Genomic DNA, 121739 nt, shown 5'->3' on the forward strand with positions numbered 1-121739 from the left:
GAACATTATGATCAGAACATGGCATTGATTGACCTCGACCAGCTTTTCTTTGATCATGCTGTCCAGCGTCACATTACCAAGCTCATTTCTGTAAAATAATTTTTGCTCCTTTGCTGTACATTATTATGAAGCATCAAACCTGATTTTGAGATGATAATGGAGAGGATAGTCACTCGTGCAATCCTCTTATCAAACTGCTGTCTCCCTTGCACGTTTTCTACCATGAACCTTACTTCTCACCTGATGTGTGTGTGTGTACACACACACACACACACACACACACACACACACGTGTGTATATGTATATATAAGGTCTGTATAGTTAAAGCTATGCAGTTTTCCCAGTAGTGATGTATGGAAGTGAGAGCTGGACCATAAAGAAGGCTGATCGCCGAAGAATTGATGCTTTTGAATTCTGCTGCTGGAGGAGACTCTTGAGAGTCCCATGGACTGCAAGAAGATCAAACCTCTCCATTCTGAAGGAAATCAGCCCTGAGTGCTCACTGGAAAGACAGATCCTGAAGCTGAGGCTCCAATACTTTGGCCACTTCATGAGAAGAGAGGACTCCCTGGAAAAGACCCTGATGTTGGGAAAGATGGAGGGAACAAGGAGAAGGGGACGACGGAGGACGAGATGGTTGGACAGTGTTCTCAAAGCTACTAACATGAGTTTGACCAAACTGCGGGAGGCAGTGGAAGACAGGAGTGCCTGGCGTGCTCTGGTCCAGGGGGTCACGAAGATTTGGACACGACTAAACAACAACAATAGCAGGTGTTTTGAAAACCTGGAGCCGTTATCAGGAAAAATGAAATGCAGCAATGTGGAGAAAATCAGGAAGTGAAATGAGCATTCTCTTGCTCAAGCAGAGTAGTGAAGCACACATTATCACTAAAAAAAAATTGTAAGCAAGAAGGCATTTATTAAGGACAGCAGCACTTTAGAAAGCAAAACAACCTAATGTGTCTGCTTAGCAAACTCATTCTCTGAATATGAATCCAGATAACTGCCATCTATAACACCAGTGGGGAGAGGAGAGATAAGGAGGACCCAGAACAGTCAGAGAATTTCACTCCCTCCCCCATGATAAAAATACCCCCTCTCCATTTTTGCCATTCTCAAAGGGGCAGTGAACTGAGTGACAAATCCGGAGGAATGCTAAACTGTGGAGTCAGAAAATGTAAAGGTCTATTATACCGCTAGTGCCTGTCCGAGTGTTTGAGGGGGAGGGGCAAGAGAGAGGCTGGTTTTTGTGGGCCTTTAGAAGTTATTCTTGAGAACGAGGGTTTTCAAACGCTGGTCCACAGACCATCAGGAATTCATGAGCTTCAATCAGGTGGTCCACAGCATGACTGTGGAACTGGGCTTGAAGTAGGGTGTGACAGCACATATATTAAAGGTAAAGGTAAAGGGACCCCTGACCATTAGGTCCAGTCGTGGCCAACTCTGGGGTTGTGGCGCTCGTCTTGCTTTACTGGCTGAGGGAGCTGACGTACAGCTTCCGGGTAATGTGGCCAGCATGACTAAGCCGCTTTTGGCGAAACAGAGCAGCGCATGGAAACGCCATTTACCTTCCCGCCGGAGCGGTACCTATTTATCTACTTGCACTTTGTTGTGCTTTTGAACTGCTAGGTTGGCAGGAGCAGGGACTGAGCAATGGTAGCTCACCCCGTCGCAGGGATTCGAACCGCCGACTTTCTGATCGGCAAGTCCTAGGCTCTGTGGTTTAACCCACAGCGCCACCCGCGTCCCATTCATTGTATTAAGTATTCATATAAATTTTTATTTGCATTTTTATTGTTTCTTTTAATTCTATGTATTGCAATGAAGAGTAGCAGGTTAGAAATAACAGCAAAAAAGTGGAATAAAAAATCCTACAGCATCTAGAACAGCACATCGCAGTGCTCCTGTGTTTCATCATGCTCCCCATTCTGTAAGCATGCTCAGTCCTCATTAGGCTGTTTTGGAGTTGCTCTTTTTAAAAATCAGTTTTATTGGTTTTTCAGTGATGCACACATTGTATACCATCCCCAAAGAGAAATTAAATATATTGGGAGATAAGGAAAACAACAAACAAAATCCTCCTGCCTATGCTGGAAGCCAGGCAAGGGGTCACATTCATGCTCCTAAGGTTTTTATTTATTTATGGCATATTTTTATACAGTGCCTATAAGGAAATTATCTGGGTACCACAGAGAAAAACAGTTATCATACAATATAAGCCATGAAAAATTCAATTTCAGCAAAGACAAATCAATAACACCAAGTGCAGAGAGGTCTGGAAACTTATTTTAAAAAACCCAAAACCAGAGCCTCAAAATCCATAAAAAATATCAAAAGAGCTCTACAAATTATGGGAGAATAAAAGTAATACAAACTAGATGCCAGGTAAGCCTTGGGGTGTTATCAGCAAGAGGGGTCTTCTTTTGTAGCCACCAGCTGGATCCCCCTGTGACCTTGAGAAGGAATAAGTAGGAGGAAGTGATCCTTCAAGTAACCTGGCTCCAAGCCATTAAAGACTTCAAAGGTTAAAATTGTGGGATATATCCATATAGCCAACAAGCTTAACTCTAATTAATGCATGAAGGGGTTAAGACCATAGAGTAAGCTGTCCTGCCAGGCTTAGGTAGGTCACACACCCTAACCATGCTTTGGGTTACTAAACTCTCTGTTCTCTCTTCTTCCACCATGTGAACTCTAGCAGTAAGGAGGTCTAAGCTGGATGTGCCAAGCTTACAGACCACATGGCTTAAATTTTTTTTCCTTTCCAGTAGCACCTTAAAGACCAACTAAGTTAGTTATTGGTATGAGCTTTCGTGTGCATGCACACGAAAGCTCATACCAAGAACTAACTTAGTTGGTCTTTAAGGTGCTACTGGAAAGAAAATTTTTTTTTTTGTTTTGACTATGGCAGACCAACACGGCTACCTATCTGTAACTGACACATGGCTTAAGCAAGCCATCTTTGTGTTTCTATACAAATAATTTAGAAACATTTATTACTTTTGGGAACCTAAGTTATACTGCCTGTCTTTTCTTGTTGCTGTATAGAAAAGCACATGAATTTGACCTTGGAAGAGTTTGTAAGTAAACCATTGTTTACCAAATATATGGTCTTTTTCTATGCTAGAGGAAATGGGAATCTTTGGAAGCGGCTTAGAAGGGCATATTTTAAAAGTCCAACAACCTATATTTCCATGTTTTACTTTGCTGTTTGTTTGGGGGTTTTAAATCTCTTTTGGGGCTTTCTGACCAAAGAGTACCTGCCCCAAACCTGGATCTTGACATCCAGGATTTCTCCTTTTATTTTACCGCATCTGTCAGAGGCTCAGGAGCAGAAGCACAGGGGAGAGAGCAAATAGAGAGCGGAGGAGAGGAATCCGAGGGGAGCGTAGGGGAATATGACAGTGACCCGAGAGATTCCATGAGCTTCTCCAGCGAATCAGAAGATTCCCAGAAGGGGGCGCCTATGGTCAGGGCAAGGGGGGTCCCAGGGGGGACGCACCAGAAACAAGGGGCCAGCGGGGACTCCCAAGGGAGCAGTGGAGGATCAGGACCAGCTCCCCCACCAGAGCGCAGTGGGGGGGGGAAGAGTCACATGAGTCAGGACCAGCCTCTCCTCCAGCGGGGAGAGAAGATGAGTCAGGGATGACCACGCCCCCATCGGAAAGTGGGGAAACGGAGGGAAGGTCAGGTCCAGCTAGCCTCCCCGAAGGAGGGAGCAGTGACACAAGTGTAACGGTCAGAAGGAAAGTGGGAGGCTGCGCGCGCGCCAAGTTCAAATGTGCAGGAGCGCGGGACAGCAGAAAACCCGGATTGGGAGCCAGGTCCTAAAGCCCGAAGGAGGGAGGGGGAAGAGTCAGGGGACTCAGCGTCAGAGGAGTCTAGGAAGGGTGAGACCCCGACTAGCAGGCGGACCCAGAGAAGGAAGGAACAGAGGAAGAGGTGGAGTAAGGCTAGAATCTTAAACTGGTGTCAGGGGGGAGGAGATTCAGATGGAGCTTCGGCGGTCTAAGGTATAGACGTAGCGTTGCACGCTGCGCGTGTGGAAGTGAAACTGAACTTCAATAAAGACTTTTATACTAAAGAACGAAGCAGCGTTGGTCTTGTGTGAGCTGGGACCTTGGGCAGCGCTGACAGCATCTATTTTCTCTTTTATCAAATTCAGCACGCCCACATACAATAGGTCACACCAGGGTTGAGGAGCTTTTGGTCTTCCAGATGCTGCTGCAGAGGCAGATTTAGGGCAACACACCCAGTTCCCCCACACTGGGCACCGAGGGCGACACAACTATGACTATCTCTCCCCCTTCTTTTCGTTCTGCACCACTGGGGATGGAGCTGGCTTTGGTGTGCACAACAGGGCTTGGTGCGCTGCGCCCGGAGGAGCCGATGCGGGTGGTGCTTGGCTGATCTGTCTCCATGGCGCTGGCGCAGAGGTGGCGCCCAGTCAAGGCTCAAATGCACCCATTCCTCTTCCTCCTCCTCCTTTGTGGCTGGTGGTGGAAGGGATGTGATCACTGGCTAAGGAGGCAGCAGCTGGGGGTGCTTGCCTAACACTCTGCCAGCGCCAGAGCATGCTGCGCATGGAGCGCATGGAGAGGTCTTTCCACATTGCAGGAGCGATGAGGAGGCACTGTCGAGGGCACGGGTGCATGGCTAGGTCACCTCTCGATCGGCGGAGTCACCTCTTACCGCCCCTGTTTCAAGCCTGAAGAATCTCTCCCTCCCCTCCCACTGGTTTCAAAGAGCCAGGAGAAAACAAGAAAGCTTTAAAGTACAGTGGTACCTCTGGATGCGAATGGGATCCGTTCCAGAGCCCTGTTCGCATCCTGAAGCGAATGCAACCCGCGTCTGCGCAGGTCGCGATTCACTGCTTCTGTGCATGCGCGTGACGTCATTTTGAGTTTCTGCGCATGCGCGGACGGCGAAACCTGGAAGTAAAGTGTTCCGTTACTTCCGGGTCGCCGCAGAGCGCAAATCGAAAACACTCAACCTGAAGCAACCTCATCCCTGAGAGTCCCATGGACTGCAAGAAGATCAAACCTATCCATCCTTAAGGAAATCAGCCCTGGGTGCTCACTGGAAGGACAGATCCTGAAGCTGAGGCTCCAATACTTTGGCCACCTCATGAGAAGAGAAGACTCCCTGGAAAAAACCCTGATGTTGGGAAAGATGGAGGGCACAAGGAGAAGGGGACGACAGAGGATGAGATGGTTGGATAGTGTTCTTGAAGCTACCAGCATGAGTTTGACCAAACTGCGGGAGGCAGTGGAAGACAGAAGTGCCTGGCATGCTCTGGTCCATGGGGTCATGAAGAGTCGGACACGACTAAACAACAACAAGATGACTATATTATTTATTCAGTTGCTGTGGTAACAGACAAAGAATTCTAGTCTTTCCCTCTTGATGGAGCGGCTCATTCTGGGTCCTCTCTTCCCCTTCTCCAACAGCACTGGCCTCTACGGAAGCCTCCCATTGCCAAACACTGCTGGGTACATTGCTCTTGTACCCTCAACGACTGTCGCGCCCTAGGAGACGGAGGAGCTTCTACACTGTCTGTTGAAGTGTTCGCTGACTCCCCCCCCCTTAATTCTCCCAATTCAGCGTAGCTTGGCTGCTCACCTGCCCCTCCCTTGTTATCTTTCTCATTGTTTGGCTGCAATTCAAAACTGTCTCTCTCCCCTCTTGCCAGCACACCATCCCTCTGCCTCTTCATTCCAGCCTCTAACACTTGGTGGCTTCATGCCTGCCAAACTGGGCACACACACACCACTAGGAGCCACTTCTCCTAGATGAGGAGTTTAAAGAGCTACAAGGGGACGTTTCATTGCACCCTCCCCATCGGTTAGGACAAAGGGAGGAGAGGAGAGCTGTGAGCAGTGAGAAATAGTTTTGGAGTGAAGAGGGCAAATTTTGGCCTCGATTAGGGAACCATATTGTCTAAGTCTGCCCTGGCTTCTGGATGACAGCTCTGGTCGCCCCTGGCCATTGGCCAGGCTGGCTGGGGTTGATGGGTGATGGAGTCCAACAAAATTTGGAGGGCCGCGGATTTCTCACCCCTCCATTACAGGAATCTTAATCAGAACACTGATGACAATAGTCAGGCTATCAAAGTCCCCTGCTTCTTTTTCCCTTTTGTTAGGAATTGGGGGGGGGGCAGCAGAAAATACATGCAACTGCAATACTTTCACATAGCTGGCTAGACCTGGATAGTATTGGTACTAAGGTAAAAAAAGGTAAAGGACCCCTGGACAGGTAAGTCCAGTCAAAGGCAACTATGGGGTTGCGGTGCTCATCTCGCTTTCAGGCCGAGGGAGCTGGCCTTTGTCCACAGGCAGCTTTCTTTTTAAAAAAAATAAAGATATTTATTAAAATTTTCCATTGCAATACATTAAAAAATCAAAAAAGAAAAAAGAAAAAAGTTTAAAAACACATAGAATTCACAATCCTTATTTTCAATAACATATTTCCCTGACTTCCCCACACCTCCCCCCCTTGTATTCCAGTTCAAATTGTTGGTTCAACAAGTTCTTATCCCTAATTTTTAACCTTTTTATATTTAGTTCATTTTAAAAAACCAATTTTGCCTTATAAACATCAATTGTGATACATCAGTGCTTATTCTTAAAACCTTTTTCTAAAGTCGGCCTAAATTCCCTTCCACGATTTCCTCGATTCTCAGACAGATAACAAAAATAAAAACAAAGCAGATTATAATTATACACCCTTTGGATTCCTAAAATCCCCACCCCCCCTTTCCCGGTTTCAATCCCCAACAAACGTCCATCAATCAATCTACTATCAGCCTGGAGATCTCACGTCTGAGGCTCTTAATTCTCTCTCAGTTCCTCTCTGCCGGTTTTTTTGATAGTCCTTGGTATTAAGCACCAAATCTCGGAAAAGCATTAGTCCAATAGGGTCCATGTTTCTTCCAGCCAGACCTCCATACTTAAAAGTGGAGCCTGAATCTTGTTTCTTACTCCTTTCAAGTCCAAATGTCCCCAAAGCTCCAACTTCCACCTTAATCAAATTTGTAATCCTTGGGTCTTCCGATCTCCACATAAGGAGATCTGTCCACAGACAGCTTTCTGGGTCATGTGGCCAGCAGGACTGAACCGCTTCTGGCGCAACGGGACACCATGATGTAAACCAGAGCAAACAGAAATGCTGTTTGCCTTCCCGCCGCAGCGCTACCTATTTATCTACTCGCACTGGTGTGCTTTTGAACTGCTAGGTTGGCAGGATCTGGGACAGAGCAACGGGAGCTCACCCCGTGGCGGGGATTTGAACTGCTAACCTTATGATAAGCAAGCTCAAGCGGTTCAGTGGTTTAGACCACAGCGCCACCCACGTCCCTTTCAGTATTGGTCAAAGGAGCACCTCAACAACATAGCCATTATAAGAAGTAACATTTTGTGAAGACAATCAGAGGTCTCATAGCTACTATCATAAAAACACACCAGGTATCTTTTATTATTTTAATAATAATTTATTATTTATACCCCGCCCATATGGCTGGGTTTCCCCAGCTAGATGGGCAGCTCCCAATCGAATATTAAAAACACAATACAGCATTAAACATTAAAAACTTCCCTAAACAGGGCCGCCTTCAGATGTCTTTTAAAAGTAAGATAGTTGCTTATTTCCTTGACATCTGATGGAAGGGCGTTCCACAGGGCGGGCACCACTACCAAGAAGGCCCTCTGCCTGGTTCCTATTTTGACAGAATAGCTGCAGAATCCCTTTGGATCTAGACAGTAAGTGCACTTTTATATCTGTCACTATCTGAGTGTGAATTACCGTATTTTTTGCTCTATAAGACTCACTTTTTCCCATCTAAAAAGTAAGGGGAAATGTGTGTGTGAGCGAATGCAGGCTGCGCAGCTATCACAGAAGCCAGAACAGCAAGAGGGATTGCTGCTTTCACTCTTGCTGCTCTGGCTTCTGAGATTCAGAATATTTTTTTCCTTGTTTTTCTCCTCCAAATACTAGGTGTGTCTTGTGGTCTGGTGCGTCTTATAGAGCAAAAAATACGGTATATGTCCCATTTCCTGAATTGCTGCTTCCCAAAAAGCTTCCACCAGAGGGCAGGACCACCACATGGTCATGTAAGTCCCTCTATGTCCACAATCCTTCCAAGAATGGGGAAAGTCTCTCTTCAATATCTGAGCCATCCAAGCAGGTGTATAACAACTTTATGGAGTTTTCTTCAGGTGAAAGTGGTGTTCCATTGTCATGTACTTGTTCACTTTTTCAATCTCTTGGTCCCCCACACCCCGTTTCCATTGATTCCTGAAACCTGAATTTCCCTCAGTGGTTAGCTTAAGGAAAATATTAGTTTCTCTCTGTCCCGATAAGGTTTCAGTTTGTTTATCAGCTGAATCTTATGAAGGGCACTCTGAGTCATTTGTGCTTTCAGGGACAATGTTGCATCATTGAGCAACTCCAAACTGTGACTCTTATCCTTTATGGGTACTGCAAACTCTTCCAGAACAGACAGAATAATTCTCAGCTGGTGTCTACAACCTAAGCATACTTCAGCATCTCACTGACGTTGCAAGCCCAGAGCCCTTACAATCATGAGAGAGAGAGAGAGAGAGAGAGAGAGAGAGAGAGAGAGAGAGAGATATTACTACTTGCATTGTCTCTGTTCCCTTTGTGACATCATATGGCCTCACAGGGCAAGAAATGTCACCGTGCTTCGTCTCGTCTTTGGTCTCAGCTTTGATGTGTTAAGAGTTGGGTGAAGATGAAAGACGAAAGTACCACAAAAATAATATTCGGATATAAACTCAAAGACAGATATTGTTACTATTATAAAACTTGACATGGGTGAAATTTGTAAAAATGATTTTGAGTCATAAAAGCATAGTATATGACAAGAGAGAAAGAAGAAACACCAAGGCAAGTCACAATTATCGACATGAAAAAATATACACCATCTTTTTGGGGGGCGAGGTGGTGGTAGTTAAGGCTAGCAACACAGCTGAGGATCAATGAATGAGTAAACTTTAAAAACAGCCAAATAGTTTGAAACAAAAACCTCATTGTCCCTTCCCTTCTCTTGGTTTCTCCTCATTCTTCCAAGAAGCTATAGGTTGTCAAATACAGCTATAGGTTGCAGAGACTAAATTTAGAGGTGGGAATTGCGTGTGTGATTTAAAAGGGACAGGAGGGTTGGGAACACAAATTGCTTGGCAAGTATTGCACAAAGAGGAGAGAAAAGGCATTGCAAGGCAAACATATTACAATACCCCCTGGAGTCCTGCAAATGGATACTTTAGAGTGGTGGGCAAAGATTCACAACAGCAGAACTGCGAATAGCGAAATCCATTGGGCAAGGAGTTCTTCCAACACAGTCCGAAGACTCAAAGTCAATGACGCCATTTTCACAAACCGTGAGAGTGTGCCAAGCTGATTTGCATTTCACAGGCTGTGGACTGAAACAAATTGAGTTTGCGCAAGGGCACAATGAGGGGGGAAATGAACAAGACTGCAAGCCCCAACACTAGTCATAGCTGAGCTCCATAGAAAGCAGTGGGATAGGGCTTAGTCCTAACTAAACCATCTCGGTGACTTTCAACTAGACTACAAGTGTGAGAATGTGCATATTTACTCAGAAATCCCATTATGTTCATTGGTTTTTGCTCCCCATTAAGGATGTAAGAAGTCACCATTTTCTGATCCACCTGTATTTGTTGCATGAAACACTGTTTTCATTCAGTCTTTTGTCCCAAACCATGCTATTTCTTTCACTGCCCGCTGTGTCAAAATTCTGCAACTTACATAATTAATTCTGTAAATCATGTTGACATTACGCTATTTCAGCCCATTTTTTTTCAGTGCAAAAGGAGACATGATGTAAATGCTGAAATGTAATCATTTGCAGATTTAAAACAACAACAACAACAAATGTCAATCATATTCTCTGGACTGATTTCCGTTCTGGATATGAGGTGAATAACCAAACACCATCAATTTCTGCTTCTGTTTCTCTGCCATGCCTACTCCCTAGGAACTGCACATAGTTGTGACCTTTTCCTGGATCATGTGTGTCCATTTCATCAGGAAAGCAGCTAGGATTCTGTTTCAATTATTCTTAAATGTCATTTTTGAAGTCCATTAGTGAAGTATCACTGCCTAACAAAATCATATTATGGCAACCACTCCAAATGAAAACCCTCCCTAAATCCAAAAATTATTTCATTACAGATGCATTAGATGGTGTAAATGATATCATGAACTGATGAAACATTCCACTTCATCCCTAGAAAAGAAAAGAAAAAAAAACTCCATGGCTTCTTCCCACTCTGTTAACTGCCAATGGATTGCACCGTTATACGAATCTGGAAATGAATATCGTCATACTTTGTAAGCTCATGATCTTTGCAATGAATTATAAGTCATTTTGGGTTGCCTTGGGCAAGATAAAGAGACTAACAGATTTAATAAGTAAAAAGTAAAAAGAAAGAAAGAGAGTAATTGCTAGGTTCTGCTTATTAAATGGTGTTGGCCAGAAAATGCAATATAATGTTATAATATAAAGTTATAATGTTTATAACTCTATCATAGAATCATAGAGTTGGAAGGAACTATCTGCAGGAATCTTTCACCCAACATAGGGCTCAAACCTATGATCTGAGATTAAGAGTCTCATGCTCTGCTATAAGTGCCACACTTTGCTTGGAGCCCTTGCTGGCTGTTTCTTTCTGGTGGGTCTTAAAAGTCCTTCATCCACATTGAAAAGCCATATTACACGCTGTTTTGTCTCAGACAATACTTTGATAATTACACAACCTTAGTCTCCATCCTTTATCCCTCTCCTTCCAAACACAATAGTCCTTGCTGGCAGTGGCAACCTTAAAATCTAATAGACACAATGCAAATGAAAAATGGAATAAGGAAGGGGAAGGGAATAGGGAGCCAAGTAAACCCAAGTACCAATTCTTACACAAAAATCACATAATTAAAAAAAATGCATCCTTTATCTTATAGGCACCAGCTGGAATTGTTGCTGATGGCACAGTTCTGAGATAGGATAGCTGGAACAGCAGCTGCTCCTCGCTGACCCAGTGGAATTGCTGCCTGTTCTTTCCCTTTGGTGCAGTCAGGTGAAAAGGACTAGTGATGGTAACTTTTCTGGGAGAGGATGAGCCAAAAAGACAGTTTGTCTCAGCCAAGCTGATGGAATGAGCTTAGCTGTCTGTCCTCTGCCCCAGACACAGGATGCTTCCAGATGAGATTTTATCATTGAATTAGCGCTTTCCCAAATTGTTGTTGCTTTGCTGGTAATACCAATCTAGACTTTCCCCTAATTTGTTCTGGACTTCACCTTACCACAGAAAAGCTGATGGGTAAATGAGAACCTGTTTTACATTGGCAGCCACTGCTGGTCTGGAAGCTTGATGACACTTACTGGGACAGTGGTGGTCACAGGTATGGCAGCCCTCTCTATTGCCACAGCCCCTGGTTCCTCTTGCTCTCCCCTTGAGCACAACCTTGCCATTTTCTTCCTGACAGCCCAAATCATAGAATCAACTCGAATTGTGGAGATGGAAGGGACCCAGAGGGTCATCTCATTCAACCCCCTGCAATGCAGGAATCTCAACTAAAGCGTCCATGGCAGAAAGCCATCCAACCTCTGCTTAAGAGAGCCAGTGTGGTGTAGTGGTTAAGAGCAATAGACTCGTAATCTGGGGAACCGGGTTCGCGTCTCTGCTCCTCCACATGCAGCTGCTGGGTGACCTTGGGCTAGTCACACTTCTCTGAAGTCTCTCAGCCCCATTCCCCTCGCAGGGTGTTTGTTGTGGGGGAGGAAGGGAAAGGAGAATGTTAGCCGCTTTGAGACTCCTTCGGGTAGTGATAAAGCGGGATATCAAATCCAAACTCCTCCTCCTCCTCCACCTCCTCCTCCTCCTCCTCCTCCTCCTCCTCTTCTTCTTCTTCTTCTTCTTCTTCTTCTTCTTCTTCTTCTTCTTCTTCTTCTTCACCTCCAAGGAAGGAGAGTCCATCACCTTCTGAGGCCACCAGTGGTTTGAGCCCACCCAGAGACAGCTGTGGGTAAGATTTCTGCATTGCAGGGAGTTGGACTAGATAACTCTCGGGGTCCCTTTCAACTGTACGATTCTATGATGGATTCTATCATCCATCCATCCATCCATCCATCCATCATGAGTCCTGCAGAAGTGGTCCCTTGCCCAACCAAGAAGGAGCTGGGGCAGGGCAGCCACGGAACTCCAGGACCAATCTTAGGTCTGTGAGACCCTCTTGCCAGACACCCTGAAGAATGGCTGTGGGAAACTCACTGAACTGCTGAGACTGAGTGAGGGACCATCTTACTCAGAAGAAAGTAGAGTTGGATACCTTCTTCCATCAGTTTCCCTGGAACAATCATTAAACTAACTGGCCTATGATTTCTAGGTTCCCCCAGGACCCTTAGAACATCATTGTTTCAGGGCTACTGTTTTAGTGCTTAAATGCATGTTCTCGCTTTGGCAGCACTTTAATAAAGTGCTTCTACCTTGGATGATCTGAGAGGAAATTGAATGCATGATACTTACCTGACTTCTAAGGCAGAAAGCTTCTGGTAGATCTATTTCTGCTACAGCATGACCCTTCCTCCCACCACCCTGAAAACCCCTCCATTCTGCCCATTGTGAAATGTGCCTACTTTTGGGTTTGTTTTTTTAAGGTGTCCACACAGAGGTACAGAAATAGCTGCCCACATGTAAAGCCCCATGGCAGAAATGGTGAGCAACCAAAACAGAGAACCAAAATGACCCAGTGGAAATCATATGAGCTGCCAACTCATGCACCCAGTTCAGACTAACTGCACCCTTTCCCCACAGCCGTGCAAGTGCCACCATGAGCTTGTAAAGGTAAAGGGACCCCTGACCATTATGTCCAGTTGCGGATGACTATGGGGTTGCGGTGCTCATCTCACTTTACTGGCCGAGGGAGCTTCTGGGTCAAGTGGCCAGCATAACTAAGCCGCTTCTAGCGAACCAGAGCAGCGCATGGAAACGCCGTTTACCTTCCCGCTGGAGCGGTACCTATTTATCTACTTGCACTTCGTGCTTTCGAACTGCTAGGTTGGCAGGAGCAGGGACCGAGCAACGGAAGCTCACCCTGTTGCAGGGATTCGAACCGCCGACCTTCTGATCGGCAAGTCCTAGGCTCTGTGGTTTAACCCACAGCTCCACCCGCATCCCATGAGCTTGTAGCCAACAGCATTTACCAGAAGGCACCATTTGTGAGAACTGGAAGTACTAGCAGTGACTGAAACCTAATTGTTGCAATCATGCAAATTGTAATAGCCACAAAAGACCATGTCAGCTCAAAGCACTCGGAGACTGCTTGTTGTGGGGGCTTCGAAAAGTCCTTGCTTTTTATTTTCTTTGCTCTGCAACACAGGATCTTAGGAAGCTCCTACAGAGTCAGCCAATGACAAAAACAAAAAACGGTCTACTTCAAAATCCTGGTGGTCTAGGCAAGTTTCAACGACTGATGACACATTTGATGGGCTGCGCTGCATCCTGCCAGGTACAACGGGACATGGAACAATGCTCTGTTTTGTAAAGAAGATGATGCTCACTTTGCCAGTTGGCACCTTAGACGTGTGATGATCTACAGCTAGCTCAGGTACAAGGATGACTCAATGGGGCTTCACTAGTAATTGACTGCAGGTGCTGACGAGAAACGTCTGGACAGCCAGGTCTGTCAGCAACCTGAGTTCCTTTAGACAGAAGGTTTCCCCAGCTTGGATGGTGTTGCTGAGTTGCCTTGAAGTTTGATGCCTCCCAGAGCCACTGGTGGAGCAGTGAAGCTGCCTGTGCAGCTGTGCTCCTCTGTGGAGAGAGCTTGGCTGTATTATTAACTCTCCGTCACCAGAAGAGCCAGAGCAGTTCGGAAAAGAGCCACAAACCATGCAAGCCAATGTCACAGAAGGCAGCAGTCGCTCAAACGAGAGCTCTGACAGCCTGGATTCCACTCTTGTCACTTGCACAGAGACGGTGACTTTCACTGAAGCGGAGGAAGAGGAATTGGAATCCTTCTATTATTCCTTCAAGGTATGTTCCGCTTTCCTGCGGTCACTCGCTTTTCTTATTATGATGATCCAGCGGCTTGGCAGGCAGGCAGAGATCACCAGTGGGGCACTGAATGCTTTGGCTCTGAGTTGGCAGCTGATTGCTGCCCCTCAATTTGTTTCAATGAGGACTTTGAGGTCAAAGAGGTCTGTGTTTTTTTTCAGCTGCTGATCAGTGGGAGGAAATTTCAATGTTCAGCGAAGAGCAGGAAAGCGATCTTTGTATAACCAAAGGATGGTATATAGATATTGAATTGCTTAGGTGATTATGGAGTTTTCCTCTTTTTGGAAGCGATGTTTCAGCTGATGTTTCTAATGCAACAATAAACAGCATATTTATGATTGCATTCCTATTCCTGTGTCTTGAAATTAAGATTGTTTAGATTAGTTTACTTCCTTGTGTTTCTCTGTTAAGTGTGATGCAAATTGATGGAGCTATAGAAATCACTACCAACACGCAGCCATCCCAACACATGTACTCTAAGCAACAGGCAGCTGAGTTCTGTGATTATGAAAAGTCTTTTGAGGCTGTCTACCTCCCTTGCAAGTTTAATTGACTTGTATAAAAGTTTCTGAGGCTGTAATTTTCAGGGTGCTGTTGGGGAGGGAGATTTGTGAATGGAGACAATTTGACTTCAGCCCTCTCATTGGAGAGTACCTTGCTATCGCCATCACTTAGCAGGTGCAGTTTGGGAGGGGGGAACCTGAACAATAATAATGGCAAACATTTAGTTTATAGCATAATTGTCTGGGCTGCTGCCAATCCTTTGATGGATTTGATTTCATCAGGTGGGTTTGTGTGTGTCACAACAAAACTGACAGCGATCAGGCAGCATCAGTCAGCGTGGTTTCAAAAATGAGAAGTTAGAAAAGGTCTTTCATCCCTCTGTGGAAGTGTAATGGATCTAGTGGATCTAGGGGTTCAGGGCACATCTGCATAGTAGATGGCCATAGTCGTTTCTGGCTCTCTAGCACACAAGCAGAAAAGGCAGATCAACATGGCTGTGCCCTGAGAGAAAGGTAGTAAGAGCCCTGATAGATCAGCTGCGTCCAATTCAACATCCTGCACAGGGCAGCCCAAGACATTTTGGCAGCTGAGGTGAACCCCAAAATGGTGTCTCTCTCTCTCTGCCAGGGAAGAAGTGGTGAGGGAAGATCGACATTAGGATCTGCTGCCCTGGTGGATTCTGCTGCCTGAGGCAGTCACCTCACCTTGCCTCATGGTTAAAGGCAAAGGGACCCCTGACCATTAGGTCCAGTCGTGACCGACTCTGGGGTTGCGGCGCTCATCTCGCTTTATTGGCCGAGGGAGCCAGCGTACAGCATGGCCAGCATGACTGAGCCGCTTCTGGCGAACCAGAGCAGCACACGGAAACGCCGTTTACCTTCCCGCCGGAGTGGTACCTATTTATCTACTTGCACTTGGACGTGCTTTCGAACTGCTAGGTTGGCAGGTGCAGGGACCGAGCAACGGGAGCTCACTCCGTCGCGGGGATTCGAACCACCAACCTTCTGATCGGCAAGTCCTAGGCTCTGTGTTCTAACCCACAGCGCTGCCCTAATCCTACACACCACAGTGGCCAGGAAGCCCACAAACAAGACTGGAAGGCATTTGTCTTTGGGGGACAAAACTATTATATCTGAAAATGTGTAACAAAATTGCAATGGCCACTTCTGTTAGGGGAGAGATTTTGGCTAGGGATAATTTGAAGTGGAAAAGCTGATCTCTTCCCCTGTCCATTGCTTTCCCCCAGCTGCCTCCCCTCCCTGCTTCTTGCAAACACATGTCTGCAGCCTTACCTCAGCCGCGTAGCCCACATTATAGGGAAATCTGATGGGTGGAAGAAGAGTTAAGCACTCCCTCCCGCCACGGATTCCCCACTGCAAATCACCACCTTCCAAAGCTGCTTTCACCTCATAGATGTGCTCACTAGGATTTTGTTACACATGTGTGCATGTATATGTCGTTCTGCCCTCTGCCTAGATTGCAGCCCTGGCATATGAAGATTACATGTATAGGATGCAGTGCAAGAGAGCATCTAATTTCCTAAATAAGCATACATAGATGTGCTTCCATGCAGAGAGGAGCGAAGTGAGCATAGGCACAAGCATACTGAGAGCAATCTATTTAATGGTGAGCATTCTCAAATCCCATTGATTGCAGTGCAAGAGAGGGAATCAAGGGCTGCACTCTCCCATTGAAATAGATAGGACTGGAACATTATTTAACTTTGGCTGGGAAGCCCTTTCCTTCCACATAATGGGTGGAGGGTGTGTGTGTGTGCATGCACTTCTTTCCCCGTCCCCAGCAGCAAGAGGAGAATGGCATGGATCCTAATAGTGTGGGCAGGAGCAACTTAGCCACCCAGTTGGATGTGCCTCCCTCTTTACCAAACTGGGCAAATAATATGAATGTAAGGCAAGCCTGTTGGATGAAACCAATGGCCCATTTAGTCCAGTATCCTCAGAGTGGCTGGCCAGATGCCTGTGGGAAGCTTGCAAGCTGAACATGAGCGCAATGACACTCTGCCTACCTGCAATTTCCAGCCACTGGCATTCAGAGCCATAATGCCTCTGGCAGCAGAGTAGCCATCATTCGTTATGCGGCAGATGCAAAACACTTTGAAAATGGGACTGGGCTCTGATTCCGTACGAAGCACCTTTGTAGAAAAGAGCGCAAGTGAATTTCCCAGTGCAAAGGCTTTTTGCAATTGGTTGCAGCTGAAACCCCATTGCCTTCTCTCTTTCCAGCAGGTTTACAAGAAGGATGTGTGTGTGTGTGTGTGTGTTGCTTTGTTATGAATTTCGGCTGGATTCTGCTTGAAATGGAAAAATAAAGTCAAGAAGCTCTCTTTCTCTCTTATCTTTCTGGTATTGACATCTGTCTGTGAGCCTAAACAACAACAGCAGCAGCAGCAGCAACATAATAATAATAATAATAATAATAATAATAATAATAATAATAAGAAGAAGTAGTAGTGGTGGTAGTGATTGGGAATAAAGAGAGTGAAAGCTAGTTAACCTTTCCAATTTGAAAATAAATATCCAAGCAGGTCATGCTGTTAGATACAACAGAGCATCTAGGACCAATAAAAAAGAAATAGGAAACAACATAAAGAGAAGCAAATATTGATTCCTAATGTAACAAATGCCTCTTGATTGCATCACACACACGAAGCTGGGATGTTGTTTCATCCTGGGGCATTTGTCTTGTAGGGACAAGTGTTCATTACAGGGACCTGTGTAAAATATCCATTTTTAGACTTCCTGCTTTCTGAGCCTACGATCGTAAGCAGGAAACACCACTTACAACTTTACAACTTTGACCTAAGGCAGCACACTGTCATTGACTTTAGTGGCTTTGCAAATTCTTCCATATTTTTTCTGGGGGGGGGGTCATCCACATGATAGTGGTCCCCATCTCCAATCCCCCAGCCAAAATCTACTAGCAGTTTCATGGAGACGTGGAATAACATGGGAGCCATGCAGAAAGTACCCAATATAACCCCAATTTTTAAAAAGGGGTCTTGGAAATTATTGTTGTTGTTGTTTGGTCATTTAGTTGTGTCCAGCTCTTCGTGACCCCATGGACCAGAGCATGCCAGGCACTCCTGTCTTCCACTGCCTCCCGCAGTTTGGTCAAACTCATGGTGGTAGCTTCGAGAACACTGTCCAAGCATCTCATCCGCCGTCGTCCCCTTCTCCTTGTGCCCTCCATCTTTCCCAGCATCAGGGTCTTCTCCAGGGAGTCTTCTCTTCTCATGAGGTGGCCAAAGTATTGGAGTCTCAGCTTCAGGATCTGTCCTTCCAGTGAGCACTCAGGGCTGATTTCCTTCAGAATGGATAGGTTTGATCTTCTTGCAGTCCATGGGACTCTCAAGAGTCTCCTCCAGCACCATCATTCAAAAGCATCCATTCTTCGGCGATCAGCCTTCTTTATGGTCCAGCTCTCACTTCCATACATCACTACTGGGAAAACCATAGCTTTAACTATACGGACCTTTGTTGGCAAGGTGATGTCTCTGCGTGGAAATTATAGGCCAATTCATTTAATGTTTGTCACTGGAAAACTGGTGAAAAGTTCACACAGAGTCATCCACACTGAATCATCCAATATGGATATCTTCTGGGTCTTTTGGGAATTTGCTGACTTGTCACGAGAACTGGAGCTTTGTGGGCAAAAAACGCCATATATACAGTGAGGGAGGGGGAAGTATTTGATCCCCTGCTAAATTTGCAGGGGTTCCTGACTTTTGTCTTCTGGGTTTCTGGGGGTTTTCCTGTTGTTATTCTGTCTCTCACAGCTACAATAAACCTACCATTAAAATTATGGACTGGTCATTTCTTCATCAGAGGGCAAACGGACAAATTTAGCAGGGGATCAAATACTTCCCCCCCCTCACTGTACATAAAGGCCATATACACACATGGACCATGGAAGATAGAGAGCAGGGGAAAAGGGGGGGGGGACTATACCAGAGGTGTGCAACCATCTCCATTCTACATCACAGCTGGTGCTTTATGAGAAAATGAGGTATGAAAGAACCCATCTCTTGCCAGAAGTCCTTCCTCAAGGAAGCGGGAAGCCTGCTCCAGGAAGCCAAACTTTTCATTTCCAGAGAAAAAACAAAGAAGATCAAAAATAAAAACCCATCCTATAAAATAATCAAAAGGGGTGAACCATTGCTCTTGTCCCACCCCGGAGAAGCAACAATTAATAATAAAAATAAATTTTATTTATACCCCGTCCTCCCCACCCAAGACCGGGCTCAGGGCGGCTAACAACCAATAATAAAAACAAGTTGATTAAAAAACAAAAAACAAGATTAAAATACAACATTAAAACATTAAGATGCAGCCTCTTCACAGGAGGAGAAAGGAAAGAGGGAGAGGGGATCGGGCTGATTCCAAGCCAAAGGCCAGGCGGAACAACTATCTTACAGGCCCTATGGAAAGAAATCAGATCCCACAGGGCCCTGGTCTCATGAGACAGAGCGTTCCACCAGGCTGGAGCCAGTGTTGAAAAGGCCCTGGCCCTGGTTGAAGCTAATCTGACTTCCTTAGGGCACAGGACCTCTAGGGTGGTGCTATTTATGGACCTTAAGGTCCTCCGTGGGGCATACCAGGAGAGGCTGTTCCGTAGGTACGAGGGTCCTAGGCCGTGAAGGGCTTACAGGTTTTCCCCACAGGTAGCAAGACTCGCTGCCTCCTCTATTTTCTCCTTCCCTGGCATCGGGCAGTGCAAGCTGGGCTAGTTTGGAGACTGCCCTGGGAGTGCTCAGTATGTCATTTGAAGCTTGATTCCACTTCTGCTGAAAAGACAATTGCATGGTTATTCTTTTCAGGCTGCAATCTTATCTGGCCGTAAACTCCATTGAACTCTTATCTGGCCGTAAACTCCATTGAACTCAGTGCATAAGACTGCCCTGTTAAAGTCATCTCGTATGATTTGTGTTTAAAAATGCAAAGCTCGGTTTAATTATACAAGGGAAGAATGTCGACAAATCCTCCGTATCTTAGACAGGCTTGGGAGACGTTTTTATTGAGACATTATTTTGTTGCATTTATATTGGCTCTTTAAATGATGCTGAGCTTTAAATATTTTGATAACTGCTGGTTTTAGCTGTCCTTTGAATATTGCTTCTGTTGTTATCTTTGACTTGCTAAGGCACCCTTGAGGATATTAAGATTCCTCTTTAGACACAATGAAATGCATATATTTTAAACAAAAATGCTTCAAATATTATACATATTTATTGAATAAATTAGGAAGAGAGGGTAGCTAGGATTGTCACAGGGAAATGGTTATACTTCAATGATTAAGGACCAGCAGTTGATGATGAAGTGAGACTCAAATTAATTCTATCGAAATGATTATCATTGGAAGAGTTGTTTATCTGCTGCTTTGGGTGCTATGAATTCTCATGCACAACTAATTATTCCGCCTTTGTTATTTCCCCCTGCAATAGCTCAATGACTTATAGAAACTTCAGCCAACTTATTTCATCAAGGAACTTAATGTAATTACTTGCTTGGGAGATGCCCAATTGCCTTGAAGGGAAAGCTGGTCTGTGAGATCCTGTTACACCTTCCACCCTATTTCCTTGCTCCTGAGTGAGAGGAACTCCCTCCAAGAGGTTTTTTCACCTGGGAAAGGGTAATTGCCAGCTAAATCCACAGTCACTGCTGAGCAAGTTCAGCCCGTTTCTTCTTCTTCTTCAATGATGATGATGATGATAATAATAATAATAATAATAATAATAATAATAATTTATTTATACCCCACCCATCTGGCTAAAAGTCAGGTAGTTGTTTACAGTGGTACCGCGGCTTACAGACGCTTCAGGTTACAGACACTTCAGGTGTCTGTAACTCTGGTAACCCAGAAATAGTACCTCAGGTTAAGAACTTTGCTTCAGGATGAGAACAGAAATCGCACAGCAGCGGCGCGGCGGCAGCGGGAGGCCCCATTAGCTAAAGTGGTGCTTCAGGTTAAGAACAGTTTCAGGTTAAGAACGGACCTCCGGAATGAATTAAGTTCTTAACCTGAGGTACCACTGTATCTCTTTGACATCTGATGAGAGGGCATTCCACGGGCGGGTGCCACCACTGAGAAGGCCCTGTGCCTGGTTTCCTGTAACTTGGCTTCTCGCAGTGAGGGAACCGCCCAAAGGCCCTTGGAGCTGGACCTTAGTGTCTGGGCTGAACGATGGAGGTGGAGACGCTCCTTCAGATCAAACCATGTAGCATGAAAGTGCATTCTGATACACAGGGTAAAGATATTTCATAAATAATAGTAAATAAATAATATTTATCTGGCACTCCTCTTGCTCTTGTGACTCGGCTGATCGATGAAAAGTATGCTGCAGGCTTTGTAACATTAGAAAAGAACAAAGAGGAATGAAAGACAAAAGTGTATATTTCTTGGAGACTCTTCAAACTGACTGGAGAATGTGGCATTGTCCAGATAATAATAATAATAATAATAATAATAATAATAATAATAATAATAATAATAATAATTTATTATTTGTACCCCGCCCATCTGGCTGGGTTTCCCCAGCCACTCTGGGCGGCTTCCATAGAAACCAAAAATACACCAAAATATCACACATTAAAAATTTCCCTTAAGATGTCTTCTGAATGTCAGGTAGTTGTTTATCGCTTTGACATCTGATAGTGTATAAAATAGTGATAGTGTATTGACATCTGATAGTGTATAAAATAGTGATAGTGTATTGACATTTGATAGTGTATAAAATGTTGTCAATATATGCACATATCCCAAGGACTGTTGGGGAGTCTGCATAATGGCCAGAGAATGCACAAAATTCAAAATTCTGGCCCCATTTATTGCACCAGGCTAAATCTCAGGATAAAGCACTTTGTTTCAGCCATGATAAAATAGCGCATATCCTCCTAAGAAAATGAATGCAGCGTGAAGCATTGTAGATGTACCAGCAAAGTCTTTCCTTGGAAGTGGTAGCATAAATAAGAGCAATCTTATCCACAAGAGACAGTTGTTGCCACCAAATAAATTGATTCTTTTGTCAAGTAAAAATATCGTTTTATTTTCTCCAGTTCTTGCAAAAATATAATTACACGGGTTTGATATTTTTGATGTTGGAAAGATTATTCTTATGCTGATTTAATGTGCTGCCAGGGCAGGGAGGAGATCAACTCATGGAAAAGCAAACAGTCATAATAATATGCAAGATAAACAGACAACCATTGAGCCAGCCATATGGATGGGAATAGTGATTATACACAAGGAGTGTTTTGAGGATTGGGGAAATTTCATGCACACATGGCTGCTTTTTAAAAGCAAAACATGGATTGAAAGGTGAGTGTAAAAGTTTTCAGTGTCACCACAAAAACAGACTTGTTCAGCCTGCATATTTATGCTGTGGTGCTTAGTGTAGCCCTGGAGCTGGAATTTGTGCTCAGGGGCTGATCCTGTTATTCTTCATGCTCACACTCCCATTTAAGATGAAAACAGGCCAAACAGTGATTGCATTTCCATAACCCACACATGGGGAATGAAAATGCAACTCACTGGACTTTATACATTTGCATAGTAATGTGAATACACATGCTGTAATTCCCAGATAATAATAATAATTTATTATTTATACCCCGCCCATCTGGCTGGATTTCCCCAGCCACTCTGGGCGGCTCCCAATCGAATATTAAAAACACAATACAGCATTAAACATTAAAACTTCCCTAAACAGGGCTGCCTTCAGATGTATTTTAAAAGTAGGATAGTTGCTTATTTCCTTGACATCTGATGGGAGAGCGTTCCACAGGGCGGGCGCCACTACTGAGAAGGCCCTCTGCCTGGTTCCCTGTGACCTCACTTCTCACAGGGAGGGAACTGCCAGATGGCATTCGGAGCTGGACCTCAGTGTCCGGACAGAACGATGGGGCTGGAGATGCTCCTTTAGGTATACTGGGTCAAGGCCATTTGGTCAGCACCAACAGATAAGTCTGACCAAAGTCTTCTGACAGAGAAGCTTTCTCCCATTGAATGAACTTATGGGAGAATCTTGGACTTGGAACAGAGAACTTGGAACAGGTTCCAAAGCTAGGACTTAGGTTTCTTGTTTGTGCTTTAGCTGTGGAGCTCTTCTAAAAAGGTAAAGGTACCCCTGCCTGTACGGGCCAGTCTTGACAGACTCTAGGGTTGTGCGCCCATCTCACTCAAGAGGCCGGGGGCCAGCGCTGTCCGGAGACACTTCCGGGTCACGTGGCCAGCGTGACAAAGCTGCATCTGGCAAGCCAGCGCAACACACGGAAACGCCGTTTACCTTCCCGCCAGTAAGCGGTTCCTATTTATCTACTTGCACCCGGGGGTGCTTTCGAACTGCTAGGTTGGCAGGCGCTGGGACCGAGTAACGGGAGTGCACCCCGCCGCGGGGATTCAAACCGCCGACCTTTCGATCGGCAAGCCCTAGGCGCTGAGGCTTTTACCCACAGCGCCACCCGCGTCCCGGTTGTGGAGCTCTTCTACACACACACACAAAAGGAGTGTGGATAACCAACGTGTTTGGCATGTTTCTGGGTGGACTTTTTTTGATGGCATCCATCTGTCTCATGAGACAATGGAGTGTGCCTCCATTGGGCATGAAGTTAAACCACTGGGAAATCACAGCGCCTGCTGTGGCTGCAGAAACCGGTAAGCCATAACTGCTGCATCCTGCCTTACTTTTGCTGCATTGGTGGCATTCTTTAAGGCACAAGTCTGGGCAGTGTGTCTGGAAGTCCTGGGCTGCCCAGTCGACAAGACCTCCCTCTCAGCCTTGCTGATGTGGTCCAAAGGAAAGCAGAGCAAGACGTCTGGCACCAGCTTGGCTGCAGGTATACAAGGCGCCATCCAACTGCCTAGGGCAGGGGTCAGCAAGGTGTACCTCGCCTGGGCTGGTTCACTCCAGCGGAGATCCCTCTAGGGGCCAGATTGCGTGTGTGCGCCCATGATTTCTGGCATCTCCGCAGACGCGATTTCCAGCCCTGTGGAAGTGAGTTCCAATGCCGCACTGGTTTAGCGCAGCATGCAGGGACTTGCCGAGGGGGCGGTTCGGTTCGGGGATGGCTTGTGGGCTGGTTAAACGACCCCCGTGGGCCGCTTGTGGCCCATGGGCCTTAGGTTGCCTACCCCTGGCCTAGGGACTCCCCTCCGGATTTGTGAAGGGTTTGCCTTCTCAGTAGTGGCACCCGCCCTGTGGAACGCCCTCCCACCAGATATCAAAGAGAAGAACAACTACCAAACTTTTAGGAGACATCTGAATGCAGCCCTGTTTGGGGAAGCTCTTAATATTTTAATGTTTAATAGACTTTTGTATTTTAATATTCTGTTGGGAGCCGCCCAGACTGGCTGGGGAAACCCAGCCAGATGGGCGGGGTATAAATAAATTATTATTATTATTATTATTATTATTATTATTATTATTATTTCTCTCAAAGTTGTCCCACAAGGCAATGGGTACTAGATGCAGTGGCGGAGCAAGCCAATCAAGCACTTGGGTTGGCGCGTGTGCCCTGCACCCAGGGGTGGGGCCAGCTGGGGCAGGACACTCCTCAGGGCCTCAGAGGAATCTGCCTGCCTCTTTCCACTCAGCCACCCTACAGCTGATGGGGAGGCAGCGGGTGGACTGTTTGGGGCAGCGCAGACCCTGCGGGCACCCAAGCCATCGTGTCACTCCCAGGAGAGACGCGTGGCTCGGGCACGCTGCAGGCCCCACGGTGAGTGCCACCCGACATTTTGTCACCCCCACTCAGTGGTGACACCCGGGGCGGCCCACCCTCACCACACACCCCTTCCTGCTAGGATGGACTAGGCCAAGTGTAAACAGCAAAAGGCTGAGCAGCCCGCAACAGAACAGAACTGTTTGCTGCACCTGTGCTGGTCCCGGGGGTGTTACCGTGCGGCGTGGTCTGAGTCCGGTCCTCGGTCGAGGGTCTGGAGGCTGTCTGTCAAGGGCGAAGCGGGGTCCAAGGCAAGGAGCTGGGCATGGTCAGGAACTCTGGAAGAGCAGGACAGGGTGCTGGCAGGAACAGGTTACCAACGATGTTGCTCCTGCAATGTGGGACTGGGCTGACTGGCCTTTATCTCCTCTGAGGCCAGGGGCGGTCCCGGCCCACAGGTGACTCGCCTCCCCTGGCCTGGAGGCGAGCACTCCTCCTGTGAGAACTTAGTTCCCTCCGCCTCTCTGCCCTGAGGCTCTGCAGCTTCGGAGAGGCTAGAGGGTTACTGGACCCAGAGGCAACCTCACCTTCCCCTGACAGGGCTGGGAGAGGAGCACCTGCAGGCAATGGGTCCTCAATCACCTCCAGAGCCAGAGTGGATTCAGCTGGTGTCTGCTCCTGAGGACCCGGCACAGGTGAGGGCCCTTCAGGTTCAAGCCCCTGCCTCAGCTCAGCTGGTTCTGGAGGCAGGGACTCCTGTGCAGGCTGGGATTCCTCAGGTTCTGCCTCTGAATCGGATTCCCAGGCCATCACAGCACCCAAGGTACCAGTTCTTGTGTTCACCCAAGTTTCACCTCCAACTTCCAGGACAGGGTCTGGTGACTCTGGCCAGGACAATGTTCGTGCAAGGAGGCCATTTATGGCTCTCATGCAGGCAGCTGCTGCTCACATATTAGGCAAGCAGAAAATGAGAAGGGAAAAGGTGAAATGCAGTATGGTCCTCTGCATAGGATATGGATTGAAGCGCCAAATCCAGTGTTTCCCTTTATAGGCAGCCTTTGGGATATGCACTTCTGGGGGGAAATAAATAAATGGTACTACTAATAATCACATCAATAAAAAATACTACTTGTTGTATGTATTAAAATCCATCATTTATTACTTATATTTATTATTATTAACTGCTCGTAGCATTCTTAGAAGAATTGTAAAGCCCCACGGATACTAAAAGAACTATTGAAATAAATTACTACAAATTAAGCTATGACTTGCAATTCAAAAAGTTGTAGAAATCATGAATCAGTTTAACATTTTTTGTTACTTTTTTAAAAAAAACTTAATTTGAGTCATTGTCAGCATGAATGATAGCAAAGCATTGGGGACACTTTTTCGTACATTTCTGTGTGTTGCACATCTCCAGCAGTATCCTTGCCTTTGGCAATGGTGTATTTTGGGATGTGGTGCCCAGAATACAGGAATAGCCTATTTTAGCTCACAATACAGCAATTAAAGCAATTAAAAAGCACCGCCAAGACATTTTTGTTGCTAGAAAGCATCCCTATATAGTATGTTGCTATTTAGTCATTTAGTCGTGTCCAACTCTTCGTGACCCCATGGACCAGAGCACGTCAGGCACTCCTGTCTTCCACTGCCTCCCGCAGTTTGGTCAAACTCATGTTAGTAGCTTTGAGAACACTATCCCACCATCTCGTCCTCTGTCATCCCCTTCTCCTTGTGCCCTCTATCTTTCCCAACATCAGGGTCTTTTCCAGGGAGTCTTCTCTTCTCGTGAGGTGGCCAAAGTATTGGAGCCTCAGCTTCATGATCTGTCCTTCCAGTGAGCACTCAGGGCTGATTTCCTTCAGAATGGATAGGTTTGATCTTCTTGCAGTCCATGGGACTCTCAAGAGTCTCCTCCAGCATCACAATTCAAAAGAATCAATTCTTCGGCGATCAGCCTTCTTGATGGTCCAGCTCTCACTTCCATACATCACTACTGGGAAAACCATGGCTTTAACTATACAGTGGTACCTCGGGTTACATATGCTTCAGGTTACATAAGCTTCAGGTTACAGACTCTGCTAACCCAGAAATAGTGCTTCAGGTTAAGAACTTTGCTTCAGGATAAGAACAGAAATCGGGCTTCGGCGGCGGCGTGGCAGCAGGAGGCCCCATTAGCTAAAGTGGTGCTTCAGGTTAAGAACAGTTTCAGGTTAAGAACGGACCTCCAGAACGAATTAAGTACTTAACCCAAGGTACCACTGTACGGACCTTTGTTGGCAAGGTGATGTCTCTGCTTTTTAAGACGCTTTCTTCTTATAGTATAAGAAGTTTAATTTTGTGGGAAATAATTCGTAATGCATTGAACAAAAGTGTTTTAAAGTACTTTTCCAAAACAAAACAAAACAGAGTCCTTTTTGTTGGGGAAATTCAGACGGAAATTCCCAGGTGTCAAAAAAGGTTATTTATGTATGCCACTACTGCGGCCCGTGTTTTGTTAGCCCCCAAATGGAAAACGAGTGGGGTCCCAACTAAAGAAGAATGGCAACTTAAACTGATGGAATATGCACAGCTTGTGGACCTAACATATAGAACAAGACAACAAGAAGAACATACGTTTAGAGAAGATTGGAAAATGTTTATTGAATATATGGGGGGAAATTGTGTACATTAGAAAACGTGGGCAGCGTGAAGATAAATTCAAGTGTAAATAAGTTTTGATGGATGTAATAGTGGAATACTGAATGGTTTAGATTACCATATATATAAATGGTAATCTAAACAAATATATAAATTACCATATATATAAATGGTTTAGATTACCATATATATGCATATATAAAATATGCAGGGATTTATGTTATGCAAAATGAACTATGAAAAGAGAAGAAGGGAAGTCATTGATATTTTAAGGTTGTTTAGTTTACAATTTGGACAAGAAAGTTGGTTTCCAGGTGGAAAAATCTAAATTGGAAACAGAATTGCTAGAATCCAAAACTAAGACTTTGTCAAAAATGTATAACTTGCTGCTGAAATGGAATACTCAGGATGAGACGGTTAAATCTGTAATGATTAAATGGGCACAAGACGTTGGTCATAATATTATGTTTGCTGACTGGGAACAGTTGTGGACCACCGGGATTAAATTTACGGCATGTAATGCCTTTAGAGAGAATATTATGAAAATGATATACAGGTGGTACATGACCCCAGTCAAGCTTGCAAAAATCTACCATTTGCCCGACAACAAATGTTGGAAATGTAAGGAAAATGAAGGTACATTCTTTCACCTTTGGTGGACGTGTCCCAGGATTAAGGCTTTCTGGGAAATGATATATAACGAATTGAAAAAGGTATTTAAATATACCTTCTTGAAGAAACCAGAGGCCTTTCTCTTGGGCATGGCTGGCCAAGTGGTGCCAAAGAAGGATAGAACTTTTTTCATGTATGCTACAACAGCAGCAAGAATACTCATCGCAAAGTATTGGAAGACGCAAGATCTACCCACTCTGGAAGAATGGCAGATGAAGCTGATTGACTGTATGGGACTGGCAGAATTGACGAGCAGAATCCGTGACCAGGGAGAAGAGTCGGCTGAAGAAGACTGGAAAAAATTTAAGGACTATTTACAGAAATACTGTAAAACTAAGGAAAGTTAAATGGTGTTGGATTGAAACTGAGGGGTTTCTAGCTGTAATGATATAAAGGAACATAGATGGGGGGGAAAAGGGTTTGAAAAATAAGGTAATGTTATAAGCTGTAATGCTTTAAAAGAAGGATTTGCTGAACAAATAACCTTAATTGGGATACAAGGAGGAGAAGTATGAGGAGGTCTGAGAAATTTGTTATTTAAAAGTATGATTTATGAACTTTATGTTTTTGTTAAAGTTTTTGTTTGTTCTGTTTTTGTTTGTTTGTTTAAAAAAATTTGAAAATTTAATAAATATTCTTTAAAAAAAAAGATATTTTAAGGTTGTTTAAATGAATATTCTAAAATGTAAGATGTAAAAAATTATACAGAAAAAAGAAGGTTAATTTTGGCTTTAAATGACTAAGGCTTTTAAATACAGAATTAATCAAGCACAAGTTTTACCGCCGCATCTTTCTGCCACTTGGGTAATGTGCTTAACTGCAGCTCAGCATCTGCTTCAACTGGATCCATCCATTTACCACAGTCTTTTCTTTCTCTGCAGACAGAACAGCTGGTTACACTTTGGATTCTTTTCGTCATAACGGTTGTGGGGAACTCCATTGTTTTGCTCTCCACCTGGAGGAGGAAGAGGAAATCCAGGATGACTTTCTTTGTGACCCAGCTAGCCATAACAGGTAAAGCTGTGCCAAAAGGGGGCGTGGACTTGCTCATATATTTTCACTTGGCAGCAAAAAAAGGGATGGTTTTCATACCCAGGGAATGAGCCCTTGTGGGAAAATTTTGCCCTGATACTTGCCTCTTCCATTCGCTGTCCTAGCTCAATTCTGCTGTCTGTCTGATAGAGTTGTCCAAGAAACTAGTAAATTTCGCCAAATGCACAGGAGCACAGGGTATGCAACATTATCTGGCCTAGGTACAGAAATGAAGCCACAGCTTTTCCAGAAATGTGGTGGGGGTGGGTTGGGGGGGATAATGAATGAGGAAAATATAATTTCTTATTGATTGAGTCCATAGATCAGGTAAAAAAATCCAAATTAAAAAACATCTAAAACTTCACATAAAAATATACCTAAATGCAACAAAATGTTGTGCTTGTTTCTGCTAAAACAACTAGAAATTCTACTTTTTTGTAAATAATTTTTATTAAGTTTTACAATTTTATATTCAACACAAACATCATTATCACAAAAAGCGTATATGAATCCCAATGACTTCCCTCAAGTTCCTCTTTGGGTTCTCTAAATATTTGCTTCTCCTGCCTATCTTATTCTACCTTAATTTTATAATACTTTAGTTAAATATTATTATATTCTTATCATTTTTGTACCATATTTTTTCACGTTACATCTTACACTTTGTTGTTTTCTAATTATTACATCTTAACTTCTGTGTTTGTTTTCTTAGTTGTAAGTGTCTACTCAAACCCTGTTAGTGAGTCCACCTCTTTACAATATTTCTGTTGGTACAGCATAAACGGTTCCCAATCTTTTTCGAAATCTCTATTGTCTTTGTCTCTAAGTTTTCCAGTTAGCTTTGCCATTTCAGCGTATTCCATCATTTTTTCTTGCCATTCTTCTTTCGTTGGTATCTTATCGTCTTTCCATTTTTGGGCTAGTAATATCCTAGCCACCGTTGTAGTGTACATAAATAATTTCTTCTGCTCTTTTGGCAAGCCTTGACCTGTAATAGAAATTCTAAAAATATAATCTAGGTTCAAAATCCAGCCTTTGGCATATGCACTTCTCATTAGTGCCTTGTAAAAGAAAGGTAGATTTTTCTGTCACATATTTCTTTTGTAGAGCCCAATATCTTGAAGAGGGAAAGACTACACCTAGATAATATGATTTTACTTGCTCTAGTTCTTTAGAGTCTATGTACTAGTTGTGCAACATTTTTCACTTACCTAAGACTACTACGAGATTGATGTATAGTCACAAAATTAAAAGACGCCTGCTTCTTGTGAGAAAAGAATGACAAACCTAGACAGCATCTTAAAAAGCAGAGACATCACCTTGCAACAAAGGTCCGTACAGTGGTACCTTGGGTTAAGTACTTAATTCGTTCTGGAGGTCCGTTCTTAACCTGAAACTGTTCTTAACCTGAAGACGTCACCTTGCCAACAAAGGTCCATATAGTTAAAGCTATGGTTTTCCCAGTAGTGATGTATGGATGTGAGAGCTGAACCATAAAGAAGGCTCATCGCCGAAGAATTGATGCTTTTGAGTTATGGTGCTGGAGGAGACTCTTGAGAGTCCCATGGACTGCAAGAAGATCAAACCTATCCATTCTTAAGGAAATCAGCCCTGAGTGCTCACTGGAAGGACATATTCTGAAGCCGAAGCTCTAATACTATGGCCACCTCATGAGAAGAGAAGACTCCCTGGAAAAGACCCTGATGTTGGGAAAGATGGAGGGCACAAGGAGAAGGGGACGACAGAGGATGAGATGGTTGGACAGTGTTCTCGAAGCTACGAACATGAGTTTGACCAAACTGCGGGAGGCAGTAGAAGACAGGAGTGCCAGGCGTGCTCTGGTCCATGGGGTCACGAAGAGTCGGACATGACTAAATGACTAAACAACAACAAGACTACTACTGGTACTTTGGATTTAGCACTGTTAATGACTAGATAATTTTCTGTACAAACTGTCTCAGTAATCTCATACCAGCTTGTGATGTTGAAAATAAAATCACACCATTGGCACAAAGTGATATCTTCACAGGTCTAGCCATAGTGTTAAGCATATCAAAATTTTGGCTATACAAACTTAGTTCAATAAATTGAATGACGATAAGGTCTGGTCAGACTCCTTCGTATACAGTGGTGCCTCTCAAGACGAAAAGAATCCGTTCCGCGATTCTTTTCGTCTAGCGGTTTTTTCGTCTTGCGAAGCAACCCCATTAGTGGCTAAGCGGATTAGCGCTATTAGAGATTTAGCGGCTTAGCGGCTATTAAAGGCTTAGCGGCTAAGCTGTTAGAAGGCTATTAACGGCTTAGCGGCTTTGAAAAAGGGGGGAAAAAGCGGTGGGGGGGAAAGGGCGAGACTCGCAAGACCTTTTCGTCTTGCGAAGCAAGCCCATAGGGAAATTCATCTTGCGAAGCGCATCGCAAACGGAAAACCCTTTCGTCTAGCGGGTTTTCCGTCTTGCGAGGCATTCGTCTTGCGGGGCACCACCGTATAGGAATCTCACATGTAGGAACAGAATTTCAGTCTTTTCAAAACTTTAAATGTGTTTCTCTGTAAAGCTGCCTGATTGAAAATAATAGCTTCAAATCAATATTTGTTTTGAAACAATTTATCCTCAGAAATCTAGATACAGAATCAGAAGCAGCAATGAAGTCAATAAAAGCAGTATGAGACTTTGCTGTGTATTAAATTATCAAATGGAGTAATTATCAAGGGTTCCTGTCCCAAAGCCTGCCTGCTCTAATCTTTGAAGGAGATGTGCTGTATAAATTTGGGCTCATCTATCAATCAGGGTGATTGATGTATAAATCATGGGACCCTTCTGATTCCCTTTTTCAAATACTGGGACTATAACGTTACATTTCCAACCTTTGAAGGAGAAGAGTTTGGATTTGATATCCCGCCTTTCACCCCCTTTAAGGAGTCTCAAAGCGGCTACCATTCTCCTTTCCCTTCCTCCCCCACAACAAACACTCTGTGAGGTGAGTGGGGCTGAGAGACTTCAAAGAAGTGTGACTGGCCCAAGGTCACCCAGCAGCTGCATGTGGAGGAGCGGAGACGCGAACCCGGTTCACCAGATTACGAGACTACCGCTCTTAACCACCACACCACGCTGGCTCTACGCTGCGGTACAACATGCAGAAAGCAAGGCAATCCTCATTGCTCTTGAAATTTTCAGTTTGGCAGAAAGTCCTTTCCCGGAGTCTTATTTATTCTTCAATGGCTACATATAAGATTTTACCTCTTGGGAAGATGCAGGAGGCCATAAAGAGATTGAATTAATATCTAATACAGGAAACGTTCCACAGGATTTCTTTCCTATTGCAATTTCTTCTTTAAACATGTCTGATTAAAAATGCCCCCACATTGAAGCAACGACAGATATATCTCAAGATAATTTTATTTCGCTTGCCCTGCTTGCCATAAGTCTGCATTTTCCCGAAACATTTTGGCGATTCAGCGAAAATCCGCCTGCCCGATTCCTGGACATGTTCAGGAAAACCAGGATGTATGGCAGAAATAAGCAGAGTTTGGTCCATTTGCAACCAAAATCAATGTCAGCCCAAAATTTAGCCTTAAAAAAAGGGGGGGGCCAGGTTTTCTTGGCTGCAATTATTTTTTGTAACCTCATCTAAGTTCTTAACATAGACCCTTATATACAGCTTTCAGGGGAAGCGCAAGCAATTCACAGCAGATTTCTTAACTTCTACATTATTTGGGAAGATGGGCCTTCAGCTGTGCAATGGAGAGTTTGATGACACCCAGCTATGGAAAGGAAGGCATTGTTTGCAAAAAGCTGTTTTTAATACCGGCAGCTCCTCACTGGTACTAATGATGAGTCATTATTAATATCACACAGTTTTAAGACATTATTCTAGAACCGTAACATTTTGCTGCATGAGCAGTACTCCCATTGCAAACCTTATGCCTGCAGGCAGATAAAAGTATACTGTTATCGTTATCCTTCATTTCTTAGAGCATGTGATTGCCCTGGGAAGAATCAAAGGGGGGAAATAAATTAAAGACATTCTCTCCAGATACTTCACAGCCTGGTATTAAGATGCAAAAAGCAGAAGAACAAAGTAAGAAGGTGAAGGGAAAACTAATAAACAATCCAGCAAGTTATACATATGGAAGCATATCACGCTCATGTTCATTCCTGCCTTGAGTATTTCTCCTAAAAGTATGATGGAAAGGAGAAATATTTTATTTTATTGTCCATTCATCATATCTAGACATGGGCGTAAGCCAGGGGGAAAACTGACCCCCGCAAAATAAATATTTTTTTAAAAAAAGCTTAACAAAAAATAGAATTTCAGAAACTTTTGACAGATTTTCCTGAGCACTTGGGGTCAAAAGAAAGCAATTTAAAACAACTGTGACTGAGACATTTCATTCTGAATCTTCTAGACAGAGCCAGACAGAGAATGTTGATGGGGGTGGGGGGGTGTCCTGCTCTCCCCCCCAAACATAAATCCTGGCTACACCCATGTATCATGTTAGAGGAAAACGAATTCGAGTTTACAAGCTGAATTATTTATTTATTTGTATCCCCCCCCAAGTAGTGTACAAAGTGGTGCAGAAGCAAATTCTTACCAAGTAACGGCTGGAAGTGAAGCAGCCAGTAAATAAGAAATAAAAAAATGCTTCTGTTGGTGTTAGCCGGTTATGACCGGGGGCTAATTCGTCGCATCCTGTGTGATACTGAAGATAAGGGTGTTTGACTCAGGTAAGGAAATCTGTCTAAATGCAAATACTCCCTTCCTCCCTATTTCACACCTATGGGGTCTCTGGGTTCAAATACCCACTAAGCCACAAAGCTTTCTGGGTGGCCCTGAACAAGTCACTATCTGGCTAACACAGGACCTTTCAGAGGTCTAAGGAGGTCTGGGCTACTTCCAGGGTATGAGGCTGTCAGGCTTCAGGGAATCTGACCTCCTTCCCTCCTGACAGTCTGCATGTAATGGAAAGACAAGAAGCTCTTACCAAGGTCTTTTATTCAATATTCACAGAGAGAGTTGTAGAAATGCCATCTCTTAGATAATGGCGTTGCTCCAAGTAAATCCCTACTTCGGCTGATCTGTGCTTTCTGCCTCTGAGCTTTCTGTTCTCCTACTCTCAATGCCCGCCGGGTCCTGGGTGAGGGGGGCAGGGGCGGAGGAAGGGGGTGCGGTGGGGCGGATTGCCCCGGGTGTCTTCGCTGAGGGGGGTGAAATTTGGCACTTCATCCACCCGCGACTCCCAAGCCTATCCCGAGCCAGCGGGGGAAGTGAGGGAGCTGCGCCACTTTGCCAGTGACATTTCCCCCTTCCCCCTCCATTTTGACAGCTGAGGGAGGCTTGGGAGTTGCAGGCGGGCGGCACACTAAATGTCTGCCATCGGCGGCTCACTCTGCCCCCGGCTGCAGGGTGCACACGCGCCGTTCCATGCACCCGAGCAGCTATTCTGCACCTGGGAGGGTACCCTCCAACCTGCCCCCTCAGGAACTTGCCCGCCCTGGGCAGCACAGGATGGGGGGGGGATCTGAGAAGCTTTCTAAAGACATTGCCAGCTGTCTCTGCCCTAGTGCTTCTTCTTCTTCCTACTCCTCTCCCAATATTCCCCAGCTTCTCCCCACTGCAGCCTCTGAACTGTGACCTTCTGCAAACCACTGTTCTAAATCTATACTGTCTCCTTCTTCTCTGGGAAGTGCAGTAGAAGGTTGGGGTCGGTCTCCACCATTCAGTCCCGTCCCTGACAGAGGCCCGAAGCCGTAATAAAAATAAAAATGGCAATACCTGAAAACAAAAATTAAGGTACTAAAAATAGAGTGAGATATCATTTTTTTACATATATAATAAAAAGCATTTTCTAGCAGATAGCATATGTCACATTTTGTTATGATGTACATCAAGCAAGTCGCAAAATGTATCATATGTCCCCCAAATTATCAAGTGTCTAAATCTGAGACCCCTTTGAGCTTGAGTCCACAAGGCCAATTGGCCCTGTGGTGGGTTGTTGTGATCATAACATGGGATAATTCATTGCTCTGAGCTTCGTGGAGATCCTAGCCCAACTTACCTGACAGTAAACCCCACAGAATTCAATAGGACTCACTTTTAAATATATATGGATAGAATTGTACTGCAAGGCAGGATTTTGGATAAAATCCAAAAAAAATCAAATTGTTTAATTTATGCAGTTTGCAGATTCCTTTCTCTCTGTCCTATTTAGACTTCCCTTATTCCTAACATTAAGAATAAATTTACCAGTACTTTTAATATCCTGGTGTTCCAGTCCTAATACATTCTGTTGGACTTTAGACTTAGCAATTTAAACAAATACTGGGGTGTAATGCTCCAGTGCTTAAATTAAACAGTGTTTTTCATTACTTCACCAGAACAGTCTTCAGAATAACTCAGCGAGTTTTGTGTGAAAAAGAAAATGAACTTATGCACTTTGAGGACTGAAGAATATATTAGTTTATAGAAAGTGATCTTGTTGGGTGTTATCTTGGAGTGGATATTTTGAATGATTTTCTATATATATATCTGGCAGACAAAGAACCAGAAGTTCTCTCTCCCTCTCCCTCCCCTTCCCCCTCCACGCTTTTTCTTTTTATCTTCCTTCCTTCCTTCCTTCCTTCCTTCCTTCCTTCCTTCCTTCCTTCCTCCCTCCCTCCCTCCTTTCTTTTATTTTCTTCATTTTGGTTTGTGTTTTTATTTAGATAAGTTTTTATCTTTGATAAAAAGATATCTGATATTTGTATATTTTTTTTAAAAAAAACTTTAATAAAATTTATTTTAAAAATTAATAATAACTCAGCCATTCACCTGTTATAAGAAAAAAAACAACTGTTCCTTTTCCCTTATGGGGTACCCAAGAGCCTGTATAGTGTCCTTATGTAGGTTCTCCATCGGTAGGAGAAAATAACAGGGGCCAGCAAGAGAATATTGAGAAGCAAAGCAGCTAGTAAGCCTGATATTTATTAACTGTTGCAACAGGGTGCTCCCCCACACACAGGAGACAGGAGGAGGACCCAGAACAATGGTGTGCAAGCCCCCCCTTTTTAAATATTTTATTAAGGGTTTTCTTGTTTTACAGTGTAAGTGTAATGCCTCGTATTCCCCCCCCCCAATGTAACATTTTTACAAATCCGTTTCATTTGTTGAGGCATTAGGGGGAGAAGAAAAAAGAAAGAAAAAAGAAAGGGGGGGTGGAGAGAGGGAAGATGGATGGGGGTGGGGTCGGGTAGCGGTGTTTCTATTATGTTTAATGTATGTAGAGTTTGGTGTCAGCGTTGTTTGTGTTGTTCACTTGTGTTCCTTTGGTGGTGAGAGAGGTTGGGGTTGGCCTAGGGTGTGATTGTTTGCTTGTGATTGGCTGTGGTGATCTTTGTTTTCGTGTTTGAGTGGGGTGGGTGGGTGTTTTGGATCAGGTTAGCCATATTGATTTGTATGCTGTTGGTGGATTATTGTCATTGTCCTGTTGGGTTGTGTATGTGATAAAGGGGAGCCATACCGGGGTGAAGGCGTCTTCTTCTGTTTGTCCCCGTGTCAGTTTCAGTTTATTAGTTAATTTTTCCAGTAGGGCTGTTTCCCATACTATTTGGTACCATTGGTCCACGCTTACTCCTGACAGGTCTCTCCAGTGTCTGGTTATGGTGTTTCTGGCTGCTGAAAGTAGGTGGGTTATGAGTTCTTTGTGGTGTAAATGGGCATTGTTGTCTTGGAAGATGTTTAGTAGGGCCAATTCTGGGATGAAGTCTAATACTTGCTTAGTTATTTTACATATTTCTTGTATGGCTGTTGTCCAGAATGGTTGGATTTTGGGACACTCCCACCACATGCGGAGGTATGTGCCTGTGGAGGTGCACCCTCTCCAGCATTTTGGTGATGTTCCTGGTTGTATTAGCGCTAGTTTCCTTGGTGTTAGGTACCACCTGTAGGTGAGTTTCAGTGTGAGTTCTTTTCTTTTCGTTGATATGGATTTAAAGGGGGGTTTAGACCACATTCTGGTCCATTGAGTGGGGTTAATCTCATAGCCTATGTCATTCTCCCATTGTTTTTTGATTGCGTCTAGGGGATTTGCGGGGTTTTGGAGTAGTATTTTGTATATTGCGGATACCGTCCCTTTACTGTTTCCCTTTGTTGTTAGGAGGAGGTTTTCGAAGGTTGTCAGGGGCCTAGTTGCTGCTGATTTTACTGTTGGGTTGTTTAAGAGGGCATGTAGTTGGTGTTGTGTTAACCAGGTCATTTGGGTGTCTTCTAGTTTGTCTTGTATTTCTTGTATTGACAAGGGTTTGTTATTTTTATAAAAGTCTATTAGGCGATATAAGCCTTTGGTTCGCCAGGTTTTTATCTGGAGGTTTTTGTGCTGCATGGTGGAATAATGGGTGGTACGCCAGGGGGATTAGTGGGGATGGGGTTGGGGATAGTTTGCCTATTTGTGTTTTCCATGCTTTGAGCATGGTCTGTGTGTACCTGTTAAGTGTTGTGGGAATTTTCTTTAGTTTGTTTGGGAGGAGTGGGTATGTTGTGGTGCAGGTGTTTTCAATTGTGTCCCTCTCTAGGTGTACCCATTGTTTTGTCTCATCTTCTAGTATATATGGGATTATATGGCGTATTTGGTTGGCAATGTAATATGCTTCTATGTTGGGGATTCCCCATCCTCCTTCTGAGGTGGGGAGGTGCAGGTATTTGGGACTTATTCTTGGTTTTTTATGTGAGAAGATGAAAGAGTGTAGTTTTCTCTGCCAACTGCAGAGTTGGGTTGAGGGGATCCAGATTGGGAGGGTTTGGAATAGGTAGGTTAGTTTTGGGAGTGTGATCATTTTGATCATGGCTATTTTGTCTGAGAGAGTGAAATTCATGTTATTCCATCTCTTTAGGTCTTTGTTAATTTGTCGCCACAGGGGCTTGTAGTTGTGGAGGTACAATTTATTGAGGTTTCTGGTTATTTGTACCCCTAGGTATCTGAACTTGGTGTGGCAGAGTTTTATTTTGGTGACCTTCGTGAGTTCTTTTTGGGTGTGAGGAGGGGTGTTGAAGCACATAGCTTCTGACTTTGTAAAATTTACCTGTAGGCCCGACACCATTGCAAATGTGTTGAGTTCTCTGATTAGGGAGCTTGCTGTGCTTATGGGGTCTGGTGTTGTGACCATTAGGTCATCTGCAAAGAGTGTGCAAGCCCTTATATAGAATTTTGAAATTGCCCACCCTGTAGCTCAAGGTAAAGGTAAAGGGACCCCTGACCATTAGGTCCAGTCGTGGCCGACTCTGGGGTTGCGGCGCTCATCTCGCTTTATTGGCCAAGGGAGCTGATGTACAGCTTCCGGGTCATGTGGCCAGCATGACTAAGCTGCTTCTGGTGAACTAGAATAGCGCACAGAAACGCCGTTTACCTTCCCGCCGGAGTGGTACCTATTTATCTACTTGCAATTTTGGGCGTGCTTTCGAACTGCTAGGTTGGCAGGAACAGAGACCAAGCAACGGGAGCTCACCCCGTCGCAGGGATTCAAACCGCCGACCTTCTGATCGGCAAGTCCTAGGCTCTGTGGTTTAACCCACTGCACTATCCGCTCAAGACCACCCCCCAAAACATCATCCATACATCACAGAAGGGACGGTCTACAGCAGAATCCTGTCTGGCAGGAAACCTGTTAATGGGTTTACCTGGAGAGCTGGTCATTCTTTTGTGATGATAAATACCAGATCACAGGCTCACCCTATTCATACACAAATGTTCCCTTAAGGCAAGATTTGTGAGCACAGAGACAATGGAGAGGTTTTTCACATTTCCATCCAAGCTGCAGAGGAATATTTGAGGTCACTGAAAGAGTCAAAATGGCTTTAGGACTGTTTTCCTGTACTGTTTCAGACATGTGGTTTATATATTTATGTATGTGTTTGCCTGGTACATTTATGAACATTTATTTTATATCTTAGACCTTATAATTCTCACAACACACCTTTATAATTAGCAAATATTTACCAAAGAGAACAAAGCTGAAGTTCATTCTACAGCACACAAAGCCAGATTTCACAATGACTTGCTAAAACCCTCCAACTCTCACAAAAGCAAAGAGAATGTAATGGGGGGATATATTTAATGGTTTTCAAAAGCAAACCTTCGATCAAAGCAGAGCAATGCAGGAATATAACAAAAGAATAATAGTGTGGAGGACTGATCAATATTACAATATAATGAAACAAAAGACATGTATCATTCAATGAAATATAATAGAACGTGGTTCTAAAAAACTCTCTTAATCAAAGTAGGTTGTTTAGCAAAGTCATTTAGAAAGGGCATCAAAACTTGTCACCAAGAGAACAGTTTAAATTATCCCTTGTCAGATTTTTGTAATAGTACTTTGTTTCTGGTTATTAATTTGGAGATTATGGAATGAATCACCACTTTGCAACATGCCGGAGCCCCACAAAGGATGTCTTAAATCCCACAAGCTAGAATCTGAATGACAAGCCATGAGGAAACAAAGGTTGACAGACTTTTGCTTTTTAAGGTCAATGTTATTTTTGAATGAATCTCTGAATTCTGAAATTATTCTTGGTTAATACCCTAAGGCAAGCAAAGAGGAGCCAGACTAAGGATAGTGCTGTGTTCATTTGCATTTTGGGAGAGAAGGGTGGTTTTGGCTTGCCTATCGGGTGAAAATAAATCAAATGAACTCTTTCCACGGATCAGACAACTGAGCCACACTCTAGTGAAATATATTCAAGTGCAGAAACAGGCTTTATCCACTTAATTCTGCTGGCTGGATATGCAACAGGAATAACGACACTCAGCCAGGAAGCTCCTTCTGGTTCCACAAGGAGGAAATTTATAAATTACCACCTGCTTTTCTGTGGCTTCATTCCACACATGGGTTCCACGGGAGGAGGATGACAGAAGCTCAGGATTTTTTGTGGGGCTGGGTCTTTATTCCCCCTCCCCTCCTGTTATAGCAGTCTCTAGTGAAACAAGTTTTGCAGGGCCTTGAAGCCTGTGTAACCTGTTTGAACAGGGGAAAAAATAGCAGGGGGAATTGAATTTTCTATACAATGTATAAGCATGGAGCCTTTAAGACTCTGGCAGCATAATCTTGTACATGTCTACTCAAATGTAAGTCCCCCTGAGCTTAATGTGGCTGAAATAAGTGAGTACAGGGTTGCAACCTGAGAAATATCCATCTCCACAGAGACGGCTCTGAAGTGCCTTTTCCATGCCAGTTTCATCTGCGAGTGAGAGGCAGATAAAGGGAGGCTAGACTGAGTGTAAGGCACAATAGACAGAGCCAGAGAAGAAGGAGCTCCTACCACCCTAACCTCTTTTTGAATACACAGGGACAGGCCTCCTGCGTCATCTCTGGCACATGAATCCTGCTTCCTTTTGCTAAGTGCATGCTAGATTTCGCCAAAATGACTCAATGGCCGAGCAACACTCCTAATTCCCTTCTGAACTGAGTCATTCACTTCATTCTTGTTATGTACTGAAGTTCTCACCTTGGGCCAGCAGGAGGATACTGTAGATAGTTTTCACTCAGGTCCGCATATGCAAATAAGGAATTGAAAGTGACGTTCAGTGATTGGATAGTTACAGAAAGTTGTTACTGTTGCTTTGTAGTTGAGCTCTATATAAGCAGGCTGGCTGAACCATAGAATCATAGAATCATAGAGTTGGAAGAGACCACAAGGGCCATGGAGTCCAACCCCCTGCCAAGCACGAAACACCATCAGAGCACTCCTGACATATGGTTGTCAAGCCTCTGCTTAAAGACCTCCAAAGAAGGAGACTCCACCACACTCCTTGGCAGCAAATTCCACTGTCGAACAGCTCTTACTGTCAGGAAGTTCTTCCTAATGTTTAGGTGGAATCTTCTTTCTTGTAGTTTGGATCCATTGCTCCGTGTCCGCTTCTCTGGAGCAGCAGAAAACAACCTTTCTCCCTCCTCTATGTGACATCCTTTTATATATTTGAACATGGCTATCATATCACCCCTTAGCCTCCTCTTCTCCAGGCTAAACATGCCCAGCTCCCTTAGCCGTTCCTCATAAGGCTTCGTTTCCAGGCCTTTGACCATTTTGGTTGCCCTCCTCTGGACACGTTCCAGTTTGTCAGTGTCCTTCTTGAACTGTGGTGCCCAGAACTGGACACAGTACTCCAGGTGAGCTCTGACCAGAGCAGAATACAGTGGCACTATTACTTCCCTTGATCTAGATGCTATACTCCTATTGATGCAGCCCAGAATTGCATTGGCTTTTTTAGCTGCCCCATCACACTGTTGACTCATGTCAAGTTTGTGGTCAACCAAGACTCCTAGATCCTTTTCACATGTACTGCTCTCAAGCCAGGTGTCACCCATCTTGTATTTGTGCCTCTCATTTTTTTTGCCCAAGTGCAATACTTTACATTTCTCCCTGTTAAAATTCATCTTGTTTGTTTTGGCCCAGTTCTCTAATCTGTCAAGGTCATTTTGAAGTGTGATCCTGTCCTCTGGGGTGTTAGCCACCCCTCCCAGTTTGGTGTCATCTGCAAATTTGATCAGGATGCCCTTGAGTCCATCATCCAAGTCATTGATAAAGATGTTGAATAAGACCAGGCCCAAGACAGAACCCTGTGGCACCCCACTAGTCACTCTTCTCCAGGATGAAGAGGAACCATTGATGAGCACCCTTTGGGTTCGGTCAGTCAGCCAGTTACAAATCCACTGAGTGGTAGCATAGCCAAGATCGCATTTTACCAGCTTCTTTACAAGAATATCATGGGGCACCTTGCCAAATGCCTTGCTGAAATCAAGGTAGGCTACATCCACTGCATTCCCTTCATCTACCAGGCTTGTAATTCTGTCAAAAAACGAGATCAGGTTAGTCTGACATGACTTATTTTTCAGAAATCCATGCTGACTATTGGTGATCACAGCATTCCTTTCTAGGTGCTCACAGACTGTTTGCTTAATGATCTGCTCCAGAATCTTCCCTGGTATTGATGTCAGACTGACTGGGCGGTAATTATTTAGGTCTGCCCCGGGTGTCATCACTGAGGGGGGTGACAAAATGGCAAAAATATGAGTTTTTAAAGTAAAAAAAAATTGTTTGGGCTCACAAAACTTTTTAGTTCAGTCAAAAAACACAACGAAACGCGGCTGGCACTGGGCGCCACACTGTGGGGGCTGGCACTTCCCACAGGCCCTGCAGTGTGCCCAAGCCATGCATCTCTCCTGGGAGTGATGTGCTGAAACGGCAGCGTGGGACTTGCGCCTGCCCTCCGCCTCTCACTCAGCCCCCCTACAGCTAAGGGGGAGGCGGTGGGCATATGTGGTCTTTTGGTTCTTAACCAAAAGACATTTCTTCCAGTGATAGACCTACATTGGCTTCCAGTACATTTCCGAGCACAATTCAAAGTGTTGGTGCTGACCTTTAAAGCCCTAAACGGCCTTGGTCCAGTATACCTGAAGGAGCGTCTCCACCCCCATCGTTCTGCCCGGACACTGAGGTCCGGTGCCGAGGGCCTTCTAGCGGTTCCCTCGCTGTGAGAAGTGAGGCTACAGGGAACCAGGCAGAGGGCCTTCTCGGTAGTGGCACCCACCCTGTGGAACGCCCTCTCACCAGATGTCAAAGAGAAAAACAACTACCAGACCTTTAGAAGACATCTGAAGGCAGCCCTGTTTAGGGAAGCTTTTAATGTATGACATTTTAATGTATTTTTAATCTTTGTTGGAAGCCGCCCAGAGTGGCTGGGGAAACCCAGCCAGATAGGTGGGGTACAAATAATAAATTATTATTATTATTATTATTATTATTATTATTATTATTATTATTATGTGCTTACTTCTGATACTTGATTGATGTGCACCATGTTGAGTTGTTTGAGTGGATGGCTTATGATTTTTGTTCTGTAATGTTGAATACGGAAAACCTATATAAAAAAGTTTTTGTTGCCTTTAAAAGTTTGGGGCAGTGGAAATACAAATAACAATGTTGTTTTGTAATGGATTGTTTTAACAATACCTCTGAGTCACACTGCAATGGACTCCAGCTCTTGAGAAGTATGCATCACAATGTATTATGAGAGATATGGAATAATGAAATCGCTTATTCTCAATGTGATAACATCTTGTTACAAGCACGGAACTCAAGCAATAAAAAGAAGAAACCAAATCATTTTATCTCTGCTTACTCCTCAGTGCTCAGGCATTATCTGAATGCATAGCAGTTTATAAATCCTGAAATAAAGGTGTGCTTGTGTATAGGATTTCAGCCTTAGGTACTCATCTGAGCAATATGAGTAAACAGAAAAAAAATAAGAAAAAGTCTCTGTGTAAACTCATCATTCCCTCTTAATACCGTGGTTATAACCAATTGTACCTTTAGAAGTTAGTGTTAACATTTATTAATATTCATGCTTTTGACCTGAATTTCCCTTTGGCAAGTTTAATAAAGTCATTTGATTGGCACCTCTTCACAGGGAGATTAATTGAAAGCTTTTGTCAGGCAACTGTCAAGTTGTATTTAAGTCCCAAATCCTTTGGGATATGGTTTCAAAATTAACATGTTAATATTAGGGGAAAAATTTTCAGGTGGCCCGTGTCAACTTCGGGATGTCATCAAGGGACAGATGGTGTCAGAAAAGTCCTGCAAATTATTATTTATTAAACTTGCTTATCATTTCGTGAGGCAATAAATGCTCAGTTATAATCATTTATTGTAGAAAACCCAGCACAGTAACCTATAATTAAAAGCTTCATAAATATTCTGAGGTGGCTCAAACTGCATATTAACAAAGAGTCCATCTGTGGTTTGGTTTTGTGTGTTGAAGAACAACAATATAAAACATTCTGGATAAGCTGCAGTTAAGAGTGGAAGAAGGGTGAAGACAGACCCTCCAAGTGCCCCTATTTTCCAGGGATTTAGAGAAGCCGCCCCGGTTTCCGATTTGATCCTGGAATATCCCGCTTTTCCTTAGGATGTCCCTATTTTCATCGGAGAAACGTTGGAGGGTATGTGAAGAGAGAGTATCTACTTAACTCTTTTCCATATGTTGTTGTTTAGTCGTTTAGTCGTGTCAGACTCTTCGTGACCCCATGGACCAAAGCACGCCAGGCCCTTCTGTCTTCCACTGCCTCCCGCAGTTTGGTCAAACTCATGCTGGTAACTTCGAGAACACTGTCCAACCATCTCGTCCTCTGTCGTCCCCTTCTCCTTGTACCCTCCATCTTTCCCAACATCAGGGTCTTTTCCAGGGAGTCTTCTCTTCTTATGAGGTGGCCAAAGTATTGGAGCCTCAGCTTCAGGATCTGTCCTTCCAGTGAGCACTCAGGGCTGATTTCCTTAAGAATGGATAGGTTTGATCTTCTTGCAGTCCGTGGGACTCTCAAGAGTCTCCTCCAGCACCATAATTCAAAAGCATCCATTCTTCGGCAATCAGCCTTCTTTATGGTCCAGCTCTCACTTCCATACGTCGCTACTGGGAAAACCATAGCTTTAACTATACGGACCTTTTTGGCAAGCTTTTAAAGCTCAGAATCCTCATCCCCAAATGGACAGGAAGGATACAGTGGAGCTTTCCTGTAGTACCTTTTCCCTCTATGGACACTTTTGAGTTGGAAAATGTCTAGAGGGAAAAGACCCAAGGAGTCACTCCCTCCCCGCCTTCCGCCCACTCAGGGCTGCTTTTGTTGCTTGTTTGCTTGGGTTTTTAAAAAAACAGAACAAGAGAATGCAGAGAAAAAGACTGCAGTTGTCAGCTTCGCCCTTGAGCCGGTGCCAACGACTGGGCTCAACCTCTTCAGCCCCGACTGGGCAGGTGAGCTGAAGAAGCACTTCCAGAGACCTTCCACTTCAGAGAAGCAGGTCTAAGTGCAATGGCCTCACAACTTTGAGCTGTGAGCACCAAACTCAGTTCCAAAGTGGAGCACAGCAGAGTATGAACTACACGAACGACAGCTCTGAAGCATAACTTCTTCATTCTTCTACAGCTACTGCAAACTAAAACAACTAAAGACTATCGGAGGCTACTGGACTGCTTGAGTGTTACAGATGCTTAAGCAGTCATCTTATCTCTACACAGAAAACATTCAGGCTCTCACAGAGTCAGGCTGGAGCGGAAGAAGTGATGAGAAGATTCCGCCCCTTCCTTTCTGAAATCATTGTCAGTAGATTCTTCCAATGAGAGGGGTGAAATATCCACAGCAGTTCTCATTGGATTCTGGAAGGGTACCCATGTTAGTCTGTTGCAGAAAAAACAGGTGTCCTGTGGCACCTTAAAAGTCTAATGGGTTTGATTATGGCACAAGTTTTTTTTGTTGCTCAAGGGCCTGTGCATCAGATCGCATATTCACAGCAGAGACTTTGGTCACATCTGTAACCATATTGTCAGAGGCTCAGGAGCAGAAGCGCAGGGGAGAGAGCAAATAGCGGAGGAGAGGAATCAGAAGGGAGCGTAGGGGAATATGACAGTGGCCCAAGAGATTCCATGAGCTTCTCCAGCGAATCAGAAGATTCCCAGAAGGGGCCCCTTTGGTAAGGGCGAGGGGGGTCCCAGGGGGGACGCTCCAGAAACAAGGGACCAGCGGGGACTCCCAAGGGAGCAGCGGAGGATCAGGACCAGTTCCCCCACCAGAGCACAGTGGGGGGGAAGAGTCACATGAGCCAGGACCAGCCTCTCCTCCAGCGGGGAGAGAAGATGAGTCAGGGGTAACCACGCCCCCATCGGGAAGTGGGGGAACGGAGGGAAGGCCAGGTCCAGCTAGCCTCCCCGAAAGAGGGAGCAGTGACACAAGTGTAACAGTCAGAAGGAAAGTGGGAGGCTGCGCGCGCGCGCCAAGTTCAAATGTGGAGGAGCGCGGGACAGCAGAAAACCCGGATTGGGAGCCAGGTCCAAAGGCCCGAAGGAGGGAGGGAGAAGAGTCAGGGGACTCAGCGTCAGAGGAGTCTAGGAGGGCTGAGACTCCGACTAGCAGGCGGACCCAGAGAAGGAAGGAACAGAGGAAGAGGTGGAGTAAGGCTAGAATCTTAAACTGGTGTCAGGGGGGAGGAGATTCAGATGGAGCTTCGACGGTCTAAGGTATAGACGTAGCGTTGCGCGCTGCACGTCTGGAAGTGAAACTGAACTTCAATAAAGACTTTTATACTAGAGAAAGAAGCAGCGTTGGTCTTGTGTGAGCTGGGACCTTGGGCAGCGCTGACACATATATTTAAAGCACATGGTTTCCCTCAAAGAGTCATGGGAACTGCAGTTCATCCCTTGCACAGCTACAGTCCCCAGCACGCTTGACAGGATTCTTGGGGGGAAGCCATGTGCTCTAAATGCATGGTGTGAATGTGACCTTGGGTAGAATTTGCCATGCAATTTACACAGCACTTGTAATCCATGTTAGATACTTGGGGGATGATATTAACTTAGTGAAAACATAGAATTAAAAGCTTGGGGCAGAGGCAGTCAGAGGTTTGAATGAGCTTTCAGAACGTCATCCAAAAATCTCGTCATTATGCCAGGACTACGTGGGCTTTAGGCTGTGGGTTGCTCCAGCTCCTAGTAGATTCTAAAATCTACAATGCAGCCCTTAGCGATAAAGTAAAGATGAGGGCAAAACACCACGAAACAATGCTAACTGGGTTTTCCAACAGTTGCAAAGGCAATGCCGGCAAATTATTCTGGGAGGAAAAACACATGTATCTGTTTCACTGCATGAATGAAGCGTACCTCCAGTTTGAATCTAGAAGGAACAACAAACTCTTGCATGAAAAGAAGCACTCAGCTGTGGCTTCGGGACTATGAAGTGCTTTTGTGGCGATCAAGAGAACTCTTTAGAATCTGAAGCATTTCATTTAAATGAATGGAGCCTGTTCTGCTTATATCTTCCCGAAGATGCAGTGTCACGCCCTTCCGTGCTAATGGAAATACAGAATTCAAAGCTGGATGGAAAAATAGAATTTGTGTACATTTGTGATATCTGAATCTTCTGTTAAAAAACCAGTAAAAGTACAAATAGTAGATTTGTACAGTGGTACCTCGGGTGGCGCTGTGGCTTAAACCACAGAGCCTAGGGCTTGCTGATGAGAAGATCGTGGTTTGAATCCCCGCTGACTGTTAGGTCCAGTCGCGGACGACTCTGGGGTTGCGGCGCTCATCTCACTTTATTGGCTGAGGGAGCTGGCGTACAGCTTCAGGGTCATGTGGCCAGCATGACTAAGCCGCTTCTGGCAAACCAGAGCAGTGCACAGAAACACCGTTTACCTTCCCGCCGGAGTAGATCTATTTATCTACTTGCACTTTGACATGCTTAAGAACTGCTAGGTTGGCAGGGGCTGGGACTGAGCAACGGGAGCTCACCCCGTCACGGGGATTCGAACTGCCGACCTTCTGATCAGCAAGTCCTAGGCTCTGTGGTTTAACCCACAGCGCCACCATCTATTTCCTTCCTTTTCAACTTTAAAGTGGGCTAGTGGGGCAGGGAGACCCCTTCTGGGTGTTGCATCTTAACAGCTGCCTTTTTAATATAAGGGAGCGGGGTTGATGTTATGGTTATTTATACAGAGAAGTTATTGAGAATAAGTGCCATAATCGTAAAAAACAATGAATTCAATAAAATATTGGCTTTTGCATTCAGTATGCCTCCTGCATGCCCTTGAATCAAACATCAGCAGAATAATTTGCTTTTATGTCAAAGAATAGCAATCAGCCAGTAGCTTTTGTCTTTAGAGTATTCTGGCCATATAAATAGTTCAAGGGCTGGGACTATGCAAGGTAAAGTTCTGCTCTCTTCTTCAGCTTTCTATTATCTACTGTAACATGGAAAGCTAAAACCAGAATTGCCGGGAAGGCAAATGTCTCCAACATATAACTGCAACTGTAATCATTTAAACAGACGTTAATTAGAGAGAGATTAGCAATGATAGAGTTAAGAGTGCTGTTCCACAGCTGCTGCTGTGGTTGCCAAGGATGCTTCTTTATATTCTGTTTTATATTCTGCTGCTTGAGCTGGTTTTATCACGGGGGATATTTGAAAAGATTGTTTTGCAGCATTTGCCCAATCCTTCTCAGAGGCACTTACTCCCAAGTAAATGGGCAGAAGATTGCAGCAGTGGCCTACTTTCATTTTCCAAAAATAAATCAGCAACATCTGAGTGGCTGGATAGAAGAGAGACACAAAAGCATAATCAATTGCAAAGCTGAAGTTAGGAAACAGACCCAGTTCCTATTATGTTATGCAGGTCTCTCAGGGCAGTTATTCATTGCGACTCCTCATTCACAAGAGAAATAATACCCTTATAAGCAAGTGAAATCTGCGCCAGCATTACTTTTACACAGGAAGAGGGAGCGTGTGGCCCTCCAGATGTTGTTGGACTACAACTCTCATCATCCCCAGCTAGGATGGCCAAGATATAGGACGGTGGGACTTGTAGTCCAACAACATATGGGGGTCACAGGTTCCCAATCACTGCTTTAACGCCCCAAAGACAATGTAAAGGTAAAGGTAGACCCCTGACCATTAGGTCCAGTCGTGGCCGACTCTGGGGTTGCGGCGCTCATCTCGCCTTATTGGCCGAGGGAGCCGGTGTACAGCTTCCAGGTCATGTGGCCAGCATGACTAAGCCGCTTCTGGCGAACCAGAGCAGCGCACGGAAACACCGTTTACCTTCCCGCCAGAGCGGTACCTATTTATCTACTTGCACTTTGATGTGCTTTTGAACTGCTAGGTTGGCAGGAGCAGGGACCGAGCAACGGGAGCTCACCCCGTCTTGGGGATTCGAACCGCCAACCTTCTGATCGGCAAGTCCTAGGCTCTGTGGTTTAACCCACAGCGCCACCCACGTCCTGTATGACATTGTCTGTAAATACAATGCCGTGGAATGTGAGGACAGCTTGAGCAGTACAGATACTGGGTATTGAACACACACACAAATCCACACACATACACTTTCACTGGTGTAGTCATAAGTTAATGTTGCATGTTAGCAGTTTTTTCTGAATCAAGGACTGCAAAAACACACACAAAAACCCCGAAGTGGTGTTCAACTATATAGAGCAAATCAACTATTATGCTGTATACTGTGCTTAGTAAGCCACCATGGCAGGGGCAGGCAGAAGGAATCCCTGGATCTACTGGTAGATTACACTATGATTCACAGTAGATCAGCAACCCAATGGGCAGGGATTTGGGGTCTAGAGTTGCATTCAGCAGGCGAGTCTCCAACTTTAGCACATGTTGAAATAAATGAAATAGTGCACTTCATAATCTAAACAGCTTTCCTGCCACAAGACCATTAAGTTCAGGGTTTAAAATGATCTAAGCATATCATTCTTTGAAAATGTTTTCTCCCTCCTCTGTGTAAGCGATTAGTAACTCTGCTGTAGATTGGTGCTTGTACCTGCAGGTCACCCCAGTGTGTGGCTTGTGGGGAGGCAGCTGGCAGCTGGCTCTGACCCCTGGGCCGCCATTTTGAAATTGGCTCCAACTGCTGCAGGACCATTTCAGATCTGCCTTCACCTCAAAGTCCAGTTGCTGGACCTATTTAAACAAACCACCCAAAGTAGATTCCACAAGCCTGAATACTACCCTGTTTTGGCATTCAGGAAATCTGGGACATATATTGACTATAGTACAGACTGCTGTTGAAAAGCACAGACGTTTGCAGTGGGTTCAGCTACTCAACCAACCTTTGGTGTTCAGGGGCAAGCCAGCTCTGGGGTTGGTAAGACCAAATCAGAGGCGCTGTGATGTTATGTCATCATTCATTATTATTAGCAATACATTTTGAAGTGTTTAAAGCATTTCACCTGCAGCAATGCTTATGACAGAGATGGCCTTGGTGCCATGTCCGAGGGCACAATCCACAGGTACCACAGTGGCGATTCCAGACTTACAACCACCCTGTAGAATAGGGCATCCTTATTTGTTTAATACTGCAAATAAGGAGCTGAGGTCATCAAATTAATTCATAAGATTTGGACATGGGGATTGCAGCTTCTTTGCCATCTCACCACCCAAGGGCTACTGTTTGGATGACTTTGTGTCTAGCCCTCCTGCAACTAAATTGCAGGGCATCCTTTGAATTTGCCTTTTTCACTGAAGACAATCTGAAATGATGCTCTGGTTTAATGTCCTGAAGCAACTCCCCCATACGCTATGAAATAATTGAAAAGATTCTCAGGGATAAAAAGTTGTCTTGCTTTAGATGCCATCATCTAGCAGGGAAAGGATGTTTCGGCTGCTTCAGAAATGCCAATTCCATCAGCTCATAGAAGGGGCGCTGCTCAAATTTTCATAAAATGCCTGGAGCAATATACCCAAGGCAAAATGCTAATGAAACCATGTTGTGTTAGGTTATTAAAGACAAACTTGTTGTGAATTAACTACTGCCTTACAGAGCATTTTTATTTGTATCTTATGAAAGTTTTGTGGCAGTATACTTGAAACATACTCTGGGTGAATACAGTATTACTACACTTTGCAAGGACTAATTCTCTTTCCCATTTATCAGACTATCTGAAAGAAAATTATGTCCACAATATTTCATTTCTAGACATGATTAACTCCTTAAAGGATGCTACGTGGAAGGATTCTAATATTAACTACTAAGCAGTTTTGGGTCCCTATCTATATAAGCCCTACATAAGGCATCAAAGCAATAACCTGTCAGGTGGCATCAGTGTTCGAAATTCGCCAGGCGCACTTTGCATGTGGCTATTGGCCACTTGCATCCAAGCGAAGATGCCCAGGTACCAAGATGGAGCCTGACGTCTCCAACCCCTGGAGGTGCATGCCTGTGGATCCTTGGATATGGACTGTTTTCACATATGAGCAACACATCCTGTAGAATTCAGTCTGTGATATTTTATCTGCACAATCAGAATGAATTTCCGGAACCAAAAACTCGTACTGAAAAATAGGACTTTCGAGCCACCTGGCCCCCAGAATAGCAGCTGGGCATTCCATTTTGGTGACTGTAGCCCTGGTTCAAGGAGCCTTTTGGCACCTAGCTTATATAGCTGAGTTTCTAACACTGGACGCCATCTATCTCCTCATGATAACCATATTACTCTGCATGATTCTAATACAGCTTCCACTCCATCACCCGACATGTAACAGTGGGCTACATTTCACCAGGTCTGTCTGCTTTCAGCGGACAATGACAAAATAGGGTCTACAGTAGTACCTCGGGTTACATACACTTCAGGTTACATATGCTTCAGGTTACAGACTCCGCTAACCAAGAAATAGTACCTCGGGTTAAAAACTTTGCTTCAGGATGAGAACAAAAATCGTGTCTTGGCGGTGCAGCAGCAGCAGGAGGCCCCATTAGCTAAAGTGGTGCTTCAGGTTAAGAACAGTTTCAGGTTAAGAATGAATGAATTAAGTACTTAACCCGAGGTACCACTGTACCTGATTTTTGTCTTTGAGGAAATTGTCAAGAATTTCAGCCAACATACCAGAGGCTGCAATGTGGCACCTGTGGGCAAAAAGTGCCCTTGAGGTCTTTTCCCGGTGCCCACAAAGCCACTGAACCACCTCTTCCCTCAAATGAACTGGGATCTAGTGAGTATAATTTGTATGGTTGGGCACGGGTAGGGGAGTGGGAGCTATGTATAATTTAAAGTAAAGGTAAAGGGACCCCTGACCATTAAGTCCAGTTGCACACAACTCTGGGGTTGTGGCACTCGTCTTGCTCTATAGGCCAAGGGAGCCGGCGTTTGTCCGCAGACAGCTTCCTGGTCATGTGGCCAGCATGTTTAAGTCGCTTCTGGCGAACCAGAGCAGCGTATGGAAACACCATTTACCTTCCTGCCAGAGTGGTACCTATTTATCTACTTGCACTTTGACGTGCTTTCGAACTGCTAGGTGGGCAGGAGCTGGGACCAAACAACGGGAGCTCACCCTGTCGCGGGGATTCGAACCGCCGACCTTCTGATCGGCAAGTCCTAGGCTCTGTGGTTTAGACCACAGAGCCACCCGCTTCCCCCATGTATAATTTAATTTGCCCCAATATCTTAAAACTATCTCTTGGTATTGTTCTGGGGGCGGAGTGCTTTTATCACAAAGTGCATAGTTGTTATGAAAAGTTAGGCTGTGCTGTCAAGCTAGAAGAACTGTATTTGAAGGTCTCAAGCAGAGCCAAGTTATGTTGCTTGCTTCTAATTAGAACCACATGTAGGAAATGGAGGTGACTTCGGGGAGCTGTGATCACCTGTTGTTCATCGCACATTCTGTCAGCCGACCAAGCTGCCTGCTTCAATTAGAACGAACAATAGCCCGATTGCCTTTACCATTTCAAACCACTTAGCCCCAGTACTTTGGCGTCTCCCAACAGATTAGAATCTGAAACGAACATCAAGGCTATTAGTTGATACACTACAGTGAAGGGAGGTCACTGACCTTCCATACTGTGTGCTGCTTCTGTCTATGCAATTTTCGAAATAGAGCAGCACTCAAAGCAAGTCTAATATTTTTGCTGTGGTTTCTGAAGCTTTGCTTAATTGCCTTAAACAACCCAAACACAAGCTCTCTCTCTCTCTCTCTCTCTCTCTCTCTCTCTCTCTCTCTCTCACACACACACACACACACACACAAACACACACACACACACTGTCTCTCTCCAGCTTGCTAATCCTCATGATCGATTTGCAAATGGGAATTAGAATGTATTTGTCATTTTACAAAGCTGTTGTGACAATTTAATGGCTACTGCCTCCATCTCATCACAATGTAAGTAGATCACACTACAAGGCCTCTCTTGTCCAGTGCGGTGTTCTCACAATTACCAGTCAGATTCCTATGCGAAGCCCACAAGCAATAGCAATAGCTTTCTCCTGCTGTTCACACACTAGCAACTGTCAATCACTAGCAATATGCCACTGAGGTAATATATAGCCATCGTAACTAATTAGAGCCTTATCCGCCACAGATCTGCCTGTTCCTCTTTCAAAGCTCCCTACTTGGCCATTTTGAGAGCAAATTCCATAGCTTAACTGTGCACTGTGTAATACTGGCCTGAATTTCCCATCATTCAACTTGGCCCTGGGTTCTAGAGAAAAGCATCTCCCTAGTCACTTTATTGGAAGTGAGAGCTGGACCATAAAGAAGGCTGATGGCCGAAGAATTTATGCTTTTGAATTATGGTGCTGGAGGAGACTCTTGAGAGTCCCATGGACTGCAAGAAGATCAGACCTCTCCATTCTTAAGGAAATCAGCCCTGAGTGCTCACTGGAAGGACAGATCCTGAAGCTGAGGCTCCAGTACTTTGACCACTTCATGAGAAGAGAAGACTCCCTGGAAAAGACCCTGATGTTGGGAAAGATGGAGGGCACAAGGAGAAGGGGAAGACAGAGGACGAGATGGTGGGACAGTGTTCTCGAAGCTACTAACATGAGCTTGACTAAACTGTGGGAGGCAGTGGAAGACAGGAGTGCCTGGCGTGCTCTGGTCCAGGGGGTCACGAAGAGTCAGACACGACTAAACGACTAAACAACAACAAAGTCACTTTATTCACTCCATGCATTATCTTATACATTTCTATCCATGCTCCTCGTTACATACATTTTCTCTAAGCTAAAAAGCCCATTGTCCCTCAGAGGGGAGTTGTTCTAACTCCTTGATAATTCTGGTTGCACTTTTCTGTAGTACCCTTTTTGAGGTGTGATGACCAGAACGGCACACAGTATTCCATGTGGAGCTGCACCACATATTTGTAGGAAGTTATTATGATATTGGCAGTTTTATTTTCAATTGCTAATGCCAGTCTTATCAGTAGTTTTCATGATCACATGCCTGCTACCAATAACCTTTAATGCGGACCAAGAGTCAACAATTACAGTCACCACCGTTGCCGTGGGAACTGCAGATTTAGTTTTGGCAACCAGCCTCTGTCAAAAAGCAGCTGTGGCATTTCGTCTGTTAAAAAGAAGAATTAACCTGCTGTTGTTTCCCCTGTTGAGCAGGTAAATGAGGCTGTCAAATCGGCCTCCGCTGCTGAATGACTAATCCTGCCATGCTTCCCAAACTTTTGACTGACTGAACAGCAGCTAACCAGGCCAAGTTTAAATTCCTTTCTTGTGTATCTCTTTCTGCTGATTTCCCTCACTTTACACTTTTAGGACTTTAAAATGCAGAAATGGATTTAGGCACTAGGACAGGATACATTGTTTAGTACCATCCTTTGCAGCTTGGAAGATAAGACAAGATTGATTTAACCTTCTAGAAACAATAATCAAGGAGGCTTTAAAGCAGACTGGATTTTTCCTGGTATTACCTCTTTCCTCCCCCTGAAAAATAACAATCACACATATTGTTTTGTGAAGAAGTAAAAGTTGTATTTACTTACATAATCCAGGTCTTGAAGCAGTAGTTACAGTAGCAAGATGAAGGCAGGTTTATGACTACTATTTAAGTTACAAAAGTACAATTTCTAAGTTCAAAATGGTGTTTGAGCTCTTCAGGTGGGTATGATTTTTTTGGGGGGGGTGGCATTGCAAGCAAACTTGAGCCCTCTGGTGGATCAAGATGGCCCACAAGCCAGAGTTTCCTCACCTCTGCTCTACAGCTTAGTGCTATTTTCCTTTCTCCAGAGCCCTGCTGCAATTTGCACATCTGCTGAATCTCACATGAGGAATGTCTGCATACGACAGACGATACCAACTAGGTTGGCTCATCTTTAGAAGTAGATAAGCTCTATTGTACTAGCCAAAGGCCATGACAAAACCATACAGACACTATTAAAGAAAGAAATACCTATATATCTATATATCAAAACAGAACTGCTGCCTAAGGTAAAGGTAAAGGGACCCCTGACCATTAGGTCCAGTCGTGACCGACTCGGGGGTTGCGGCGCTCATCTCACTTTATTGGCCGAGGGAGCCAGCGTACAGCTTCTGGGTCATGTGGCCAGCATGACTAAGCCGCTTCTGGCGAACCAGAGCAGCGCACGGAAACACTGTTTACCTTCCCACCGGAGCGGTACCTATTTATCTACTTGCACTTTTGACGTGCTTTTGAACTGCTAGGTTGGCAGGAGCAGGCACCAAGCAACGGGAGCTCATCCCGTCGTGGGGATTCGAACCGCCGACCTTCCGATCAGCAAGTCCTAGGCTCTGTGGTTTAACCCACAGCACCACCCACATCCTAATCATCAGAATAATAAAATGCCAGTGCATGTGTAAATTAGGGGTCTCCACACAGCATACAGTATTTTTCTATTTAGACATCTGAATCTCCCTTACAGTTTACTGCAATTTTATCCAGATTCTTCTTCCTAATCTTTCTTGCTGCCACATTATGTGTCACGAGGGCATTAACATCACTGAACAGCCATAGGACCCTCTCTGCCGGGGAGAGACTGCTTTCCTGGACAAACAAGGGATGGTTGGCTGATCTTGCTGGTAGCCATTCTGTTTCTGACTAAGCACTAAGACTAAGTCTCAAACTTCCTCAAGGAGCATTATTCTGTGGCTTATTTTAATTAGAACACTAAAGGCATAAATCTATGTTATCTTGAATTTCCACATGATCATTCCAAGTACCTATAATTATAAACATTAATCAAAATGGTTCTTTCTGTTGGCAGTGTACAGAATCTTTTTCTTTTCCGTAAAGAAAATGTAGAGCACACACTTCAGTCCTAAGTATAGTTACCTGGAACTGAGCCAGGAGAAATCAATGGACCGTCTTGCAAGTACAAATAGTTCAAACTGGATTGCAAATGTCACCCAATTGGCCTACGTGAACTACAACCCCTATTAAAAGTGACCGGCTCTCCCTATACTTGGGTTACAGCTTCTGACAGTACATTATTCGCAGTTATTCGCGCGCACACACAAAGGTGCTTGCAAGGTGGCAGTACATTTTGCCAAAGTGACTGACCTGCTGTATGTGAAACAGTATTCACCAATCTGATGCCCTCCAGATATTTTGGATTACAACCCCATATTTAGGCAGAATTAAGGGAGCATGATCAGTTTGGTCGCACTGGGCACAGAGCCTGGGTGTGGCACCACAACTATTATTTAGAATGGAGTGTGAGTGGTAGTTGTTGTTGTTTAGTCGTGTCCGACTCTTTGTGACCCCATGGACCAGAGAACGCCAGGCACTCCTGTCTTCCACTGCCTCCCACAGTTTAGTCAGACTCATGCTGGTAGCTTCAAGACCACTATCCAACCATCTCGTCCTCTGTCGTCCCCTTCTCCTTGTGCCCTCCATCTTTCCCAACATCAGGGTCTTTTCCAGGGAGTCTTCTCTTCTCATGAGGTGGCCAAAATATTGGAGCCTCAGCTTAACGATCTGTCCTTCCAGTGAGCACTCAGGGCTGATTTCCTTAAGAATTGATAGGTTTGATCTTCTTGCAGTCCATGGGACTCTCAAGAGTCAGTTCAGTTCAGTTTCATTTATTACGGCCATAGGCCCATACAGGTAAAAACAACACATAAGTGACAGCTTGTCGCTAAAACACCACTATAACAATAAAATACTATAAGATGGAAAGGCATACTACGCCTTAATTAGCTTGTAGTGCTCCTTGTCGTCGCTTTTGGGAAAGGACAGTAACCAGGAACCTAGCCACCTTCAGGGTCGTGTGGGTATCCTTGTCCTGCAAGATTTGGGCAAGGTGGAATTTTGGTGGGGTACCCTCTAGTTTCTGAATGATTGATCCCAACAAATTTGTCCGTGGCACATTGAACAAGGGGCAAAAGAACATAATGTGTTGGAGCGACTCCGGCGTCACCTTATCACATTCGCACACGGCGGGGGCTTGGCCCTTTGAGAATCTATGTCTCAGGACATTGGAGGGAAAAACGTTAAACCTCGCTTTGGTGAAGGCCAGTCTATGGGCAACAGTCGAAAGGGAGGAGAGGTATGATGGAACGCAGTAAGTTAAAGTGATACCAATGTTCTGGGGCGAGCAAACACCTCCCCCCAGCGTATAATTTCGCTGTAAGTCGATGTCATCCAGTCTTTGGCGGATCAATACTCTCAAGAGTCTCCTCCAGCACCATAATTCAAAAGCATCAATTCTTCAGTGATCAGCCTTCTTTATGGTCCAGCTTTCACTTCCATACATCACTACTGGGAAAACCATAGCTTTTACTATACGGACCTTTGTTGGCAAGGTAATGTCTCTGCTTTTTAAGATGCTGTCTAGGTTTGTCATTGCTTTTCTCCCAAGAAGCAGGCATCTTTTAATTTCGTGGCTGCTGATGCCCTCCAGATATTTTGGACAACAACTCCAGATTTAGGCAGATTTAGGGGAGCATGATTTAGGGGAGTGTGAGAGGTGGGGGGTGTCAAATTTTGGTGTTGTAGAGAGCACCACTGGAATCTGAGATCCCAAAGTCCACCACAGACAAAACTCCTAAGCCCCAGCAAAGCATGATATAGACATGTTCCAGCATATGGTTCTTAGTAATTGTCAATCATTTCTTAGACTGGAGGAGAACTACAAACTGAGAAATGTTATCTGTTCTAAAACATTACCACCTGTCGACTGAATGCTCTTCGACCCTGTCAAAAGCTCGTTGCCAATGGAAAATTTATACATAGACAGGGATTTTTGGTTGGTCTTTTTGCTGGCATGCTAATATATGTAGAGAGTGATTTTTTTGTGAGGGGAATGGGGGATGCACTCAAATGTGAACCACTTGCATAGAGCCACCTGCAGTCCTAGGAAGCTTGTACCAGATGATATCGAGAACCTTGGTTCTCGAACTTAATCCATTCCAGAAAAGTCTGTTCAACTTCCAAAATGTTTGAAGAAGCTGAAGGAGAAACACACACCTTTCAAAGCTAGCTGAGCTATGGGAGATGGAGTGGAATGGTTGGAATCTTGAGCAGGGAGCCTTTCACACTGAAGCATTTTGTTCTAGTTCCCAGTTGTACATTATACTAGAAAAATGTTTACTTTGGTGTGACATAAATTGTTCTTCATATCAGTATATGACAATGAAATTCTCCGATGAAAAGCATTACCATTCAAGGAAGCTGAATGTTGGAAGATTTGGGGTTGGTAAAAGAAAATACTTCTTTATCACAGTTCAAAGCTAAACTTTTAACTTGGGTGCTTATTGCCACATGAGACAGTAGTTGTTGTTTCGTCATTTAGTCGTGTCCGACTCTTCGTGACCCCCTGGACCAGAGCACGCCAGGCACTCCTGTCTTCCACTGCCTCCCGCAGTTTGGTCAAACTCATGCTGGTAGCTTCGAGAACACTGTCCAACCATCTCGTCCTCTGTCGTCCCCTTCTCCTTGTCCCCTCCATCTTTCCCAACATCAGGGTCTTTTCCAGGGAGTCTTCTCTTCTCATGAGGTGGCCAAAGTATTGGAGCCTCAGCTTCACGACCTGTCCTTCCAGTGAGCACTCAGGGCTGATTTCCTTCAGAATGGAGAGGTTTGATCTTCTTGCAGTCTATGGGACTCTCAAGAGTCTCCTCCAGCACCATAATTCAAAAGCATCAATTCTTCGGCCATCAGCCTTCTTTATGGTCCAGCTCTCACTTCCATACATACATGAGACAGTAATGGCCACCAACTTGGATGGATTCAAAAGAGGACTAGACAAATTTGAGGAAGACAAGCCTATCTTCTGAATTAGCACGTTGTCAGGGCTTGCAGTCAAAACCCAAGACCCTTCCTTTCCATGTTGTACAACAGTTATTGTTTCAGCAAACATTTAATCTCGTAGAGCTTTTCGCTGTGGAGAGTGTGGACATCAATAAAACTTAAACGAATTCCACTTTATTTCATCTCTTAGTTCCTAAGTTTGATACAAAATATTGATACCTCGTGAATAATTCATCCATGCTTGTCAATTTTTCTTTGGTCTAGATTAATATGCATCACAAGCCTTGAAGCAAAGGTTGCTTTTTGAAGTCCTCTTTTATCTACTAGACAAGAGGTTTCTTATTAATTCATTTTAAAATAATGTTTACCCCCTTTTGAGTGAAAAAGGCTCCCTGAGTGGTTTACATATCAATTTAAAGAGTACCAGTCCCTGACCTCAGCTTTAAAATCTAAAAGGCACACACAAAATGAAAAAGTAATGGAGAGGAAGCCTTGACAGAATTATCCATCTACTACATTAGCAAACACTAATATAGGAATATCTATTTGAACTGTGGGTATTTTTTTGGTTTCTGTTGGTCAGAAGAGGACAAGGGTATATAAAAATATTTCTGAGACTTGTTCAACTTTCAGATTTCAAACAAGACCATCTTTTGCATTTATGCAGAATTAGCTTTATGGTATTATGAGCTACTGCGGTAACCCAACTTCATGGATGATATGTGCATCTCTTTTCATTACAGGTTGAGAGGATCAGTTAGTTCTTTTAAAAAAATCTACATCTGCATCTAATGTGCATCAATTCAAGGTGCTGGTATAAAGCCTTAAGCCAGGCACCCCCAAACTCGGCCCTCCAGATGTTTTGGGACTACAATTCCCATCATCCCTGACCACTGGTCCTGTTAGCTAGGGATGATGGGAGTTGTAGTCCCAAAACATTTGGAGGGCCGAGTTTGGGGATGCCTGCCTTACATGGTTTGGAACCCTAGGACCCAAAGAAACATTTATTCCTATCATTTCTGGAGGTACTCCTTTGAGTTCCCCCACGGGCTGAAATTTGGAGAATGGCAACAAGTGTCTTCTCAGTGGTGGCCCCCTGCCTCTGGAATGCTGTCTCCAGGGAACCTAACCTGGTGCCCCTTTTACATTCCTTTTGGTACCAGAGGAAGACTTCTTCTTTTTCTCCAGGCTTTGTAGCAATACCAACATTTTAGTGCTTTGGATTTAAATATCTTTTCTCAGCTGTTGATTTGATATTGTCTGTTGGGTTTGCGATTTTCTGAATGGGGATCCTGTGTCTTCTTCAGATTTGTGCCCTAAGAAGGATTTTGCTGTTGGTTGCTGTCTTATGTCTAACTTACATATTGTATTTTGCATTTGTGATTTTCTTCCCTCTTTTAATTGCAAGTCGCCCAGAGGCTTCTTGCAAAGTTGACACATAAATTTAAATAAGTAAATAATCTGCATGCATGGCTCTCAACCCAGCAAGGCATCAAAGCCATGAATTGGCACTAAGTCATAGCTCCCTCATTGGACTGGGCCCACTCACTGGAGTGGGCTTGCATGTTCCTATGACCCTTGTGAGCAAAGCCATTGGGAGTCTCATACTCCCAGCAGGGTCACAGCAGGGTCGCCCAAGGCGGTAAGGTCAAAGGGGAGGAGCTAGATAAAGAATGATCCAAGAAGTCCCCAACGGCAGAACAAGCAGTATGTTACAACGGCTGTTGTATTCTACTCATGTAAAAACACTAGGCAAGCCCCACAAATAACCCAGAGATGCATTTTAAATAAAAGAGCACATTCTACTCATGTAAAAACATTCTGATTCCTGGACTGTCCGCGGGCCGGATTTAGAAGGCATTGGGCCAGATCTGGCCCCCAGGCCTTAGGTTGCCTACACATGTTCTATAGCATCCTGCCTGTTCCTCAAAATCAGAAGGAAACAGCCTTTTCTGAGTCCCATCTAGGGTGAAGACATGTTGATGACAAGTGACAAGGCCCTTTCAGTGTCCTCACCAATATTGCCCCCTAAAGCATCGGTGGCTCCTTCCGATTTGTCTCTCGTTTGCCAACATATTTTTATTTTGGTGGGCTTTCATGTTCTTTTCTAACTTGCATTCTCTGCTATTGATGCTTTGAAATGGATTTTAACGTTGTGCAATTTTTGTATTTTAATTTAACCTTTTTGTATTTTAATATATTTGCATCATATTATAAAGGTAAAGGTAAAGGTACCCCTGCCCGTACGGGCCAGTCTTGACAGACTCTGGGGTTGTGCGCCCATCTCACTCAAGAGGCCGGGGGCCAGCGCTGTCCGGAGACACTTCCGGGTCACGTGGCCAGCGTGACATCGCTGCTCTGGCGAGCCAGAGCCGCACACGGAAACGCCGTTTACCTTCCCGCTAGTAAGCGGTCCCTATTTATCTACTTGCACCCGGGAGTGCTTTCGAACTGCTAGGTTGGCAGGTGCTGGGACCGAACAACGGGAGCGCACCCCGCCGCAGGGATTCGAACCGCCAACCTTTCGATTGGCAAGCCCTAGGCGCTGAGGCTTTTACCCACAGCGCCACCCGCGTCCCTTGCATCATATTATACTTGATTTTTAATTGTTGTAAGCTTCCCTGAGTAGCACATGGGTGCCAGACTGTAACGATAGACACTTATCTCCATTGTGCATGTTGGTGTATTACTGTACAGCTCATGTAGGCTGTCACTGTTTCACTATAAAATGTTAACCAGTCACATTATTTCAAGCGCTGCGCTTCCAAGATGTCAGAAGACAAGTTCAATGAAAGTTGGACTTCATAAACGTTTCCCTGTCAGGGTGTTCCTACTGAAGAGAGATGAGTTTCATTTCATTGCCGATTGCTTCAAGCCATGGAGGAGGCAGGGAAAGATCTTGATATACTACAAGATTTGCGGGAGACATTTTGCTCAGAAAGGCCTGTAGGATATGGGAAACGATCAAACTTAAGGCTACTAAGAACTGCAGAAATGATTTATGTGGTTCTCCAGAGGAGGAAATGGAAAGATGGTTTAATAAGAGTGCTGGTGGCACTTGACTCGTGTCAGAGATAATTCCATGTGAAAGGTGGGGTTCTTTTTAAATAAATAAAATAAAAATATTATACAAGTACATGTACTCACTAAAAAAACACAAATGTGTTCTGAGCTAATACTCTGTGCATGTCTGACAGCAAGATCCTAGAGCAGAGACGGGCCTTCCTTACTTGCCCTCTTTGAAAGATTTCCCCAGTGAAATATTGCATTCTGCTTTCCCCTTTCAACCTCCACCTGGGATAGAAGTAGAAGCATGGAGATATTTGCTTTGCTTTAAAGGTAAAGGTAAAGGGACCCCTGACCATTAGGTCCACTCTGGGGTTGTGGCTTTCATCTTGCTTTATTGGCCTAGGGAGCTGGCGTACAGCTTCCGGGTCATGTGGCCAGCATGACTAAGCCGCTTCTGGCAAACCAGAGCAGCACACAGAAACACCATTTACCTTCCCGCCAGAGTGGTACCTATTTATCTACTTTCACTTTGACGTGCTTTCAAACTGCTAGGTTGGCAGGAGCAGGGACCGAGCAACGGGAGCTTACCCCATCGCAGGGATTCGAACTGCCGACCTTCTGATCAGCAAGTCCTAGGCTCTGTGGTTTAACCCACAGCGCCACCTTTGCTTTGCTTTGCTTTACTAGCCGGAAATGGTTTAGCATTACACAAAGCGAAAGTTTGTAGCATTTTAGCACTTTCCTGAATCCTGACATGCCTGGATTTTATAACACTTTTTATTTTTTCCTCTGTCTTTTTTTGGGGGGGGAATTATCACTGGTCAACAACAAATTCGTTGTCTGCGTTTTTTCAGTTGATTTAGGACGGATCTGATGCGCTGAATCCAAAAATCACATTGGTTTTGCTCAATCAGGTCAAGTTTTTGAGCTATGGCCACATGTCTTTTTTTACGTTTTTGTTCACATGTACGCTTGTGTGGAGCATCTTAGAAGAAGTTGGTGGGGGTAAAATGCCATGTTGAATAATTGATTTGATTGGAAATGATTATTTTAATGACAAGAAGTATTTAGGTCCGATAGTTCTGGGTGATTATGTCGAAAATGGATCAGTTTGAAGTCATAAAACCTTGAAATCTTCCATAAATTGGTGCAGCAAAGCATAAAGTTGGGGGATCAAAACTAAGTTAATCCTGATTTTCAATCAGGACGTCGTCCTGTAGCTCATTGTGATGAAATTCCAGTGCCTATCTTCGGAGAACTTCCTGACATTAGTGACAAAGATGCCTCCAGTGTTGAAGGACATGAAGAAGAAGAAGTGGTTATTGAAGATGATGCTCCACATCCATTTTCCCAAAAGGAGTTGAATGATCTAGTTTGCGACCTCAGCTTGTCAAAGGACTCTGCCAAACTGTTGGCATCCAGATTGAAGGAAAAACACCTCCTCTCTGACAGTGCTCGCAGCAGCTTCTTCCGCAACAGGCATTAAGAGTACCTCCGTTTTTTCTCGGAAGAGAAGGACTTGGTGTACTGTGCAGATATTGTGCAGCTTCTGCTCAAGCTTGGAGTGCCACAGTACGAACCCAAAGATTGGAGACTGTTCATTGACAGCAGCAAGCAATCACTGAAATGTGTTCTGCTACACAACGCAACCAGTTTGCCTCTATACCCCTGGCTCACTCGACTACACTGAAGGAGAACTATGAAGCGGTGAAGTATGTCCTGGAGAAAATTGGTTATGATCAGCATAAGTGGTTTATTTGTGTTGACCTGAAGATGGTGAACTTTTTGTTGGGACAACAGTCTGGTTTCACCAAGTACCCATGTTTTCTGTGCATGTGGGATAGTAGGGACCGTGCTCAGCATTACACGAAGGAGGACTGGCCTGTGCGGGAGGAATTGGTGCCTTGCAAAGAAAGGAACGTTATCAACGACCCTCTGGTGGACAGAGACAGAATACTCTTCCCACCGCTGCACATCAAGCTCGGCTTAATCAAGCAGTTCACCAAGGCTCTGGACAAGGATGGTGACTGCTTCACTTACTTGTGCCAGGCTTTTCCAGGATTGACCATGGAGAAGTTGAAAGCTGGCATTTTTGACAGTCCTCAGATCCGTCAGCTCATCAGAGATCCAGAGTTCGGAAACTCAATGAACGAAGTGGAACTGGAAGCGTGGAAGGCATTTGTTCTGGTAGTGAAGAACTTTCTTGGCAACAATAAGGCCAGAAACTACGCAGAACTTGTCAACAACATGCTGACTGCTTTCAGAAACCTGGGCTGCAACATGAGCGTCAATATGCACTACCTATTTTCACATATGGACCAGTTTCCTTAGAACCTAGGTTCAATGAGTGACGAGCAGGGAGAGAGATTCCATCAGGACATGAAAGAGATGGAGACCAGGTATCAGGGTCGCTGGGACGCAGTCATGATGGCTGACTACTGTTGGACTCTGAAGAGAGACCTCCCTGCTGCTGAGCATTCCAGGAGTTCCAAGAAACGGAAGTTCAAGCCCTGAAGTTTGAAAAATGGTGAAGCAACATGCAATTTACGTGTACTTACCTTTATCAATGCCCACTATTCAGTTTACAGTAAACCTGACCTGATGGAGAGAAACGGATGCCATTTCCTGATTCAGCAGTGCAAAAATACCCTAAATCAGTTGTAGAAATCTAGACAACATTCAAAAAGTTAAAAATTGTTGCCCAGTGTTTCCTCCTGACCAGAAGCATGGAGGAAGCTGAGGGAAAGGGACAGAGCATGGAGAAGCAGCCAGGTGCATGGAGACAAGAGTTCTCTGTGAGAACATCAAGTTGCTATGAGACAGAAAATTTGACGGGGCTACTCTCAGTCTCTTCCTGTTTCCATGATGGACCACTGGTAGATTTAAGATCCAGCACAGATGTGGATCTCAACTTCATTGAGAGCTACTGCAAGCTCTTGCAGACTGTCTCTCCCAACACCAGCAACCTCAGGCCCTACAACAGGCAGGGGAGCCTCTGTTGGCAGTTGTGCCATCACTGTTGGGGGAGGCACACTCCTGCCATGCCCATATTATAATGTGTACTGCTGATACCTAATGCACTGGAGTATTATGAGAGGTAGTGATGTATGGAAGTGAGAGATGGACCATAAAGAAGGCTGATCACCGAATAATTGATGCCTTTGAATTATGGTGCTGGAGGAGACTCTTGAGAGTCCCATGGACTGCAAGAAGATCAAACCTATCCATTCTGAAGGAAATCAGCCCTGAGTGCTCACTGGAAGGACAGATCCTGAAGCCGAGGCTCCAATACTTTGGCCACCTCATGAGAAGAGCAGACTCCCTGGAAAAGACCCTCATGTTGGGAAAGATTGAGGGCACAAGGAGAAGGGGACGACAGAGGACGAGATGGTTGGATAGTGGTCTTGAAGCTACCAGCATGAGTTTGACCAAACTGCGGGAGACAGTGGAAGACAGGAGTGCCTGGTGTGCTCTGGTCCAGGGGGTCGCGAAGAGTTGGACACGACTAAATGACTAAACAACAACAAATTATGAGAGGAGTGCCTGCTCCTTTACCATGTGGGAAGGATCGCCAGTCTGGAAAGTGAATGCAGATACCCATGTTCTACCTAATACCTGATATGGTTGGCATCCGTCTGTCTCAGGAGACAATGAAGGATTTCACCTTTGGGGGTGAAGTCAAACTGTTGGATCCATGTTCTACCAAATACAGTGGTACCTCAGGTTAAGAACTTAATTCGTTCTGGAGGTCCGTTCTTAACCTGAAACTGTTCTTAACCTGAGGTACCACTTTAGCTAATGGGGCCTCCCGCTGCTGCTGCTGCGCTGCTGCCGCACGATTTGTGTTCTCATCCTGAAGCAAAGTTCTTAAGCCGAGGTACTATTTCTGGGTTAGCGGAGTCTGTAACCTGAAGCATCTGTAACCCGAGGTACCACTGTACTCACCATCTACTATTCAGTGATCAGAAGACATCACTGCCTTTTCTACATTCAAATGCGTTGCTTATAATGGTCAATCTCATTTAGATATCTATTTGGACATATGGATTGCTTATATGAGTCTATATCAGGGGTCAGCAAATTTTTTCAGCAGGGGGCCGGTCCACTGTCCCTCAGACCTTGTGGGGGGCCGGATGATATTTTGAAAAGAAAAAAAATGAACTAATTCCTATGCCCCACAAATAACCCAGAGATGCATTTTAAATAAAAGCACACATTCTACTTGTGTAAACACACACTGATTCCCGGACCGTCCACAGGCCGGATTTAGAAGGTGATTGGGCCGGATCCAGCCCCCAGGCCTTAGTTTGCCTTTTGGTCTACTGTATATGTTTAACACTAGACTTGATGGGATGTTATTAATGTCAGCTGGTTATATTTGTGTCTCATTCTCTGTTTCATATTTCCAAATAAAAATTATAAAAAATTTGGATATATATATATATATATATATATATATATATATATATATATATATATAAAATGTGCATGATTACAGAAACAAGGACAACACCATATGACTTGTGGATCAAAACAACCTACATGAGCAATATTGTATCCACTCCAGTGCTTTCGGACTTAATACTCAAGTTCCCATTGACCTTTTTTCTTAATAATCACCAGTGCCCAATCTCATGTGCCTTATGAGTAATATCACTTACTTACTGGAGTTACTATGGCAATAGTTTGAACTTCAACCATTAAGTAGGTCCAGACATCAGTGTAATCCTATGTCAGATTCCTAAGTGCCTCTTCCTGCTTCTGTAATGGATTTACTCTAATAGTCGTAAAAAGGTTGCGGGATACAAGTGCTTTTCTTATTCTTTTCTCCAGTGTGGGAATAGAGGGAGGGAGTTTTGGGTTTGGAAAACAGTACGGGGAGATGGGGCTTAATACAACTCCTACAGATGTAAAATCGGTAAAGGTTAAGTGGGTGAAGGATTTTGGTTACAATATACAAATGAAGGGATGGGGAAATTTATGGAGAAGGGAATTGAAATCACGGCTTGCTTCACTATAAAAGAAAATTTTATGAAAATGCTATACAGGTGGTACATCACCCCCAGCAAGCTGTACAAAACGTACAGAATTAACTCAAACTTATGCTGGAGGTGTAAGGAGGTAGAGGGCATGATGTACCACATGTGGTAGGGGTGCAAAAAAATAAAGAGTTTTTGGGAACTTATATACAATAAATAAAAAATAAAAAAATAACATTTAATTAAAAAAAACCCCTGAAATCTTCCTATTAGGCATAATGGCATCAGACATCCCAAGGAAAAATCTTTTAGTGTTCAACAATGGCAGTGAGGATGCTGATTGCCAAGGGATGGAAAAGAGATAAAACTCCATCAAAAGTAAAAATGCTTGAATACATGGAACTTGCATATATGACGGAAAAGATCAGAGATTGTTCAACCCAAAAATTCAAAAGGAAATGGGAAATCTATAGACAATATTTAAAAGAACAGTGACCTCAGATTAAAAACTTTCGAATGCTTCAAATTGATTAAGGTACAAAGAATGCAAACAAGATTTAATAAGGATAAAGTTTATTGGAAAATAGAGGCAAGTAATTAAGAAAACAAAGAACCCATATCAAGGAAGTCGGAAGTGGATGGATTATTCTTGTGAATTTGTGATGTATTGTTCTATTTTGTATTTTGTTTGTAAGAGACGTGTTGTTCTTCTTTTGTTTCATTTTCTTTCCTTTTCTTCTTTTTTAAAGCTTTCGTTGTGTGTGTGTGTATGTGTTGATTTTAAACCAAAAAGGATACACACACACACACACACACACACACAACTCCTACAGGTTCCATTTAAACAGTTCAATCTCACCCATGGACGTGTGCAACCCATTTCATTTGGGCGAAGCCACAGGTAATGCCATCGTACTGGTGCTCTACTACAACTGAGCAGGGGGCAGCCCATGCACGTGCCTCTAGTGGTGGATCCGACCCCCCACCCCACCCCCACCCTGGCATTGTGCCACTGCCAGCCTCACCAGAACTCCTTCTGCCAATGACATTGCTTCTGTCCTCGTCACTGCATTGTGACGGCAGCAAAAACACAGTCTCACCTGTGGACACAGTTGCACACAGTGATGGGATGAGGGGCAGGGAAGAGACCTGCATCTGCAGGGGGCATTGGCACTGGGGCAAAACATCTCAGGCCGGCCCTGCAGAGGGGCATCGACTACCCCTTTTGGGATAACATAGCAAAACAGTAACACAGTAAGAATTTACAACATAGCTGGAGCAAATTTATAAATTACTTGAAAGAAAGTTGTAAACACCTAAAAACATTTGTAGCATTAACGTGAAATGTTTTGTAATGTGGAAAGAAGGAGCTAATTTACAAATGAAAGGGTGATTGTTAAATGATTATATATGGTAAAGAAGTGATTGTAGAAATGTGATAAATATGTTAAAATAGTAGGAAAGTCAGAAAGAGTGACGGAAGAAAGTCGTTACTCGTTTGGAGTAGTGATGTAAGCTCGAGATATGTATAATATGTATGATAAAATGAAATGAAATATGGAAAACTCAATAAAAATCATGATTAAAAAAAATTAACAACATAGCAAAATAAATAGCATCCAATAGCAAAGATAACACTTAATCTTCTCCCTTGATTTATTCCCTTTCCCTTAATGAATACGAATATTACTGATCTCTGTACACTTAAAGAAGGCGGCAGATCTGCCTTTGGGAATTTCATCTGCTCTCATCTCTTCTTCCCCTTTTGACCTTTGGGACTGCAAAATTAATGAATTTTACTGGTTATGGACAAGCAGAATATAGCTGCATATTATCTATAAAGCTTATATAATACTGCAGTATTCTACCATTTTAAAAAAAGTTGATTCCCCCCTCCTTCGATATCTATTTGAAATGTCAAAGAAATAATTCCTTCTTTTCCCCTTGCTCAGCTTATAACAATGCTTCTCGTTTCCCTCACCCAACACGATGTTCTTGTTTTAAAATGCAATATTGTGTTCAGTCTGTGTTAATGTACACCATCAAATCATACTATTAGGAGACCAAAAAACCACCCCTATTCAGACGCACCAATTTTAAATAATTTTTCCACCAGAAGAGAGTCCACTGGCAACATTCTCTGCATTAGCATAATAGTGTGTTCAAATCGCCTAGCAACAGAAGCAGAAAGCTCAGGCAGCACAGAGTCCATAATCGTAGCTGTGATAATATTATACATAGGAAAGCAAAAAAGTTGGTTGTTTTGTTTTCCAAATGGAAGATTGCTGTGTTTTCAACATATTTAGATGCATAAATCGGAGGAAAGGGGAAAGGCCCATACAGGGACATAAAATATGTAAAGTTGATTATTTGTATCAGAACCTCAGATGCACTGATAGAACAATGCCAGCATTTATTTCAAAGTTTTTCTTATTTAAACACAAAATGTGTAATTGGAGAATCATAGGGCACACAATACATTAAACCAGGAGCAAATAAAAATAAATAAAAAATAAGTTCCCTCCTTTTGCGTTTAGTTCTGCAAACCTTGGGGTTACCCCAAGCCCAGGGGCAGTGCATCCCATTTTGCCACCTGAAGCAGAACAGGAAGGTACTACAGCCTTGCCACCCCACCGGGCCCCACTGCATCCTCCTGCCTTACCAGGGTTGTGTAGCAGCACCCATGAAGCAGCAGCAGCAATAATAATAATAATAATAATAATAATAATAATAATAATAATAATAATTTATTATTTATACCCCGCCCATCTGGCTGGGTTTCCCCAGCCACTCTGGGCGGCTTCCAACACAACACTAAAATACAATAACCTATTAAACATTAAAAGCTTCCCTAAACAGGGCTGCCTTCAGATGTCTTCTAAAAGTCTGGTAGTTGTTTTTCTTTTTGACATCTGCTGGGAGGGTGTTCCACAGGGCGGGTGCCACTACCAAGAAGGCCCTCTGCCTGGTTCCCTGTAACTTAGAATCATAGAGTCATAGAATCATAGAGTTGGAAGAGACCACAAGGGCCATCGAGTCCAACCCCCTGCCAAGCAGGTGAGGGAACTCTGGCTTCTCGCAGTGAGGGAACTGCCAGAAGGCCCTTGGCGCTGGATCTCAGTGTCCAGGCAGAACTATGGAGGTGGAGACGCTCCTTCAGGTATACAGGACTGAGGCCGTTTAGGGCTTTAAAGGTCAGCACCAACACTTTGAATTCTGCTCGGAAACGTACTGGGAGGCAGTGTAGGTCTTTCAAGACCGGTGTTATATGGTCTCGGCGGCCGCTCCCAGTCACAAGTCTAGCTGCCGCATTCTGGATTAGTTGTAGTTTCTGGGTCACCTTCAAAAGTAGCCCCACATAGAGCGCATTGCAGTAGTCCAAGCAGGAGATAACTAGAGCATGTACCACTCTGGCGAGACATACAGTGGCAAGATCTCAGAAGATTTCACTGTGAGCTGCCGCCATGGCTGCCACCCCTTTTCCAGCAGTTACAGGAGGATTCAGGGAGGGTGGGGCACCCATTGGGTCGCTGCCTCTTGGTGTTCCATCACCCAACGCATCTACCTCAGCCTACTGCATGGCTGGGCCAAACCTGCCCAAGCCTTCTGTTACCTCCCTTTCCCTCCCTTAGCTGCCAAGTTTTTTTGAATCACAGTTGCCCTGTTTGCAGGGTATGGAGCTGGCTAATAGAGGAAGCGATTTCAGCCCAAGCATTATAGCTTATTTTGTGAGGGGACCCAGTCAGAGAAAGATGCACGCAACAAATTCCTGTATGCATCGTTGTTGTGGCTAGGTGTCTTCATCTCTATGCTCATCTGGACCAACTGAATTGGCAGGGCGTGTAATTTGATGCATTTGAGGACCACTCCTTATTTCAGGGCTAGCGAATGTGATGCCTTCCATTTGGTTTTGGACTCCAGTTCCCATCAGCCAGTGTTCAGGAATGATGGGAGATGTTGTCAAACAACACCTTGGAGGCATCCCATTGGCTCTGCCTTACTGACTGTATTTGACTAGAGGAGGGGTGGAATCTAAGTCCTAAGCTTCACTGTAAAGACACTATGAAGGACACAGTCCTTTGAGACCGTCTGCTGAACAGCTCCTGCTGGAATGAGCAGGAGTGATAGAAAAACACACCCTTTCTCTTTCTTAGTTGCCTTTCACTCCACAGGAACAGGTGGAGTGGAGCAATCCTAGTTTATTGTGGCCCAATTAACCCTGAGATAGGCAAAAGTAATTAAGCCAATGCCTTTCTCAGTCCCTCTCAGTGAGTTTCCTCAGTCTGTAACTCACAGAATGGCAGGAACATCTTTAATTACTGACCCAGAAATGAGATGAGAATGTATTTCTAGCAACACTCGTAATTCTCTGCATTGGAAGTCAATCAAATTCAGTCCGTCCTCCTTTAAAAATGCTACAACAGGTACAATAGTTCACCACAGTCCTCTTCAGCTAGGCATTTGGCTGATTAACAGTCTATGCCCTTTGAATTTTATTTTATTTTATTTTATTTTCAGAAGGGAGAGGGGTTATTGGTTTGGTTTATTCTTTTTTATGTACTTTGTGGTTTTATTCTGTGTTTTATGCTGTGAAATGCGCTGAGAACTTCCAATTCAAGAATAAGTAAGGCAACCATCTTTTATTGCCTTCCTCAAACACAAAAGAAAATGTCCCAGCACACAAATCATTTTGAGTGATCATGCAAATTGTGATGTTAAGTGTCTTAAAAGCCTCAGTTCCAGGCATATCAAAAATCTCACTTTGCAAGTTTTGTCACCAATTCCTTCGGGTCAAGCACTGATGCTTGGGAATGCTCCATCAATAGAGTTGCCAAGCCAATTAGTCTCTTTTTGCAACACTGTAAGTTTTCATAAGTTTGGGCTTTGAGAAACTGTGTTCAGAATATAAAATAAAAGTAAAATGTCATAGGATTTTATAAGATAGAACAAAACCTAACCAGTATAAAACTGCATCCCTCTGAGGTCTGCGGCTGCCTGGTTGACCTAATGATGGTACCAGCCCTGCCTCTGTGAGGGATAAACTAGAGTACCCAGAATTCTTCAAGGAAAGAAAGTGTTTTGAATGTGTGTTAAAGGTATACACAGCCTCTTGCCTCTTATTAAGTTGTTTCCTCTAAAGAGCAATAACTCTAAGGCAGTCACTTATCTTCATCCAGCTCTAAAAATGCTGTGGGACTACAGGATTGTAACCATGACCTATTATGGTGTTCTGTGTAGCATACTTTTCATGATCCTGCTGTTATCCGAAGCAAATAACAGCTCCCCGCTGCCATCACACGTCAAACAGGTACATTTTGTCTAACAGGTTAGCAATCAACTGACCAGCTATCCTTCATATTAAAGGTCACTGAATTCAACTGACGTCCCTTATTACAATTACATTCTTTGAAATGAAGACTGTGGCTCCTGCAGTTTCTGTTAGTTTTGACACTTTGGTTTGGCAACGAAAGATTAGAAATCAAAGCTGGCCCAAACAACTGTGTGTGGATGTGAACATATTCTTTCCTCAGAAGCGAGGACAGTTCTATTCTGGCATCAATCAAACACAATTCAAACACAACAGCGTCACACCTATGATTTATCTATCTGTGCTAAATCTGCAAAGTGGCACACAGCTCACACTCTCTCTTTAACTCTTGTTTTAAATCTCCTACAATCCCTGTGTTTCACTGAGAGCCTGGCAGCGGTTAGGGATTTGGTGCAGGGGAAGCACCAGAAGTTGAGGTCCGAGCGGCAATTTACGCAGCTGCACTCCAGAAATGAACTGCGTGTGGTAGAGTTTATGAAGCCCCTTTCCAAAAGTAGCCCAATATCCTGTCCCAATTCAGCTTCTGGTGTAAGAGCATCTTCGTTTAAAACTCCCAGTGTGCTTTTGTATCCCCAGAGGACACTCTAGATTTAGGACATAGAACCTTTTCTAAGCTGAGAGCTGTGTTTTCTTTTGAGGGCCGCATGTCAGTGGGGCATGAGGCCAGAGGCAAAAGTGGGTGAACATTAGATCCTGACTGAAAATCAATGAACTTTAAGTGGAACAGAAACAGCCGCTAGCACTGTTTCTCAGCTACAAGCCCAGGTAAGGTTTCCAGGTGCTCAAGTGTTTCCTGAACTTTTAGAGTCTAAGCCTTGTTTTCAGGAGACCTGTCAGGTGTTATAACTCAGGTCAGTTGGTTAGAGCATCGTGCTGATAATGTCAAGGTTGCAGGTTCAATCCCCGTATGGGACAGCTGCATATTCCTGCACTGCAGAGGGTTGGACTAGATGATCCTCAGCGTCCCTTCCAAATCTTTGATTCTATGACAGCAGCTGTATGTGTGTTGGAGGCATACATCCCCACCCCGTCCACCTCTGACTTGGCTTCATAGAGTAGTCAGATCTGAAGATGCTTTGTAAGTCTGGGATAACCAACCTCATATAACAAACATGAAAGGGTTAATACCATAGATACTCTTCTGCCAGACTTAGCTCACCTTGGGAGGGGCTAGGTAATCAAGACATTGTTCCCCTAGTCTACCGGACAAGCTCAACACATGTCTGGAGGTCTGAGCTGAGCCAGCTCAGACCGCATGACTCTTACAAACTTCTCTTGAGTTCCTACACCAATCATTTAGGAACTCTCACCACTGTAACTAAGCCAGGTTTTACTGCCTATGCAATTTTTTTCTGAATGCTGTATGGAAAAGTACTTATTAATCTGAGCACTTATTTTATCCCATGGCAGCTACCACCCACTGATCTCCACAATCGCAACAGGTGGGAATAGGATTGAAGACGATAATGGCATTGTAGCAGCTGCTTTTTTCCTTCCTTTCTAACTGTGCCTTTTTGTATTTTTAATAGATTGTTTTACAGGCCTTATAAATATAATGACTGATATAATTTGGCGCTTCACTGGAGATTTCATGGCCCCTGATCTCGTCTGCCGAATTGTTCGCTATCTGCAGGTAGGAGAATAGATAAATGTCTCTCTTGACGTTTCTTGATGTACTTATTCCTTAGCTTAACAATTTGCCTAGGGCGGGGGGGGGGGCAGAAATCACTCTGTTTCCAAGAAGGTGGTTGCACGAAAGCAGAAAAAAAAGTTTATTCTGCGTATCAGTTTTGTTACACAATAGCCAAGTCATCTTTGTCCCAACCGGGCCTTGCTGGTGAACCAGATGGGGCTGAAAACAGGCACACACAGTCACTGAGTCCACCTGTGCCTTCAGTTATGGTGGACCTGCTCCTTCTAGGGGAGTGAAATCTCATTCAGGTCAGGCTGCCTCTCCGCCTCCCAGACACAAGACCCCAAAACCCATAACACATTTGTTTTTTCAGGATTCAGCTTCAGTTTATTGCCCCACATCCAACCCATCACCACCAACAACCACTGATCTAACACCTCGACTGCTTCTCCTGATCCATGTGGACAGAGAGATAGAGCTGGGTGCCATCTGAATATTGACAACACTTCACTCTAAATCTCCTAATGACAGCTCCCAGAGGTTTCATACAGATGTTAAATATCATCTGGGACAAGCTGATAGAACCCTGGAGGACATCATGGGGCAGGACACCCCATGACTACTTTCTGGAAATGGCCATGGAGATAGGAAGGGAATCAATGAAACACAGTCCTGCTAACCCTCACCCCCTTGAGACGCTTGAGAAGGATACCATGCCCAACAGTCACAACAGCCCCTGAGAATTGGGCAGGGTCCCTCTCTGCCATCTTTCTCCCAAGCCATACAATCATGGCAGCTTCAGTGCCATGCCCAGCCCTAACACCAAAATGGAATTGAGCCAATGCTCTGACGACCCATTTCCCTCCAATAAATGGTCACTTCTTTCTTTCTGCTCTAGGTTGTACTTTTGTATGCTTCAACCTATGTCCTGGTCTCACTAAGCATAGACCGATATCATGCCATTGTGTATCCAATGAAATTCTTCCAAGGAGGTAAGAGATTTATCCCACTCCCATGTTACACACACACACACACACACACACACACACACACACACACACTTTGTGCAACAACTTCATTTTCAGAGCAAATATTTTACTGCTATGAATAATGCAATAGACTCGTTTATTAATTCCTGTTCTTAGACCCCCTTGCCATTTTTCAAATATCTGTGGTGTTGGCCTTTGGCATTTTACAACCACTATTGCAATCATGTCAGATATCTGACTTAATGAATATCTTCCTTTTTTCTTACTCTGGTGAGAAAGGGCCATTAGGCACCCAAAAATTAATAAAACGATAAAATGTTTGAAAACTATGCCTGGTGGAAATTCAGTGGGGAATTCAAAAAATTTAATTGGTTTGAGCCCCTGAAACTTAAATCATGTCATTTAAAATGTTGTGGGACTTCCATTTATACCAGTGAAATGCTTCATAGTATTAGTTTAAAATAAAGTAAAAATCTGTCTGTGTAGGAGATATAAAAGGTAAAGGTACCCCTGTCCGTACGGGCCAGTCGTGTCCGACTCTGGGGTTGCGCGCCCATCTCGCTTAAGAGGCCAGGGGCCAGCGCTGTCCGAGGACACTTCCGAGTCACGTGGCCAGCGTGACGAAGCTGCTCTGGCGAGCCGGCACCAGCGCAGCACACGGAAACGCCCTTTACCTTCCCGCTAGAAAGCGGTCCCTATTTATCTACTTGCACCCGGGGGTGCTTTCAAACTGCTAGGTTGGCAGGCGCTGGCACTGAGCAACGGGATTCGAACCGCCGACCTGACGATCGGCAATTCCTAGGTGCTGAGGTTTTACCCAAAGCGCCACCCGCGTCCCTGTGTAGGAGATATAGGCAAATGATATTTTCCAGTGTCAGTAAAAAACTGCAACCGGAACTTTGCAGGACAGTGGAAGGTTTGCTATTAGGAAGACAACTAACAGAGTGGTTTTTAAATCTGGAAAAAATGCTCTGCAGAGAAACATTTAGGCAAGACTTAATGTTATTCTGAACATTGACTGCTGATGAAAACAGCATCCCCCACATCACATTATCCTAAAGAATGTGAACATTCTTGTGATTGTGGCACCATATTATTGACTGTGTTGTGGCATCCAATTATGTTTATGTGCTTGCCAAGTCGATTTTTACTCTGCCCTTCAGCCAAGGAGCTCGGGCTAACACACACAGCTCTCCCCTGTTTACTTTTGGTGTGGAGGAAAGGCAGGGAAATACAAAATGTGATAATGGCACATGAATGAGACTGTTACACCCCACCCCAATCTTCACAGCAGCGTGAGACCTCAGGGGTTCCAGGCACGCTTTACTCATAAAGTTCTGTGTTTCCTTTGGGGAAATTGTAGCCTTATTGGAGTTCACCGATTGGGTCTGCATTGCTCCCGGGAGGGAGGAAGGAAGTCAAATGACACCGAAGGTTGGTTCAGAGAAAGAGTTCTTTATTTCTGCTCTCCGGAGCAGCAGAAAGGCACTTGCATGGTCAGTCCACAGCAAGTCCAAAGAAAGAGAGATTTCATGCAGTATATATATCCTCCAGGCACCCTCTTCCCCCCTTCCGCAGGAATGCAGGCACGTCAGCTTATACACGCAGGTTGACATCACAGATGTTCCTGCTCCGGTACTCTTAACCATAAAAGGGTTTTCCTTCCTGTATTCCTGACCATAAAAGGGTATTCCTGTTCCTATATTCTTATCTTGGAACAAGAGGTCACCAACTCCAAGAACATACTCTGGCGCTGTTCCCGGACTAGGTCTGTGCGTCAGAGTGTGGTCAGGACGTAAGATAAGACCTAGACATGTCATCCCTACTCCACTGGAACAGCCAAGGTCATCCATTGCTGTGACTGATAAAGGAGAGAGCTTTGTTTATACAGCTGTGTTCTTGTTATGCATTTGCTCAACAGCTCAAGTTTATGCATTTTAGAAATGCTAAGAAGAAAAGGGGGGGTTGGGTCCTGTTTCAAACTGACTGCACAGAAACCCATTCCTGAGCAGAAACTGTGGTGTCTTTATGATATATGGTTTATTTACGCACACACATATATATAACCCGAGCCTGCAGTTGAGGGGTTCAGAACATTGCCACCCCAAAAAGGTCTTGATTTTTCCATAGCCGCAGCCCAGATTTCAAGCAGAAATCAAAACATGCTTCAAAACATGCCTCTCACCCTCTCTCCCTTTTGCTGAATATTGCCAGTTCTTACATCACTGCAAAAACTCCATCCCAATATTCTCCTTTTTCTCCAATGAGGGACCATTTGCCCTCTGGCACAGAGCCGCTCCCTTGGTCCCAGCCAAAGACTCACCAAGCTGGCTCCTGACTTGTATTTTAACATGCTAAATTCAATGTCTGGCAGCAGTGGGTGACCTTGGGGTCTCAAATTTCAGGGGTGCCCTGTGAGATGCCAATATTTGGTGCCCCTTCCTCTCGCCTTCCATTCTGCATCATAGTTGCAGGCCGGTGCTACCCAGGCTCCATGCCCTAAATCCCCCTCTGTTGGCACTCTGGAATTAGAAGGGGACTCCAGGCCCCACAAACCTTTTAACAATACTATACATTGCATTAAATGAATCATAATTGGGGATTTTGTGTTCTGCAGAACACTGGAATTGCAGGCAGTGGTGAATGGAAGTAGGTTTTTAAATAACATTTGTTTGTTTGTTTGTTTCAACAATTTATATACCAGTTACTCACAGTCATCTCAAAGCAACGTGCAGAAACTTCTCTATAAAATTCAGAATTCAGTTGAAATGCCTGCTGGAATAAAAACAAACAAACCCCATTCACTGAGATCATTCACTGAGCTACTTCCGGTCGGCGCCAGCGTTTAATGGCGGTCTCCTGCTGAGCTCCGCTCAGGGAGATGACTTCACGAGTTCGGGTCCGACCGCTACGGCGAAGCGGGGACCCCTAAAATCACAGGCGCGGAAGCCTGTGAACAAGGAGACTCGGTGGGCACCTGAAGCGCCCCCCGTTACTGCGAAGGAGCCTTTTTAAAGGCTCCGGAGCGGCATCGGGTGAGAGCGCGGTGCTGAGAGTCGCTACCCAGCCCGTGGAGTGAAGCCGCGTCGCCATAACGGAGAGCGCTGATTCCTTCCTGGCATTTGGATTTACAAACTACCCGTGAGTAGGATTGGGAAACCTTCGGGATCTAAAGTAAAAAACCTAAAAATTCGGCCGAAAACGGGAAAGAGCTAAAATAAGGAAGTCTGCCTTTCCCAGACTGCATGACAGCTAAAGTAACGACATACAAGCTGCAATTTGACGGAAGATAACTTTATTACCATTTAACCTAGACATTGAACCTGAACCTCCCCCCTTAGCAGCAGGAGCGGGGGGGGGATGAATTTGAACTAGTATTACCTGCTGGAAAGAGGTGAAAGGAAAATTTCTCCACTGTTTTAAACCCTTGGGAAAGGACTGCTTTAAAAAAGGATTAAGTCACCGGGACTGGAAACTGTCATCTGAGATTAGATACAAAGTTGGTGCATTACAAGTTTGATACAAAGTTGAGACTTTATTTGCTACTGTTGGGAGCCTGGCTGAGGATACAAATTGACAGCTCTTTTAGTGGAAAGTTACTAGAAGAGTTGTGGACATTTTTCTTTCTTTCTTTCTTTGTTTCCCTGTACCTTGAACTGTGAGCTGCTCCCTCTAGAGGGTTGAGGAAAAATTTAATAGTGTAAAGAGCAAGTCAGTGGAGTTTTCCATTTGGAAACAATTCCTGTGGGAACGACCTTGGGACATGAGTGGCCAAGAAGATGAGATAAAAACAAGAGCAAAAACAAAAATTGCACAAAGGAAAAGAGGTTCCATATCAGGCTTAGCCCTTGCAGGGGTAGAAGGGCAGGAAAAAGGGATGGAAACAGTGACACAAGCATTATTAAAAATTAATGAGTCATTAGAAGCTTTGACCAAGCAAGGTACAGAAAATTCTAAACAATTAACAGAGTTATCAGAGAAGCTTGATTTGAATACTAAAAGTGTTGCATCTAATACAGAGACTATAAATAAATTAATTGAAGAAAATGTTGTAATCCGTAAGACTGCTGAAGAGGCAAAAATCATAGCTGAATCCACGCAAGTAAAGTTAGAACCTGTTTGTAAAAAGCTGGAGGAGCATGAGGCGGCCCTGTCCTTAATAGATCTTCAGAGAAAGGAGAGGAACTTGAGACTGAGAGCTGTTCCAGAAAGTGAGCAGGACAATTTGGCAGAGTTCCTCACAAAAGAATTTTCGGATTTCTGGCAAGTGAGTTTGAAAGAGGAGGAATTCAAGATAGTTACGGCCTTTAGACTGGGCAGAAGACAAAATAAAAAGAATCCAAGGGACTGCCTGATAACTTTGAGATCTAAGGAGGAGAGAGATAAAATACTAAATTTACAATACCATAGATCTCTGGAGATTGAAAATTCCTTTGTGCAGATCTATAAGGACATTCCTAAATATATCTTGGAAGCGAGAACTCACTATAAGGACCTGACCACCTTGTTGATGAAGAATAACATAATATACAGGTGGGAGTACCCACAAGGCTTGTCTTTTAACTACAAAGGGAAAAAAATCAAAATAAAAACAGTGCAAGATAAAGAACAGTTTTTGGAAAGAAACCAAGAGGACCTTGTGAAGGGAGTGGTGGACCTGACTACTGAGGCAAAGGACTTAGCGGATATATCGAACCTGACATTTGGACTTCAAACTCCAACAAAGGAAGAACAACTGCTGGGGGCGGTTGGAGGAGTAACCAAGTAAACAACAATATGGCCCTACAATTTTTAAGTTGGAATTGTAACGGTTTGAACCTTCCCAGAAAAAGACGTGAGGTTTTTCATATTTTAAAAAAAGAACAATTGGATTTGATCTGTTTGCAAGAAACCCACGTGACTAGAATACACAGAAAATTGCTTGTTAATAAAAGACTGGGACAGGAATTTATCGCATCAGACAAAGTGAAAAAAAGAGGAGTGGTGATTTATGCTAAGGAAAAATTGGCCCCTAAGTTGATGTTTAAAGATGAACAAGGAAGATACCTGGCAATTGAAATACAAGTCCAAGGAGAAAAATTATTGATAATTGGGATTTACGCCCTGAATGAAGGGAAGTCAGAGTTCTTCAAGAAATTACATGGGACATTAATGGACTATTTGGATTACAATGTAATTATGATGGGAGACATGAATGGAGTGGTCTCTACAAATATGGACAAAGCACTAAGACAGGTGGTTTCTAAGGATGGGAGACTACCTAAGACTTTTTTTGAAATGACAGATAATATGGACTTGATTGACATTTGGAGAACAAGAAACCCTCTGGAGAGAGAGGGAACTTTTTTCTCTGAAGCAAAAATGACTTGGACCAGAATCGACCAAATTTGGGTAACTAGTGGGATGGCACCTAAGATAAAAAAAGTGGAAATCTGCCCAAAGACTTGCTCCGACCATAACGCTGTAAAGATGGAAATGAACATAACAACAGCTGGTTCCTTCAGATGGAGGATGAATGACTCCCTATTTAGAGATGAAGAGGTGTACAGAAAGGCCCAGAAAACTATCAAGGACTACTTTGAGATAAATCTGAAAACAGAGGTGGAGAAAAGAACAATTTGGGACGCAAGTAAAGCCGTCATGAGAGGATTCCTGATACAGCAGAATACCTTAAAAAAGAAGAGACAGAATGAAAAGAAAGATAAGATTTTGGAAAAAATAAAAGAAGGTGAAAAGAAATTGAGATCAAAGCCAAAGTCTCATGAAATTTTAAGAGAAATAAAGTTCTACCAGAAACAATATATGGAATTGATGAACCAGGAGATAGAATGGAAAATAAAGCAAATGAGACAAAAGACATTTGAATCGGCAGATAAATGTGGGAAACTTCTGGCATGGCAACTGAAGAAGAGACAAAAGCTGAATATGGTTACAAGCTTAGAGGTTGAAGGAAAGAACATTTTAGGCCAAATGAGATTAGAAACTGCTTTCAGAGTTATTTCAGAAAACTTTATGCACAAGGGCCGGTGGAGGAAAAAGAGATGGAAGAATTTCTTTAAAAATATGGATTACAAAAAATATCTGAACAAAGTAAAGTGATTTTAAACCAGAAAATAACTGAGCAAGAAATAGAGGGAGCCATTCAAAACATGAAACTGGGAAAATCTCCAGGACCAGATGGCCTGACTTCCAGATACTACAAAGCTTTGAAAGATTGGCTGATTCAACCGTTTAAGGAAGTCTGCAATGAAATTTTAGAGGGGAAGAAGGCACCTGAATCGTGGAAAGAAGCATATATTACACTTATACCAAAATCTGAGACTGAAAAGAACCAGATTAAGAACTACCGCCCTATATCATTGCTTAATGTGGATTACAAAATTTTTGCAGACATTTTGGCAAAAAGATTGAAGAGGGTTTTGGTGGGTGAGATTCATAAAGACCAGGCTGGCTTTCTCCCGGGAAGACATTTATCTGATAATGTGAGAAATATAATAGACATTATGGAGTTACTTGAAAACAATATTAATACTAAGGCAGTATTAATATTTGTGGACGCTGAGAAAGCCTTTGACAATATCTCTTGGAGTTTTATGAAAAAGAATCTCAAAGGAATGGGGGTAGGCCAAGGTTTTGAGACTGGTATAGGTGCAATTTATTCTGAACAAAAAGCAAAACTAATTGTAAATAACGTGGTTACTGAAGAAATTGCTATTGAAAAAGGGACACGACAGGGGTGCCCAATATCCCCATTACTTTTTATAACTGTTCTGGAGGTTTTACTAAATATGATTAGAGGGGACCAGCTGGTAAAAGGGATTCAGGTCGGAGCTAAACAATACAAGTTGAAAGCGTTTGCAGATGATTTAGTTTTAACTTTGCAAGAGCCAGACACTAGTACGAAAAAAGTTTTGGAGATAATACAAGTTTTTGGTCGAGTGGCAGGTTTTAAGCTAAATAAACAAAAAACAAAGGTATTGGGAAAGAATTTAACAGTGGAGGAAAGAGAGAAGTTTCAGAGTGAAACTGGATTAATGGTAGCAAATAAGGTGAAATATCTAGGGGTCAATTTAACAACTAAGAATGTGAACTTATTTAAAGATAACTATGAGAAATGTTGGACAGAAATTAAGAAAGATTTGGAAATATGGTCAAACTTGAGACTTTCCTTGTTAGGCCGAATTGCTGTTATTAAGATGAATGTTTTGCCAAGAATGTTGTTTTTGTTTCAAACACTGCAGATTGTGGACAGAATGGATTGTTTCAAGAAGTGGCAGAAAGATATATCGAGATTTGTTTGGCAGTGCAAAAAGCCCAGAATAAAATTTAAGATACTAACTGATGCAAAAGAAAGAGGGGGGTTTGCCCTGCCGGACTTAAAACTGTATTATGAAGCAGCAGCTTTTTGCTGGCTGAAAGACTGGCTACTTCTTGAGAATACAGACATTTTGGATTTAGAAGGGTTCAATAATAGATTTGGCTGGCATGCATATATATGGTATGACAAGGTAAAAATTCATAAAAGTTTCAAAAACCATATTGTTAGGAAAGCACTATACAATGTTTGGATTCGTTATAAAGATCTGTTGGAAAATAAAACCCCTAGGTGGTTGTCACCAATGGAGGCTAAGGAAGTTAAAAAACTGAATATGGAATCTAAATGGCCAAAATATTGGGAAATTGTAGAACAAGAAGGTGGAAATGTGAAATTACAGAGTTATGAGAAATTGAAGTCTAAAGTAAGAGACTGGCTTCATTATTATCAGATAAATGAAGTTTTCAAACAGGACAGGAAAATCGGCTTCCAGGTGGAGAAATCAAAGTTAGAAACTGAATTGTTAGAACCCAATACTAAGAATCTGTCTAGAATGTACAACTTGCTGCTGAAATGGAATACACAGGATGAAACGGTTAAATCAGCTATGATTAAATGGGCACAGGACATTGGTCATGACATTATGTTTGCTGACTGGGAACAGTTATGGACCACCGGTATAAAATTTACGGCATGTAATGCCTTAAGAGAGAATATTATGAAAATGATTTACAGGTGGTACATGACCCCAGTCAAGCTTGCAAAAATTTATCATTTGCCCAATAACAAATGCTGGAAATGTAATGAAACTGAAGGTACTTTTTATCACCTTTGGTGGACGTGCCCAAGGATTAAGGCCTTCTGGGAAATGATATATAATGAAATTAAGAAGGTGCTTAAGTGTACCTTTCACAAAAAACCAGAGGCTTTTCTCCTGGGCATAGTAGGCCAATTGGTGTCAAAGAAAGATAGGACGTTTTTTATGTATGCTACAACAGCAGCAAGAGTGTTACTAGCAAAGTATTGGAAGACACAAGAACTACCCACACTGGAAGAGTGGCAGACGAAGGTGATCGACTATATGGGACTAGCAGAGATGACGAGCAGAATCCGTGACCAAGGGAAAGAGACGGTGGAGGAAGATTGGAAGAAATTTAAACTTTATCTTAAAAATTCTTGTAAAATTATTGAGTGTTAAAATGTCATGGTTAAAGCATAGCAGATTTGCAGCGATAAATGATTGGATAAGAGGAAAGAAAAGGGTTAAAGAAAGGAATTAATAAGTAATTCAGACCAGGGGTTGCTGGAAAAATTTAAAACAGGGATGCAGAAAAGGGAGGCATGGGGAAGTCGTTGAAATTGGGTATATGAAAAAATTTATGAAATTATACATGTTTATATGTTTGTTTGTTAGTGTTTGTTGTTTGTATTGTCTTATATTATATGTTGAAAAACCAATAAAAATTTTATAAAAATAAAAAAAAGATCATTCACTGAGCTAATTGAGGGCCACCTGCTTCCCTCACTTGCATTCCTAAACCTTGTTGTACCCAGAAAATAGCCATGCCTTTGCAGTGTGCACATTGTTAAAAGTAGGGTGAGAGAATGCGCCACAAACCGGGCAAAATCATGTAATAGTTTCTTTGTAAAACTGCTACAGTTCAAATGGAAGCATTTTTTTAATTTATCACTTAAAAAAAGAAGAAAATCCCTATAGCTAGAATGACCGCTCCCCGCTTAAAACGGGGGGCGCCCTTTGCGTGGACGCGCGCAGCCCCTAGATCTGGAGCGGCTCCAACAGCATAGGCTTGGCTTTGCCTTCCCTCAGGTGGGATACCTGGAGGTCTCCGCCTACCTCAGTCAGTTGTCCAATCCCACCTGGGGGAAGCGTTGCCAAGGAGACCAGGCCAGGTAGGGGAGGGATTACCTGCCCACACAATAGAGGGAGGATCTTACCTGGGAATCCTCACTTGGCTCCTTTTGTCCATCTTCCTCTTTGCGGCGGTGATACCAGGGTTCCCCGTTAAAGGGGTTTCTGAAGGGAGGCTTTGACCGTATGACGAAAGGTCGTCATTGCTCTCCCCTGCGGCGGCGGCATAACGGGGGCGGCTATCTCTGCTTGAACATATGTTCTCCAGAGCCGGCCCATCCCCCCCCCCATACTGGATAACCCTGATGCTCCCTAGGTCCCCGGCTGGGGACTGGGGAGGGAGAACGCCCAATGCCTGAGCCAAGGTCTACCCACATTGAAATTTAATAAAGTTGTGGCCAATTTAATCCCATAGCACGTTGTCTTGAGTCGTTATTCCACATGACGGGGGGACGGACCGCTCAGGATCTGGGGACTCCGCCTGTCCACGCAAAACATAGAGGTTATTCCAGGTCCGGCCCTGGCATTTTGGAGGCTCTTGGGCCCCAAGATTGCCTGAGAATACCATGTGCTGATGATAAGGCTGGGCAGAGATCTCTCCTGCTTCCCTGAAATCATGTTAATTGGGATTACCAGGGATCTTTTGTACATGGAGCCTAGTGAAGTTCTGCCACGGAGTGGTGACCATGCTTGTTTGGGTTTTGTTGTTTCTGGAGCTCCCTGGAATTGAATGAATCCCAGCTGTTGTGCTGGCCATTCTTTGCCTGAAATCTCAAAAACACCTTGCAGCAAGCTTTTTTCTGATGACAGTGTTTGGCAGAGCTCCCAGTTATCCGCATGGTAATATATTTGATAAACCATCCCTAATTATTTTAATCCTAAAACAGAACACAGATAGTCATTCATATTTCACAGAATGCAACCAGCTAAGTTTCCCCGCACACTGGGGCTAAGTAACTCTATTGCCTCTCATTCACCCCTCTAAATTTTCCTCAATATCCAGGTCTGTTCTTTGAATAAGCTGCACATGTAATACAATACCTTGTTCTTATTTCTCGACCAGAAAGGCAAGCAAAAATCCTCATTGTAGTTGCCTGGGGCCTGGCCTTCCTGTTTTCAATTCCAACGCTGATTATATTCGGGAAGCGGCAATTATCCAATGGCGAAGTGCAGTGCTGGGCTGCCTGGCCAGATGACTCCTATTGGATTCCCTACATGACCACAGTTGCCTTCCTGGTATATTTCATTCCTCTGATTATTATCAGGTAAGGATCTTGTACTAAGCATTCACACACACTTATCTCACTCCAGGTGTGGACCTGAGTTCAGGTGAGATTCCACCTTCATTTCAATGGAGGGCACTAATCTGCATAGTTACGCAAAGGAAGAAGGGCACATATTGGTTTCCTCCATTGAAATAAATGGGGGAAACTGGGGTTCTGAAACACATGGGGCACTCCCTTGGATACGTACGTTTTGGGGTATCACCCTCCAACTTGTAAAAGGCAACTGGAACAGCAAAAGAGGGAGGAATTAAATGTCTGCATAGGTCTTTAGGTGTGCGGACTTGCTTCCTTTTCATATTTTGCTTTAAAGGTAAAGGTAAAGGGACCCCTGACCTTTAGGTCCAGTCGTGACCGACTCTGGAGTTGCGGCGCTCATCTCGCTTTATTGGCCGAAGGAGCTGGCGTACAGCTTCCGGGTCATGTGGCCAGCATGACGAAGCCGCTTCTGGCGAACCAGAGCAGTGCACGGAAATGCCGTTTACCTTCCTGCCGGAGCAGTACCTATTTATCTACTTGCACTTTGACGTGCTTTCGAACTGCTAGGTTGGCAGGAGCAGGGACTGAGCAACGGGAGCTCACCCCATCGTGAAGATTTGAACCACCGACCTTCTGATCGGCAAGTCCTAGGCTCCGTGGTTTAACCCACAGCGCCACCCGTGTCCTGTATTTTGCTTTATCTGAAGGCATTACAGGAACTCAACTAAAATTATCATTAGAATGGCAAACACATTAGTGAAGAGTTATTAAAGCCCTGGTAAGAGAGTTGTCAGAAGAGCTACTTGAACCAAACATGTCCATGATCCAGACCTGGGAACCATATGCATCACTGTTCAAGACCATTTTTATCTTGTTTCGTGCAGCTTTAAGAGCTATAAAGCTGAAAAGCAGCATATTTATGAAACTAAACCAAAGGAGACAACCATACATTCTGTTCTGAAAGCTACTTCTGCCACATCCTACAAGCAACGTAATGTCAAAGTGGAAAACAGCCTCCTGTGAAGGGCAAATCAGTATCTTTTGCATTTGAATATATCTGAAAAGGCAGAGAATGCAAAGAAATACAAAGTACAATAATCTCTTGCTTCACAATACATAAAACCAATATATTCAAGTGGTGTCATATTCCCGGAAGTTTGAGCACAGGTGTTTATAGATCTCTGGTATTAAATCTTGCTCATGGGTGTCCAGTAAGGTTAATAGGATTTGATCACTTGTTTGCACATGAATTTATGCTTATGTACTTTCCTAAGGCGGGAGGTTTTGTGAAATCGGTTTTTCAGTGTAAGAAATGTACTGAACTGGGACCTGTTGCTGTGTACCAAAAAGGAGGCTAAAAGAAGCCATAGGTTAAAATTGGAATGCCATATGCATATGGTATTATATGATAGTAAAATTATAATCATAAATCATAAAATTATATGATAGTAAAATTATAATCTCTATAATGAAAGAGAAATACAAAACATCTCACCATAGTAGAGAATCCTATGACCAGGTGCAAATTGTCACTTCCTATCAGTAGTATTCAACAAACCTTTACTCAAAGTAGACCCATTAAAATGAATGGGCATGACTAAATTAGATCCATCCATTCACTTCATTAAATCTATTTTGAGTAAAACTTACTGAATATCACCCTATTTTTTAATATTTAATCCAGACTTGGATGCCTGTTTTTTAGCAGTGGAATAGGAGGAAAGCTGCCACACATGAAGGCACAAAACTATTCCGTGCAGATTTGTGTACATTGTGTCAGTTTCATTCACACACACACACATGCTTACTGTTGGCTGTTTGCAGTTTAGTAGCGCAGAGAGCTTGCTGGGGAGACCATGCATTAAAAAATAAAGGACTCAAAAATAACTTAAACTAGGTTTTAATAAGAAAAACAAAAACTCCTTTTACACTAAGTACATTAACAACCAAACCAGACCCAACCACCAACCCATCCCCCAGGGTAATGGGAGAGCTAGGTGCTGCTCCTTATATACTACAGCCAAATGCTGACACACCTTAATCAAATACAACTCAGCAGCACCTGCTACATTTCACAGCTGTAAAGCTGGGTCTCGTTATCTTACTCTGGCCCTTGCTCTGGCCCCTTAAAGACATACACATCGGGTGCAACAATGATGAACCTTTACATTTAAATAAACCATTCAACATTTCCCCTGCGGTTCATCATTGTGGAACAAAAACATAAAGCATATTTTGTACATGTCTTTCATGTGTAACCTTTGGAAGTGCTTTAGTAAAAATGTCCGCAATTTGATTGTCACCTGGAACATATTCAAATACAATCATTTCGTCAGCAATTAGTTTCTTTACAAACTGTAAACGTAACCTTAAGACTCTAGTGCGCTGCGTATTGGTCTCTGAACACAGGATAGCAAGTCCGCTCTGGGAATCAAGGTAAACTTTTACTGGTAGTGTTACTTGCATCTGTAGGTCTGCAAATACTTGCAGATACCATTCTACATCACGAGTGGCCTGAACGCATGCACATAATTCACTCTCTGTTGTGGAGAGACAAATAATGGTTTGTGTCTGGGACTTCCATTCAAATGGACAACCGTTATAACAAAACACCATACCAGACACACCCCTGCAATTATTTTGTTCCACTGCATGAGATGCATCGCAGAAAATTTCAAAATCTTTGTCAATACATGTTGTAAACTGCAACCTATAATGTTTGGTGTGTTTAAGGTACATTACCACTCTCTTAAGAGCAGAGAAACATTGCATAGTGGACTCTTCCACATTGTGATGCATCTTTTAACAAAAGCTTAACTGTTTCATATTTTACGCTTGGTGAGTAACACAAATCATAATCTTCGCCTGGAATTTGTTGAAAACCCCTAGCAACTAATCTTGCTTTGTACCTTACAACTTCATTTTTGTCATTCATTTTAATTCTATAAACCCATTTTGAATCAATAAGTCTCATATCTGGGGTTTGTGGTACAAGAGACCAAGTGTTATGCTCTTTCAAAGAAGCTATCTCAGAGTTCATAGCTTTATACCAATTTGCAGCTTGTTGCTTAGGTAATTTCTGAACATCATTGTAGCTTTTTGGCTCAAAAACTGCCTTATTGGCATACACAGTATTAAAATGTTCATCTGCAAAACGTTGTGGCTTCTGTCTCTTTCTATCTGAACGTCTCAGTCCGGAAGGAGAGTCAGACTCCTCAGACTTAATGGGACTAAGTGAACCACTAGTTTCAGGTTGTAAACCATCATTGTCAGACTGAAGAGATGCCTGTAGGCTAAGCTCACGGTCAGAAAAATCAAGAGAATCTAACCTCCCCTTGGGTGCCTGTGACTTTAAATCCTCAAACAAATTAGATTCAACAGACTTTTTGTCTTTTTCCATTAATTCAGAAGCACCATTTCCTGCTGCTGCTGCTTCTTCCTCTTCTTCCTCAGTATTATCTATACCATCAGTATCTTGGAAGACAGCAACGCCATTCCAATTTACAGTTTGTATCATACTTCTGGTAATATGAAATTTGCCAGTTGCTGGTATGTAAATTCTGTATGCCCCCTGCTGGTAGCCCATTAATTTTCCCTGGACACTACGTTCACCCAATTTCTGCTTAGCGGGATAATGCATAATTACATCTGAACCCCAAATGCGTAGGTATTTCAGATTAGGGCGTTTTTTAAACAGCTTCTCATAGGGGGTGACATCTAAACCAGAATGATAACTGCGATTTCTAACATAACAAAACGCATTAAGCGCTTCAGCCCAAAAGTCTTTGGGCAGATTAGCATCGTGCAGATACGTTTTAACCCCTGCCTGTAGGTCACGCTGCACAACTTCAACAAGCCCATTTTGCCAGGGACTTCGGGGGCAAGATAACTCATGAGTAGTCCCCTGCGCTTCCAGGAATTTCTCAAAATCCTCAGAAACAAATTCCCCGCCCCGGTCAGAAAACAGGTTCTTAATTGGTTTGTTAAAGTGCGTTTTTACCCAGTTGCAAAAAACTTTGTACTTCTCAAATGCTTGGGACTTCTCAGCTATTGCATAAGTCCAACAATATCTACTATACTGGTCTATCAGAGTAAGCCAGTACTTAGAACCTCCTAATGATGGTGGGAGTGGCCCAACTAAATCACAATGTACACGCTCAAATGGCTCAGTTACTTTCCTATCTGAGCATCTACCCTTGCGTGCAACCTTAATCTTATTCTTGCAACAGGATAGACATTGCATAAAGAATTTACATGGTTTTAAGTTGAGGCCATCAACAATATTCTTTGTCTTAATTACATCAGCAAAATTCAGGTGTCCCAGAATTCTGTGCGCCTCATGGACACACCCGGAATGAGGCCTTACATTCCTCAACCCCTGGCTTGACTGTGCTGCTCTGCAGTTTATAGGCAATTGTGAGTAGGTGCGAAAATACAGTCTATATAAACCATCAGATTCCCGGGCATACAATAGACGTTTGTTCCCATCGAAAAACTCACACATTGACTTTAAGAAACGCACAGTTATGCCTTGACGAGCAAAGCACCTTACTGATAATAAATTGTCCACTGACGGGCAGTAAATGCAGTTCGCTATTGTAATGTTTAAAGAGTCAAGTTTGACAGTACCCCTGCCAAGCGACTGCAAGACTTGTGAATTGGCTAAATGTACATTACCAATTTCCTCTTCGAAAGAAATAAACAAGCTTCGATCATTGCAAATATGCTGAGATGCTCCTGAGTCCACAACAAAAGACTTCCACTTGGCACGTTTAAGTCTTTTACGATCTGTTGTCCTAGCATGGAAAACTCGCGGCTCATTTCTGTCTCTACTATACGATGTCGGCTGCTGGGCTGACAACCGTGACTGACGAACAGAAACAGGCTTGGGAGTACTTTGCTTTCTTTTGGATCTGCAGTCCTTTGCAAAATGTCCTTGTTTATTGCAGAACCAACAACGCTTTGCAGCTTTAAATGCAGTTGTATCACCACAGGTTTGCATATGGCGTTCCTCATTCTTTCTGGAAATAGGAGTGCTTATGGCACAAGCCTCCCTTCTGTCCAACTCGCCCATTAATCTTGCTGTTACCCCTTCCACAGTTAATTGTGCTGGTGGAACGGCAGATATCTGGCTAGCTATGCCATCAAAGTCCTCGTTAAGGGAACAAAGAATGATAAAAACATACTGAATATCAGGTATGTCCATGTCCCTTCGAATTAATTCGCCGCGTATTGCCTCCAGACGTCTCAAGTGTGCTGCCAAATCACCACCAGGCTGCAACTTCGTCTGGTACAACTGCTTGAAAAACGTCAATGCAGATGCTGACTCTTTTCTAACATGCACTGCTGCAAGACTGTCCCACATTTCTTTGGCAGTTTTCTTATTTCTTATATAGACTACTTGCTGGTCACTGACTGCCAAATTAATTATCGCCCTGGCTTTTGCATCTCCTTTCGACCAAGCATTAGTCACAGGGTCAGGAGGGTCATCAGTTACATAGGTCCATACTTCTCTAGAGGTCAAAAGCGCCTCCACCCGAAAAGACCATAAACTATAGTTCTCATCTGTTAGCTGTGGGAAGACCAGAGCCTTCTCAGCTTCAGGAACCCAGTCAACCATTCTGGAACTCTTCCAGACCCACAGAACTACGCTAACAGGAGAAGGAGTTTTCAAACCTTTCTCAGAGTCCAAAAATATGCAGTCATCCACTCAGCAGCTGGGCCCATAACCAAAGATGTTGGCTGTTTGCAGTTTAGTAGCGCAGAGAGCTTGCTGGGGAGACCATGCATTAAAAAATAAAGGACTCAAAAATAACTTAAACTAGGTTTTAATAAGAAAAACAAAAACTCCTTTTACACTAAGTACATTAACAACCAAACCAGACCCAACCACCAACCCATCCCCCAGGGTAATGGGAGAGCTAGGTGCTGCTCCTTATATACTACAGCCAAATGCTGACACACCTTAATCAAATACAACTCAGCAGCACCTGCTACATTTCACAGCTGTAAAGCTGGGTCTCGTTATCTTACTCTGGCCCTTGCTCTGGCCCCTTAAAGACATACACATCGGGTGCAACAATGATGAACCTTTACATTTAAATAAACCATTCAACACTTACAGCACATGGCTGTCCCTTTGAAATTTGTTGCAAAGATTACTCAATAATCTATGTGAGTTGCCGAACACTCAAAAAGTAATTTATAAATGCTTCATCTTCCTTATCCTTATTATTCAAAAACCTCTGTAATTTTCTTATAATATGAAAAGAATAACTCACAGATGTCTCCTGAAGAGAGATCCAGGGGCCTCAGATGGCTTTATTTATCTGGAACAATCATGCCATCATAGGAATTGAAAATGAATAACAAGTAGCTTTCTTGGGTAGGGTTGCCAAATTGCAAGCCCACTCTCTTTCTGCCTTACTTTCTTTGCATTCTCTTTTCCTTCAAGCAACTTGGTATGTTCGCTTGCTACCATGGCAGAATGTCCTGCCATGCATACCTCAAAGAAGGCCAGTGTCTTCCACTTTGGCCATACCTAGCTAGCAGAATGTGCAGAAGGCAAGGGCAGGCAGATGAAATAAAGTTACAGAACTGAATGTTTGGTTGCCTCTCTAGCTCCATTCATTTATTTCCACATGTATGCTCCTTTTCAGCTTCATAGTTATCAAAGCTGCATGCAGCAACAACAGAATCTTGAATTTACTGGATGAGCGTCATTCTTGCATCAAACAGAGGCACTTGGATGGAGCTAGGTATCTCTCCCTTTGTGACATTTGGTTTAATTATGCAGTTCCTGACTGGAGCCAAGATCATTAAAGTTGGTGACACACCAGCTTCAGAAGTGTGGGTATTAATATCTTTGCCATCATGGAAACTTCTTTTCTTCTTAAAGGTAAAGGTAAAGGTCCAGTCGTGACTGCCTCTGGGGTTGCGGCGCTCATCTCGCTTTATTGGCCGAGGGAGCCGGCGTACAGCTTCCCGGTCAATAAAGCTAATACTTTATTGAATTGTTTTAACCATTTTGATGAATTTGTTGTAGTTGTTCCTTACAGTTTCATCTTAACACTGTAACTAGAGCTGCCACAAAAACATGCAAGTTTCATTCATTCATTGTCATCACTGAAGCATCGTTTGAACTGCCTTCCTCACTTACCTGGAGGGCAGTGAAGGCTGTAAGACTTCTGTATCGCCTCCAACCTCCTGCACCATCAGGTTTTGATGATACTGGAAGTGGTGTTAAGGTTAAAGTTCTGCAGAACTTCATGGCTTAAATCAAACCTCACATTGTGTCAGCTACAAGCATATGCACACCGACAAACTAGTGTTATAAAAAAAATTAGGTTATATATATGTTCATAAATGTACCAAGCAAACACACACACATATATATATAAACCACAGGTCTAAAACGCACAGGAAAAGTCCTAAAGCCATTTTGACTCTTTCAGTCACCTCAAATATTTCTCTACAAGGTCGAAGGAAATGCAGAAACCTCCCCATTGTCTTTGTCCTCACAAATCCTGCCTTAAGGGCACATTTAAGGTGTGAATAGGGTGAGCCTGTGACCTGGCTCAGGAATTAAGTATTATCATTACAAAAGAATGGCCAGGCTCCCCAGGTAATCCAGTCAAGTGACCATTAACTGGTAACCTGGCAGACAGGGTAAAAACAACACACTCAGATTTCTGTTGTAGACCACCTTTTCTGTGATGTAGGTATGATGTATCTGGGGGGTGGTCTTGGGCTACACCCCTTCTGTGATATATGTATGATGTATGAAGGGGTGGTCTTGAACTCCAGGGCAGGGAATTTAAAATGTCTATATAAGGCCTTGCACACCATTGTTCAAGGTCCTCCGCCTTTCCTGCATGTGAGGGGAGCACCCTGTTGCAACAGATCAATAAAGATCAGGCTTACTAGCTGCTTTGCTTCTCAATATTCTCTGGTTGGCCTCTGTTATTTTCTCCTACCGATAGAGGACCTGCAAAAGGACTCTATATGGGCTCTTGGGTACCCCCATAAGGGAAAATGAGCAGTTGTTTTTTTTACTTATATCACTAGGATGATGAGATACTTAGAATTATCCCATCCTAAAGAATCGCTAACTTGTTTGTTTTCTGTTCTTTCCCCAACTGTAGCGTTATTTACTTCATTGTGATCCGAACAATATGGGTTAAGAGCAAAGCTCATGCTGTCATTGTTTCCAACTGCTCAGGTAAGTAAATTGGGGCAATCACGCCCAAGCATTGAAAGTAATGACATTGAAAGACAGTGGGAATGCAATTGCCACAGATCATTAAAAAGCCCACTCTTGATCAAATCTCCATGAGCTGCCATAGGCTACATTGCCAAAAGCATTTAAACATGTGCTCACCAAGTTGGCTGGACCCCAGTCATTTTACCTGGAAGTAATAAGAGAAAATGACTGAGTGAAGTCTTATCCTAATAACCTGAGCATAAGCCATGGAAAATACACACTAATTCCTAACTGAGGACCTAAAATTCGTCAACAGCGGTTGAAATAGATTCATGTAAGCAAGGGAAAAATCAAGACTCTTTCTTCCGAAGCACTAATTAATCAAATAAGCATTGTAAATATTCAAATGAAAAGGAAAGAAAAAAAACTGAGCCAAGCGTACTGTTACCTTAATTACTGCTTTAGTGACAGGAAAAGAAACATTGTGTTAATACATTCTAATGAATTCACAATTAGCTTTTCTAAAGTTGTATTTTTCTTTGGTTTCCACAAGTTATCTCATGCAAAGCTGTGCTCTGTTCAAAGTTTAAACTAAGAATTTCCAGAAATCCTTCTAAATTCATCATGGATGGAAATATTGACCAAGATTAAGCTGATCAGTAATAGCAGAATATCCCCAAATATCTGACTCTCTGTGGTTTCTTCCATTTTTGCCAGTTGATTGAGAAGATTCTGGAGCACCATTTACATTTCCGTTTTGAGTGTGAAATTTTAAATGCAAAAGTTTCAGTTTTGGCAGGTTTCGCAGATGAAATCTTTGAGCTACCAAGTAACATAGAATTGCATCAAAAACAACAAGAAGTTCTGTGGCATCTTAAAGGACACCACAGCTACCCCTCTCGAAATTGCCACAATTTCTTAGGATCATAGAATTGTAGGGATGGAAAAGACCTTTGGATCATATTATCCAATGTTATCAGATCCTAAAGGCCAATGTTGACCCAGCTACAGTGGTGCCCCACAAGACGAAATTAATTCGTTCCGCGAGTTTTTTCTTCTTGCGAGTTTTTTGTCTTGCGAAGCACGGTTTCCCATAGGAATGCATTGAAAATCAATTAATGCGTTCCTATGGAGACCGCCTTCAGACCAGGTCCGGGGACACTCTGTCCCCGGACCTCTTCTGAAGGCAGGCCGGGGGAGAACGGCAAGCTCCGGGGACAGAGGTGAAGGGGCAGCGCTCCTTCGCCTCTTTCCTCGAACCTCTTCTGTAGGCAGGCGGGGGGAGAACGGCTTTTCTTCCCACCGCCAGCCTTCAGAAGGCTGTTCTGAAGGCTGGCGGTGGGAAGAAAAGCCCTTCTCCCCCCACCGGACTTCAAAAGAGCTGCAGGAAGTCCGGCGGGGGTCCAAGGGATTCCCTCCCAGCCCGCCCCGCTCCGCTCAAGTTTAGAGGGAGCCTGTGGGGGAAAACTCAAAAAAAAATTCGTTTTGCGAGAAAGGCCCATAGGAAAATTTGTCTTGCGAAGCGGCTAAAAAATCTGAAAACCCTTTCGTCTTGCGTGTTTTTCGTTTAGCGAGGCATTCGTCTTGCGGGGTACCACTGTATGGGGAATAGACAACCACAGATCATGAAGAATGCTTCATCTAAGTTGGGGAACAAAACTGGAAGTAGACCTACAGCGAGGCTCTTAGCAAAGATTCTGCTTATGAGGGCCATATGGAGAACTTCTAATACCCAATTATTCCTCAGCAGAAAATTATGCCCATAACATCATTTTTCAGAGGGGAGGCATTAACAGGCCTCTTCCGTCCTTACTGGAGCCCTCCGCAAGCTGCTACCTTGTCTCTCTTCCTCAAGGTGAGCTCTTTTAGCCCTTGTGGGAGTAGAATGGGCTACCAGCCAAAGGAAGTGTTAAGCTGAACACTCAGAGAGCTTCATTAAAACTTTCCAAGTGTTCAGGTTTAATATGCTTTTCAGGGTGGGCACAAGACTGCTTGCCTATCTCTAGCATATGGTCATTGGCTATAAACAAAAAAAAAAATCTATATCTCTAACATCTCTCTCCCCCTGAAAAAAATAAAATAAAAAATAAGGCAGGAACAGTAAATTGGGAGTTGGAAGGCTGTGAACTGGCATTAAAATTGTGAGAGTGGTGGCGGCAGCAAACATTTTAAAATCTCCCCAATTTACAGCTTTGCTTTGAAAATCAAACCTCACAAAAATTTGGCACGGCGCACTATTATTTTGGCTGTTCTGCAGCAGGATGGATCAAGGAGATTATTTTACCTCACAGCTGGTAGCTAAGGGAGATGTCTTCGCAACTTGTTGAAAGCCACATCAGATAGCTGTTTACACTTTTTAAAAAGCATATAGCCAAGTCTATGATAAAAGGATATCTCAAAAGATTGTGTTGTGTTGTGTTGTGTTGTTTTTAAGATGCTTCAGCATAACTGAGGTCCTTGTCATAGGCTAGGTGACTGTGCGTTGCGTAAGAATTCAGATAAAGAGTCAATAAATAATGGGACAAATTGATAGGTCAGATGATATTATAGATGGTATATGTATTGCGAAATTGCTCATGATTGGTCATTCTAAAAATTTCTATTACAATAAATGGGCTTTTGGGGCAGTTTGATGAGAGAGGTGACCACATTCCAGTCATGGCTATGCATTTCTTAAATTTATTTTTTCCTTCTCTTCTCTTTGCAGATGGCAAATTCTGTGCTAGCTACACCCATCGGGGACTCATATCAAAGGCTAAAATCAAAGCTATCAAGTACAGTGTGGTAATAATTCTTGGTAAGTGACAACATATGCCAATTAACTAGACATCAGTGACCAGTGAAAGACTTCATTTTTTAAAAAATGGCTCCGTGGAAGGTTCCAGAGAGTTGGAGTGGACATCTGCCCTCATGGTTTTGTCTCAAACCCATTCCATCCATTTCACTTCTGCTGCCAGAGCAAGAGCAGCTTCTTCTGACTGCCTCAGCCTTTGACAGCCACATTTTTACTCAAGCAAGAAGGTATACTGTTTTGTTTTCTTATTTTTAAAGAAAGTAAACCAGGTTTTCCATGGCTGAGAAGCCCCAGTCTCTGCACCAAAATAAAACTTTACAGACAAGCCTAACCATAAGACAAAGTAGCATTAGCTTGCGTAGTAACTGAGGTTTCTTCAAGATTCAATTATGAGATGCTATTAAAAAGCTATTGTGTCCTGACCTTTTCCCAAGTATTATATCTGCTATGACGAGCGGAGTGGATAATGGACTGGTTTCGCTGTAACGTTCCTGGTTTACTAAAAACCACCAAGCCTGAATGCAACACACACGCACACACGCACACGCACACACACACACACACACGGGCCAGCTCTTTACTTGCAAAAAAGGAAAACTGTGATTTAAAGCCAGTTTACCAACCAGGATCTGAAACCACAGTTTGATTCTGATTTGAGATCTTGTTTGTAAAGTGACATTTCCCTGTCTTAGACTGAACAAGAAACTGTAGTTTAATTCAATGCGGATTGCAGTGCCAATAGGAACAAGAGCAAGGGAGGGATGTGCAGTCAGACTGTGTGTACAGGACGCTGGGCCATTGGCCTCTTCCAGCAGACCCTTCTTACATGCCTAGTTCGTTTACACAAGCAGCAGATAAAGTGAGAAAACTATTCCTGGGCTGTAATTGTTCAAACTGCAGGAAAGGGATTGCATGAGTGAATGCTGATGCTTTTTTTATTATTTAATGTATTGTGGCTTTCTCAAAAATACTCAATTCCCCACCTGTATAGTCATACCTCAGGTTGAATGTGCTTCAGGTTGAGCGCTTTTGGGTTGCGCTCTGTGGCAACCCGGAAGTAATGGAGGGCATTATTTCCGGGATTCGCCACTCGCGTATGCGCAGACGCTCAAAATGACGTCACATGCATGCGCGGAAGCGGCAAAATGCAACCTGCAGACATACCGCCGCGTCTTACATTCCATTCAGGATGCGAACGGAGCTCCGGAACGCATCCCGAGGTACCACTGTAGTATGAAACAACAACAACAATAATAATTTATTTATACCCTGCCCATCTGGCTGGGTTTCCCCAACCACTCTGGGTGACTTCCCCCAAATATTAAAAACAATACAGCATCAGACATTAAAAACTTCCCTAAACAGGGCCGCCTTCAGTTGTCTTTTAAAAGTACCTAAAATAGTTGTTTATTGCCTTGACATTTGCTTGGAGGGCATTCCACAGGGCAGGCGCCACTACCGAGAAGGCCCTCTGCCTGGTTCCCTGTAACCTCACTTCTCGCAGTGAGGGAACCGCCAGAAGGCCCTCAGCACTGGATCTCAGTGTCTGGGCTGTATGATGGGGGTGGAGACGCTCCTTCAGGTATTCAGGACCGAGGCCGTTTAAGGCTTTAAAGGTCAGCACCAACACTTTGAATTGTGCTCGGAAACATACTGGGAGCCAATGAAAATCTTTCAGGACCGGTGTTATATGATCTTGGTGGCCACTCCCAGTCACCAGTCTAGCTGCCACATTCTGGATTAATTGCAGTTTCCAAGTCGCCTTCATAGGTAGTCCCACGGAGAGTACATTGCAGTAGTCCAAGTGGGAGATAACTAGAGCATGCACCACTCTGGCAAGACAGTTTGCGGGCAGGTAGGGTCTCAGCCTGCGTACCAGATGGAGCTGGTAGACAGCTGCCCTGGACACAGAATTAACCTGCGCCTCCATGGACAGCTGTGAGTCCAAAATGACTCCCAGGCTGCACACCTGGTCCTTCAGGGGCACAGTTACCCCATTCAGGATCAGGGAATCCTCCACACCCACCCGCCCCCTGTCCCCCAAGAACAGTACTTCTGTCTTGTCAGGATTCAACCTCAATTTGTTAGCTGCCATCCATCCTCCAGCCGCCTCCAGACACTCGCACAGGACCTTCACCGCCTTCACTGGTTCTGATTTGAAAGAGAGGTAGAGCTGGGTAACATCCGCATATTGATGGACACCCAGCCCATACCCCCTGATGATCTCTCTTTGACTACTACAGTGGTACCTCAGGTTACATACGCTTCAGGTTACATATGCTTCATGTTGCAGACTCCGCTAACCCAGAAATAGTGCTTCAGGTTAAGAACTTTGCTTCAGGATGAGAACAGAAATCGTGCTCTGCCGGCGCGGCAGCAGCAGGAGGCCCCATTAGCTAAAGTGGTGCTTCAGGTTAAGAACAGTTTCAGGTTAAGTACGGACCTCCGGAACAAATTAAGTACTTAACCTGAGGTACCACTGTATATCTACTGGTTTCATATCTTCTGTGCAGGGGTCCTTCTCCACTTAAATTGTGACAAGACAGAAATGTGAAAGTTGCAAAGATGCAATCATTGCCGCTGACCCTTTTCTGAGATAGGTTGAAGTAGCATTTTGGATTCTGTTTTGTTTAGCCTGGTGTGCTGCAGTAAAGATTGACTCACCCAGCGGATATAGCTGAGATCACTTCTACAGCAATTAAAGCCTCCCTCCATGGCAACACAGTCACAGATTGCCTTTATCATCAACACAGTCAAGTCCTGTTCTACCTACTCTGTTCTGCCTCCCTCCCACCCCCATGAAATATTAAATAAGTGCTTATTTCTCCGTAGAGTAGGGTCATTTCCCCCCGTGGTTTTCCAAGTCCCTGAAATCTCTACAAGCTTTAGAACCACCCGTATAGCAACAAAATAGATTTTTTGCCAAGTAGTTCTACTGAGGGTTGCAGAACTCCCATTCCTGGTCTGTCCCTGTGCTTCGTACCGTTTATTGAATTATTTCAAACTTTCCTGTGTCACCTTTCGGTGGGTTACACAAATTCGCAAAAGCAACCAAAGCAAGTTATCTCAAAATCAGTTTTTAACAACAACAACAATAAAGAAAAAAACTGATTTTAACAGTTTCTTTAAAGAAGCAGCCCCACACAATTTTAAAGAAGCAATAGCTCATGATAAGCACCAGGATAGAGACCTAGAAAGTTGGGTGGGATCCTTTATGCCGCCAGATATTGCTAGACCACGACTTCCATCACCCCTGTTTATTATCTATTATTTTTCTTTATTACATTTGTTAGTTGCTTTATCTTGCCCAGGGCAACCCAGAACTACTTAGAGTTGGAGTGTGGCAACTTTTAAAGGGTCATTGATTCGCCACTCTTGTCTTGTACTAAGTCAGGTTGCTGGTCCATCTAAATCAGCCTTTCTCAACCTTGGGTCCCCAGATATTGCTGAACTGCAACTCCCATCAGCCCTGACCACTGGTCTTGCTCGCTAGGAATGATGGGAGTTGTAGTCTAGCAACATCTGGGCACCCACGGTTAAGATCTAGCTCAATATTTGCCCTAACTTGCCAAGACACCCTGGGAGCAGATCAGCGCATGGGCTTCGCAGGGTTTCCCAAACTTGGGTCCCCATTTGTTATTGGATCACAACTCCCATCATCCCTAGGTAGCAGGACCAGTGGTCAGGGATGATGGGAGTTGTAGTCCAACAACAGCCAGAGGTCCCAAGTTTGGGAACCGGGCCCTAAAGAATCTTGAGGACTGTAGTTTGTTAAGTGTGCTTGGAAGTGGAGTTCTGTGAGGGCGAAAATAACAACAACAAAACAACAACAACAATTTATTATTTATGCCCTGCCCATCTGGCTGGGTTTCCCCAGCCACTCTGGGTGGCTCCCAACAGAATATTAAAAACACGATAAAACATCAAATATTAAAAACTTCCCTAAACAGGACTAACTTCAGATGTTTTCTAAAAGTCAGATAGTTGTTTATTTCCTTAACATCTGATGGGAGGGCGTTCCACAGGGCAGGCGCCACCACCGAGAAGGCCCTCTACCTGGTTCCCTGTAACCTCACTTCTCACAGTAAGAGAACCACCAGAAGGTCCTCGGAGGTGGACCTCAGTATCTGGGCAGAACGATGGGGGTGGAGACGCTCCTTCAGGTATACTGGGCTGAGGCTGTTTAGACTACAATTCCCAGTATACTTAAGAGGATACCATGTGCTTTAAATGTGCATTGAATGTGCTTTAACTTTACGGTGTGAATCTGCCATTGAGTTCTTGAGGAGTCTTTCCCAGCCCTGCCTTGAGATGCGAAGTATTGAACCTCAGAGGTTTTTTATGCAAACTATACGCTGCAAACATTAGGCTCTTTGATTTACATTATAAGCTTTCCTTTTTTTAAATCTGCCTGTCTGCAAGCATAAAGAAGGAGTGACCTCCATTAGCCAAGCGATTAGGCTTCCTTTTTTCTTATTCAAACTTAAATATGCATTTTCTGCAGATGCTATCAAATGCAAAACTGAAGAATCCCCGGCTTAGGTGCTGGAATTTATATTGATTCAATTAGGCTGGCTGTTAATGCAAGGGGACACAGGAGAAAGCGCTCCTTGGCATTTGATAATGATTTAATTGGCTACACATCTGTGTTTAATGTGATTATATTGCTGTCGCTCAGTGTTTTGTTTGTCTGGATTAGTCCAGAGGGACTGGCAAACTGATATAACAGGAGGAGGGTGTGCTACGCATTTTCTTCTTTGCAGATGGGATGTGCAAATAAGGCTGCACCAGTATTCCTGATCCTTTGCCGATGAACCTCAGAGAACTTTCAACAAAAGGATTATGCAAAGAGAAACACTTAGTTCCCTTCTTTGAGAGCCAGAGGCAGATGTAGGAATGCCTTTGAGGCTCTCAGCTTAGAAAGCAAAGTCCTTTCAGTATTTAATGATGGCCATCCATTAAAATAAGTTGTTACATTTTTATTTATTTTAAAGATTAGTATATTTGCCGCTGAATCCCATTGACCGAGGACAGATGGGGGATCCTGCACTTTAATAGATGGGATTTCAGCAGGTGTTGCAGGAACTCAACAGGTTGGTTCTACATAGGCATGCAAAAGTTTACCAGATTTCAAAGCAATTCCCCTTTTTTAGTGAGAAAAACAGAACACTTGTGAGAGTAGACAAGCCAATTTTGCCCAGATCTCTTAGTGCTACTTTCCCCATTAAAACTGAACACTTTTCAAACCATTTCCTTGATTTCTTGCAGCTTTTGTACTCTGCTGGAGTCCTTACTTTCTCTTTGACATTCTGGACAACTTCAGCGTCCTCCCGGAAACCAAAGAACGCTTCTATGCCGCAGTGATTATTCAGAATTTGCCATCTTTAAACAGTGCCATCAATCCCATCATATACTGTGTTTTCAGCAACACCCTTTGTGATGCTTTCAGGTATTAAACTTCTTGGGTGTCCCCCCCCCAATGGGATTTATATGGGCAAAAAATGCTACCAAATAATTGCCTGGTTACACATTACGTTCACCAGGTGAGTAATAGGACTATAACAGAAGACTTTAGAAGATACAGCTACCCCGTCCTGAAGTCCTTCTTATTCTTCATTTATATTTTGTGCTCATAATGGTATTAGGGAAGTTAAGTGTGATCTTGCTTTCAATACTGTTTGCAGCTGCAAAAGCCTCAGGGCAGACATACTGCTTCATTTCCAATTAATGTGTGGCCTACAATTTCCTGCTAGAATCCTGCAACTTTCCATACCACAAATTTCTGAGGGAGGGGGAGTCTTGTCCTGCTTTCTCTGTGCAAGAGTGCCTCTCCAGACACACTGATGTATTAAAATTGGGAAAACATTACAGAACACCTAATAAAGTGGAATGATGGATGGATGGTCCCGTTTACAGTGTTGTGAGATACCCCCATAACAGAAGTTGCCCTCAGTTCCCATCACACACAGAGGCAGGTTAAAGTCCAAAATAGTTTACTGCTGCAGAAGATAAGGCTTCAGTAATACATTTCCAGACATTGATATATACCGTATTTTTTGCACCATAACACTCACTTTTTTCCTCCTAGAAAGTAAGGGGAATTGTCTGTGCGTGTTATGGAGGGAATGCCTACAGGTGGCGGGGGGGGGGGATCTGCTGCAGTCGTGAGCAGAGGATCCATGGTTTCCCTTCCTTCCCTCCTCTGGGGTTCGCTTTGAAACAGCAAAGCGGGAGAAGAGCCGCTGAGTGGGGAGGAGAGAGGGACAGAGAGCCTGCTTCTTTAAAGGAGCAAAGCGGGAGAGGAGAGGAGCCGCTTACACGAGTGTAAGCGGCTCCTGTCCGGTTGGTTCCTTTAAAGCAAGCAGGCTCTCTGTCCCTCTCTCCTCCCCACCCAGCTCGCTAAATAGCAGCAAAGTTTTTCAGCTCGCTAAGCCAGGGATGAGCGGGGAGGAGGGAGAAAAGCAGAGCCTGCTTGCTTTAAAGGAGCAAAGCGGGAGAGGAGAGGAGCCTTCTCCCCTTATACCCCTCTTCTTCATTATTAGCAGCATCCTTCTCCACCCACCCCACGCGTGCTTCTTCTCCCCTTAAACCCCTCTTCTGCATTATTAGCAGCATCCTTCTCCACCCACCCCACGCATGCTCCTTGTCCCTTGAGTGCTTTTCCTTCCCTCCCCACTTAAAGCATGGTTACAAAGCACGGATCCACATGGATCCTCAGGATTTTTGCACTGGGCTACTCCAAACTCACTGTCAGATCACATGTCTGTGGCCACAGCATGAACCACAAAAATCATACATCCACTGTTTCGTTTAGAATATTTTTTTCTTGTTTTCCTCCTCTAAAAACTACGTGCGTGTTATGGTCGGGTGCGTGCTATAGAGCGAAAAATACGGTACATACAGCTTGTAGGCTTTGCAGATACATATATACACAAGTACAAAGCATTTCTGAGGCTTCAACAATTCAAGATGTAACACTGACTCTGACTCACTTCTCAAGACTGACCTCGACACACAGCACAAGACCCCGGCATCCTGAGCTGACTTACCTCAATCACTTATATAGGCGGCACTCGGCTGTTGCCATAGCAACTGGTTTGACAGGCCTTGCACCTGTTATCTTATCTCATACATGAAGTGATCTGTAATCATGAAGAAAATTAACCCCTTCCTCCAAGTCCAGTTCCTCTTACACCCCTTCTGTAATTTTGCTCATGGCATTGCTTTAACACAGGTATTTGATATTGGCATGTTTAGAGCTCTGTTGGACTTTCTTTAAAACTACTTGGCTCATATGCTGTACACATGGCCTATGCTGTAACCATTCAGGAGGCATCCCTTTTATACTGCATCTGGACCTCCTGGGAATGAATTCTTATTCATGTTTGAATTCACCCTCTCCTAAACCTGACTCTCCTTTTACATTAGATTCGTTAGATTCATTGCAATGATTGCATCAGTGACATACTACAGAATTCAAGGGCGCAAGAGCAGCTGCTAAGTTGGGTGGGGTGGTTTAAACCTCTCCACACTCACACAGTGCTATGTTTACTCTCTCTTTTGGCCACCACTGTCACTGGGGGGGCCAAAATATTAGCAAGTGGGAGAGGATCAGGCCCTTGGACCAGGGTTAGCCACCCCCAGTCTAGACATATAAATTAGCAGATAAAAAAGCTATGCGTTTGCACCATCCTTATACTGTGAATTCATTTCAATTTTTCAATTATTGTTGTTATTACTTTGTTCTCTAGGCGAAGAAAATCAGGAAATTTGGGGACTTTCAGAGAAAGAACAGAAGGGCAAGAGATGCAGGCGGTATCCAAGCCGGAATATATTTAGAGTTGATATGTGACTATAAAGGCCACATTGAGTCTGAGGAGTGAAATAGAAGCCTCATCCTTGTATAGAAATCTATTATTTAAGGAGAGAGGAATGAGGAGCAAAAACCATTCCTTGTACACCCTGGTGGCCAAACAGAACTGCCATGGTTTGTTCCTCATTTGCAGTCAGTCCTTGCTTTTCAAAGGTGCATCCACTGAGCGGTATGTTTCCGTATAAATGGCTTTTCTCCATATGGGAATATTTTATCTTGAAAAAGGCGGTGCCACATTTCTACATGGTACCACACAGCTCGTTTTTACACAATACTGTCACCTAAATCATCAAGACCCTTTGATGGCTGAAGAGCAGGAATAGCTTTTTCTCTCCTTTCCAAGAAAAGAACATTCCCAGCACACGTCAAGATACTTTATCCCTGCTGCCCTATTTGGGGAGTTGCTGTGGCTCAGTGGGAGCACATCTGTTTCACAGGGGAAAGGACTCAGATTCAACTCCCAGGATCTCTTGGTTGTGTTGAGATTGTTCCCTCTCTGAAACCTTGGAGACCCACTGCCAGTCAGTGTTGACAATATTGAACTAGATAGACCAAGGGACTGACACCATATAAAGCATGCTTCCTGTGTTCCTATATATGCTTCGCCAGAAAATCCTGCCCACTGTATAATGCGCTGAGAGAACAAGATCTGGAACAATTTTTACGCAGTGATGGGAGAGGTATGAGTGGACAAGATAAATATGCCACTGTGAAGATTGCACATTTTCCATCTGTTGTAACCAACCTTCCTTCCTTCCTTCCTTCCTTCCTTCCTTCCTTCCTTCCTTCCTTCCTTTCTTCTTTCTTTTTCTTTCTTTCTTTCTTTCTCTTCTTTTTCTCTCCTTCTCCTCCTCCTCCTCCTCCTCCTCCTCCTCCTCCTCCTCCTCCTTCTTCTTCTTCATTGAATTTATATACCATCCTATACCCAGAGGTAACCTGTGAGAGGAGAGAATGATGTGTCTCTTGTCTGGGAGATTCAGATTTTTAAGTTTGCTTCCTGCTCCTATTCATTTAGGTTTTGCATAATTCTATTCAGACTTGTTTAAGTTCATTTCATCTTAATCTTTTATTTTACTATTTGTTAAATAAAGGGCCTGTGCTCTGCCCAGGAAATTCGAGATTTAAAGTTTGGTTTTGGTTTTCTTTGGGTCTGGGTTAACTTCTATTGGTGTTACTTTCCTATTGTCAAACTTTTGTTTCTTGCGGTGGTCTGATGACAAATAAATGAATCTGATCTGCTGATCAGATCACCGGAAAGCTTCCAAAATAGGGAAGGCTGCTGATCTTCTCCCCATTACAGTAAAGTGGGTCACAGGTGGTGGAGGATGAAGATTCATCTGGAGTTAGCTGTCAGGAAGAGAACCAAAGCAATCCAGGCAAGTCACAAATTGCTAGCCCTTCAGCCCAGCAAGGACATGGCATTTAAATTTAGCCATGCCCCTCCCTTGGCAGGCACAGAAAAAAAAAGGGATTTGTTGCAATTCCTGACTCCAGCAGAAAGGTATAATCCAACACAAATGTGTAACAAAGGAATCAGTTATACATCCAGACAGTTGCTTTGAGATGGAGCCTAATAATAATAATAATAATAATAATAATAATAATAATAATAAATAAATAAATAAATAAATAAATAAATATTATTATTTATACCCTGCCCATCTGGCTGGGTTTCCCCAGCCACTCTGGGCGGCTTCCAGCAAAATATTAAAATACAATAATTCATCAAATATTAAAAGCTTCCCTAAACAGGGCTGCCTTCAGATGTCTTCTAAAAGTCAGATTTCATTGACATCTGGTGGGATGGTCTCCACAGGGCAGGCACCACCACCGAGAAGGCCCTCTGCCTGGTTCCCTTTAACCTCACATCTCACAGTGAGGGAACTGCCAGACGGCCCTCGAAGCTAGACCTCAGTGTCTGGGCAGAACGATGGGGGTGGAGACGCTCCTTCAGGTTTACTGGGCCAAGGCCGTTTAGGGCTTTAAAGTTCAGCACCAACACTTTGAATTGTTCTCAGAAACATACTGGGAGCCAATGTAGGTCTTTCAGGACCAGTGTTATATGGTCTCGGTGGCCGCCCCCAGTCACCAGTCTAGCTGCCGCATTCTGGATTAGTTGTAGTTTCCGGGTCACCTTCAAAGGTAGCCCCACGTAGAGCGCATTGCAGTAGTGCAAGCGGGAGATAACTAGAGCATGCGCCACTCTGGCAGGTAGGGTCTCGGCTGGCATAGCAGATGGAGCTGGTAGACAGCTTAAGGAGAAGTCATCAAGGCATCAACTAAATGGCATGACATGGCAGAGCCTAGAACCCTGGTTGGCAATTAGTTATCCAGAGTAGCCACTTGAAGTGCGAAGGCTAGCTATGGAGAGTCAGTGCCTTCAAAATGCACCCTCTAATGCAGGACTGTACCACTTGTGACCCAACTGCTGGGTGCAGCCATCGCTGGTGGCCCATCTAAAGTTCATTTGACCTGCCAGCCTTACTGACTGACTGCTACTGTAAACAGGGCAGGAGCTTGTCAAGCCACAATTCATGGCTGCTGGGCGACGTTTGACTTAAGAAAGCCACAAGTTATATAAGCCTGCCCTATAGTGACATGCCAACACACAGGGGCAGAGTAAGTTCAGGGCAGTGGGGCCTGTTCGACCTGGGTATCACCTCTGAGGGGGGTGACAAAAAGCTGTGCGACATTCAACATCTGTGAGAGACGCTGTGGCTTTGGCACGTGCAGGCTTCCCAATGCCAAAATGTCCGCCTGGTGCCTTCCCCTCAGCTGTAGGGCAGCAGGCACCTCAGAGGCACCGCAAAAAAGAAAGCGCAACAACTCTGGCTCCACAAAAAAAAAGTTCAACAACTCTGGCTAACCCCAAAAAGCTCCCATTTGCCTTGGCTTTTAAGTTGGCAGGCTAATGGGAGGAAGCAGGAAAAGTGGCAGCACTGCAGGAGAAAAGTTTGGGCCTGATATTGCTAAACTGCACTTTGTCTGGGAGCGCCATCTTTAAGGATTTGTTTGCAAAAATCGCTACAGCGTTCGTCTGTGCATGCACGGGTTGCGATTCGGCGCTTCTGCGCATGCGCGACCACTGAAACCCGGAAGTAACCCATTCCAATACTTCTGGCTTTTGGCGGTCCGTAACCCGAAAAAACGCAACCTGAAGCATCTGTAACCCGAGGTATGACTGTTTTTTTAAAAACAATGGGCAATGGGTGGAAACATGATATGACCCAATAGTCTTCCCATAGAAGTGCTGGGCTAATATATGTATATGGCCTCAGATGTTACAAATTGTAATGCACACTGGTGCCCCTTTCATCTTGGCTTCTGTTTACAAAATTGTGCTCCTGCCTTGGCTGAAGCTTCTGTTCACAATTCAAGTGCATGCAGGTCTTGTGCTTTATGGTTGCCATGGTGACACTGACAGAAACTCCCTCCCAGAGTTTCTCAGGTAATCCCCTTTCCTAAAATAAAAACAGATCCCTTTATTCATTTCCCCCTTCATTTTCAAGGAAAGTTATTTTTATTTCAATTAATCATAAAGTCCATCCCAGTATTTTGACAGTTTATACCTTCACTTGTTTTGAAATTGGCTGTATATATATTTTCAATCTGCTTTTTGTTTCTCCTGCTGTACGACTTGCTTTCCTGTGCAAAGTGAGACTTGTTAAAATGGTCTGTATGCCTTTTAATTTAAAATAAAATAAAATAACTTTTCCAGCCATCATATTCTCTGCAAAATAAATGCTATGCAGTCTATTAATTATTGACCTCCATCATTTTACTAGGGTCAAGGGCTGTAAAACAAACAGTACTTACTAGCTTAATCCCTCATGTTGGCACTTGAAGGAACTGACCTGACATTGAAGGTGGAAGAGGAGTATTGTTTTACCCCAACAGAGGTATGAACATTCACTTAATGTCACAAAGAAGTTCCCTTCAAAGATAAATATACCAATTTATGATGTAAAAAACCCCACACACACCACAGAATAAATATACAGCTGGTACAATCATCATCATTATATCTCTAGGCTGCTCTTCATCTGGGTGATATACAACAATACATAAAATCTTACCCAAAAAATTAAAAATAAAACCTATTATGCCACGGTGTCCAATAGCAATGTGCCAACAACAACAACAACAACAACAATAATAATTTATTATTTATACCCCGCCCATCTGGCTGGGCTTCCCCAGCCACTCTGGGCGGCTTCCAACAAAATATTAAAATACAGTAATGCATCAAACATTAAAAGCTTCCCTAAACAGGGCTGCCTTCAAATGTCTTCTAAAAGTCTGGTAGTTGTTTTTCTCTTTGACATCTGGTGGGAGGGTGTTCCACAGGGCGGGTGCCACTACTGAGAAGGCCCTCTGCCTGGTTCCCTGTAACTTGGCTTCTTACAGTAAGAGAACCACCAGAAGGCCCTTGGTGCTGGACCTCAGTGTCTGGGCAGAATGATGGAGGTGGAGACACTCCTTCAGATATACTGGACCAACACTGTAAGTATCATAAACCATCACGATTTATGATACTTGCAGTCAGAGAATCGGAGAATCCTACAACTGTAGAGTTGGAAGGGAGCCTGAGGATCATCTAGTCCCGTTTTCCTCACCGTACACACAATATTGCCCCCCCCATGTGGCAGCTGCACTCCCCACTCCCATTTTATCAGGAGATCCATGTTTATCTCGAGATGACTATTGGACTCTGCTACATGATATGTTTTATAAATGCACTGCCTAATTCCTTATAATTGAAATTGAACTGAAATTGAAATATCATATTTTTCGCTCTATTGGACGCACTGGACCACAGGACGCACCTAGTTTTTAGAGGGGGAAATCAAGGAAAAAATATTATCCTCCCCCCAGCCCCAAAGAGCAACGGACAGGCTGCGCGCTTCCTCTTTAGCCTTGAGCAGCATCTTTAGCCTTGCATAACGGGATGGATCGTGCCCGCTGTCCACCGGGGCTGGACTAGATGACTCCTGGGGTTCCCTTCCAACCCTGCAATTCTGTGACCTCGGAAGTTGTTGGGGGTCTCCACCACTGGAGGCTTTTAAGCAGCGGTTGGGGGACCATCTGCCTGGCGTTCTTTAGCTGTGATTCCTACATTGTGAGGGGGCTGGGCTAGATGACCCTCGGGTGGCCCTCCCACCTCTATACAGTCCTATACTTCTGTGGCAGGAGATCCACAGCCACTTCACACAATGCCCACTCCCAATTTTCATTGGAGAGACATGTGGCTTCACTGTCTAGGTAGGTATCCCCCTACCTGCCACTCTTCCCTCACCCCACTTAAGCCGAGGGAATTCCTGCCCAGAGAAGCTCCCAGGTGAGGCAAGGGTTAAGATCTACCTCTGGTAAATGGCTTTGTATCCTCCCTCTTTCCATTTTCTCTTCTTCTTCTATGCTAGTTCCTTCTCTTGTGTTTTGTTTAATCTGTTTTTATTGTATACTAAAATAAAAGCTGCAAAGTTTCCTTTTTTATGATATTCCCCCCCCCCTCCAAACTAAAATGTTAATCTAGATAAAAACACTGATCCAGAGGAAAATAAGGGGGTGGAGAAAGGACGAAAAAAGAAAAAGAGGTAGAGATAGAGAGATTTTTTAAAAGTTGGCTTCTTTAGCCTTGCGCAGCCTCCCGCGGCTGGAGAGATTGCACAAGGCTTTTCTAGAGGAGGGAGAAGGGAGTGACGCTTCTCCCTCCTGGGGAAAAGCCCGCAAGCTTGTGTGTGGGTCTTGGGGGCTTTTCCTGCTTGCCTCCCCCCTGCATTTGCTCCATAGGACGCACAGACTTTCCCCCTTAGTTTTTAAGACGGAAAAACTGCGTCCTATGGTGCGAAAAATACGGCACTTTATTGTCACTTGTACAACTTGTATACAGGGACGCGGGTGGTTCTGTGGGTAAAACCTCAGCGCCTAGGATTTGCCAATCGCATGGTCGGCGGTTCGAATCCCCGCGGCGGGGTGAGCTCCCGTCGTTCGGTCCCAGCTCTTGCCCACCTAGCAGTTCAAAAGCACCCCCGGGTGCAAGCAGATAAATAGGTACCGCTGTATAGCGGGAAGGTAAACGGCGTTTCCGTGTGCTGCTCTGGTGCCGGTTCGCCGGAGCAGCTTTGTCACACTGGCCACGTGACCCGGAAGTGTCTGTGGACAGCGCTGCTCCCGGCCTCTAGAGTGAGATGAGCGCACAACCCTAGAGTCTGTCAAGACTGGCCCGTACGGGCAGGGGTACCTTTACCTTTACCTTTACAACTTGTATTCAGTGAGATTACACGAGCACCTCCCACTCAGCTCTCTTAGTCTTAATTCCCCTCGTTTACTGACATACATTCTCCAAACCCGAAAGTCAGTTGCCCTGTTGTTATCTTTTCATTCAGCAGCCTAACAGCCCATGGATAGAAGCTGTTCTTTACCTTGTGGGTACGACTAATCATGCTTCTATATCTTCTGTCTGAGGGCAGGAGATCAAGAAAGTGCCGGCCAGGGTGCGAATCATCCCTGAGAATTTTCCTCACTCTCCTGAGGCAACGTTCTTCCGCTATTTCATCCAGTGGATTCACGGGACAGCCCATAATACCTTGTGCTGTATTCACCACCCTCTGTAGGCACTTCCTATCAGATGATGTCAAACCAGCGTACCATAGAAAGGCCTGAATGAATAAGTATGTCTTCAGATGGTGCCCAAAGGACAATGCTGAGGCACACAATGGAAGGGAAATCCATTATTGGGAGTGAAATATACTCAGAGTCGAGAGCGGATTTCATGCTCTTTATTCAGCTCATAGTGGTGAGGAGGAATGAAAGTTTCCCCAAAGTATCTGCTTTATATACATTATTTACACAATGGGCTGCACGTGATTGGCTAATTCTGGAATTCTCCTGTAGGCCAATCAGGTTGTGGATTCACTTCCATCTGGAGCTGGATTGGGTGGCTTCTGCAGACCAATCATACTCCTGCATTGTTCTAGGACTAATCAGACTGCTGCATTCTGAATCCTATTGTTCAAGGAGATCAGGGCCACCTAAGACATTTGGGCACCTGAGGTGAACCACAATAAAGTGCCTCCCCTTCTCACCAGGGAAGAAGAGGTGAGTGAAGATCTACATCAGGAACAAAAGGGGAACAAAGATTGGCATTGTGATCTGCTGCCCCTGCAGCTCCTGCCGCCTGAGGCAATTGCCTCATGTTGCCTCATTGGCGGCGCAATGAGAGGCACAACAATGTTTCCAGAACAATGCTTTTTCATATACTCTTTAGCACATCCCCATTCTTTTAATAATTTCTGGTCCGATTGTCCCCTTATGAATGCTGTCGGTCTTGCCAGATTTATATATTCACAAAATTTACATTGTTCTGGAGTAAGCATATCGGTATGTAATGAATGATGCTATGCAGGGTTAAAGAAAAAGAAATACAGTGGTGCCTCGCAAGACGAAAAGAATCCGTTCTGCAAGTCTCTTCGTCTTGCGGTTTTTTCGTCTTGCGAAGCAAGCCCATTAGCGGCTTAGCGGATTAGCGCTATTAGCGGCTTAGTGGGCTTAGCGGATCAGCTGATAAGCGGCTTAGCGGATCAGCTGATAAGCGGCTTAGCGATCAGCTGTTAAGCGGCTTAGCGGATCAGCTGATAAGCGGCTTAGCGGATCAGCTGATAAGCGGCTTAGCGGATCAGCTGATAAGCGGCTTAGCGATCAGCTGTTAAGCGGCTTAGCGGATCAGCTGATAAGCGGCTTAGCGGCTTGGGAAAAAGGGGAAAAAGGAAAAAAAATCCTGCAGGAACTCGCAAGACATTTTCGTCTTGCGAAGCAAGCCCATAGGAAATTCGTTTTGAGAAGCACCTCCAAAACGGAAAACCCTTTCGTCTAGCGGGTTTTCCGTCTTGCGAGGCATTCGTCTTGCGGGGCACCACTGTAGGGTGTAAAAAGTATAATCTACATTAGACACAACAATTTAGAAAGAGTAAATTTTTTGAGGTCTTAGAACAAAGGAAGGAAGTCAATATGTGTATATGTATGTAATGACTAGATTAGAATGAAGATATGGTTTTATTTGTAGATGTGTGCTTTGTTGTTGTTGTTTTTCTTTCTTTTGTGTTCTGTTTTTCTTTCTTGTTTGTATAGTTTCATTTTGGATTCAATGTTTGTAATTTTTGTTGTAATTATGCATTGAAAATAAAATTTATTTTAAAAAATTATAAAAAAGAGAGGCACAATAATTAAGGAGAGAATTCTGGGAGGGGGAGGAGCCCGAAGATGGCGGCTGTAACAACTTCTCCTTCATTAACCCTCCGGATTACAAACCTTTTATAGCCTTTTATAGCTTTTTACAGCCGTCTTTTTAGCTGTTTTTATTAGACTTTTAAATCATTTTACCTTTGTTAGAAGTTTTAATCGTTTTACTTCTATGGTTGGCCAATATACGTATCAACAAGGATATTCAAACCTTCTGCTGATTAGTAACGCCACCTTGAAGACTGAGTTACGTTGAGCAGTGGAGGAGGAGTAGCAGAGGAGTTGCGTCCAAAAAAGATAAGTTCTCTTTTATCTCCGTTTTCCTCTACTTTGAACCACCGTAGTTAGTGAGACAGCGACAAATGGGTCATGGCAAGCGACCAAGATCTGCTGAGAAAGGTTGTTCACCTCCAAGAGTAAAGCAGTCAAAGCTTGAATCTCCCCCACCATCTACTAACAATAACAGCAAAAGGGAGCAAGTAATTGTTCCTGCGGTCGAAACATACAACCGCTTCTGGCCTCTGTATGATCAAGGAGAGTTGGAAAAGCTAGCTGATCCAGCGGGAGATGGAAGCCATAGGGAAGCCCTCCTCCCTGACACCTTAATTACCCCTCCGTCACCGAAACGGGAAGCATTAGGGCAAACTGCCCATGAATTAGTACCTGATCAAATACAACTGGTAATCAGGACTTTAAGCTTCATTTTCAAGGAATTGGAGGGGATTTCTTTGTCATTGAACAAACTTTCACGGGCCCTTCTGGCTCATCTACCTTCCTCAACTGAGCTATCTAATTTGCATCAATCTCCTGTGCAGCTTGTAAGTGCCTTAAAGAGACAACTTGATCAGAAATCTCTCCTTAAGGGCCTAAGATGCAGGCTGCCACTGCTCCAAAGGAATAAGCAATCTTTGATTTTTCAACCTAATAAAATATGTTTATCCATTTTTTCCCGTGACGCCCCCAGTCTTAGGTGGAATAACCTGAGGATGGCTAAAGGGTACCTACGTGATTTGTTAAATATTCCTTTTTTCCAGATAGATCTTATATCTGTAGCACCCCTAAATGCCACGCCCTGGCCAAGGAAATTTATGCTCTCCTTCCAGTCTGCAAGGATCCCACATCTTCTTGCAAGACAAAAAGACCGGCTGGCACCCTGGGAGATTGTAACAACAAGAGTCTTTAAAGACACGAGTGTTAAACCTCTTTTTGCCAACATCTTAACTGGCGATGAACGCTCGTTTCCCTCTTCTGTTCCTATAATAACGGGAAAAACACCTAGCCGGGTATCCCCTGTTCCACCTGCGACCCCAAGTGCCCATCTAGCTACGTTGAGGAATGATCCAATTGCAAGCGGAGATTGGAATATCCCTGAAGAGAGAAATCTTATCTCCTCTTATGGAAAACTCCCTTCAGAAGAACAGCAGGCTATTCTCAATAGATTGGATCTACTCAAACAAAGACTCCTATCACAAGGGGACCCCTCTATACCGATGAGAGAGGAGAGCAGGCGCTCCACGTCCCACACGGCATCTCCATCAAATGCCTTGATAATTTCTCAACCTGCTACCTTGTTACCCCCTACTGATCTGAATCAGCAGTCACCTGTTGACCAACAGCACCATTCTACCGTGGAGGAAGTCGATAAACTCAATACTCCCGTCTCAGACCTTATGCCCAATCAAAATATGGAAGTTGATGACTCCTTTGCCTCAATGCCTGAACTAGAATCTACCCTGTCTGAAGATCACCAGGAAATGACTATGCATGCACCATCCTCACGTTCATGTCCCTTAATACATCTGCGTGATAATTCTTCTCCATCTGCGCAGCAACTACAAGTGATGGCTGGAACACCTCTGAGCGCTACCCTGGTTAAGACTGATAACTCTGACGGATCTACCAGTGTAGCCCACCAAAGACTTGTTACTACTCACCTCAATGAACTGCATCCGACCTCACCAACTTTGCCTGATTCTTCCTTCCCGGCAAAGCCCTTCCTGTCTGTTAATGTTACCAAATCATCGATACAATTAACACAGAAGAAGACCTTATCCGCACAAACTAAAATTACCGATTTCCTTATGGGTCCTCGTTCTACCCCCAAGAACCCATTAAACAACTCAAAGTGACAATTACCGGGACAGCACAAGGACCCGACATTATCAATACTTAGCTGGAACATTGCTGGTTGGAGAACCAAAAAATCAGACCCCGAATTCAGGAAGTACATAAATTCATTTAAAATCATTCTATTCCAAGAAACATGGGATGAGGAAGAGATTACCATAGACGGCTTTGATCTTCTAACACTTCCGGCCTCCCCTTCTTTGAAAGGTGGACGCCCCAAAGGGGGTCTTTTGATTGGGATCTCACTCCAACTTCGCGCCAAATTCACTCTGGTACGGGCTTCCCTGCCTTTTGCTCTATCTGGACTGATCACAGAAGGGAAGTCCTCATTACTAATTACTAATGTTTATCTCCCCCCCGAAGGCTCAGCGCCTGATCTTGATTGGAGATGGGAATCATTTGAAAATCACCTACTGTCATGTCATACCAAATGCCCTAACTCGTACTCCTTAATTGGGGGAGACTTTAATGCTCGTATTGCCACAAATTGGGACCTACTAACCAAGTCCAAATGGTGGACTCCCCCATGTTTGGACAATTTTGACTTGGAACATGCCAGAATTAGAACTTCAAAGGACAGCAGAGTAAACAAAGCAGGAGTGACCCTTTACCAAATGGCCATTCGCCTGAATCTAGTATTTTTGAACGGCACCTTCCCCCCCGATATACCGGGGGAGTTCACTCACCTGGGACTAACATCTAACAGTGTTATCGATTACTTCTTGATCTCCGCAAATCTGGCCGTTAATGTACTTTCCTTCCAAGTTGAAAACCAACATTTCAGTGATCACCTCCCAATAGTGACCACTTTGTCATTGTTCCGGTGCCAGAACGACAATAAACACTCAGTCCTTCTGGAAACCTCATCATCGATCAAAATAAGAGGGATCAAATGGTCGGAGGCTGTGGCCCAAAAATACCAGGTTTTTTTCCATAGGGAAATCACTGCCTACTTACCTCAAATAACTACTGATTTACAAGATTCCAATTCGGTTTTGAAACTTTTTAACCTTCTTATAACAAACCTTACCACTTTTTTTACATCACCTCCTCAAAAGGCGAAAGTGGCGTATTGCAGTGCTGGGGCCCCTTGGTTTAACACCTCTTGCAAACAAGCAAGATCCCTTCTTCGTTCCATCTATAATGAATACAAAAACTCTAATGCCCAGGCTCTACCATCCTCCTATTTACAAGCCAAAAGAGCATACAAACAGACTTTAAAGCTGGCCAAACGCGAGTGGCATCAAAAGCGTTGGCGAGCCTTGATTGCGGCCTCGAGATCCCGCAGACCACAGGAATTTTGGGCTCTGATAAACAAAAGAGGAAGGAAGTACCCACTGACGATTATCCCTGCGCCCACATGGGAACAATTCTTGAGTAAATATTTCTCCTTGGCAGAGGAATCCAACTCACCCACGGAATTCCGAGCCGACCATCTACCTTTGTGGCCCTCCACCGACCCAGACCTGATAATGGACTTGATATTAGATCTGAAAACGGGCAAAGCCCCCGGGCCGGATCTAGTCCCTGCTGAGGCTATTGTTGCGCAACCGAGGTGGTGGGCTGAAATTCTGGCCAAAGCCTTTGATGCAATTAATTCTACGGGGCTTATCCCTAGGTCATGGAAGGAGGCCGTGATCGTGCCAGTCCATAAAAAGGGTCCCCCTGCTGACCCGGAGAACTATCGGAACATCAGCCTTTTGTCTATCATCAGGAAAATCTATGCAAAATTTTTGCTGTCTAAGCTGTCCCATTGGGCAAACGACTCAAATTTGATTGGCTATGAGCAAGCGGGCTTTAGGAACAATTATTCGACCTCTGACCATATGGTAATCATGTATCATCTTGCCAGAAAATATTCTGCCCCGAGTCGGGGACGCCTATGTGTCGCTTTTATAGACCTAAAGGCTGCCTTTGACAGTATCCCAAGAAACTGCCTATGGAAGAAATTAGAGAGATGGGGCATAGATAGAAGGCTGTTATGGCTTATAACCCAATTACACCATGGGTCGTCGGCTAGAGTGAGACTCACACCGGCGGGAAACCTATCCAACGAGGTCCCAATAAATAGAGGTGTGCGCCAAGGCTGCATTTTGGCCCCACTCCTCTTCAACTTGTTTATTAGCGATATGAAGCTCTTTCTGAATGAGTCTCAAGCCAACATTCATGCCCCCCGCCTAGCTGATTTTCGCTGCCCTCTGCTCCTATATGCCGATGATGCAGCGATCCTTTCCTACTCTAGAGTTGGTTTATGCAGAGCTCTAAAGATTTTTGCGGCTTATTGCAAACTTAACCATCTGACAATTAATCATGGGAAATCTAAAGTCCTGGTCTTTTCCAGGTCTCGGAAAACTTACAGCTGGAAGTTAGATGGAGTCCAATTAGAACAGGTTTTCAAATTTAAATACCTGGGAGTCTTTTTTCATTACAATCTAAGCTGGAAGCCACAGATACAGTATTTACTAAACAAAGGGAAAACAATACTTTATACTCTACTCCAATTTTTTGCGGCCGACGGAGCCTCTCACATCCCTTCTGCATTGAAGGTATACCACGCAAAAGTGGTCTCCACCCTCTGTTATGCTGCCCCGCTCTGGGCCCCAGAGTCCAATTTAACATCGCTGGGGACATTGCAGAATCAGTTTCTCCGTCGCCTTCTGAAACTCCCCATGTGTGTGAGCAACGCAGCCATACGTCTGGAGTTAAGGATTGCATCATTGGAGACTGTCATCTGGAAGCGAGTCTTTGGCTATTGGCTGTCCAGCTGGCATAGGCTTCCCGACCATTACCTTTTTCAGTGCCTCTGGCGGGACGTCTTTGTCAACCCGTGGGTAGGAAAAATCCATGCCAAACTTCTGAGCATCGGAATTTCCCCAGCGGACTCCTTAAAGATGAACTTACGCTCAGCCAAAAGCCTTATTGAGCAAAGATTAGCGGACATTGAAAATCAACACAACCTCGCCAGGGGTGGGGGTGTCTGCTCCCCCAGGTATCACGGAATAACCCCACCACTTGGCCTTCCATCATACATGTCATCTCTTTCATCAGTACCACACCGACTTGCATTTATTCGGGCAAGGCTCAATGTCCTTCCATCGAACCTGCTGAGCCACAGATTTTCCAAGGGTTTGGTGTCTCCGCTATGCGTGTGTGACGGGGAAACTGTTGAATCTCTTTCACATATAATGTTCAACTGTCCCCTACATAGCATAGCCAGGACTAAATTCCTGGGTCCTGCTTTACTGCGCTTGGTTGGCAGGCCTGTTGAGTCACACGCCGCACTGCTTTTGCAGGATACAGATCCTTCTGTAACTCTGCAGGTGGCGAGATTCCTGAATGCGGTTATCTCACACTCAAAAACCACCAGAAAACAACAACATCAAAAGTAATCGGACTGTTATGATGAGAGTGCATGTCGGATTTCGTCTTCAGTTTTCCTTTTTCTGTGATCCGTCCCTTGGAGCTCTCCTGGCCCCAAGCTGTCATTTGGCTCTGCTCAATGACCCACCCTTGCATCGTGGTGTTCACCTTCTGTTGTCGGATATATCGGTTTTTATGTCTCTGTGTTTTTATGTTTGTACATATTTTATGGGCTAATAGCCGTAAATAAATTAAAGTTAATTAAGGAGAAGTTATGCTGGAGGGAAGATGGCTACCATTTTTCTCTTCTTACTAGACAAACCAAGGTCAAGGTCCCTTTGCGTATATGAGTAGGTACTTTGGAGATGCAATTTATAGGAGTGTGTGAGGATCTACCCCACCTAAGACGTCTCTTCATGAATCCTTTGTGCATGTGGGTATGAACTTGGATATGCAATTTATTGTATGTGTGTGTCCATCTCACATAAGTTGTCCTTTCAACGATTCATTGATTTAAACAACTGGCTAATATATTATTGATCTGGAAACTCGCATACACTTAAAAATAATGGAAAATATTCCCGAATAAGCTGTGCTTGGCAACCATTTTGCCATTCAGAAGCAGATGGGCTACAAAAGCCCTCTTCAAACAGAGAGGCTGAAGGGTGGACAGCAGTATTTGCTCAAGGGTATAAAAAATGCAGCGAGGCAAAAGCACTCACTAGTAAAAGCATCAGAAAAATTAGCTGGAACTATTTTTTTAGATGCGAATTTAAAATTAAGCCATGAGTCACACATGGTTACAAATATAGAGGCACTGCATCCAGCCTTCCAAAAATAAAACTTCCCACAAGTACTATGACCAAGGTACTTACTGGTAGATCAAACAAATATATAACAATAATATATTTAAACAGAATTTAAAACTAAAACCACCGGTAACATTTGCCATTTCCTTCAAATGTATAATTTTAGCTTCATTTGATGACGACCAGCAGAGGATCAATTAATAAAATGCAAGCCAAAGCTGCAGATAGTTGGTAGCTAGAAAACTATGCCAAAAATAAGCATTTCATAATTATTCAGTTTTGCGTCTTTTCTCCTCTGATCACGTATTTACTTTTAGTGAGTGCGCCTGTGTCATCTACAGAATTCAGGTATTCTGTTTTGTTGTCATCCGTCAGTCTCAGGAGACAACGGAGGAAGGCGCATTGGGGGTGAAGTCAACCGAATATTTTGTATAATCACTTCATAAAAAGTGTATGTATGCCTTGAATTGATGGAGTCATTTTAAACATATAGAAAAGACCACGTTGTCCATTGTTAAGTCTGCTTTGTTGGGTTGCTGTCAAGCTTTTGCCCTTGTCATATCCTGCTTGGGCACATTGGGATTTTTGAGTGAGGAACATCACTTGTCACTCCTCTGGTCTAAACCACTGAGCCTCTTGGGCTTGCCAATCATAAGGTTGGCGGTTCGAATCCCCATGACGGGGTGAGCTCCCGTTGCTCAGTCCCAGCTCCTGCCAACCTAGCAGTTCAAAAGCACTCCAAAAAGTGCAAGTAGATAAATAGGTATCGCTCCAGCGGGAAGGTAAACGGCGTTTCTGTGCACTGCTCTGGTTCGCCAGAAGCGGCTTAGTCATGCTGGCCATATGACCTGGAAGCTGTACGCCGGCTCCCTTGGCCAATAAAGCGAGATGAGCGCCGCAACTCCAGAGTTGGCCATGACTGGACCTAATGGTCAGGGGTCCCTTTACCTTTACCTTTACTTTTCAAGAAACAAAAAAGGCAGCCATCACAGTACCTCCTGGGGCACTGGGGGCTCAAGGGCTCTGTGGGAACCGGGAGAAAAAGTGCTTTTGCAAAGCCAATTGCTGCTTGTGTTCATAAATCAGTTGCTTTCCTCCGCAGCAGCCAACAGAAGAATTATTTGATAGTTAATTTAATTTTTCAGTCTCCACCAGCTGTTTTAGCTGCAGAGTGTTAGCTTGTTTTATTCTCACTCTAATTAAGGCTTGGTATTATTTTGCTGGCATTTGCCCCTTTCCACTATATTCCCTTATCAATTAACTTTTCTGAAGTTTAAATGTTGTATATTCTAGGAACGTAGGGAATTGTATTGACTGGAGGGTCTTTGGAGATAGACAAGGTAAAAAGTAATAGCAAGGAACATTGGACCAGGAATGCTGAAAGTATTTTGATTGGAAGGGCATTGGTTTTGAGAAGAAGCAAAAGCTAACTTAAAGCTGAAGAACCCCAGACAATTCACATTAAAACAGCCATGTATTAAAAACAGAATAAAATCCTGGTTTTTATAACAACAGAACGTGCTGATCCTCACTACGCAACTTATACGCTGTTCAGACTGCAACACTTCAGGAGACAAAGGGATCGATTCAAAATCCAGCTAAATTAGAGCTCTTGAGCCAAGCTAATTTATCCCAATTGATTTCAGTGGGACTTAATTTTAATTTTACGCAGACTTTGGCTTAGTAGCAGTAAGGCAGTGAACTGTGTCCTAACCCTCCCCTCTGTACCCCATCTTATTCCTGCATCAGGACTTGCTCCCCATTTGTTCTAGTGGTATGGGACCTAAGCTATAAGATTCCTGTACTATTTCTCTGTTCTTTAGGGCACCTAGAGCATAACACTGAACTGACACAAACAATTGTTGTAACAGTGACTGGGAAAAGTGGTTCATAAGAACATAAAATGGTTAAAAAACAACAACCCCAATCTGGTCCAAAAATCAGTTCTCTGACGCTGTTATACAAATGAACTAAGCAAGTTTTTCCTGGGAATAAAGGTGCCAATTTCACAAGGCCCTGTTCCTGTGTGTTGATCTGTAAACCTTAGTAGGTAGCAAAGATGCCCTGAGGTTCTTATTATTTACTCATTCAACCACTCACTCAAAACCAACAACAATTTTTAACAAGGTTACAAATTCCCTTTTCACCCATCGAGTCCAGTGTGTCTGCTCCAGAAATCACTATTATTTATTTGTCGATCTTACCTCAGATAGTCTTTCCAAAGGTGTCAGTGGTGGTTTACATCTATGCCCCGACTGAACTGCACATGTCATAAAGCAACTCCAAATTGTTTGGAAGTTGTCCATTGCCATTCCTTTTCACAGTGTGCTACCCTTGTGTTTGAGTTTTTCCATTAATGTCATTCCTCAGAATTCTGGGTTCCAACTATCCAGTAAGCTATATACTCTCAAGGTCCTGTTTTCCCCCTAGCAGTAATTGAGTTCAATGTTTTCAAGTTTCTTGTTGTAAGACAGGCAGGAAATAATATGCAATTTGTATCTTCACTTGGTGCTTCAGCTATTTTGTTCAAATGAGGTCTTCTCCTAAGAATAATTAATGTTTGCTCACTACCACTCTTCACCAAGTGATTCAGTACACTTGTAGCATCTCTGCCAAAACTAATAAAATGAAGATTTCGCTCCTTTGTGTACTTTTGGATAATCCCTGGATTGCTTTGCTCCCATTGAAACGTGCATCTCTCTCTGTTACCAAAATGAGAAATGAGACATGTGCATATCAATTTGACTAGGGCTAACAGGCTTGGATCCAATGGACTCTGAGCATGAACAGAAGGCAATTGTGCTTGTGCAATTGTGCCCCCACATCAAACCCTATCCCAGAAATCCTTGCACTCTTTGTAGCAGCTTTGTGGTGCTCTATTCTCCAATGATGTGGATGCAGGTGGCGCTGTGGTCTAAACCACTGAGCCTCTTGGGCTTGCCAATCATAAGGTCGGCGGTTTGAATCCCGCGAGGGGGGGAGCTCCCGTTGCTTGATCCCTGCTCCTGCCAACCTAGCAGTTCGAAAGCACATCAAAGTGCAAGTAGATAAATAGGTACTGCTCTGGCAGGAAGGTAAATGGTGTTTCCGTGTGCTGCTCTGGTTCACCAGAAGCAGCTTAGTCATGCTGGCCACATGACCTGGAAGCTGTCTGCAGACAAGCGCCGGCTCCCTCGGCCTATAGAGCGAGATGAGCGCAGAACCCCAGAGTCGTCCGCGACTGGACCTAACGGTCAGGGGGAGGGTACCTTTACCTTTACCCTCCAAGCAGAACTTCATGTGTAATTCTTAGCATCCATGTCATGGTCCGGCACAGAAAATGACATAGGTGCAGCTTCAAGTTTGAGAGGGCTCTCAACACAGTGCCCCGTAGATGGCCCTTTCCTATATCAATGCCTCCCCATGAGGCCTGGCAGGCTTACTCGTGGGGAGAGGAAGTGGGCACAGCACTGGGGCAACTTGATAAGCACTTGGACAGCTTGAAATTCAAATTTCCTAAAATGCCCCCAAAGTATCATTGTTCCGGGGCTTCATAGGAAATTAAAATGGCATCTGCACACTTTCTGGAGCCTCCAAAAATAAGGCCTCAAGAGAGGTGGCAACTTTCTGTACATCTCCTGTACGGAGAAGACTGTGACATACATCCAGTGAAGCTGTATTCTCACTTAGCAGAGTTCCACAAGAAGCGAGGCTGTGTAGGCATGTGGCATCACGATTTTCTTTATTTACAGCAAATCAAAACAACAAAACATGGCTAGTGTGAACAGTGTCTCTCACATGCGTCTTCTCTGTCCGAGAGCAGAGAACAAAGAGC

At 43.9% G+C, this 121739-nt stretch overlaps 1 protein-coding gene across 1 annotated transcript; it reads left to right on the forward strand.

The window, feature by feature from the left end:
* The first annotated feature begins 13519 nt into the window (after positions 1-13519).
* On the forward strand, positions 13520-104073 carry NPSR1 (neuropeptide S receptor 1). The gene is made up of 9 exons (XM_053409553.1): positions 13520-14070; positions 28466-28598; positions 72982-73085; positions 73984-74077; positions 84323-84524; positions 92666-92742; positions 95432-95521; positions 100787-100967; positions 103270-104073. Exons 1-9 carry the CDS (start codon positions 13927-13929, stop codon positions 103355-103357), a joined length of 1113 nt encoding a protein of 370 aa, XP_053265528.1. The 5' UTR covers positions 13520-13926; the 3' UTR covers positions 103358-104073.
* The last annotated feature ends 17666 nt before the right edge of the window (positions 104074-121739 follow it).

This window comes from Podarcis raffonei, chromosome 12 (genome assembly GCF_027172205.1).
Source record: "Podarcis raffonei isolate rPodRaf1 chromosome 12, rPodRaf1.pri, whole genome shotgun sequence".
NCBI classification, from domain to species: Eukaryota; Metazoa; Chordata; class Lepidosauria; order Squamata; family Lacertidae; genus Podarcis; species Podarcis raffonei.

Excerpts from the sequence above, each read along its gene's own strand:
- NPSR1 (XM_053409553.1), top strand. The coding sequence starts at position 13,927 with ATGCAAGCCAATGTCACAGAAGGCAGCAGTCGCTCAAACGAGAGCTCT. Across the intron at positions 73,086-73,983 it reads GAATTGTTCGCTATCTGCAG|GTTGTACTTTTGTATGCTTC; the intron begins GTAGGAGAATAG and ends TTTCTGCTCTAG. Across the intron at positions 84,525-92,665 it reads ATTCCTCTGATTATTATCAG|CGTTATTTACTTCATTGTGA; the intron begins GTAAGGATCTTG and ends CCCCAACTGTAG.